At 36.7% G+C, this 104,258-nt stretch overlaps 8 protein-coding genes across 12 annotated transcripts in view; 6 read left to right on the top strand and 2 right to left on the bottom strand.

Annotated features, from left to right (window-relative positions):
- Positions 1-1,105: 1,105 nt before the first annotated feature.
- itih3b.1 (inter-alpha-trypsin inhibitor heavy chain 3b, tandem duplicate 1) lies at positions 1,106-13,857 on the top strand. Its single transcript, XM_073825652.1, has 21 exons — positions 1,106-1,252; positions 1,619-1,782; positions 2,007-2,111; positions 2,256-2,418; positions 2,535-2,645; positions 2,741-2,869; positions 3,042-3,158; positions 5,877-6,045; positions 6,253-6,363; positions 7,195-7,376; positions 7,732-7,911; positions 8,667-8,794; positions 8,885-9,075; positions 9,166-9,204; positions 10,856-10,891; positions 10,972-11,052; positions 11,148-11,249; positions 11,342-11,519; positions 11,902-12,050; positions 12,242-12,326; positions 13,542-13,857. Exons 1-21 carry the CDS (start codon positions 1,178-1,180, stop codon positions 13,654-13,656), a joined length of 2,610 nt encoding a protein of 869 aa, XP_073681753.1. The 5' UTR covers positions 1,106-1,177; the 3' UTR covers positions 13,657-13,857.
- A 199-nt stretch (positions 13,858-14,056) lies between these two features.
- LOC141293615 (inter-alpha-trypsin inhibitor heavy chain H3-like) lies at positions 14,057-24,886 on the top strand. Its single transcript, XM_073825648.1, has 25 exons — positions 14,057-14,212; positions 15,074-15,237; positions 15,345-15,449; positions 15,536-15,698; positions 15,776-15,886; positions 15,973-16,101; positions 16,191-16,307; positions 16,517-16,685; positions 16,767-16,877; positions 16,988-17,169; positions 17,246-17,425; positions 17,562-17,689; positions 17,758-17,930; positions 18,194-18,232; positions 18,615-18,713; positions 19,045-19,074; positions 20,529-20,564; positions 20,762-20,782; positions 21,323-21,361; positions 21,468-21,521; positions 21,606-21,719; positions 21,814-21,988; positions 22,073-22,221; positions 22,347-22,431; positions 24,326-24,886. The coding sequence occupies exons 1-25, from the start codon at positions 14,138-14,140 to the stop codon at positions 24,438-24,440; spliced, it is 2,763 nt and encodes a 920-aa protein (XP_073681749.1). The 5' UTR covers positions 14,057-14,137; the 3' UTR covers positions 24,441-24,886.
- A 60-nt stretch (positions 24,887-24,946) lies between these two features.
- LOC141293616 (inter-alpha-trypsin inhibitor heavy chain H3-like) lies at positions 24,947-38,992 on the top strand. 3 transcript variants are annotated; one of them, XM_073825649.1, is made up of 22 exons: positions 24,947-25,097; positions 28,731-28,894; positions 29,131-29,235; positions 29,328-29,490; positions 29,598-29,708; positions 29,806-29,934; positions 30,044-30,160; positions 30,670-30,838; positions 30,920-31,030; positions 31,125-31,306; positions 31,387-31,566; positions 31,684-31,811; positions 31,880-32,052; positions 32,500-32,538; positions 35,487-35,615; positions 37,560-37,583; positions 37,699-37,737; positions 37,830-37,943; positions 38,034-38,199; positions 38,291-38,439; positions 38,531-38,615; positions 38,694-38,992. In XM_073825649.1, exons 1-22 carry the CDS (start codon positions 25,023-25,025, stop codon positions 38,806-38,808), a joined length of 2,667 nt encoding a protein of 888 aa, XP_073681750.1. In that variant the 5' UTR covers positions 24,947-25,022; the 3' UTR covers positions 38,809-38,992. The 3 variants fall into 3 exon arrangements, with proteins under 3 accessions (XP_073681750.1, XP_073681752.1, XP_073681751.1); XM_073825651.1 differs by lacking the exon at positions 35,487-35,615; XM_073825650.1 differs by lacking the exon at positions 35,487-35,615 and having other exon boundaries at positions 37,554-37,583.
- Positions 38,993-40,540: 1,548 nt separating this feature from the next.
- LOC141293346 (somatostatin receptor type 2) lies at positions 40,541-44,781 on the top strand. Its single transcript, XM_073825375.1, has one exon. The coding sequence runs from the start codon at positions 43,764-43,766 to the stop codon at positions 44,760-44,762; it is 999 nt and encodes a 332-aa protein (XP_073681476.1). The 5' UTR covers positions 40,541-43,763; the 3' UTR covers positions 44,763-44,781.
- A 155-nt stretch (positions 44,782-44,936) lies between these two features.
- Positions 44,937-56,205, bottom strand: LOC141293345 (inter-alpha-trypsin inhibitor heavy chain H3-like). Of its 2 annotated transcripts, XM_073825373.1 has the most exons (25): positions 56,081-56,205; positions 53,361-53,524; positions 53,166-53,270; positions 52,918-53,080; positions 52,730-52,840; positions 52,072-52,200; positions 51,872-51,988; positions 51,464-51,632; positions 51,276-51,386; positions 50,984-51,165; positions 50,728-50,907; positions 50,434-50,561; positions 50,081-50,253; positions 49,618-49,647; positions 49,254-49,307; positions 48,847-48,873; positions 48,512-48,547; positions 48,133-48,168; positions 47,849-47,875; positions 47,459-47,503; positions 46,946-47,050; positions 46,674-46,848; positions 46,420-46,568; positions 46,160-46,244; positions 44,937-46,052 (listed from the first exon to the last, which is right to left on the bottom strand). In XM_073825373.1, the coding sequence occupies exons 1-25, from the start codon at positions 56,156-56,158 to the stop codon at positions 45,938-45,940; spliced, it is 2,694 nt and encodes an 897-aa protein (XP_073681474.1). In that variant the 5' UTR covers positions 56,159-56,205; the 3' UTR covers positions 44,937-45,937. The 2 variants fall into 2 exon arrangements, with proteins under 2 accessions (XP_073681474.1, XP_073681475.1); XM_073825374.1 differs by lacking the exon at positions 48,133-48,168.
- A 5,346-nt stretch (positions 56,206-61,551) lies between these two features.
- il17rc (interleukin 17 receptor C) lies at positions 61,552-75,167 on the top strand. 2 transcript variants are annotated; one of them, XM_073826016.1, is made up of 17 exons: positions 61,552-61,635; positions 63,213-63,541; positions 65,320-65,542; positions 65,622-65,677; positions 65,769-65,799; positions 65,932-66,026; positions 67,460-67,571; positions 68,516-68,557; positions 68,939-69,060; positions 69,181-69,237; positions 69,343-69,400; positions 69,779-69,996; positions 71,904-71,960; positions 72,072-72,114; positions 72,279-72,374; positions 73,744-73,782; positions 73,874-75,167. In XM_073826016.1, the coding sequence occupies exons 2-17, from the start codon at positions 63,434-63,436 to the stop codon at positions 74,557-74,559; spliced, it is 2,043 nt and encodes a 680-aa protein (XP_073682117.1). In that variant the 5' UTR covers positions 61,552-61,635; positions 63,213-63,433; the 3' UTR covers positions 74,560-75,167. The 2 variants fall into 2 exon arrangements, with proteins under 2 accessions (XP_073682117.1, XP_073682116.1); XM_073826015.1 differs by having other exon boundaries at positions 68,939-69,237.
- A 1,489-nt stretch (positions 75,168-76,656) lies between these two features.
- Positions 76,657-84,388, top strand: creld1a (cysteine-rich with EGF-like domains 1a). The gene is made up of 6 exons (XM_073825376.1): positions 76,657-76,771; positions 78,381-78,601; positions 78,688-78,771; positions 78,889-78,984; positions 81,317-81,457; positions 83,614-84,388. The coding sequence occupies exons 2-6, from the start codon at positions 78,433-78,435 to the stop codon at positions 83,832-83,834; spliced, it is 711 nt and encodes a 236-aa protein (XP_073681477.1). The 5' UTR covers positions 76,657-76,771; positions 78,381-78,432; the 3' UTR covers positions 83,835-84,388.
- An 11,318-nt stretch (positions 84,389-95,706) lies between these two features.
- Positions 95,707-104,258, bottom strand: part of erc2 (ELKS/RAB6-interacting/CAST family member 2) — a 76,318-nt gene continuing 67,766 nt past the window's right edge. The window contains exons 14-19 of the mRNA XM_073826071.1: positions 103,436-103,447; positions 101,753-101,873; positions 101,489-101,649; positions 100,799-100,946; positions 98,695-99,306; positions 95,707-95,733 (exon numbers count right to left, since the gene is read on the bottom strand). Of these exons, the coding sequence (XP_073682172.1) occupies positions 95,707-95,733; positions 98,695-99,306; positions 100,799-100,946; positions 101,489-101,649; positions 101,753-101,873; positions 103,436-103,447 (1,081 nt within the window). The remainder of the gene's footprint in view (positions 95,734-98,694; positions 99,307-100,798; positions 100,947-101,488; positions 101,650-101,752; positions 101,874-103,435; positions 103,448-104,258) is intronic.

Here is a 104,258-nt window from a genome sequence, read left to right as displayed (position 1 = left end):
TTTAAAAGGTACTTTAGTTTAAAAACCTGTTATATTAAATTAATACATATTAAAAACACAAACCAACAGACTCTTACCTGTTAAAGATCATGCGGTTTCTGCAGGAACCAGACGCTTCAGTGACGTTGCATCTTGAAACTCGTTGATTTATATTGTGAGTGACATATCGTTCCAAGATGGCGGGTGGGTCGAATGTGTGATGTATCTGGATATTAAAAACGGAACGTTTTTTTAGTTCCTGAAACACTCGTCTATTAAGCAAGCTGTGCTGGTGTTTTTTCTTATCTTACCTCAATATTTATGTGTAACAGACGATCTTCATTCAGTGCTCAAAATCCTGTGAGAAAGGTCAAGTGAATCGCAGTTACTCTGTCACAAAATACTGTGATTAGTTTATTTTTCAGCTAAGCCTGAGTATGGACGAAAACTTTTGAACTCATCGCCAAATCTATTTTTATTGAAGAAGATTTAGACCAAATCTATGCCAAATGAGGTAAGTATCAGCCTGTGATTGACTACCCTGGTGAAAAAAACAGCTAAAACCAGCCTAGGCTGGTTGGCTGGTTTTAGCTGGTCAACCAGCCTGGTTTTAGCTGGTCATAGCTGGGAGGCAGGCTGGTTTTAGAGGGGTTTTGGCCATTTTTCCAGCCTGGTCAGGCTGGTCTTAGCTGATCAGGCTGGGAAACCACCAGCTAAAACCAGCCTGACCAGCCTGGCCAGGCTGGGAGACCAGCTAAAACCAGCCATTTCCAGCTTAAACCAGCTAAGACCAGCCAACCAGCCTAGGCTGGTTTTAGCTGTTTTTTTCAGCAGGGTACAGAAAGCATGGAATAATAAAGTTACAATAATAAAGATATTTTTAGTCAGACACATTTCCCGCTCTCTTTCATCTTGGGACCGAGCTGTCAAAAAATGCATAATAAAAGACCCATTTAAATTATTATAATCATGCAGGTTTTTTTTTTTTTTTTAAAACACTTACTGTACATGCAAATCAACGTCACTTCTTGCACACTTAAAGCCATGGAAGCAGCTGGCATATTTCTTATTAATTCATTCGAATCTGTTTCAGTCTCAGTTTTACCATAAAAGGGCATTTTAGAGTGGGCAGTGTCTGAGCCCTGCCTTAGTACTAGCTTTATTAGTTGTCTGTTTTTCCATTTCTTCACAGATCACCATGGACAAAGTTGCACTGAGACTAACTTTCTTTGGCCTTCTGTTCGCCTGTGTCAACTTGGCTGCTGAAAACAAGGTAAAGTCAACAATTAGAAACAACTTTATTTACTTTATTTCTCAGTTGTCTTATATCTTCAAGTTAGATATAATTGAGATAGAAGATGGAACAAAACAAAATAAATACTGTAATCTTAGTTTAAAAATTTTTTAAATGCAAACTCTTCTAAAAACTGTTACGTTTAGAATTTGTATTCATTAGTAATGGCACACGGAGGCTCAAAATACTGTGTAAATATTTAATCAAGTTTGAGCGGAAAGTCCACATTACTACATACTGTGGGGTTGTTTTGTTTAATAAGTACAATTTGCATTCGGTGTGTATTTGACCAAAATAGCCTCCGTCCTAAGAGCCTTATACTGATACTTGTTCACTCTAATACAGAAACAAGATATAGATATTTACAGCTTCCACATTAATTCTACGGTCACCAGCCGCTACGCTACAACCGTCATCACAAGCCGTGTGGCAAACCTCTTGAATCAGTCTCAGGAGGTCCATTTTGAGGTCAAGATTCCCAAGGATGCCTTCATCAGCCAGTTTAGAATGCAAGTAACTACACAAACACTATCCAGTGCAACAAAATTTTCAAGCAAGTGTAAAACTAAACTTATCTTTCAATTTTCATGCGAACAGCCAGACTTATTTATTCATTTAACTTTAACTATTAAAAGACAAAAACACTATTAGTACATTAATTTTACCCCCATTCGGTCTAGTAACCTCAATTCCTGATAGTATTAGCTGATAATAACTATTCTTGTCACATTAGGACCATAGAAGGAAAAACATATGATGGGGTTGTGAAGGAAAAAGAAGAAGCTCAGCAGCAGTACAATCAAGCAGTATCTCAAGGACAAAGCGCTGGAATTGTCAGGTACTTGGTATTTGAAAGATTATTCCCATAGCCCAATCAGTAGAGCATGACACTTGTTATGACACAACGCCAAAGTTATGGGTTTGCATGTAAAGAATAGTTTAATAAAATTACTAAATATTCTGGTTTCTATTTCTGTTATAGTGCTGTTGGAAGGACTTTAGAGGACTTTAAAACTTCTGTGACGGTGGCTGCTTTTAGTAAAGTGACTTTTGAGCTGACCTACGAGGAACTGCTAAAGCGTCGCCTCGGCAAATATGAGCTACTCATCAGTGCCCAACCAATGCAGCCAGTGGCAGACTTCAAGGTGTGAAAGGAAACGCATCATGATTGATGAAATTAGGTTTTATGGATGGGGGTTTATGTTCATCAAAATGGAAAAAGACAAAGAAATGTACAACTTCTGAGTTTTATTTTGGTTAGATTGACATACACATTCATGAGAATCCAGGAATTTCCTTCTTGGAAGTCAAAGGTGGTCTGAACACAAAGGATTTGACCAATGCAGTCACAACTATCCGAGCAGATAAAGATGTAAGAAATAAAAATGGAAATCAATAACAAAAAACAAGCCTGAATATGTTATGATGATATATTTTGTGATAACTTTTTCCATTTTGCAAATTTAGGCATGGGTGAAGTTCTACCCCACCCGCGAGCAGCAAAAAAAGTGTGATGACTGTAGTAAAAATGGCCTGAATGGCAACCTGGTCATTATATATGATGTTGAGAGACAAGAGCAAATTGGAGATCTAACGGTATGTAGTGCACTTAGGTATTTAGATGAAAGAAACTGGCAGGAAGACGAATGTGTTGACAACCAGAAAGTGTTTACTGACAACAATTTAGAGCAACAAAGTGACATGAGTGATTCATTTTCAGTTAGAGTGTTGGAACTCTAACTGAATGCTAAATATCCTTCTATTTCAGGTATCAAATGGCTACTTCGTCCACTACTTTGCACCCACAAATATTCAACGCATTCCCAAAAATGTGGTGTTTATCATTGATAAAAGTGGCTCCATGTCAGGCAAAAAAATGAAGCAGGTGAATTTGCTTCTTTGGGATTGAATCTTAAGAATGAAGCAAAAGTTTTTTTTATGTAGTTATGGTTCCCCTTCAGTCGAATCTATTCTACGTTACATTGGGATCTCGCCTGAGCCTTATTCAAAAGGCCAATGAACATTGGCGAGTGGTATTTGCATGCCGAACCACTCCCCCGTGCATACGGGTATAAAGAGGACCATCTGCTCCCACGGAGTCTAAGTGGCAGATTTTGCTACTTGCCATTCTCTCGAAGCGGGGAACTCAACCGTGCAGCCTAGCAGCCCCACGGCAGTCCACCCACCCTGCAGAATGAGGACTCCCCCCCGTGATGTTCCAGCTAGCTCTGAGCTATATCGGCAAGCCCCGGCCTCTCCGGCTTGCCCTTTCCCAATTCCTCCCTTTGCCAGTAGCCTCTTCTCATAGTAGCACTGACACACAGCTGACCTCTGGGGCTCAAGTACGCCCTTCCCCAGCGAGCCTCCTCGCACAGACACTGTGCGAGTCCAGGCAGGACGAGGAGTAAGTATTGTTGGTTGCGCCACAGAACTGGCCCACCCGGACTTAGGTCTTAGTAACCGTCTCCCTCGTGGCAGCCCCTCCCTGCTTGGGCATGGGCACCCTCAGACCTCTCCGGCCTGTTCCAGGCCGTCATAGACTGTCACTCAGTTCCAAGCCCCCTTACTAGGCAGGCTTATGCACTGAGACAAGGTCTGTTGGCTGACTAAGGTTCCTCTCGAGGGAGGACCCACAAAGATGCACGATTGCAGAAGTACTTTCCTTCCTGCAGGACAAGTTGGAGCGCAGGTTGTCCCCTTCACTCCACAATGCAGGTAAGCACCCACTGGTCGTGAAGCTCCTGCTAGGCGTGAGGGATTAATCCTTTTCAGACCGCGCCCCAACCCCCTTGGGATCTCTCTGCCGCCCTCCGAGGCCTACGGGGGGCCCCATTTTTTTGAGCAACTGGCCCCAGTCGAGCTATTCTGTCGCTTAGACAGCGCTCCTAGCTGCCCTGGCTCCCTTCAGAGGGTATGGGACCTAGAAGCCTTCGCTGTCAGCGAAGCGTGCAGAGAATTCGGGCCCGGTCATTCTCACGTAAACAAAACCTGAGACCCCGGCCCGGCTCTTTGCCCCGGGTTCCCATCTCGCCTTTCCAGCAATCAGGTGGAAGTCACATTCAATCCTGGAAACCTGAACTCCTAAAAGCGACCAAAGAAAACATAGAAGAAGCAAAGCCGTTTGTGAAGACGATTATGAGTGGTGGATGTAAAGTATCTAACATCTGCTAACTGAACAAAAGCATTCTACATGAATAAATAGATGCATGAGGAAAATAACACCCTAAAGAGAAAATGATGGCCTAACTGACACCATTCAGAAAACATATGATCTGCATGGTTTTGGTAACTGAATATGCAATCAGTCGAGCTATTCTGTCGCTTAGACAGCGCTCCTAGCTGCCCTGGCTCCCATCAGAGGGTATGGGACCTAGAAGCCTTCGCTGTCAGCGAAGCGTGCCAAGAATTCGGGCCCGGTCATTCTCACGTGAACAAAACCTGAAACCGGCCCGGCTCTGTGCCCCGGGTTCCCATCTCGCCTTTCCAGCAATCAGGTGGTGAATCTGCAAGCTCTGCCCTGGAGGAGGCAGACCCAGTTTCTGCGATGTTGTGTATGCACTCGGCATTCCAGATGCACCGAGCAGCTCTTTTTGCTCCGGAGGTCAGCAGAAAGGAAATGCTGTCTCTAAACTGAGGTAGGCTCATTGGGTGGTAGATGCCATATCCCTGTCATTTGTATCAGGGTCTACCAGGCCCCTTAGGAAATTCTTACGCGTTGGCCCTTGGCGCCTCACGAGCAGATATCTAAGAGCTGCGGGCTGGGCGACACCGAATACCTTCGCTAGGGCTCATAACCCTTGCTCAGAGGCCATTCCTCCCGTGTCCTAACATAAGGACTTCAGGTGAGCGGGAAGCCGGCTGGTGTCGGCTTGCTGCGCCATCCCCACGAGAGTCCGTGCGCTATTTTCCCAGAATGTTCCCTCCGACGAACCCTGGGTCCTCCATGCCCCGCTGTCAGGGCTAGATGCGGAGTAGTTCTTGACTGTGCTCCTGCTGGGTCTCCTTCGCCCCGCAGGTTTTGTCAATTTTCTCAATATTCTCCAGTGGTCAGCCAGAAGGCCTCTGTTTTCCTTAGTATATTCCTAAAGTCTAATGGATATATTGAATTTACTTTCATTTCCACAGGTAAAGATCTCATGTGCTCCGCCCCCCCAACACATACTTTAGTACAACTGAACCTAACGCGGTGTTAGGTTCGTGGCCTTTTCCATGGGTCTAAGTTCCCAATGTAACGTCGAAGTGATTCGACTGAAGGGGAACGTCTAGGTTACATAGGTAACCCACATTCCCTGAAGGAGGGAACGGAGAAGTTACATTCCCCTGCCACGACCCAACGTCGCGCTTACGTCGGGCTCGATCTGGCTCTTCAGCAAAAACCTGAAATGAGTGATTGTAATGCCGCCCTCTTTATACCCGTATGCTCGGGGGAGTGGTTCGGCATGCAAATACCACTCGCCAATGTTCATTGGCCTTTTGAATAAGGCTCAGAGATGATTGGTCTCTCAGGCGAGATCCCAATGTAATGTCTCTGTTCCCTCCTTCAGGGAACGTGGGTTACCTAGACTTTTTCTAAGTTATAGCTAATGAAAGCATTATATTTTAGACTCGTTTGGCAATGCTGAGGATTTTGAGTGACCTTGGTGAGGATGACCACTTTGGATTGATCACATTCAGCAGTCACATTCAATCCTGGAAACCTGAACTCCTAAAAGCGACCAAAGAAAACATAGAAGAAGCAAAGCCGTTTGTGAAGACGATTATGAGTGGTGGATGTAAAGTATCTAACATCTGCTAACTGAACAAAAGCATTCTACATGAATAAATAGATGCATGAGGAAAAAAACACCCTTAAGAGAAAATGATGGCCTAACTGACACCATTCAGAAAACATATGATCTGCATGGTTTCGGTAACTGAATATGCAATCAAAGGGATCTAATTTTCACGTTATTTCATTTATTTGTAACTTTTCTTTTCAGCCACAAACATAAATGCTGCAGTGCTAAAAGCTGTGGACATGATTAACAAATACCGACAAGAGGGATCCGCATCCATCCTGATCCTGCTGACTGATGGAGATCCTACTACAGGCACAATATACCTGATTTACTCCTGCATGCACTCTTACATAAGTATTGCATAGTCATGGCCAAAATTATTGCAAGTGCCTATTTTTTCTGCAAAGGTACTGCTTCAGATTTTAACTTCTCCCAATGTCCAGGAGCAATATAGCGATGATCTGTGCATTTTCCAAAATGATTATACCTTGATCTGGATCAAAGATCTGTGGTCAGTCCTCAAAAGGCGAGTGGACAGGCAGAAACCCAGAAATTGTGATCAATTTTGAGCATTAATAAATCAAGATATCAGGATTTGGCCAGCATAATATAAATAAAGGTTCTTCACAATGCCACAGAAGAACCTTTTTTGTCTAAATGGTCTCATAAAGGTTCTTTGTGGCAAAAGAAGGTTCTTCAGATTATAAAAGGAAAGAAAGAGATGGTTATTAAAGGACTTTGGACTAAATAGGTCTTTGTGGAGCCAAAAACGGTTCTTCTATGGCATTACTGTGAATAACTTTTAAAAGCACCTTTTTTTAAAGAGTGAGCAAATTCCAGAGGTTATGAAGAAGAACAGACAACACTAAATTGACTTTTTGCATATATTGAATGTTGTTTCCAAAAAAGCCTTCAAAACGTCTGGAATGCTCATTGTTTTCCAGTATACCGTATAAACAGATGAGAAAAATACTGAAGCAAATACTTAATTTTTTGTCACTGCCAATACTTTTGGCCATGACTGTACTGTATATGTACTGTACAATTACATATGAAGAAAACAAAACAGGAAAAAAAATTGCATGACCCACTATACTAAAAAATACAAAATGCCTCTTGTTTTTTTTTTCTTTTTGCAAAAAGGTGAGACCAACCCAGTGAAAATTCAGCAAAATGTGAAAAAGGCGATTGGTGGAAAATTCCCATTGTACAGTTTGGGATTTGGGTTTGATGTCAGTTTTGAATTCCTGAAGAAGTTGTCTTTGGAAAATAATGGTGTTGCTCGCAGGATCTATGAGGATTCTGATGCCGATCTACAGCTGCAGGTCAGACATAAACTAGGACATCTTTCTGGTTTGGGTAAAGCTTGGGTCATTTTCCAGTGTTCCCAGAACTAAACCTTATTCTTTAACACAGAAGTAAGTCTATGAGCGAGACTTTGGTTCATTAGCCAAACCAGTGCGCTCATAATAAACATAATACAATGCAATAACATGGTAAAACGAACTAATTTGCAATATCTAGCAGCAAAATGAGCTGTTTTTTCACAGCTAAAAATAGCTGGACGTGGATGAAACCGGAAGCCAGACACCATTAGAAATGGCCCACTCTTAAAGAAAGAAAAAGTTGGATACATATGTTAAATTATTATAATTCCTTGTATTTGACCAATTTTAATAGGGCTTCTATGAGGAAGTGGCCATGCCACTCTTGACTGATGTCCACCTTAACTACCAAGGGGTGGGCAATTTAACCCAATCCACTTTCAGCCAATACTACAATGGTTCTGAGATTGTGGTAGCTGGTCAGATCTCTGATAACAGTTTGGAGACGTTCACTACTGAGGTCACGGCTTCATCGGTAAGATCACCACTATCCCTTGACAAACATTTAAAGGGAAGTTATTTACACATTTTTATGTCGTTCCAACTTGTGTGCAGTTATACACTACCATTCAAAAGTTTTGAACAGTAAGATTTTTAAAGTTTTTTAAAGAAGTCTCTTCTGATCACCAAACCTCCATTTATTAGCTCAAAAATACAGCAAAGGAACAAATTATGGAAACTGATCCTTTCATTTAGCAAGGATCCTTTAAATTGTTCAAAAGTGAATCTATTTCAGATAAATGCTGTTCTTCTGAACATACTATTCATCAAAGAAACCTGAAAACAAAAATCAAATATTTGAACATTGTAATAACAATAAATGTTTTTGAGCAGCAAATCAGAATATAAGAATGATTTCTAAAAAATATGACTGGAGTAATGATGCTAAAAATTTAGCTTTGAAATCATTGGAATAAATTACATTTTATATTAAAATAGAAAACTCTTAAATAGTATAAATATTTCAATTTTACTGTTCTTGCTGTACTTTGGATTCAAAAAAATGCAGACTTAGTGAGCAAAAGAGACTTCTTTAAAGAACATTAAAAATCTTACTGTTCAAAACTTTTGACTGGAAGTGTAGGTTGATATTCATGACGTGAATATTCTTTGAAATCCTTCTTTTGTGTTCAATGGAAAAAATCAACATACAGTTTTGGAATTACGTAATGGTGAGTAAATAATGACAGAAATTGTTTGAGCTTCTTACAGTTATTTTCTTTGTTCCAGAAAAGAAATAAGGTGGTATACCATAGCAGTGTACCTACAGGGGACCTCAGTAGTGACAGACCTGAAAACGAGAGCTTCATTAAAAGATTATGGGCCTTTCTAACCGTGAGGCAACTACTGGAGAAAATGTATAAATAGTTACTGATTCTACTCTCTATGTATGTCATAGTAGAACCGAATTTTCTTTATTTGAATTTAGCATTTTTTCTGTTCCTCAGGGTGCTTCTAAAAGGCCTGGAAAAAGACACTGCAAAGAAAGAAGCCCTTGATCTTTCTCTGATGTACAAATTTGTCACACCACTTACATCAATGGTGGTCACCAAGCCCCAGGAAGAAGAAATGCAGGTTGCCCACAAACCTGAAGAGGGAGAGAAGCCAAATAGGCTTTCATCGGGAAGAAAAATGTCAAGTAAAAGCCGTTGGATATTCTTTTTTTTTTTAATCAGAATAATCTTTATGCCGTTATATTTTGCTAATGAGCATTGTTTCTCCTGTCTAGTGATAAGAAAAGACAAGCCCAGCCATCTATTGCCAAAAGGTCCGCAGCTTTTTCTTTTTCCTACATTTCCAAATATGTTACCTAAAATAAAAACAGACTTATTATTTGTGAAATCACTTTATGTAACTTTATTCTTATCACTTGTAATTTTAAAAGTTAAAAAAATATATTTTTTTAAATAAATAAATACTCAGCAAGGACACATGAAATTGAGCAAAGGTGATTGTAAAGATACTTTTTTATTTAAAACATTACAACAGAAAACTGTTATTCCAAATGATAGTAATATTTCAAATTGCACAGTGTTACTGTTGTTACTTTATTTTTGATCAGTAAATGCAGAGACTTCTTTTGAAAACGTAAAAAATACAGTTGAGTTCAAAAGTTTACATACTCCTTGCAGAATCTGTAAAATGTTAATTATTAATCATACAAAATGCACATTATTCTTACATAGTACTGACCTGAAAAAGATATTTCACATAAATTACTTTTAGACATAGTCCACAAGAAAATAATAGTTACATTTATAAAAATGGCCTTGGTTCAAAAGTTTACATATACTTGATTCTTAATACCGTGCTTGTTTTTTGTTTTGTTTTCAACAGAAAGTCTGCTTTTATAACTAGCCAAGCTATACTATAATTTGTTGGAAAGTAGTGTCTGATGTGACTTTTCCACACTGCAGTTTCTAAGCTGCTTGCTTTTATCGGTGTAGGGCTACAGTGCCTTGCAAAAATATTCATACCCCTTCATTTTTTCACGTTTTGTTGCAGCATTATGTTAAACTGCTTAAAACTACTTTTTTCCACATCAATCTACATCTCATACACCACAATGACAAAGCACAAAACAGGTTTGTAACAACCAGTTGCATAAGTATTCATACCCTTTTCTGGGACACTCGGAATTTTGCTCAGGAGCATTCATTTTGCTTCTAGATGGTACTACACTTCGAGTGGAGTTAAACTGTGGCAAATTAATTTAAATGAGTATGATTTAGAAAGGCACACACCTCTCAGAAAAGTTCTAATAGCTGAAAATGCATATCAGAGCAAAAACCAAGTCTTGAGTTCGAGATAACTGCCTGTAGAGCTCAGTGACAGACTTGCGTTAAGGCAATGATCTAGGGAAGAGTTCAGAAAAAAATCTGCTGCACTGAAGGTTCACAGAAGCATTATCCATAATGGAAGACGATTGGAACGACTAGAACTCTAGAAAATGTCTGCCAGCCACCATCCAAGCTGACAGAGCTTGAGAGGTGAAAAGGTGAGGCAAAGAATGGCAGATAATTGCCAAATGCAGACGTGCAAATCTTGTCACATCATACCCAAAAAGACTTGAGGCTGTAAAGGTTCTTCAACTATGTACTGAGTTAAGGGTATAAATACTTATGCAATGTACTTATTGCAGTGTTTTATTTTTAATAAATTTGTAAAATTTGCAAATCTGGTTTTTGCTTTGTCATTATTATGGTGTATGGAGTGTAAATTGATGTGGGGAAAAAGTAATTTAAAGCAGTTTAACATAATGCTGCAACAAAACAAAATGTGAAAAAATGAAGGGGTGTGAATACTTTTGCAAGGCACTGTACAGTATATGTTACTGTACACCACTTTCTTTTCTGTTACTTCAATTCATGTAAATCCCCACTTGGACTTTTTTATTATTTTCTGTACTTTCATCATAGTGTCCCTACTGAGTGACCGTTCTACCGGGGTGAAAGGTGTGTATTCTAATATGTTAATGAGCATTAAATAAATGATTATAGCTGTTATACTGACTTTTACATTATTTTATTTCCAGAAGGATTTCTTGAAGTCTCTCTTGAATCTGTAGTACAATTACCAAGAGAAATTGCGAAACCTCTGGCAACCTTTCCTCCATGTATGTGAGCCTTGTGTGTATTCCCGTTATATAGTGCAGTGTCTTGTACAGTTTCATCCGACTTTATATTTCTTCATTCTCTTTTTGTCATTCAGCGAGGAGCATCAGGATCTTGAAATCATCTGGTAATGCTCAGCAGATTTGCTATGATGTTCCTCTTGCTCAGAAAGTCAGACTCATACAGAATGCCCTATCAGGTCAGAAAATGAACAGTAATATTTCATTGCTTCATTTGTTCATGTGTTTGTAAGCAAAATGTCATTGTAGTGTTTGTTAATACTCTAATCAGGGTTCTCTATGAATGGGCAACTTGAGTCATTTGGAGGAGAAGGCTTCAGTCAAATCGCAATTCATTACAAAGCTAATCACCACCTGCTGCTCAGCACTAGTGAAATGAACTACACTGACGGGCAGGAAACTGTGAATTTTTCATGGGACCAAGACCTCACCTACCATGAGAAAGAAAAGTAATGTGCTTATAAAACATTCTTCATAAATTAATAGTTCGTTAACTTTTCATACATTATAAAATTTACCAAATGCAAAAAAAAACAACTGTTTTAAAGCAAGTTTTAATAATCGTTCTCTATGGCTATAAGTTGGAATCACTTTCAGAACGCCATTTTCCTTGTGATGAATAGTAAACACAGCGACAGCCAATCAGAATCCATCCTGCTGTAAAGCGCGCAAACATTTAAAGCATAGACGACTAAACTGGAGCGTGCATTTATAATAAACAACGTTGATCGTCCATTTGTGTGGCGTGCATGGAGTTTTATATTGGTATCAGTATAGTTGTCTTTATAGTTATTTTTCTTAGTGTGAACAGCCCTTATTCTGTTTCATCAGCGTGTCTCTGATTCTACGGAGCAATGAAATGGACGTTACAATGGGAAACATCCGCGTTGTTATTCTTCTTCATAAAAAAGATGGTGACGTTTTTCTGTGGCCCGCCATTTGGCAACAACCAAAAGATCTCGGTTTGATGGGTGTTTTAGGTAAGACAGATGCTAATCAATTATACTTTATGGATGCAATGCTTAATATCTAATGATACCAAAAGATATTTTTGGTGTCATTATAAATTAAGTCAGTGATTTAATTCAATTTAAGTTTGTTAATTGTGTGATGTTACTGTACTGCTTTTAATTATGAAAATCATAATGTCATAACGTTAAAAATATTTCAGGAGAGGCTGATATTTCATATGAGGAGATTCCAGGATCACAAACCCCAACTTTAAAGTTAAAGGACAAGGAAGTAAAGACATCTTGGTAAGTGATCAATAAATAAATTACGTTTGTACGTTTGTAATAATTAAGAATGTGTCTTATGACTGCATTTATTTCATAAAAATACAATAGAATGTTAATATTGTTAATGTTAATTAATGAAAATGTTGACTGTTTTCTATTTTAAAGGTGCCATAGAATGCATTGATATTTTAAACTGTTCTCTGATATCTACATATAAGCTATATGGCATAGAAAATCTCCAGAAATGTTTTTTTTTTTTTTTTTTTTTTTTTTTTTTTACATTTACAAGTCCATTTACAACCCTAGGATTTGTCCCTAGAATGAAATGGTCTGTTATTGCCTTATTTGGAAGGTTCCTGAATATTAATGAGGAGCTCTGCTCTGATTGGCTGTCTCACAGAGCAGCTGGCACTCACACAGCTGTAAGGGAACACATGGAGGAAATATATATTTAATTACAGAGCTCTAGGCACTTTTAGTATGTGGTTTGTTGAAACTGCCGTTTTGAATGCGTGGTCATTTCTCTCACTATTGTGATTGTATGTGCTCTGTGTAATGTTATACTGCAGCGGCAGTACTTACCACACAAGCTTAGATGCTTGTTAGTGATGTTCAGGATCTGTAAATCATTCGCCAATCATCAGCACATTCATCTCTCCGTTTATGTGGTAAGTGAAATCTTATGTAACAGGCTACCGCTAGCACTGAGCTAACCATATCCCTTCAGTGGCTTGCCTTATTTTACTGATGTACTGACGTTAATGATGATTGGGCTATGCAAATGTTGGAGGCATAACTATTAATGATCGGGGCTATTGCATAATAGTTGGTGTTATGTTGAAATTGACCTAATTTTCAGTGGAAAATTGTATATAAGATTTATATAAGGAGGAGGAAATGTTGGTGTTTGAGACTCATGGTATGTCATGTCCATGTACTGAACTGTTATTATTCAACTATGCCAAGGTAAGTACAGTTTTCCATTCTATGGCACCTTTAATAAATTTAAAATGTAATTTATTCCTGTGAAGCATAGCTAACTTTTCAGTATCATTACTCCAGTCTTCAGTGTCACATCATCCTTCAGAAATCATTCTAATATGCTGATTTGGTGCTTAATTTTTAAAGTCCTTATTATTATAAATTTGTGACTAGTAGTGTGCATATAGCTGCATTTCCATAAAATTGCATTTTGGTGTATGATGTATAAGTAAGTGTTTGTTGTTATTTTAGGGTGATGGTGAAGGACTACAGACAAGCTTCTGCTCCTGTGGTTGGATGTTGGCTTGTACCATTCCAGGCTATCACACAGCAAGAGATTTCTGACTTCGCTGTCACTCAGCTCTAGAGTTCAGCAAAAATAATTTTTGTTGTCTATCACGCTGCCCTTTTCAGTAATATAACATATTCTTTAAATGGAGATTGTTGATCAAATAGCTATAAAATGTTTTTGAATGTTTATGAATGTGTTCTTTGTCCACACAAATGCAGCTGGCCTGGCAAGCTATGTGATAAAAAAATAAAAAATAAAGATGTAGTAACTCTTTGATTGGTGCCTCTCTGAGTATTGATTGTGCTTATTCCTGGAAATTATATATTTTGCTGTGGTCCTGACTGATAATATAAATAAAAACTTAACTTCACTTTTCTACTAAATATATTTGCAAATTATAGATAATATATTTTACAAAAGCATACTTCTATATTGACTTAAGTGAGGTTCTAAAGGGGGAGGTTTCATCATCCGCTCAATAATAGCCAATAGCATGATGTGGACTTGAGTTTAAAGGCTGTGTTTGTTTCGAGGTTTCTTTTCTGTGCAGGTCAAAATGGATCGAGCAGTTCTCTGGCTGATTCTTCTGGGTGTCTTTCTCATCTCAGCTACTTCTGCTCCTGTTAAGAAGGTGAGGGTCAAATTTTAGTTCAAGATGAAGAAGATTGGGTCAAAATGTTAAAATAATTGATCAAAAGTTACCATAAAGAAAATTAAAATGTTACAAAATATTTCTAGATCAAATAAATGCTGTTCTTTTGAACTTTATATTAAACAAACTATCCTGAAAAAAATGCATGAAGTTTGCACAAAAATATTAAGCAGCATAACTCGTTGCAACAATAATTAATGCTCAAAAGTTTCTTGAGCGACAAATTGACATATTAAAATGATTTCTGAAGGATCATGTGACATTGAAGACTGGAGTAATGATGCTGAAAATTCAGCTTTGCATCACAGGAAAAGGAAATTGGTTTAAAATGTAAATTGCAGTAATATTGCATTAATATTTTACTGTTTTATATTATTTTTGGTCAACTAAATGGAGCCTTGGTGAGCATAGACTTCAAAAACATACCAAAAAAAAAAAAAAAATTATACGAACCCCAAACTTTTAAACAGTAGTGTATTATGTATTTTAATTTAATTTGACTTAGCTTATTAATCTGTCTTTCTTAGGTTTTTCTTAATTAAATCACAATGCAATGTATAAAAACCAACCATTTAGTCTCAACTGCTCAGTTTCTCTCTTTCTCTGCCATAGTTGACAGAAAAAAAGCAATTCAACAGAACTCTCTTTCTAGCTATCTATTGCTCAATTGTGTACACTGAGGTGCGCTCATCAAAACGTATTTGTCTCTTAGTCCAAAGGCCTTTTTCTCCATCCCATTTCAAGCAGTAAATATTTGAGTAGGTGAATAGAAGTAAATGTGCACCAGCCAGTCACTCTGACCATACTTTAAAAAGAGTTTACTATTTAATGTCTTAACAGAAACAAAATGTGGATATATACAGCTTCTACATTAACTCCACGGTCACCAGTCGCTACGCCACAACAGTCATCACAAGCCGCGTTGCCAACACACTGAATGAATCTCAAGAGATCCAGTTTGAGGTCAAGATTCCCAAGAATGCCTTCATCAGCAAATTCAGAATGTGAGTGAACACGAGTAGTGTTATATAAGTAGAAATAAAGAGGTAAAGAAGCCATTTATAGCATGTGGGAGTCAGGTCGGTTTGTCATTGTGTCATTTTCTCCATAGGACCATCGAGGGAAAAACATATGATGGGGTTGTGAAGGAAAAAGAGGAAGCTCAGCAGCAATACAGTCAAGCAGTATCTCGAGGACAAAGTGCTGGATTGATCAAGTACCTTTAAGAAAAAAGAAAAATAGGTCCATAAAAATGTATTTATAGCATTGTTAGTAATATGCTGGGATTTATTTCTATTTCAGATCTGTTGGAAGAACTTTAGAGGACTTTAAAACTTCAGTGGCGGTGGCTGCTTTAAGTAAAGTGACTTTTGAGTTGACCTACGAGGAACTGCTAAAGCGCCGTCTTGGCAAATATGAGCTGCTTATCAATGCCCAACCGATGCAGCCGGTGGCTGACTTCAAGGTAGTGGAAGAAATTTTGAGGAAATTGATAATCAATTTTAATGGATAGTTAAATTATATTTCTTTTACGCACATCAGATGGATGTGCACATCCAAGAGAAACCGGGAATTTCACTTTTGGAGGTGAAAGGAGATTTGAGCACCGGTGATCTGGCCAATGCCATCAAAACCACCAGAGCAGATAAAGATGTAAGAGCCTAAATGAGGGTTATAAACATAGATGTTCTCAATACACTTTAAATGACATTACCAGATGACCGAACTGATCATTTCAGGCATGGGTGACCTTCTATCCCACACAAGATCAACAGACCAAATGTAAAAGCTGTGGGGAAAATGGGTTGAATGGAGACCTGCTCATAACATACGATGTCGAGAGAAAAAATCCCAAAGGAGAAGTCATGGTACATTTTTAATAACATACTTTAAATACATTTATGATGGAATGATGATATTCCTAAATGTACGCTACTACTTTTTTCTGTTCTCTCAGGTATCAAATGGCTATTTTGTCCACTACTTTGCACCCTCTGATGTTCCACGTATTCCCAAAAATGTGGTGTTTATCATTGACCGTAGTGGCTCTATGCACGGAAGAAAAATAGAGCAGGTAAATGTCAACGTTTCAGCCAAATCCAAAGCATGTAATAAACTATGAAATATTTTGACGGTAGAACATTCTTGGAGCATTTTCTGTGTAGAAATCAATGTTTAAGTTAAATTAGTAAAAACAACTGTCCATCTCAAAAACTGAGGTAAATGTGAGTATGCAATCATAACAGTGAAAGAACAAATTCCAAATGTGCTGTCATTCTTTAGACTCGTTTGGCACTGCTAAGGATTTTGAGTGATCTTGATGAGAACGACCACTTTGGATTGATCACCTTTGACAGTGAAGTTAGCTTCTGGAAGCGTGAGCTCCTCAAAGCTACTGAAACAAACCTGAAGAATGCGAAATCTTTCGTGAATGAGATCAGAGATAGAGGAGGTGAGTTACTGCACTAATGCTAAATAAGGAGTAGGAAAGTTGTACCTCACAGTGACACGACAATGTTTGGTCTTCCTTCAGCCACGGACATAAACGCTGCAGTTCTAGCAGGAGTGGAGATGATCAATCGACATCCACGAGAGGGAACAGCCACCATCCTGATCCTGCTGACTGATGGAGATCCCACTTCAGGCACACATTCACACTGACAAACACAAGCCAAATAGTGTTTTATCATAGCATTAGTTCATTCATGAACCACTCAAATAACTCAGAAATATCAAATTGTGATTTTTAAACAGGTGAAACCAACATAGAGAACATAATGTCCAATGTGAAAGAGGCCATTGGAACAAAGTTTCCCCTCTATTGTCTTGGTTTTGGATATGATGTTAACTTTGACTTCCTGACAAAGATGTCACTGGAAAACAGTGGAGTCGCTCGCAGGATTTATGAAGATTCGGATGCTGATCTACAGCTGCAGGTGAACTACAGACAATCAGCTGTGAATTCATCCTTAATGAGTGTTTGAGTGCATTTAAAAGCTTTTTGATTTTTAGGGCTTCTATGATGAAGTGGCCGTCCCTCTCCTCACTGATATTCAACTGAAATACCCAGGAGGGACAAACCTTACCAAGACCAGCTTTGGCTTGTACTTTAATGGCTCTGAGATTGTGGTGTCAGGACAAATCACAGACAACAGTGTGGAGAGTTTCACCACTGAAGTCATTGCAGTATCAGTAAGATCTTCACTCATCCTCTGTTTAGTGGCATATTATGTGGATCATTGGTCACGTGTAAGAGTTGGGAAAGTGAAAGTGGTACTGATAGCATTCCTAGTTAAAAATATTCACTACTATTATTGTTTCTAAACAGAAAGGCAGTAATGTGACATATCAGGACACTATAATGACAAAAGACCCCAGTGATGTCCCACCTGAGAATGAAGATTTCATGCAGAGATTGTGGGCCTACCTTACAGTGAAGCAGCTTCTGGAGAGACAGTACGTTTATGAGTGATATGACTTTCTGCGATTCAAGGTTGGACACTGATGGCATCTTTCTGTCTCAGGGTGATTCTTAAAGGACAAGAGAAAGAGGATGAAAAGAAAGAAGCTCTCAAACTCTCCCTGAAATACCAGTTTGTCACTCCCCTCACCTCTATGGTCGTTACCAAGCCACAGGAAGGTGAAGTGGAAGTTGCTGACAAACCCAAAGAGGGAGAAGCGCCACACAGACCGCCAAGTGAGAACTGAAAAGTTATAATTGTGTTATAAAAAGTTTACAAAACTTGTGCAATGTTTACAGTATTATACATGAATACAACAGTCTCTGTGTCTTTTACAGTTAGAATCACAATTTTTATTATAAATCAACTGTCCAATGTGTTCATGTTTTTACTAATGTCTGACCTCAATGTACTGAACAGAGGAAATAAACGGAAGAAAATGACTTTTGCTGGTCACTGTACACAGTAAATAACACTTTTTTCTTTTTCTTTTAATTAGTAATGAACCTCCGTCCTATGCCTCACGGGGCCGCCGCATGTAAGTACAAAAAGTGAAACTAACATTTCATGTACTCTATTTATGTATAATATTGCAGAGATCTTTTTTTTTTGCGATTTGCATCCAAGTGAAACAGCTTATCAATAAAGTGTTATATATATATATATATATATATATATATATATATATATATAGGATAGAGACCTAGAGACAGTCATTAATTGGATTTATAATATTTTATAGACCACTTATAATGTTTTAATTAAAAAACAACAAAGTCATAACTGAAAAAAATTAAACACATACATGGATAGATAATTCACAATAAGATTTATAACGTGCATTTGGGAAAAAAACCCTGAATTGATGAAATGATTTCATGCTGACTTTAATATACTGCATCTGCCTTGAAATTTTCCAGCACCAGGATTATTTCAGTACCACCATAATTCTGGTCAGCCCGCTCTGTCCGGTCAGCCCGGTATGCCTGGTCCACCTGCCCCTCATCCAGGGTTCCGAAGTATGCATTTGTTCTTCTTCTAAAAACTTTCTTCTTTTAATATGTGAATCATGTGTAAAGAAAAAAGTACCCCCTCTTATCTTATAGTTTCCGTGTTCAGACCATCCAGTATTCAAATCGTCATGATTACATCATTAAGACTATTAAGACCCTTTATTTTTGGATAGAACATATAAATATATAATTCACAATAAGATCTATAACATGCATTTAGAAAAAAGAAGAATTTTCTAAAATTAGATGAATTTTCATTTCATGTCAACATATGTATACTGCATCTGCCTTAAAAAATAGCTGTCTTTTTATTGTTTGTTTTATATTCCTGTAACAGGATTTATTGGAGCTCAGCCAGGGATCCGTGGTATGGCTTCTTTCTTTTTTCTTTTCTTTCACGAGTACAGTATAATACCTTATGTGTTTAGGAAAATGTGCTGCTTCTTATCCTGTATTTTCCATAGTGTTCAGATCAAGCAGTATTGACATTAAAATGATCATTAAGATGATCCCTTATTCTTTAAAATGATGGGGTTGCAATAAAGCACACATATTGAAGTAACCAAATAAGTGACCCTGGACCACAAAACCAGTCTTAAGTAGCATGGGTAAATTAGTAGCAATTGCCAAAAATACACTGGATGGGTCACAATTATAAATTTTTCTTTTATGCTAAAAATCATTAGGATATTAAAGGGACACTCTACTTTTTTGGAAATATGCTCATTCTCCAACTCCCCCTGAGTTAATAAATTGAGTTTTACCGTTTTGAAATCCATTCAGCCGTTCTCCTGTTCTGGCGACATCACTTTTAGCATAGCTTAGCATAGATCATTGAATCTTATTAGACCAATAGCATCGCGTTCAAAAATAACCAATGAGTTGCGATATTTTTCGTATTTAAACCTTGACTCTTCTGTAGTTATATTGTGTACTAATACTGGCAGAAAATGTAAAGCTACGATTTTCTAGGCCAATAAGATTAGGAACTACACTCCCATTCCAGTGTAATTGTCAAGGAAGTTTGCTGCCGTAATATGGACGCAGCAGGCGGAGTAATATCATGCCGTGCCTGAAATTAGTTCCCAGCTAGGTTAGCATTTGCACATGTGCTGCGTGATATTACTGCGCCTGCTTCGGCCATATTATGGCAGCAAACTTCCTTGACTATTTTGCCGGAATGGGAGTGTAGTTCCTAATCTTATCGGCCTAGAAAATCGCAGCTTTACATTTTCCGTCGGTATTAGCACACGATATAACTACAGAAGAGTCAAGGTTTAAATAGGATAAATATCGAAACTCGTTGGTCATTTTTGAACGCGATGCTATTGGTCTAATAAGATTCAATGATCTATGCTAAGCTATGCTAAAAGTGATATCGCCAGAACAGGAGAACGGCTGAATGGATTTCAAAACGGTAAAACCCAACTTATTAACTCGGGGGGAGTTGGAGAATGAGCCTATTTCCAAAAAAAGTGGAGTTTTCCTTTAAGTAAAGATCATGTTCAATGGAGATATTTTGTAAATTTCCTACAGTAAATACATCAAAACCTAGATTTTGATCCATAATATGCATTGCTAAGAACTTCATTTAGACAACTTTCAAGGCAATTTTATTTAGATTTTCCAGATTTTCAAATAGTTGAATCTCGGCCAAATATTCTCCTATCCTAACAACAGACTTCAATGGAAAGCGTATTTATTCAGATTCCAGATGATATATAAATCTCATTTTTAAAAAATTGACTCTTATGACTGGTTTTGTGGTCCAGTGTCACATATTTAAGTTATAAAAATACATAAAAATACTTTTTTTTTCAGGTGGACGATATCCCCTTGCTAGTTATCCTGCTGCACGTAGGTGGTTTCATTTCTATTGTCTTCTACATGTATCAGATTCTGTAATGAAAAAAACATTACAGATATGCTGCCTTGTGCATATCACTGATGTCTTCTCTAATTATTGGTTATATAATGAATGTAAATTATCATACTTGGTAAGAAATGTAAGTCTTTTATCATCTATTTAATTGCTAAACCTTCTTCATTTCCAGTTCCCATGCCAGTAGCTGAGGGTATGTATGACAGTGTTGCAATGTTTTGCGTCCCAAAACCTTTTATAATAATAATAATAATAATAATAATAATAATAATAATTTCATTGCATTTATTAGTTTATAATTAGCTAATTTTTTAATTATTGTGTATTTGCTATATCAAAAATAAAATCAAAAGTAAATCCATATACAGTAAAAATATAAATAACAGAGTGAAAATGAATTAAATAAGCATTAGGTAAGATTCTGAAATTGAGCTTCCTCATATAAAACATTTGATTGATTTGATTTAAATGCAGCTCTAGTTTTGTGATAGTAATTATGAAATGTTTTATGAATAATTGTTGTGTTTTTGAGAGTTATTAATTCGACAGTTTAATTACTAAATTAGAATTTTTTTCTATTTATTTTTATCAAAAATGCATTTATACACCTTTTGCATTATTTATTGATTTTATTATTATATTACACTTGTTGTGACTTGATAATAAACTTAGCGTGAGAAGTTGAATTACTGCAAAATAGCGTGTCTTTGACTTTTTATTTACTAAACCCTAGGTTTAGATCTCGATCCTGGCAGCAAAATGGTCACCAGTGGTATGTATGAAAATGGTGTACTTCTGATTCTGCCTTGTGTCAGGTAAATGCATACAAAATGAACCCTAAGTCTGATTTGATCAGTTACACCTTCTTTTGGTCTTAGATCAATTGCACACATTTCGATGGAGTGGAGCTATTGGCGTTACATCCATGCCAGGTACATAAAGAGCTCTCAAATTTAATTATTATGCCGTTTTTATACAGTAATTACATACTGCATTTGGTTATGTTTTGTTTTTAGTTTCAAAAGTTGATAGCAATCGTTTCCTGCTGTCAGTTGATGGTCAGTCTAAGCCACTTTGTTTTGATGTTCCTGTTCCTTACAAACTCAGACTCCTACGGAATTTAACTTCAGGTTACTATTACACATTCACTACATGCACATTCTTTTGAAAGCCATAATTTTCTTGAATTAAATGTTTTATACATACATTTATTGTGTGTCCTAGAGTTCTCTATGAATGGAGAATCCATGACTGGACGAAATGGATTTCATGAAATTGCCATTCATTACAAAACAAACCATCATCTGACAATAAAAACAGCGTCTATCAGATACACAGATGGCCAGAGTCACCTTGACTTTTTGTGGAGCCAGAGACCAACCCAACACACAACAGAGGAGTAAATATTACTCAACTATATGTTTTCAGTAAATTTGTGTATGTCACAGTTAGTATTCACTCATCAGCTTTTCTGTTTCATCAGCATGTCTCTGATTCTACGGCACAATGAAATAGAGATCACCATGGGAGACATCCGCGTCTCTATTCTTCTTCACAAGAATAATAAGGACGAGTTCCTGTGGCCTGTTGTTTTAGAACAGCCAAAAGATGTCAGGTTGTGCGGCATTTTTGGTAAGAGTGTTACTAATCAATCATACAATGTGTATCAACAGTACGTGTCAACTGACATCAAAAATGGTCTATGATATTATGGTTATTAATCCAAAAAATGACAATGTCTGTGGATAATATTTAAGGAGAAGCTGATATTTCATATGAGGAGATCCCAGGATCACAAACTCCAACTTTGAAGTTAAAGGACCAGGAAGTGAAGACGTCTTGGTAAGTGATCAATAAATGTACAATACCAAAAATACAGTAAAAAGGAACATTTTTAATAATTTAAAATGACTGTTTTCTATCTTCATATCTTTCTTTTTCTTCTTTCTTGCTCTGGAAGTCTATGGCAGCCCATAGAACCCCTTGTGGAAAAGTTGTGAAATTTGGCAAACTGATAGAGGACAGTCTCATAATTAACCACAACATATTTGGAGTCTCTAACTTAAACCAATTGTCCAAACTTTCACTCAAGTTTATGCTAATAACTTTTCAATTGCAAGGTCTAGAAGGAAAATTCATGCCGAGTCAAACGGACACCAAAATGTAATGTTTTTTATTTTATTTTTTTTTATAGTTCGTAAAACCTACTTTTTCAAACGCGTCCTAGACAGGTTGTCTGATTTTCACAAAAATGACCTCAGATCATCTTTTGACTACTGGAATGGAATTCAAGTTGATTAGTCGAACCATTCTCGAATAACATTCTACGAAAAGCAGCCAAAAATTGATGTGACGCTATATCTCTGCAACGGTTTGGTGTAATGAATACCAAACTTGGTGTGTGTTATAGCAAGCATGACCTGAGGCTACCTGCAGTGTCTCAGCGTAGTGCCACCTAGTGGTCAGGAGATAAGAAAAATGGCAAATTTTGCTTATAACGTGAATGGTTTGGCCAAAAATCACAAAACTGGTCTCTTTACATTTGATGCATTATGCAAATTCAAAAAATTCACTTTTACCCATGTCAGCCATTTTGAATTTTGTTCTAAAATGCTATATTTTACGAATGCATTGGCGCATCACTATGAAACTTGTCTTGTCTCTTTGACACCATGCCCTAACAGTATTTAAAAAGTTTGGGGGCAGTGCCACCTTCTGGCCAAAAGTTAAAAAGAAAATTACCAAAAATGCTAAAAGCATTTGAATAAATTCGAAATGTCGAGATATACGAAATGGTTTCTTATCAATGAATTTACTGTAAAGATGCCAAACTGCATCTAAGGCTGTATCTCTGCAAAGCTTTGACATATTTACACCAAACTTTGTTTGTGCCATTGTCACCTCCCACTGACCACGCCACATCAATTTAGTATCAGTGCCACCTAGTAGTCAAGGGTGATAAACCATTAATTATAAAATTTCCAAAAATGCTAACAACTTTTGATTGCATTTGCTTATTGTAATAGTCGCAAAATATTCCTTGGGTCATGCTGAACACACATACCAATTATTCCATAGTCGACCAAACTACCTACCGCCATTTTGATTTATGTTAAAACATACTTTTTCATACTCCTTCTAGATAATTGGTCCAATTTTCACCAAAATCGACTCATCTTCAGACTGTGCTGAGAAACATTATGGATTTCTTGTTGATAAATGTAACTGTTTATGTACAGCGAAACCATGTAAAGCCATGATGCCAAAATGACTCTTCAAAGCTTTGACATATTGACAACAAACTTTGTGTGTGTCATTGTCATCTCACACACATCGATTTGAGTGCCACCTATTGGTCAAAAGTGATAAACCATTAAATCATATTACAAGTGGTTGTTTTTATAATTTTTCACCCATTTGACCAAAAACTTGAAACTAAAATTGTTTCAGATACTCATTGCTTCAGTTGGTCTGATGCTTGCTGTCTTGCTTGCCTAGTGCTTGGCCCCTTAATTGCTGCTTGCAGCTTTATTTTATAATTTGGCTGATTTTTTTTAGCAACATTACTCCATTCTTCAGTGTCACATGATCCTTCAGAAACAATGTGCTGATTTGGCGCTCAGTTTTTCAAATCTTAATTATTACAAACTTTTAAACAGTAGTGTACATATTGCTGAACTTCTGTAAAATTGCATTTTGGCATATGTTTGTAAGTAGGCGTTTGTTCTTATTTCAGGGTGATGACGAAGGACTACAGACTTGCTTCTGCTCCTGAGGTTGGATGTTGGCTTGTACCATTCCAGGCTATCACACAACAGGAGCTTTCTGTCTTCGCTGTCACTCAGCTGTAGAGTTCAGCAAAAAAAAAAAAAAAAAATTGTTTATCTTGCTGAGCTTTCTAATAATATAACATATTCTTTAAATGTACATTGTTGATAAGCAATAAAACTGTCATCTATTTGCAAATAGTAGGGGCATGAGAAAGTTATTTCCAGTCTATGTACCACATCTTTAGCATGCTTTGATAACCATGTACAATAATTTCACATCAGTAGTCAACCCAAATATTAATTTTAAGTCACTTTCATATGTAAGATTTACTTGCCATTTGTTGTTGAATGTGTAGGTTTTTTTGCCCACACAAATGCACCTGGGCTTTAGCTGACATACCGTCTGATAAAATAGCAATTAAAATTGCAAATATACATGGTAACACTTTGATTGGTGATTATTCCTGGCAAATATGTGTTTTTGTGGTCCTGTCTTGATAATATAAATAAAAGCACAACACCTTCTACAGTGGGGTTCAAGAGACTTTGATTGTAAATAAAGGGGGAGGTTCCAGTATTTGGCCAATAATAGCCAATGGCATGATGTGGACTTGAGTTTAAAGGCTGTGTTTGTTTCGAGGTTTGTTTCCTGTGCAGGTCAAGATGGATCGAGCAGCTCTCCGGCTGATTCTTCTGGGTGTCTTTCTCATCTCAGCCTCTTCAGATCCTGTTAAGAAGGTGAGGGTCAAGTTGTAGTTTAAGATTTCGTTAAATCAGGTTACAAAAACAGATTAAATATCTTTACTTGAGATGAAGGTTCAAACAAATCATATCTACTTAAAGATATTGAATATACAGTGCTGTGGTCAATAAGATTTTATTTTAAAAATTTATGCTTTTATAAATTCAATTGATCAAAAGTGACCTTAAAGACAGTTGTAATATAAAACAAAAAATGACAAATATATTAAGCAGCACAACTGTTTTCAACATTAATTAGTAAATAATGTTTCTTAAGCAGAAAATCAGCATATTAAAAAGATTTCTGAAGGATCCTGGGACGCTGAAGAGAGGAGCGATGATACTGAAAATTCAAATTTGCCTCACAGCAAAAAATTACATTTAAATGTAAACTTATTTTAAATTAAAGTAATGTTTTACAAATTAACTTATATGAAGTATAAAATGACTGTTTTATTATCCCTTTGGTTAAATAAATGCTGCCTTTGTGAGCATAATTTCTTTAAAAAACAAACATTTGAACAGTAGTGTGTCACTTATTTTGATTTAATATGATTTTGTTGTATAATCATACCTTTTTATGAATAAAACCACAACGCAGTGTACAAAACTATTAATTTTCAACGACTTGGTTTCTCTGTTGAGATATTTAACAGTATTTTCATTTTGATTATGTCGACTATAATTCCATTTTTGAAAGAAAAATATTTGAATTGACAGAGCTATCTTACTTTCTCTTGCTCACTAGTGTATACAGAGATGCACTATTCAAACATGTTTGTTTTTTAGTCCAAAGGCCTTTTTTCAATGCAATTTCCGAGCAGTAAACATTTAGCAATCCCGTGAAAAGGAGGAGTAAATGTGCACCAGCCAATCACTTTCTGTTATTTACATTTACATTGACATTTACTCATTTAGCCAACGCTTTTATCCAAAGCGACTTACAATTGGAAAATACAACAAGTGATTCATCCTAAGGAGGCAGATCCACATAGGAAGTGCTCAAAAATACCACATATCAGGCGTTGTTAGAAGAGTGCAGGTTAGAAGGGGAAGATCAAGAAAGAGAGGAGAACAGGCTAGAAATGGAGGATCAAGAAGAGAGGAGAACAATTTTTTTTTTTTTTACACATAGTGTCGAAAAAGATGGGTTTTCAGCAGTCGCTTGAAAGCTGTTAAGGAGTCTGCATTCCGGATAGGGGTGGGAAGATCATTCCACCAGGCAGGAACGTTGAACGAGAATGTTCTGGACAGTGATTTAATACCTCTCTGTGGTGGTACAATGAGGCGTCTTTCACTAGAGGATCTCAGACTTCTGGAGGGAGTGTAGATGTGTAGTAGTGATTGAAGGTAGGCCGGTGATGAGCCGGTGGCTGTCCTATATGCCAGCATCAGTGTCTTGAATTTGATGCGTGCTGGAACCGGTAGCCAGTGCAGAGATACGAAAACGGGTGTGACATGGGCCTTTTTGGGCTCATTGAAGACCAGTCATGCAGCTGCATTCTGAATCATTTGTAGAAGTTTGATTGTACATGCTGGAAGACTGGCAAAAAGAGCATTGCAGTAGTCCAGCCTGGAAATGACCAGGGCCTGGACGAGGAGTTGTGTAGAATGCTCTGTTAGAAAGTCCAAGAAACCCCAGTGACCAGTTGATGAGTTTTGGATACCTCCCCTCCCCAGGTCACTCTGAAAGACTTACCAGAGAGGTAGGATTTGAACCAGCGAAGTGAAGTCCTTGTGATGCCCAGTGATGAGAGGGTGGACAGGAAAATATCTGGTGATTCACAGTGTCAAAAGCTGCAGATAGGTTGAGCAAAATGAGTACTGATCATTTGGAATCAGCTTTTGCCGTCCGCAAGGCTTCAGTGACAGACAGTAGTGCAGTCTCAGTTGAATGGCCACTTCTGAACCCTGATTGGTTAGAGTCCAGTAGATTGTTCTGTGAGAGGGATAAGGATAGCTGGTTGAAAACAGCCCGTTCCAGTGTTTTTGCTATGAATGGAAGGAGAGAGACAGATCTGTAGTTGTCAATGAGTGAAGAGTTAAGTGTAGGTTCTTTGAGCAGTGGGGTTACCCGGGCCTGCTTTAATGTACTGGGGAAAGTGCCTGTGAGAAGAGATGTGTTGATGATGTGCGTTAGCGCCAGTGGGATTGTAGGAGAGATTGCTTGGAGAAGGTGTGAGGGGATAGGATCTAAAGGACATGTCGTCGGATGGCTGAAGAGGAAAAGTTTGGTTACTTCTGACTCCGAGTAAGGACAGAAAGAGAAGAGGGGAGTTCCAGCCATGAGTGTGGTCAATTTTAGTTCCTGTATGTGTGGAGCTGAGAATTTATCACTGATTGATGTAGTTTAGTCTGTAAAAAATGTGGCGAAGTCATCGGCTGTTATAGAAGTTGTGGGAGGTGGTGGAGGGGGACAAAGCAGTGTATTAAATGTTTTGAAAAGGTTGCGTGCGTCCGGAGAATTATTGATCCTGTTGTGGAAGTATGAAGATTTGGCAGTATGTACTTGGGTAGAGAAAGAAACATCGGATTACCAAGGGGTTGTCGGAGCAGCCCGTGCTGGCCTGGAGGAGAGAGGACATATATCATCTAGACAAGAGTTAAGAGTGGAGCACAAGGTGTCAGTTGCTGCATTAGTGTCCAGGGATGAGAAGTGGGTTGGAGAGGGAAGGGAGGAGGAAACTAAGGATGAGAGGGTGAGAGAGAGCGTAGGTTTCGTCTAAAAGTAACAGGTAGAGGGGTTGTGGGTGCAGAAGTAGCAAGATGCAGGTCAAATTTAATGAAGAAGTGGTCAGAGATGTGTAGGGGTTTGACCGAGAAGTTGTCTGTAATACAATTGCGTGTGTAAATGAGGTCAAGTTGGTTGCCGGATTTATGAGTATATGTAGTGATAATGCGTTTTAGATCAAATGAAGCTAGGAGTGAATTCAGCGTCAGCTGGTATGACGCACTTAAATACACAACCAAACAATGCTTTACTGATGACATCCAGGGACGCCTCCTAGGCTCAGTCAGCCGCAAATCTATCGCCCGCACGCAAAATGGCTCAATCGAAACTCAAAAAGCAACAGCTTCGCACTTTTAATAGCTCAAGAAGGGAACGATATGAAATAACAAAAGCTTCCATTGGCCGTCCACTCAGTTATTAATTTTAATGATTGCAATAAAAACTACAATTTAAAGCAAAAACACTAGCAAGGCAAATAACAGAAAAAAAGACTCCTTTTCTAACAGCAACTCGATGTAAATAAAACAAAAAAGTAACTAAATAGAAACAACAGAGTGCTTTTAGTAGCAGCTCAATATTAATACTAGCGAATTAGTAAGTAAATAGAAACGACAGAGTGCTTTTAGCAGCAGCTTAATATTAATAGTAACCAATAAGTAAATAAATAGAAACGACAGAGTGCTTTTGTCAGCAGCTCAATCTTAATACTAACAAATAAGTAATTAAACAGAAACGACAGAGTGCTTTTAGTGGCAACTCTAAGTAACGATCGCCTATTGAAATAGTATTGAAATAGACACTTACGCGCAGTCGTTCTTTCTCGTCTGAGGATTGAATTCACTTCAATCCTCACAATATGAGTATACTTTCAAGTGAATGTACTGTTGATGTCTCAACAGGAACAAAATGTGGATGTATACAGCTTTTACATTAACTCCACGGTCACTAGTCGCTACGCTACAACAGTCATCACAAGCCGCGTTGCCAACACACTGAATGAATCTCAAGAGATCCAGTTTGAGGTCAAGATTCCCAAGAATGCCTTCATCAGCAAATTCAGAATGTGAGTGAACACGAGTAGTGTTATATATGTAGAAATAAAGAGGTAAAGAAGCCATTTATAGCATGTGGGAGTCAGGTCAAGTAAGTTTGATGATGCAGCAAAAAATATATATTTTCAATTTATTACATATTTAATGTTGCTACTGTTTGTGTGATGTTTTTTATGCAGTATGTCTGAGAGACACGATGTGAGTGATTGGATATTAAGAGAATGTCATTGTGTAATATTCTCCATAGGACCATAGAAGGAAAAACATATGATGGGGTTGTGAAGGAAAAAGAAGAAGCTCAGCAGCAATACAGTCAAGCAGTATCTCGAGGACAAAGTGCTGGATTGATTAAGTACTGTATTTATTATTTTTATTTTTAATTAGGTCTATAAAAATGTATTTGTAGCATGTTTAGTGATATGATGGGATGCATTTTTATTTCAGATCTGTTGGAAGGACTTTAGAAGACTTTAAAACTTCAGTGGCAGTGGCTGCTTTGAGTAAAGTGACCTTTGAGTTGACCTACGAGGAACTGCTAAAGCGCCGCCTTGGGAAATATGAGCTACTCATCAATGCCCAACCGATGCAGCCGGTGGCTGACTTCAAGGTACAGTAAAAAAAGAAATATATAATTAGTTATGATGGATAATATCTGATTATCTGAGCACTGAATTCTAATAGATAGATAAATAGGTGTTATTTTACTCACATCAGATAGATGTGCACATCCAAGAGAAACCAGGAATTTTGTTCTTGGAGGTGAAAGGAGATTTGAGCACCGGTGATCTGGCCAATGCCATCACAACCACTAGAGCAGACAAAGACGTGAGAACTTAAATGAGTTAAAAACACAGTTAAGATGTTCTCAATATGCTCATACACGTCAAATAATGTTATCTAATGATCAATTTGATCATTTCAGGCATGGGTGACATTCTACCCCACTCGAAGTCAACAGACCAAGTGTAAAAGCTGTGGAGAAAAAGGGATGAATGGAGACCTGCTCATAACATACGATGTTGAGAGAAAAAATCCCAAAGGAGATGTTGTGGTATGTTTTCAATAACATGCTTTAAGGAAGAAAAATGAGTTAAATGACCTTGGCCATGAGAAAGGGCATTGGTGATATTCATAATGTACTTACTTTTCTGTTCTCTCAGGTATCAAAGGGCTATTTCGTCCACTACTTTGCACCCTCTGATGTTCCACGTATTCCCAAAAATGTAGTGTTTATCATTGACCGTAGTGGCTCAATGCAAGGCAGAAAAATAGAGCAGGTAAATGTCAATGTTTCAGCCAAATTAAAAGCATGTAATGAGTGTCACAGTCATGTCTGTTTTGATCATTGGTTTCTCCCGTTGTCTCCCCGTTTATCTATGTGATTTGGTTTAGCCCTCGTTTCTGTGATTCCCTGCACTGTCTGTAATTATCAGTTCACCCTTTATAAGTCAGTCTCTCTTTAACGTTTTATGTTCGTGTGTGGAAGTTCTCCGTGTTCTTGCCTTGTTCCTGTCAGAGGATTATTAAACATATTGTTCTCATTGTACTTCATATATCGTCTCGTCCATCCAGCACGTAAACCTTAACAATGAGCCGTGAAATTTTTTCATTGTAAAATCCTCGAAGAACGTCTTACGGTATCTAAAATCAAAAACTGTGATTTCTGTAGTGAAATCAATTTGGTTTAGTTTTAAGTTAGTAATAAAACTGTCAATGTCTGGTAGTATGCATTTGCAATGGAGAAAGTATAGCTTCTAGATGTGCTGACAGGAGTGTTTTTCTTTAGACTCGCTTGGCACTGCTAAAGATTTTGAGTGATCTTGATGAGAACGACCACTTTGGATTGATCACCTTTGACAGGGAAGTTAGCTTCTGGGAGCATGAGCTCCTCAAAGCCACTGAAACAAACCTGAAGAATGCGAAATCTTTTGTGAAGGAGATCAGTGATAGAGGAGGTGAGTTACTGCACTAATGCTAAATAAGGAGTACGAAAGTTGTACCTCACAGTGACATGACAATGTTTGGTCTTCCTTCAGCCACGAACATAAACGCTGCAGTTCTAGCAGGAGTGGAGATGATCAATCGACATCCACGAGAGGGAACAGCCTCCATCCTGATTCTGCTGACTGATGGAGATCCCACTTCAGGCACACATTCACACTGACAAACACAAGCCAAATAGTGTGTCATTCATGAACCACTCAAATAACTCAAAAATATCAAATTGTACTTTTTAAACAGGTGAAACCAACATACAGAAGATAATGTCCAATGTGAAAGAGGCCATTGGGACAAAGTTTCCTCTCTATTGTCTTGGTTTTGGAAATGATGTTAACTTTGACTTCCTGACAAAGATGTCACTGGAAAACAATGGAGTCGCTCGCAGGATTTATGAAGATTCGGATGCTGATTTACAGCTGCAGGTGAACTACAGACAATCAGCTGTGAATTCATCTTTAATAAGTGTTTTAACGCATTTAAAACTTGCTTGATTTTTTTTTAGGGCTTCTATGATGAAGTTGCCGTCCCTCTCCTCACTGATATTCAACTGAAATATCCAGGAGGGACAAACCTTACCAAGACCAGCTTTGGCTTGTACTTCAATGGCTCTGAGATTGTGGTGTCAGGACAAATCACAGACAACAGTGTGGAGAGTTTCACCACCGAAGTCATCGCAGTATCAGTAAGATCTTCACTCATCTTTTCTTTTTAGGATCACTGGTTGATTGTGAGTTTTGTGAAAGTGATACTAACAGCACTCCTGAATAAAATGTTCACTAATGTTACTATTTCTGAACAGAAAGGCCGTAATGTGACGTATCAGGACACTAAAATGACAAAAGACCCCAGTGATGTCCCACCTGAGAATGAAGATTTTTTGCAAAGATTGTGGGCCTACCTTACAGTGAAGCAGCTTCTGGAGAGACAGTATGTTAAAAAGTGATATGACATTCTGTGATTTAAGGTTGGACACTGAAAGCATCTTTCTGTCTCAGGGTGCTTCTTGAAGGACAAGAGAAAGAGGATGAAAAGAAAGAAGCTCTCAAACTTTCATTGAAATACCAGTTTGTCACTCCCCTCACCTCTATGGTTGTTATAAAGCCACAGGAAGGTGAAGTGGAAGTTGCTGACAAACCCAAAGAGGGAGAAGCGCCACACAGTCCTCCAGGTGAGAACTGAGAAGATGTAGAAATTTGGAAAACTTAAACAAAACTGTACAAATATCTGACTTTTAACATTTGATTTTATACAGCATAATAATTACAGTGATGATATGAAAAGTTATGTACGAAAGTATTAAACATTCTTTGCATCAACTGCATCATAGGTTAAACATTGCATGTAATAAAGTAGCCTATGGTTAAAAAAATGCTTCTATATAAGTAATGTGTCTGAGTTATGAATGTGATAGATTTAGCTATTTTGTATGTATATTTATACACAAGGGAGATCCAAAGTCATAACTCCAAGCTCTATATAATATTGTACTTTTTTTCTTTCCAAAATATTTAATCAGTCTACCAATTTGAGTAAAACCTTGAATGACAGATTTGTTTTGAACTTTTCTGACCGCTTTATACAGTGAATAACACTTTCCCTTTTCTTTTTTAATTAGTAATGCACAGCCATCATACAACTCAAGGTCACTCATCAAGTAGGTATCAAATGGTGAACTAACAGTTCATGTACTCAAATGAATGCAAAAATTTTGTCACAATAAAAAAGGCAGCAATGTCAGGTATTTATTGCAGCTGTCACGATCCAGGCGGGGTTGAAGAGTGTAGAATGATGAGGAGAACCGGAGTAAATTAGTGATGGGTCGTTCTTGAACGATTCGTTCATTTTGAACGAATCTTTAATGTGACTCGGGAAGAACGAGTCGTCTCGGGAGTGATTCGTTCAGTCTATGAACGAACGACTCAAACCCGAAAGACTCGAGAAATGAACTAATCAATTCTGTTTCTGGCTCAGGCAGCATAGGTTAAGCTTATGGGGCTGTCACGTGATGAACGAACGACTCAAACCCGAAAGACTCGAGAAATGAACTAATCAATTCTGTTTCCGGCTCAGCCAGCATAGGTTAAGCTTATGGGGCTGTCACGTGATGAACGAACGACTCAAATCCGAAAGACTCGAGAAATGAACTAATCAATTCTGTTTCCGGCTCAGCCAGCATAGGTTAAGCTTATGGGGCTGTCACGTGATGAACGAACGACTCAAACCCGAAAGACTCGAGAGATGAACTAATCAATTCTGTTTCCGGCTCAGATCGCGTTAGTTAAGTTAATATGGGGCTGTCACGTGATAAACGAACGACTCAAACCGGGACAGATAGAGATGAGGGAGCTAATCATAGACTGAAGACCCAGGTAAAAAATGAATTAATCTTTTCTGTTTCTAATAGCATTATAGTTTTGTCTTGTTTGTAGTGTGATCAACGTTTGTATAAGCAATACATGTGTTATGGAAGTAACACGTAGCTTTTTAATTATATTTTGGTAAATGAACGAAATGAACGAAATGACTCGAAAAAAGATTCGTTCATTTTGTTGAACGAGACTCAAAGATCCGAGTCGGTAAAATGATCCGAACTTCCCATCACTAGAGTAAATGAAAACGTAAATAGTTTATTAAATAAAACACTGTAACTAATACAAACAAACAAAAACCGGGAGTATAAGATGAGCACATGAAAACAAGCAAACAGAGGTAACAGAATCATTGACAGACAAATGGGGAGTGAACACACAGACTCTTAAATACACTGAAACAGGGGCGTGGTCACTAACAAGATAACAAGGGGGAAATACAAATATGGGCAAGACTGAACTAACTAAACATAACCAAAAGGGGGAGACAAGGACTAAACCATATAAGCTAGAAACATGGGGGGAAAAACACTTGGAAAACATGACAGAACAGGACAATACACAGACATGACTATGACAGCAGCACTGTGACACAACAAAATGTGGTGTGTGGATTTTCAGTTTTGTGCTGTTGATTGAATTTGAAATGAAAGCAAACCTTTTTACCATCATTTCCATCACTAAGACCTGCATAAGTTGGTAGAGAAAAGGTCCATATATTTATGTTTTATTTATTTCATTATATTTAATGAACAAAGTGAAATAAATAAAAAATAACTACAATTCCCTCTGAATAGAAAATTTACAATAACATCTATAACATGACTTTAGGAAAAAAAAAATGTGTGTGTGTACAGTATACACTATATTGCCAAAAGTCTAATAAACAGGATTGACTATTGTAGTAATTTCCATGGGTATAAATCCCAATGTATAAGCTTATAATAATTTCTTAGGGGATTGTGTTCTTCTAATTTGATAGCAACAGCTTTGACAGGACCCTTTTCTATTCTAACATGACAATGCTTCTGTGTCTAAGGCAGTGGTTCTCAAACTTTTTTGGCGCCCCCCTTTAAACCTTTAAAAAAATCTGGCGAGAAAAACACATGCAACCCTTAAAACATAGCACAGGGAGAATAACTGTTATTATTATAATTCTCTATGTTTATATTTTTTGTGGGTTTCATGCTGTCCTAAGGCATAGCAGGGCTTGAAATTAACTTTTTTACTTGGTAGCAATGGTGCTCCCAACTTCAAAAACGTAGGGTATAAAAATTGCTTTTGAATGCGCATGCGTGTTTTACTTTTTAACTATTGCGCGAATCAGCGGCGCTGAGCGTGCATTCTACAATACAAGACATTACTTTTACAAAACCATTTGAAAGTGGGAGGACACAAACAGGATTTTGAAAAGCCCCAAGTGGAAATTACGCCCCTGCGTGAGCTGAACTGTACCGCTGAGTTATCATTTGTGAATGTATGCCGCGTTGTACAGTATACCAAGACTAAGGCGCGAGAATGCCGCAGTTCAGCGGAGCGCAGTGTCAGTGACATCTCTGCTGGACTCGACAAAGCCACAGTTGCAAATCATTTTAACTTTGAAGCCGAGAGCAATTATACCTCGTTTTCTGCATCGAGCTTTTGAATCACCAGCACCTGCCTGGCTCTGTGCGAAATTCAGCTATGGTTTTCTCTTCTCTTTCACACACCGATTCATCTCCCATTCTAAGTTACGTACTTTGGCTGTTTACGTTTTTATATTACTTTTTTGCTGATGGCCCACACCCCCCCTGCAATACTCGTGCGCCCCCCACATTAACAAGCACTGGTATAAGGCAAGGTTCAAAAAGAAATGATTGATTCAGTCAGTGTAGAAGAATTTGACTGAAAAGCAAAGCAAAGTCCTAATCCCAGCTAAACTATTCTGGAGTGACTAAATGCAGACTTTGAGCCAAAAACTCATCACCAAACACCAATGACTTGTATCTATGGGTACAGTTATTTTTGACACTTCCAAAACGGTTGCAACAGAGATAGATTTCAAGTCACACCAGAGGTGTTCAGCTGAGATTAGAACTTTTCTGCAGACCAGTCAAGTTCTTCTACACTTACTGAATCAATAATTTCTCTATGAACCTTGCCTTATACCCAAAGGCATTGTCATGTTAGAATAGAAAAGGGTCCTTATATGGATGGAACGCCAATGATATATATACATTTGTTCATATCCCAGCATTAGGATATGCTCATGGTGGTACCCGTAACCGTGGTGGTGGTGGTGGTCATGGTGGTAGTCGTGGTCATGCTCCTCAAAAACCTGGATATGGAATGTTTCTTCCTTCCAGCGAAATGGGTTTTGCTGGTATGTAAAAAGAAAATAGCATATATTCTGAATACTTTTTTTCTAAATACTGCTTTGTAACTCCTCTGTTTTTTTTGTTTGTTTTTTTTGCAGAATATGAATGTGTAGTTGTGTTCCAAAAAATAGTAGTGTGTCTAAAAAAGCGAGTGAAGCTCAAAATCGTTATAATAACTTTTATTTCAATACACACAAATGCATTGGGAACACTGCAAATTCGATTCTAAATCAAAACATGAAGAAAAATGTATTAAATTTGTCATTACTTTACTGAAAGTGAAGAAAAATAAATATTAGGCTGTTCAAAAAATAGCATACAAAGTCAAACATTTACTGTATAAACTGAAAAAAATCCTATTGATTTAGCTTCCTTGTGAATCACTGAACTTATATTTAGTTGTATAACCATAGTCCATCAACTTCTGGCATCTGTGAACAGGTATTCCTGCCCAGAGCGATTGTACTACACGCCACAATTCCCCTGCATTTCTTGGTTTTGCCTCAGAAACAACATTTTCGATGTCACCCCACAAATTTTCTATGGTATTAAGGTCCAGGGATTGGGCTAGCCACTCCATAACGTTAATCTTGTTGCTCTGGAACCAAGATGCTGCTCATTTCTGGTGTGTTTTGGGTCATTGTCTTGTTGAAACACCAATTTCAAGGGCATTTCCTCTTCAGCATAAGGCAACATGACCTTTTTGAGTATTTTGATGTCCTCAAACTGATCCACGATCCCTGGAATGTGATAAATAGACCCAGCACCATAGTATGAGAATTCATGATGCTTGCGCCACTATGCTTCACTGTCTTCACAGTATACTGTGGCTTGAATTCAGTGTTTGGGGGTCACCTGACAAACTGTCTGTGGCCCCTAAACCCAAAAAGAGCAATCTTATTAGTCCACAAAATATTGTGCCATTTCTCTTTAGGCCAGTCAGTGTGTTCTTTGGCAAATTGTTATCTCTTCAGCACCTGTTGTTATTTCAACAATGGGACTTTGCAGAGGCTTCTTGCCGATAGCTTATAGCTTCACATAGGCGTCTTCTAATTGTTACAGTACTCACAGATATATTAAGACTTTCTTTGATTGCCCTGGAGCTGATTATTGGCTTAGTCTTTGCCATTTTGGCTATTCTCGATCCAATCAAATGATAGCTTTTAGTTTTCTTCCACGCCTTTCTGGTTTTGGTTGCCATTTTATAGCATTTTAATCATTTTAGATGCACAGCCTATCATTTTCTGCACTTCTTAATGTGTTTTGTCCTCTCTTATTAACTTTTTAAATCAAAGTACGCTGTTCTTCTGAACAATCTGTAACAATGCACAGTACAACATTTGCTGCCTTCATCCTTAAATAAGGGACACTTGTTTGACACCAGTTTTTTTCACAGAATGATTTACCTTTCTAACTGAACTTCACACTGCTATTAGTTTGAACATGTCCTTTTCAATTAATGATTCAATTACACAGAATCAGCAGCATGCATATCATGACTGTTGGGTCTGTTAGTTTTCTATTACTCAAGTACACCTACTAGTAAAGTTTTTGCCATGTAGAAATATATATATATATTTCTACCAAACACAATGATTGATCTGGTTAGTGATGTTGGACTGCTAATATTATGAACACAACTGTTTATATTTTAAAATTTTGGTGTAAAAGGGCTAGGCAAAAGGTATGTATGCTCACAACATAAAAAAATCACTTTCTTTTCAGGTGGATCAAAACGCATTAATAGTTTTCGTGATCTAGGCAGGTGGCTTCATTTCATTTCTGTTCTGAATTTGTGACATTCATGGTAGCAACCAGATTTAATAATGAATGAAAACAGTTGTCATGTGCATATCATTCATGTCTTGTATAATTATACATTTTTGCATTATTGTACTTGATAAGAATTATGCCTAATAATGCCTAACTTTAATTTTTCCCTGACTCAGGCATTCAATATATGCAAACTGATGGTATGTATGACAGAGGACCATTCTTTGTCCAAAAACCTTTAATAATAATAATAATTTAACATATTATTAATAGCCTGTGTTTTTAATGACTAAACCTCTTTTTTTTTTTTTACAGTAGATCAAAACCCCCCGAAGGAAATTCCTACTTATCCAGGTAAATAAAGATCACTCAAATGTAATTATCAGGTTGTTGTGCAGTTTTAATAGAATAATTATGAATGTGCATTTGGTTTTGTTTTGTCTAAGCACCAAAAGTTGACAGCGCTTATTTCCTGCTGCCTGTTGATGGTCAGTCTAAGCCACTTTGTTTTGACGTTCCTTGTCTTTACAAACTCAGACTCCTAGAGGATTCAGCTTCAGGTTACTATTGCACATTCACTACATGCACATCCTTTTGAAACTCATCCTTTTCCTGAATTAAATGTTTTATACATTTACTGTGTGCCCTAGAGTTCTCTATGTATGGGGAATACATGTGGAGATTCAGTAAAATTGCCTTTCGTTACAAAACAGACCATCGTCTGACAATAACCAAAAACGTTATTACATATCACCACGGCCAGAATCAAGTAGAGTTTTTGTGGAGCCAGGAACCGACCCAACACATTTCAGAGGAGTAAATACGTGTTTCAATAAATTAGTGTATGTTATAGTCTATTTGTTCATCTGAGAGATAGAATTCATCATCAGCTTCTCTGTTTCATCAGCGTGTCTCTGATTCTACGAAACAATGAAATTGATGTCACCATGGGAAACATTCGTGTCGTTATTTTTCTTCATAAGGAAAATGGGCTCCTGTTTCTGTGGCCTGCTGTTCAGCAACAACCAAAAGATGGCAGTTTGACAGGCATTTTAGGTAAGAGTGCTTCACTTATTAAACCTTTATACACATAGAACAGAGAATTATTCAAATAACATGGGTTAAATAACTGTGGATGATGTTAAAGCAAAAACTGATGCTACATATGAGGAGATTCAAGGATCACAAACGCCAACTCTAAAGATAAATGACCAGGAAGTCAACGCAAGCTGGTACGTGATAAACAATACGTACACTGCTGATTTTTTTCTTGTGTTATACATTTTTTTAATCTATGAATGTATCTGTAGGGTGGATGTCACAGACTACAGACGTTCTTCAAAGCCAGTTATCAAATGCTGGCTTGTCTCATTCTACGCTGTGATGCAGAGAGACATTTCTGATTTCATTATCGCTAAGCTGTAGAGCTCAAAGCTGGCAAATGAGACGCTGGCACAGAAATAATGTGTTGGAATCTGGATTATTTTTTAACACATTCACTTTGTTTGAATGTATTTAAAATAATCCCTTGTTTCAATCTTAGTGATTGCAACCATAATGTGCTGTTTAGTATTGCAATTTAATCAAATAAACATTTCTGTCCATTAAACATTTGACCAAATATGAGATGTCATGTATAACATTACTAGCATGTCTAGGCAATACAGTACATACACTATTTTAAAAGAAGTCTCTTATGCTCATCAAGGCTGCATTTATTTGATCAAAACTACAGAAAAACTGTAATATTGTAAAATATTATTACTGTCACAGGGAGTCAGACTGAGACGTGCGGATCCAATTGCAGCATTTATTGAGAAATGTCGACAGGCAGGAGTAATCACCAGAAAACAGGAACAACGTAGGTAATCCGGGAAACAGTTCAATAGACAGGCAATGGTCGCAATGGCAGGAAGCAGGAATCGTCAACGGGGTACACAGTCCAGAGTCATACACAGATAATCCAACACAGAGATAAACGCTTAGAATTACGACCATAGGAACAAGAAGACTTCACAAGGTGGCTGTGTGTGTGAGTGGCTTAAATGCATGTGGGTAAATGATAAACAGGTGTATGCAGCAATCAGTTCAGTGGGAAACGAGGAGCAGCTGTGTGCAGTGATTGGTGCAGTGGCTTATGGGGATTGAAGTCCAGAATGTGTGTGCAAGAGTTCATGATGAGATAGACCAGATACGTGACAAAGCCCCTCCCCAAGGAGCGGCTTCCAGACGCTCTAACCACATAATACAACCTGGAGGGTGGTGGAGCGGAGGCGGAACAGGGGGAGGGATGGAGGGCCAGGTCCATGTAGGGGTACTGGAACCACGAACTGAGGCGGAGCCGACGGAGGGAGAAGCCATGGTGGGGGAAGGGTTGGCTCCTGCATGGGGCCGGCCGACGGAGGTGGAGCCCGAGGCGGAACCGGAGAGTCGATGGTCCTAGGTGACACCGAGGATCCGGAGGGCCAAGGTGGAGCCCAAGGCTCTGGCGACCCCGGCGGAGATGGAGGTCCGGAGGTACGCAGCGGAGCCGGAGTGACAGAGGATCGAGGCTGTGCCCACGGGAGGGAGGAGGTCCACAGAGCCGGCAGGACGGAGTGACGAGGCGCAGCCGGAGGAGTAGAGTCCAGAGGCGAAGGTGGGGCGACGACTGACCGGGGCGGAGCCGGAGAGACGATGGAGCCCGGAGGAGCTGGTGGGCCGATGGCCGACAACGGAGACGAGGGAGCACAGAGCCGGGGTGGAGCCGCAGGGTCGGAGGACCGAGGTGGAGTCCAGGACTCTGAGACTGGAGGTGATGGTGAGGGATCCTTCAGTCTGGACACCGATGGAGACTGGCAGTCCCACGGCAAGTCCTCTGCACCGAAGGTGGGATGTGGGTGAGCAGAGGGACTGTCAGGAGACAGAGGTGGCGGAACTGGAGCAGCAGGGAGGGTGGGTGGGAACAGTCCATGCATGAGCTCCGTGACCAGAACCGGGCAGACAGGAATCTCAGGACGACTGGATGGAACCAGCGGAGTCTCTGGAAGGCTGGGCGGAACCAGCGGAGGCTCTGGAAGGCTGGGCGGAACCAGCGGAGGCTCTGGAAGGCTGGGCTCTGGACGACGCTCTTGTGAAGCGGGCTCTGGACGACGCTCTTGTGAAGCGGGCTCTGGACGACGCTCTTGAGGAGCGGGCTCTGGAGAACTGGACGACCCCAGCGGAGATTCAGGAGGGCTGGGCGTCTCCAGCGGAGACTCTGGAAGAGCAGGCTCTGAGCGAGCGGTCACTGGAGGGCGCTCTGGTGGCGCAGTCACAGGAGGGCGCCCTGGCGGCGCAGTCACTGGAGGGCGCTCTGGCGGTGGAGACTCTGATTTGATGGTAGCCATCTTGTGAAGGGGCTCTGGGCTAGCAGACATTTTGTGAGGAGACACAAGAAGGACGACCATCTTGTGAACAGGCTCTGGAGGGGCTGCCATACCCACAGTAAACCGAGATTTACAATGTGACATGACGAAGGTGATGAATTGTGAAAGAGTCCAACTGGGGTCCTCTTCAGGTAAGTTGAAACTGACTTCTGGGTCGAGTCCACTCCAGAAACACTCCTTCAGCATAGTATCATCACACGGTGCCAGATGGCTATATCTGACAAACTCCCTCACAAAATATTCGATGGGTCGGCCGTCTTGAAATAAACTGCAGAGCACACTTACTGGGTCGATCAAACTTCCTGCTAGATCCATTTTTGGTCGGTGTTCTGCTGACGAATAAAGCCGCTGGATCCTTGTAGCGGCGAAGTCTTCTGTCACAAGGAGGGTCAGAGACGTGCGGATCCAATTGCAGCATTTATTGAGAAATGTCGACAGGCAGGAGTAATCACCAGAAAACAGGAACAACGTAGGTAATCCGGGAAACAGTTCAATAGACAGGCAATGGTCGCAATGGCAGGAAGCAGGAATCGTCAACGGGGTACACAGTCCAGAGTCATACACAGATAATCCAACACAGAGATAAACGCTTAGAATTACGACCATAGGAACAATAAGACTTCGCAAGGTGGCTGTGTGTGTGAGTGGCTTAAATGCATGTGGGTAAATGATAAACAGGTGTATGCAGCAATCAGTTCAGTGGGAAACGAGGAGCAGCTGTGTGCAGTGATTGGTGCAGTGGCTTATGGGGATTGAAGTCCAGAATGTGTGTGCAAGAGTTCATGATGAGATAGACCAGATACGTGACAATTACAGTTTAAAATAATGTTTTCTTTTTAAATATTTTAAAATATAATTTATTTCTGTGATGCAATTACTGCAGTCTTCAGTGTTATCCTTTAGAAATCATTCTGATAATCTGATTTATTACTTTTATTATCAATGTTGGAAACAGTTGTGCTTAATATTGTTTGGAACCTGTGATTATTTTTTTCATGATTCTTTGATGAATAAAAAGTTGAAAAGAACAGCATCTATTCAAAATATTAATCTTTTCTGACCATATAAGTCTTTGCTATGACTTCTTATCAATTTATCACATCCTTGGCGAAGGTATTAATAAAAATGTACTAACCACAAACTTTTAAATGGTAGTTTATATTGTTACGAAAGTTTCTTTTAATGTTTTTTCATCAAAGAATCCTGAAAAAGGATCACAGGTTCCAACAAAATATTAAGCAGCATCGATAATAAATCAGTATATTAGAATGATTTCTGAAGGATCGTGTGACACTGAAGACTGGAGTAATTCAGCTTTGCATCACAGGAATAAATCACATTTTTAAAACATATTTAATAGAAAACAGTTCTTTTACATTTGAAGTATTATTTTACAATATTACAGTTTTCTCTGGATTTGTTATCAAATAAATGCAGCCTTGATGAACACAAGAAACTTCTTTAAAAACATTTAAACCTTACTGATCCCATACTCTTGAACAGCAGTGTACTTGTTCACATTAGATGTTTTATTAGAAGTTTTAACGTTTGCAACCAGATTAAATGCAGGGGGGAAAACAACTTTTAATAACTTTATAATCGGTTAAAATAATGGCTATTCTTATTTTTGCTATCTAGTCCCAATAAGAAGAACTTATTTTAAGAAATGTATCAGACGTGTGTAATTCTTGAAGATGCAAATGCTTAAAGGCATACTGTCTAAAGGTTTATGTCATAAACAGAGTCATGGTGATTTATTACATCTCAGACCTCAAGACCTAAATGAGGGTATTTGAGTCAGCAGTTGCATAGACAATCTGAATTATGTACAGGACAATTTATCTGTATGCTTTGAACTTTGCCCTTGTTCCTTAAACGTATCTGATCATGCACACTTGAGTTTATGACTTACTGTAACACTTCCACTAAAGGAGCTTGAAGAAACTTTAAGATCATGTAACTCATGATTCATATTTCTCAGTACTAATTAAAGGGGTAGTTTACATACACACACACACACAAAGATAATTGTCATTTACTCACCCTCATGTCATTCCAAACCTGATTCCAAAAGATGATATTTTAAAAAACGTTGTTTGTAATCATATGGTCAAACACATTCTTCAAAGTATCTATCTTTTGTTCCAAAGATTCCATAGTTTGGAATGTCATGAGAGAGAATAAAATGATAACAGAATTTAAATTTGTGGAGGGAAATGTGTTTCAATTATAATATTGTAACACTGATGGCAAAGCTATGCAAACTTATTGTCAACTCCCAGGCTCAAACATAGACAACAGAAGCTGGAGGTTGTATCCAAACTTGACAGTTCACTAAACGGGTGGTTAAACAAAGCTCTGTGTTTATAGGAGCTGCGTCACGGCTCTCAGGTCAAAGGCCATTTGACTTGCCTCTCCGGGTGTTGAACCAAGCTTTCGTTTGAAGCACTGCATTCCACTCCAGATCTTTTGAATAATATTTTAGGAATTCCAGCAGAATGATACTGTGGATTATTGAGCTCATAGACACGGAATTTGTGAAATTCGTCTTGAAGTTAGAAGAACAATCCAGCAAATCCTCTGAATGCATCTACAATCACTGAAGTCACTACAGGCAAGTACCATGGCTTTGGATCTGCCATATCTGTAAAGAATTTATAGAGGAAATCTGCGGAATGACAATAAAACAATGATTCCAGGCAACATCTTGCTTCCCGTGAAGAGAACTAAACCAGTAGCAGTATTTGTGCACTTTGAGTCCTGCAATCATTAACTATTGATGCATTCCAGAGCGTTTAATCAAGACTACTGTACAGTACGATCACTTCTAGACGCCAGGCAAAAACTAGAAAGATGCATAAGGATGTACGCTGTTTAACAAGAGTATTTGAAGAGATGAATAAAAATAGAGCTTGCATTTAGGAACCAGTTACATTCAAATCAAGCTTGTGGTTAATTCTTGGACACTCCATTATGGATAATGGGACAAACGGTTCCAGTAATGGACCGAGTGATGTTCAGCGAGTGTTGGTACCCATATTTGACAGCTTTATCCTGGTAACCGGGGTGGTGGGACACATCCTGGTTCTTATCGTCCTCTGTCGTATGATGCGGCGAGGACAAGGACAGCCTAGTGGAGGACGGACAGGAGGACTCCAACAAACAAATGCAAACGGAACAGATGTTCTTCTACTTTCGTTAAGTGTGGCAGACCTTCTCCTTCTTTCTTGTCTTCCATATCACACAGTCGCCATTGCAACCCATCATTGGCCCTTTGGAGACTTCATGTGCAAGTCAGTGAGCTTTCTAAGTGCGATGTGTACGGCAGCAAGCGCCTTCACCCTGGCCGCTCTTGCTTTTGCACGGTACATCATCGTGGTCCATCAGTCAAAAGCATATAAGTGGCGTAGAGAGGGGCGTTTAAAAGTAGTTGCGGCCATACTGTGGATACCAGCTGTTGTGTTGGCCTCGCCTCAGTTTGCTTGGAAGACATTGATTTCAAGCCGTGAAGCCCGTGAGGACTTAGCATGTTTCAATTTCCTCTCTGACAAAGGCCAGTTGGCTTATGGACTGTGCCACTTCCTATTCGCTTTTGCATTTCCACTTGGGATCATCGTAATAGCCTATGCCAAGATATACCATTTCCTTAAAATCGCTAGACGGGGACGCACAACTCAGACTGACCGTTTGGAGCACTACCATGTGCATGTGACTCAGACGTCTGCTCTGTTAGTGTTGGCATTTGCATTGTGTTGGTTGCCGTCCTATGGTTTGATGTTTGCCCAAATCTCTAAGTTTGATGAAGCAGCTGGTCCCATACCTTACTTTGGAGCTTTCGCTACCTTTGCGCGCATCATGGCAACTTCTTCTACAGTGGCCAATCCCATTCTCTATGTTTTTATGTCAGAGAAATTCAGGAAGGAGCTGATGGACCTGGGTCGAGGAGTTTGTAGAAAAGACTCTCCGAGTTAATTAGCACGATTTGTTCCGTAAAGTAAGTTGTTTACATACTTGGATGGCTGTATATAATGTATTAACAATGAGTATTTTGTTTATAAACAATTTGTATTTCAATGTATATAATGTATTTCAATGTAACCATTTTTGCACAGCCTCATAAAATGTAAAAAAGAGCCAAACAAATGATGTTGTTCATTGTTTTAATATTTTGTGTTTGGTTAAACTGCAAGACTTATCAAGTGTTTGTTCATCACATGACAATGTAGTTTGATTTGATTTTAAAGGAGAACATAGAGGTTCTTTGGGGAAACCCAAATTTGAAGCATTAACAGTTGAAGTCAAAAGTTTACATTCACCTTGCAGAATCTGCAAAATGTCAATTATTTTATTAGTACTGACCCGACTAAGACACATAAAAGACGTTTACATTTAGTGAGCAAGAGAATAGTTGAATTTATAAAAATGATCCCATTGAAAAGTTTATATATGCTTGATTCTTAATACTGTGTTGTTATCTGAATGATCCACACATTTTGTTTAGTTATAGTTGTTAACAAGTTCCTTGTTTGTCATGAACGAAGATTTTTTTTTCTTCAGAAAATCCTTCAGGTCCCACAAATTATTTGGTTTTTCAGCATTTTTGAGTATTTAAACCATTTTCAAACTATGACTGTATGATTTTGCGATCCATGTTTTCACACTGAGGACAATTGAAGGACTCATATGCAACTTTTATAGAAGTTTTAAACGCTCACTGATGCTTCAGAAGGAAACACAATGCATTAAAAGCCGGGGGGTGAAAACTTTTAAACAATAAAAATGTGTACATTTTTCTTATTTTGCCTACAAAAAAAAAATCCCATGTAGTTCTGCCCTTCAGAAGCTACAGAAGATACTTTTACATGTTTGCCAGAAGACAAAATAAGCTAAATTTACCCTGATCTTCAATTTCAAAAAGTTTTCAACCCCAGCTCTTAATGAGTCCCTCATATGCAAACATATTTTATGTGAAATATCTTATTTGGGTCAGTACTAAATAAACAAAATAACATGCATTTTGCATGATCTCTCTTATTTAGTTACAATAATTAACATTTTGCTGATTCTGTAAGGTGCATGTAAACTTTTGACTTAAACTGTACTTAACATGAACCATCAAAATCAAAAGGAAACACTCTTTGTCAATTCTACAGCCGAGTGACAGTGAAATCGGCAATCTCTGCCTCCATCACAGCCTGGAATGGTACAAGCCAGCATTCTCGAACAGGAGTTGAATGTAATCTGTAATCGCTGACAGTCTCCCTACAATTAATAGACGCAAATTAAATATTTAAAACATATAGGGCAACACAGTACTTTTTAAAATGAGGTACAAAAAGTTGTATGTATTTAATAATTTAATCTCTTACAAAGAAGTCTTCCACTCCTTGTTGTTTATCTTCAGAGTTAGTGTTTGTGATCCTTTAGTTTCCTCATATGAAATATCACCCTTTCCTTAAAGAATATCCAGAGATATGGGGATTTCTAACTAATTTTGGTTTAGCAACAGCAATTTATCCAAAATATCTACTTAGTAATAATAAATAGTTGTTGGCTAACAAATTGACATTACATCAGAACTATTTTTCAAGAAATGTTTGAATGTTTAGACAGTGAGTTGCTCTCTTACCTAAAATGCCTGTCAGGCTGACATCTTTTGGATATTCCCAAATGGCAGGCCACAAAAACATGACCCCATCCTTCTTATGAGAAAGAATAACAACACCAATATTTCCCATGGTAACATTCATCTCATTTTCCAGAACAACCAGAGACACACTGTTGATAGAGAATAACTGTTAACAAGCAAACAGAGAAGAGTTATATGCTCCAGATTTAGAATACATTCATGAAAACATAGATGCTTAGAACTTCTATATTTACCCATCTGTATCGAGTTGGGTCTTTTCCTGGCCCCACAAAAACTCAGCATTATCCTGGCCATTACGGTAACTGATAGACTTTGTGCTTACTATCAGGAGATGGTTCATTTTGTAATGAAAAGCAATTTGATGGAATCCATTTTGTTCACTCAGAGACTCTCCGTTCATAGAGAACTCTAGGATAAACAGAAAATACCACAGTAAGCGCATTCATGAGACAGATGGTCTGTTAAATAGATGCACATGCAGAACAAACATTTTTGAATGCCTAACCTGAAGCTGAATCCTGTAGGAGTCTGAGTTTGTGAGGAACAGGAACGTCGAAACATAGTGGCTTAGACTGACCAACAACAGGCTGGAGGAAACGACTGCTATGGACTTATGAAGAGAGAATCAAAAAGTCACTTAGTGTTCTTAAGAGAGTGCTCCAAATCTCAGCTCATTACCTGTATAAAAGACACCTGGGAGCTAGAAATCTTGCTGATTGATAGAGGATCAAATACTTATTTCACTCACTAAAATGCAAATCAATTTATAACTTTTTGGAAATGCATTTTTCTAGATGTTTTGTTGTTATTCTGTCTGTCACTGTTCAAATAAACCCACCATTAAAAGTATAGACTGATAATTTCTTTGTTAGTGGGCAAATGTAAAATCAACATTTTTAAATAGTACACAAGAGAAAATAATTATTTTGGTAAAACAATTAACATTTTGCAGATTCTGCCAGGTGTATGGAAACTTTTAACCTCAACTGTAATTAATAAAAATAAAAATGATATTTACCTTGCACAGCAGGGGGACTAGTTGTTTGCATAGATGGGGAGCTGTCTAAGACCAACAGACATTGTAAATAATATAAAGAAATCCCCATTCTGCATTATTTACTAAATTTAGTCTTTAAGGTGACGTGCATAATTGATTGGCATACAAATCGAAGAGCGTCACTAAAGTATATTGTAATTTCAAAAAATATTGCTACACATGTAAATAGAAAGAAGCAACAGTAAACATTCTCAACAAAGTATGGGAGAGTTTGTTATTGGAAGCCAATAAAGAAATCCAATTTATAATGATTTTGTAGTCTACAAGAACATCTACTGTATATTGTCTGCTTATGAGTCTGAGACCAAATGCAAGTAAAAAGCTGAAAATACAATGAATTAAATAACTTACATGTAGGCAGAACATCAAAAATGATATCTAAAAAGAAAGAACATTTTGACATTGTATAAATTATTACTCAAATAGTTTTACTAGTAACTAGTATGGCACTTAATTCAAATATTTTTCAATAAGGTTACAGCTAAGGGGTTGTGCTGTGTGTTGTACCCCTTTAATATAGTTTTGTAGATTTTATATGCTTAAAAACAATAATTAATTACATAAAACAACCAAACTATTTAACTAAGCTATTATTATACCAAACTATTTAATAAAGAAGAAAAATTATGACGCACCAGAATCGAACACTTCTTCAAATGTGCTGTACATTGCTTAAAAAATAAATAAACAACAATTACATTTATCACCTTCACTTAAGGTTAAAATGAATTTGGCTTACAAATGGGCTGCTGCAGAGGAAATAATGAAATATAAAAACAAATTTTAAAAAAGACATGCATTTCAGTCAGGCTAAGAACACCCGTGCAACATTCATTGCATTGCTTTTCATCTTCTACAACTAGTATGGCACTTAATTAAAATATTTTCCAATTAGGTTAAAGCTAAGGGGTTGTGCTGTGTGTTGTACCCATTTTACATACTTAAAACCAATAATTCGTTAAATAAAACTACCAAACTATTTAACTTCAATAAAGAAGAAAAATTCTGACGTACCAGCATCTGACTCTTCTATAGGTGGTGTTTCCAGTGCTTAAAAAGACACATGAATAAATAACAAGGTGAAAATTAATTTGGCTTACAATTGGGCTGCTGCAAAATTATTTTTAAACAAATTTAAAATAAGACATGCATATATTTAGGGCATTTAGGACAAGAGATGTTTACTTTTCTAATCACTTTATATACAAAGGCATTTTCATATTCATTCAGCATAAAACATAAATCAAATTAACATGATTTTGTAGCCCACAAAGACATAGCTGTTTACGTACAAGTCTGAGACCAAATGCAAGTAAAAAACTGAAAATACAATGAATTAAATAACTTACATATAAGCGGAACATCAAAAAGGGTTTCTAAAAAGAAAGAAAATTTTGACATTCGTATACATTATTACTCAAATATTTTTAAGAATATTTTTTTCTGCACTTCAACAGTTATTCTTCCAGAAAAACTGGCTTTTGATTGGTCAATGCAGATTTCGGTCAGGCTAAGAACACCTGTGCAATATTCACTGCATTGCTCTGTATCATCTACAACTAGTATGGCACTTAATTCAAATATTTTTCAATAAGGTAACAGCTAAGGGGTTGTGCTGTGTGTTGTACCCCTTTAATATAGTTTTGCAGATTTTACATACTTTAAAACAATAATTAATTACATAAAAGTACCAAACTATTTAACTAAACTGTTATTATACCAAACTATTTAATAAAGAAGAAAAATTATGACGCACCAGTTTCCAGTAACACTTCTTGGTCCATTTCTTCGTCCAGTGCTACGTCCAGTGCTTAAAAAGACACATAAATAAATAACAAGGTGAAAATTAATTTGGCTTACAATTGGGCTGCTGCAAAGGAAATACTGGAAGATAAAAACAAATTTAAAATAAGAAATATATTTACTGTAGGACATTTAAAACAAGAGATCTTTACTTTTCCAACCATTTCACATTAAGTACAAATTAATTTTCATATTCATACAGCATACAACGGAAATCAAATTAACATGATTTTGTAGCCCACAAAGACATATGATTAACTTACAAGTCTGAGACCAAATGCATGTAAGAAAAATATATTGTAAATAGAATAACGTACACATGTATGGGGCGGCATCAGGAACTGCAACTGGAAAGAAAGAACATTTCACATTTTGAGCATGACTTTGAGCATGACTTAATTTTATAATTTTTGCAATGACTCTTTTAGAAAACAGACAACTGTCATATCTGCAGCATTTCAGTCAAGCTAAAAACACCTGAGCAACGTCCATTGCATTCCTTTGTCATGTCAGAAGCTGTATCATCTAGAAGTAGTGTGGCACTTCATTCAAATATTTTAGAATAATATTTGTGTCCTTAATCTTAACTTTTGTATTCTTAACTCTTTTTTTTAATCGGTAAGGTCACAACTTAATGGGGTTATGCTGAGTGTTGTGAATAACAAGGCCCTTTAGCAATTAACATGCATTTTACATACTAAAAACACTAATAAAAATTGTGTTTCAATATTTTCAAAATAAAATTAAAATTCATTAACAAAGAAAAATAATTTGATGTACCAGCATCAAAATGTTCCCTTCCTCCCTCTTTGGGTTTGTCAGCAATTTCAACTTCACCTTCTTGTGGCTTAGTAACGACCATAGAGGTGAGAGGAGTGACAAACTGGTATTTCAGGGAGAGTTTGAGAGCTTCTTTCTTTTCATCCTCTTTCTCTTGTCCTTTAAGAAGCACCCTGAGACAGAAATACTTTGTATGAAATTGTTTCTCCTTCCAGGCATATGCAATTGGGATACTGATTTGATTTTGAGAAGGACTATCTGCAAAATGTTTTTTTTTTTAACCTCTATTTGCTGTTTTAACTCGATCATTAGTGTCTGTGTGTATACATATACAGCCAAAAACATTAACTTACTGTCTCTCCAGAAGCTGCTTCACTGTAAGGTAGGCCCATAATCTCTGCATGAAATCTTCATTCTCAGGTGGGACATCACTGGGGTCTTTTGCCATTATAGTGTCCTGATACGTCACATTACGGCCTTTCTACTCAGAAATAATACTAGTGTTTTTATTTTTTATTAGGAATGCTGTTAGTAACTTCCTTTCAAAATGGACCATAGACCATCAATGGTTTAAATGATACTCTAAAATACCACTCCACTCAATCCCTCCATTTGATAAATACATGATTGTAGAGTGAAAATCTTACTGATACTGCGATGACTTCGGTGGTGAAACTCTCCACACTGTTGTCTGTGATTTGTCCTGACACCACAATCTCAGAGCCATTGAAGTACAAGCCAAAGCTGGTCTTGGTAAGGTTTGTCCCTCCTGGGTATTTCAGTTGAATATCAGTGAGGAGAGGGACGGCCACTTCATCATAGAAGCCCTAAAAATCAAAAAGCTTTTAAATGCACTCAAACACTCATTAAGGATGAATTCACAGCTGATTGTCTGTAGTTCACCTGCAGCTGTAGATCGGCATCCGAATCTTCATAAATCCTCCGAGCAACTCCACTATTTTCCAGTGACATCTTTGTCAGGAAGTCAAAGTTAACATCATATCCAAAACCAAGACAATAAAGGGGAAACTTTGTTCCAATGGCCTCTTTCACATTGGACATTATCTTCTGTATGTTGGTTTCACCTGTTTAAAAAGTACAATTTGATATTTCTGAGTTATTTGAGTGGTTCATGAATGAACTAATGCTATGATAAAACACTATTTGGCTTGTGTTTGTCAGTGTGAATGTGTGCCTGAAGTGGGATCTCCATCAGTCAGCAGGATCAGGATGGAGGCTGTTCCCTCTCGTGGATGTCGATTGATCATCTCCACTCCTGCTAGAACTGCAGCGTTTATGTCTGTGGCTGAAGGAAGACCAAACATTGTCATGTTTCTGTGAGGAACTTTCTTGCTCCTTATTTACATTAGTGCTGTAACTCACCTCCTCTATCTCTGATCTCCTTCACAAAAGATTTTGCATTCTTCAGGTTTGTCTCAGTAGCTTTGAGGAGCTCACGCTTCCAGAAGCTAACTTCACTGTCAAAGGTGATCAATCCAAAGTGGTCGTCCTCATCAAGATCACTCAAAATCCTTAGCAGTGCCAAACGAGTCTAAAGAAAAACACTCCTGTCAGCACATCTGGAAGTTATTCTTTCTCCCTTATGACTGCACACTACCAGACACAGTCAAAGAAAACCAAATTGATTTCAATACAGAAATCCCTGTTGTTGTTGTTTTTTTTAAGCATGGAAATGCAGAATGCTCCAAGAATGTTCTGCAAGGGTTTTACAATCAAAACATTTTATAGCTCATTACATGCTGTGGATTTGGCTGAAACATTGACATTTACCTGCTGCATTTTTCTGCCACTCATTGAGCCACTGTGGTCAATGATAAACACCACATTTTTGGGAATACGTGGAACATCAGTGGGTGCAAAGTAGTGGACGAAATAGCCCTTTGATACCTGAGAGAACAGAAAATATGTCATTTTAGAATATTATTTGTCATATTATTTTACTTCCTTAAAGCATGATACTGAAAACGTACCATAACATCTCCTTTGGGATTTTTTCTCTGTACATCGTATGTTATGAGCAGGTCTCCATTCATCCCATGTTCTCCACAGCTTTTACACTTGGTCTGTTGACTTCTAGTAGGGTAGAAGGTCACCCATGCCTGGAATGATCAGTTTGATCATTAGATAACATTATTTGAAGTGTATGTGCATATTGAGAACATCTAAACTGTGTTTTTAACTCATTTGTGACCCTGGACCACAAAACCAGTCTTAAGTCGCTGGGGTATATTTGTAGCAATAGCCAAAAATACATTGTATGGGTCAAAATTATTGATTTTTCTTTTATGCCAAAAATCATTAGGAAATTAAGTAAAGATCATGTTCCATGAAGATTTTTTGTAAAATTCCTACTATAAATATATCAAAATGTAATTTTTGATTAGTAATATGCATTGTTAAGAACTTAATTTGGACAACTTTAAAGGTGATTTTCTCAGTATTTTGATTTTTTTGCAGATTCCAGATTTTCAAATAGATGTATCTCGGCCAAATATTGTCCTATTCTAACAAACCACATATCAACAGAAAGCTTATTTATTGAGCTTTCATATGATGTAAGCATCTCAGTTTTGTAAAAATTAACCTTATGACTGGTTTTGTGGTCCAGGGTCACATTTAAGTTCTTACGTCTTTGTCTGCTCTAGTGGTTGTGATGGCATTGGCCAGATCACCGGTGCTCAAATCTCCTTTCACCTCCAAGAAGGAAATTCCTGGTTTCTCTTGGATGTGCACATCTATCTGATGTGAGTAAAAGAAACAAACTCTAACTATCCATCTAAATTGATTAGCCATCTCCTCCTTGTTTCTTCTTCTACCTTGAAGTCAGCCACTGGCTGCATCGGTTGGGCATTGATGAGTAGCTCATATTTCCCAAGGCGACGCTGTAGCAGTTCCTCGTAGGTCAACTCAAAGGTCACTTTACTTAAAGCAGCCACCGCCACTGAAGTTTTAAAGTCCTCTAAAATCCTTCCAACAGATCTGAAATACAAATAAATCCCAGCATATTACTAAACATTCTATCAATACATATTTTACAAACCTAGTTAAAAAAAAAATCCAGTACTTGACCAGACCAGCACTTTGTCCTCGAGATACTGCTTTATTGTATTGCTGCTGAGCTTCCGCTTTTTCCTTCACAACTCCATCATAGGTTTTCCCCTCTATAACCCTAATAGAGAAATGAAAAGACTAAACAAACTTTTCAGAGTTTTCAGACACTTTCATAACATTTGTAATTAAGAGTATTGAAATTCCATACATTCTGAATTTGCTGATGAAGGCATTCTTGGGAATCTTGACCTCAAACTGGATCTCTTGAGATTCATTCAGTGTGTTAGCAACGCGGCTTGTGATGACTGTTGTAGCGTAGCGACTGGTGACCGTGGAGTTAATGTAGAAGCTGTATATATCCACATTTTGTTTCTGAGAAGACACCAGAAGGTACTCTTAATAAATTGTTAATTCATTTTAGGTAGGACTAATAATTTTAACTCAAATCAGGAGTTTATAATGAGTGGCTCACTGAGCATAAGCAGCCGTTCACACACATTTTAATCTCATCTGCGTGCAGCTATTTTTAGCTATAATAAGCCCAACACACGGACAGTATATTGGAATGAGTAAAAGATGCTTTATCCCCTTGTAGCACGCACAAGAGACGATTCTAGTCAACCAATCAACATTCTACAGTGAGTTTAGCTCCACTCTTTTGATTGTTGTGCTAGGTACCCCAACGGTAGGGTAGCTTTTTGGTACGGTTCGCTATTTTGGTACCATTCACAATTTTTGAAAATGGAAATGGACATAATTGCGTACCGAACTGTGCCGTGCTGAATTGTACTGCTCAATGGAAACAAGCCATAAAAGCCTCCTCTGTTTGGGAAGGTGCACACGCAGTCAGCGGAGGCTCACGCTGCGGAGCCAGGCGAATAAATCCTGCTTAAAGGGGTCATAAAGGGGTTTCTTGTTTTCCTTTGTCTTTGGAGTGTTACAAGCTGTTTGTGCATAGATAAGATCTGTAAAGTTGCAAAGTTTAAAGTCTCAAACCAAAAGAGATATTTATTATAAAAGACACAGCCACACCTTCCTAAAATGGCTTGTTCAAACATGCCCACATGTACGTCACAGCGTGGGTAGATTTGTATAACACCGCCCATATGTGAAAAAGTGTTGGCCCCCTTCCTGATTTTTTATTTTTTTTTGCATGTTTGTCACACTTTAATGTTTCAGATGATCAAACTAATTTAAATATTAATCAAAGATAACACAAGTAAACAAAACATGCAGTTTTTGAAAGAAGTTTTTTATTATGAAGGAAAACAAAATCCAAACCCACAAGGTTTTCACTGTGTGAAAAAGTGTTTGCCCCCTAAACTTAATAACTGGTTGGGCCACCCTTAGCAGCAACAACTGCAATCAAGCGTTTGCGATAACTTGCAATGAGTCTGTTACAGCGCTGTGCAGGAATTATGGCCCACTCATCTTGGCAGAATTGTTGTAATTCAGGCGCATTGGAGGGTTTTCGAGCATTAACCGCCTTTTTAAGGTCATGCCACAGCATCTCAATAGGATTCAGGTCAGGACTTTGACGAGGCCACTCCAAAGTCTTCATTTTGTTTTTCTTCAGCCATTCAAAGGAGGATTTGCTGGTGTGGTTTGGATCATTGTTCTGCTGCAGAACCCAAGTTTGCTTCAGCTTGAGGTCACCAACAGATGGCCAGACATTGTCCTTCAGGATTTTTTGCTAGACAGCAGAATTCATGGTTCAGTTTATCACAGCAAGTCTTCCAGGTCCAGAAACAGCAAAACAGCCCCAGACCATCACACTACCACCACCACATCTTACTGTTGGTATGATGTTACTTTTACGCCAGATGTAATGGGACACACACCTTCCAAAAAATTCAACTTTCAGCCAATCACAACGCACCAGATAGCTGGCCACTCAGAGAACACCTCGCTTTTTATCAATGATGATTTTTGTAAAAATCTAAGCGTTTCAAAAAGTGTGTGTGTGTGTGTGTGGGGGGGGGGGGGGGCAGACAGGAGCAACAATAATACAGTATGTGGAAAATATGTTTTTGAACCTCAAACCGCATAAACGCATTGCATTACACCAATTACACCAAATAATGCTCTTTTTAGCAACATCGTATGACCCCTTTAAGAAGGGGGAATGGAGAGTAGATAGGGTGCGTTTGTGTGTGGAGGCCAGTGCCGCTCCCTCAGCAGTGACAAACACATACTTTCGCGTTGAAGAATAAGCTGGATTACTGCATTATTACATGGGAAAAAAAATTAAAAGCAGCTTAGTGGAACACAAAAAATGCATTCTTTGTGACCTGCTAATTGAAATGTGAAAAATTACTCTTTACGTGGGATTGCTCAAATATTTACTGTTCGTAAATGATACAGAGAAAAGGCCTTTGGACTAAATAACAAATTCAACTACATCTCACAGTAAACTATTGAGCAATAGATAATTTAGTAGAGTATAGCTTTCACTCAACAGTGGTTCTGTATGTATCAACAGAGAAACTAAACAGCTTTTCCTTTTTTGAATAGTTTGTTGTTGTTGTAACTGAACAACGAGGAGTAAAATATCACAGACGTCTTAGCACAAGTTTAATTAGCGTCCCAGGTAAAGAAGTTACTTATGGTAATTAAATAAGTCCTGATAGGTTGCAATGTAAATCAGTAAGATTTTATAATAGCAAAGCAGACTTCTTATATAAAATGCATGTAAATACCAGTTGTCACACTATATCTTCTCATTATAGGCTACTTCTTAGGAAGATGATATACTTAAATGCTTAGTTTCATGATCAAAATAGCGTTTTTGTATTTGATGCATGCATTTTAACATGATTTTTCAAACAAATGATGTATAGATAATCAAGTAAACCTAAGTTAGCTTTGCCTTTATCTGACTGATTTTGTAGCCTTAACACATTGCCTGATATGTTAATTGACCCTCACCTTCTTAACAGGACCTGAAGTGGCTGAGAGGAGAAAAACACCCAGGAGAATCAGCCGGAGAGCTGCTCGATCCATCATGTCTTGCACAAGAAAACTGACCTCCAAACACTGCTACACTGTTTTTAAACTCATGCCCACATCATGCTGGGGCTGTTATTGACCAGTTGAAGTAACCTCCCCCTTTATTTTTAATCTTGAACCTGATTCTTGGCTACTTGCAGTGTTCAGCAGATTACTTTAAAGGGGTCATCAGATGCAAAACTCACTTTTACACGTTGTTTGAACATTAATGTGTGTTGGCAGTTTGTATACACAACCGCCCTAAAATGATAAAAATCCACCCAGTGGTATTTTTTCAATCTTTAAAAGTAATATCCCCTTTTTGACACACAGACAGAGGCCGCTCCTATATGATAGTTGATTGACATGAGTGCCTTACCTTAGACCCTCACCGAGCTGAAACAGTTCGACTTCAATCACCATTGTGTCGACTCAGGTGCAGGAGAAGACAAGAATGTCTCAGATTGAGCGATTGAGATGTTCTGTTGTTGGATGTAATAATAAACATAGCAGTCATCATTTACTCCCGACGTCTGAGCTGTTGAAGATGCAGAGGATAACGTTACTTTCGTTTTTAAAAGGAAAGTGCCGATCCCGATCTACATATGCGTTTATGTTTGTGCGAATCGTTCCTGATGCAGCGTCACCCACAGCAGAAATTAGTATAATTTTTTTTTTATGCATCTTTGCAAATGGCCTTTCTTAATAATGTGCTTGTTGGCAGGTTTCGCTGCTAAACATGGCTAAAGTAAACATTACGACTCATCATCCCAGGCAGAGAGGGGTGGGGCGAGCAGAGCTCATTTGCATTTAAAGGGCCCATGCAATAAAATGAGTTAATTTTTTTCAAGAGCTGATTTTGACAAGGTAAAAGGGTGTTTTTTTACAGTACTATTGAGAAATTTTAACCAAAGTATATTATAACCTATTCATTAAGACCCTAAATAATCATATGAACTTATGGAAAATGGGCATCCGATGACCCCTTTAAAAAAGTAAATAGTGATAGTTACTAGTTACTTCTCACAAATAGTAACTGAGTTACATCATTACAAACTGATCACCAGGGAAAGTAACTAAAAAATAAAAAAATTGTAGTTCACTTTTGAATGGAGTGTCATCAAGCACTGAAAACAGAAATTGCTGCATTATTACATCTATCCCAAAGGAGGAGTTATACAACCATGCAGCACTTTATGATATATGATATGTACAGGCATTCTCTATTATAGAGGACTTTCTGGCATGGTTTCTCTATTTATATATGTGATGATATAAGCTTTTATATTCTATTTTTGTGCTTTTCTATTCTGAGTTCTTAATAGGGACATATTTATCATGCAATTTACTAAGTAAAAGGCCTTTTAATCTAATCATCATTGTATTGCATTGCATTACAGTATATTGTTGCTTATATTTAGAAATTACAGGGCTTGATCATAAAAACTATGCATTAAAATATCTGCTTACTACGACATGTTATTGGGAGATATAGAGTGACAACTGATATTCATATGGATTTTTATTAGTGCTGTCAAATGAGTAATCATGATTAATTGATCCAAAATTAAAGTTTTTGTGTACATAATATATTCATATACAGTTGAATAATTTTGATTGCAGCTGTACATAATGAATATACACAGTACCACACACATACAGTCAAGCCCGAAATTACTCATACTCCTGGCAAATTCTGACTTAGTTACTTTTATTCAACCAGCAAGTTTTTTTTTTTTTGATCGGAAATGACACAGGCTTCTCCCAAAAGACAATAAGACGATGTAAAAGAGACATCATTGTGGAAAAAATATTTCTTAGCTTTTATTTACATTTGAACAAAATGTGGTATGTGCAAACAAAAGACAGACAGTCCAACAGATACTGCACAGCGCTGGGTTCCACAGACGCAAACCAATGAGGACACCACTTCTCCAGATAAGGCACACAAAAGCCCGCTTGGCCTTTGCAAATGCTCATCTGGACAAAGAAGACGACTTCCGGTCTTCTGTTTTATGGTCAGATGAAACAAAAATTTAATGTAGCCTTCATTTGGCATAAAAAAGCAGAAGTCTTCAACCCTAAGAACACCATTCCCACTGTCAAACATGGTGGGAACCTAATGTTTTGGGGGTATTTTTCAGCCGGTGGGCCAGGGAACCTGATCACAGCAAACGGCACCATGAAAAAGGAGCATTACATCAAAATTCTCAACAACAACATCAGGCAGTCTGCAGAGAAACTTGGCCTTGGACACCTGTGGACATTTCAGCACGACAACAAACCAAAATACACAGGAAAACGGTGAAGAAATGGTTAGCAGACAAAAACAATAACATTTTGCAGTGGCCCAGCCAGAGTCCTGAATTAAATCCAATTGAGAATCTGTGGAGAGAACTAAAGATCAGGGTGATGGCAAGGAGACCCTCCAACCTGAAAGAGATGGAGCGCATTGCTAAAGATGTATGGGCAAAAATACCAGTGGAGACATGCAAAAAGCTGATCAGCAATTTTAGGAAGCGTTTGATTGCTGTAATAGCCAAAAAAGGCTTTTCTATTGATTACTTATAAGGGTATGAATAATTTTGGACATGACACTTTTTGTTCAGATGTAAATAAAAAATTTGAAATATTTTTTTCCACAGTGATGCCTCTTGTAAATCGTCTTGTTATCTTTTGTGAGAAGCCTGTGTCATTTCCAGTCAAAAAAAAAAAAAAAAAAAAAAACTCCGGTCAAAAAAAAAAGGAGCATCAGGGAGTACAATGGAATCCAGAATTTCAAACAAACAGAACTTTTAATAGAACAAAAGGGAGAACACAACCTCTTCACACAACATTAAGACAAGACAAAGAAACTCAGGAAGGAAAGCACTATAGCCTAAATACTAACCAAACGAGGACCTAATGAGGATAATTAATAGACACAGGTGGACAGAATAACCAATTAACTAAACAAGAACAGGAAACTGACCATAAAAGGAAACACAGGAACTTAGGCTGGGGGGAAAACACGGAACATGGATGTGACAACATTCTTTTAACAAAAAAAGATGCAGTTAATAGTTTGACAGCACTGATTTTTATATAAATTGTCTGCTATGCCGTTATAAAGGTCTCAAATAAGCTGTCATAATTTGGCCATATAAATATCAGCAAAAATTTATGTTTTTTTTTCTTCCACGAGCATGAGCTCCATATTCTCCTATATACTACTGTTTACAAACGTTTTTTTTTTTTCCAAATTATTTAGGAGTTCACTAAAATCTTTCATTTTGAGAATGAATATTACAAATGTTAAGCTTTACAGCAGGGGTCACCACACTCGGTCCTGGAGGGCCGGTGTCCCTACAGAGTTTAGCTCCAACCCTAATCAAACGCACCGGAACCAGCTAATCAAGGCCTTAATAGGTATACTTGAAACTTCCAGGCAGCTGTGTTGAGGCAAGTTGGAGCTAAACTCTGCAGGACACTGGCCCTCCAGGATCAAGTTTGGTGACCCTTGCTTTACAGGGTTTCCAGTGATGAATGTTAGATTGCATCACATAATACAGTCTGCAGGGGGCGCTTTATGACTTTACTGTTAATACACTCAGGTGAAACGCCTCCTGACTGCACAAAAAAGCAAGTCTGAGTTTAAGTATATTTTTGTAGTAACAATGTAATGGATCTGTTACCATTTGTATGCTCTAAAAATTAAGATATAGTGTTATGGTAGCTGAATAATGTTAATTTGTAAATCAATTTAGCAAAAAACTTTGCCTAACGAAAGAGAACATCAATAAATATTCACTCAATGTTCTTATTACACAAAAGAGGAAATAAAAAGAGCAGTTTTTTTCACACTTGATTTCACACAAAACACATAAACCATCTTTTAAGGCACAATTGTTAAGCTAAAAGCATCAAATGACCTTTCTGAATGAGACAAAAGCATTTAATGAATGTGCCTGGGTAGGTCTGAGAAATGCCTCTAACTTTTTTCCAAGTACAGCCAAAAAAAGGTGAAAGAATGCTAACCAACTTGTTTATTCAGATTTCTTTTTGGGCTCACCTAGCCATTAGACATTTCTAGAACAAGCGCACAAAATTTACATACTTTGTTTAATGTCCACCAAATGTTAGGTGAATACAGTCAAATTAAACCATATCATTTGACTTTTTATGTATGTATTTATTTACTTATTTAACCAGGAAGGCCCCGTTGAGATCTCTTCTACCAGGGAGTCCTGGTCAGGATAGGTAGCAAAGGACAAAATTAAAAAAGAAAAAAAACATTTCACCACACAATGGACAAACACAAAACACAATTTCCTTTAAAAACTCAATAAAAATAGCTTTAAATGTCAGGCTATCTGGAAAAAGCAGAGTACTTTGGTGCTGTCTTGTTTTCAAGCATTGAAATGCCATTGTAATGAAAACAAATGTTAATAATACATTATGCTACTAAATATTTTATATATTTATATTTAGAAACTTGACTTCTGTACAAACTGTGAAGTCTTGACTCCAAAATAGCTGTTGCACATGTCCAGCTTTTTTGTCCATGCTGTAAAATAGTAAATGGAATATACATTTTGTTGTGTTATTATTATTATAAATTAATATCACAAATTTTCACATTTATACCAATGCATTTTTGAAATTTACTAGTAATGAAAAAGTTTTCAACACTATATATATATATATATATATATATATATATATATATATATATATATATATATATATATATATATATATATATATATGTTTTTTTATTTTTTATTTTTTGCAGATAGTGTCCTTTTAATGGTGGGGCACTAGAAAGTTGAAATTAAACATGTTACAACTTGCCCCAAAATGACAGTTGCTCTTGTCCTTATGACAACTCTCCCCAGTCACCCCTATATGCATTCTGCTTCAGGGATGGGTGTTTTGGGGTGTTTCTAATATAAACAGCCCTTGCTTAACAAACTTTGAGCCTTATTATCTCTAAAAGAAGCGTCTGGATGAACTCACTATGCTACTCCCTGTTTTGGGTGGTTTCTGTCAGTTATTAACAGTGACTCTTAATTCCAGGCGAGTTATTATTACCAGTTGCCATGGCACATGAAACAGAGCTGCTTAACACATTCACTCGTTTACAGAGAATGATCCCGACAGGGAACTTTGCACCTGGCAGTTTCCTGGTTACAGTTTTACAAAGCTGCAAATCACCACGATCATATTTCACGTCCAGAAAACAGCTCTGTTAATTATGAGCACATAAACATCTTTTTACCTCTGAGGTTTTGTCCACAAAGCCACTTGGTGCGTGTGTGTGTGTGTGTGTGTGTGTGTGAGAGAGAGAGAGTTTTGATTATCAGCTGGGAGGAGTGAGTCTCTCATATACTCAAAGTTCATTCACACGCTCTTTCATTTAATGAATGTGTGTCAAAGGCAACCAAGTCATATGAGGTTTTAAAATCGTACTCTGTAGTGCTTCAAAAACACCTTCTCATTAAGGCCGCTTGGCAGTAAGTAACATTTTGCGTTAAAGCTTAAGTAATTTGCTTTGTTTATGAGCATTTTTTTATTGAAACAAATCTCTATTGTTATGTATTGTGAGATATGTAGTAATGCAGGTTAAGTATTTAAAATAGTCTCAATTAAAAATAAATAAGAGGTCAGTGACACATTTGGAAAAATCTAGTGTACCAGTGGATTTAATGTCTAATTTTAAGTTGCATTACTATAGAAGTTTTAGGTATGACATTATTTCTGAATAGTCCAAATTTATTTTTAAATGTTTATAAAAACTTTTTTTTTTTTGATTACTTGAATGTTAGAAAGTTGGGAAATGTTACATCATTGTTATGTTGCAACCTTAATGTTACTTCTGAATGATTATTTCTGAATAATTAAAATAAAATTAATGTTTAAAGGTTTAAAATGTTACATTTTACGTTTTGTTATTTTAAAGCATTATGGGAATGGTATTTCTGAATGTTCTCAGAAAATTTGTTATTAAATGTTTAAAACACACACACACACACACACACACACACACACACACACACACACACATATATATATATATATATATATATATATATATTTAAACATTAGAATGTTAGGCAAGATTGCATTTTGTTATTTTGCAAGCATTATAGAAATGTTATTTCTGAAAGCTATTTCTGAACATTTCAAATTTGTTTTTAAATGTTTGAAAAACTTTTTTAGGTTATTTGAACGGTAGAACATGTTAGAACGTTAGAACAGGGAATGTTACATTTTGTTATTTTGCAAGTGTTATGGGAATGTTATTTCTAAATGTTCTCCGAACATTTAAAATCTATTTTTAAATGTTTAAAAAAATATTTTGGTTTTTGAATGTTAAGAGAATGTTACATTTGGTTATTTTGCAAGCATTATGGTAATGTTACTTCTGAATGTTCTCAGAACATTTTAAATTTGTTTTTAAATATTTAACAAGCCTTTTTTGGTTATTTGAACGTTAAAATATAAGCGAATATTACACTGTGTTTTGCAAGCATTAATGAAATGTTGTTTCTGAATGTTCTCTGAACATTTCAAATATATTTTGAATGTTAAATGCTAGGGAATGTTATATTTTGTTTTTTAGCAAGCATTATGAGAATGTTATTTCTTAATGTTCTCAGTACATTTAAAATTAGTTTTTAAATGTTTAAAAATCATTTCTTTTTTAGGTTATTTGAATGTCAGAACGTTGGGGAATGTTACATTTTTATTTTTACAAGCATTAAGGGAATGTTAGCCTATTTCTGAATAATAGTTGACATAAAAGTTTACATAAAATACATGAGAACAATATTCATGGCCCTTTAATATATATCGGAAACCCAGGCGAGGCAGTAGCCTAAACATGATTCACGCACACCCACGTTATCTGGCAATCTGTACAGTAATTCACACAGACACACCTGGGCATACTGGAAGCCAGGTGACTTCTTACCAAACACAGATCAGCCACCTTTTAGACCAAAGTTTAAATCTGATATTACAAGTGCTAAAGGGATTGAATCGCGGAATAATAATTAACTATTCGTTTTCTCATCTCATCTCTTCACAGACAACCGGGATATTATGCGGTGTAACTGCGCGTTTTCAAGCTTCCGGTTCGGCGAGATTCGAGCACCGGTCGGTGGATTTGGACTGTGTATCCGAGCCGATCAGAACTATGGTCGTCTTGGGTTCTAGAGGCGACACAGCGAAGGATATAACTTATAGGATTTTGTTCTTAACTGGTTACGATTAATTGTCTTTGGGATACGAGAGCGAAACTGTTGCGCAATGAAGTTGACGTTCTGGATTGTCCAACTGCTCCTATTGGCCAGCGGATGTGTGTGTTCACTGGAACGAGTCACGCACAACCCACAAAACAACCTCCTCTGTCCTCAGGTTGAGTATTCATTCATTAAAAAAGTTTGTTTGTTCATTTGTATAGTTGTGTTATGTTTATAAAAAATACAAAGGTGTCCAGTGTATTACTGAAGCATATTACCTTCATGTGCTAGGTCAAAAGTTTTTGAACAGTAAGATGTTTAATTATCTGCTCACCAAGCCTGCATTATTTGATCCTTTTTTGATCCAAAGTACAGCGAAAACAGTAAAACTATTTTACTATTTAAAATAACTCTTTTCTATCTGAAACCTAACCATTACTCCAGTCTTCAGTGTCACGTGATACTTCAGAAATGAGTATAATATGCTGATTTGCTGTTCAAGAAACATTTTTATTATTATTATTAATATTTAAAACAGTTGAGTTCCTTTTTATTTCAGGATTCTTTGATGAATAGAAAGATCCAAAGATCAGCCTTTATCTGAAATACAAAAGCTTTTGTAACATTATACACTATACAGTTCAAAATCTTGGAGTCAATTTAATGACTAATATAATTAATATCATTTAGAAATTATAGATTATAGCATTAAATTGATCAAAAGTAGTGATAAAGACATTTATAATCTTACAAAATATTAAAATTTTAGATAAATTCTGTTCTTCTAAAATGTCTATTCATCAAAGAAACCTACTTGGCTGTTTTGAACAATAATAATACTACATGTTTTTTAAGCAGCAAATCAGAATATTAGAATGTTTTCTGAAAGTAAAATGAGTAATGATGCTAAAAATTCAACTTTGAAATCACAGGAATAAATTACATTTGAAAATATATTTACATAATTAAAATGTCATTTTAAATAGTAAAAATACTTTAAAATTGTACTGTTTTTGCTGTACTTTGGATCAAAAGTAGGAAGAAGAGACTTCTTGAAAAAAAAAACATTACAAATCTCTCTGTTCAAAAACATTTGACTGGTATATTATATTACACTATATTATTAGTACAAAAACAGCACATAGAACCAAAAAATAATTAATACATTTTTCTTTTCATTTTTTTTTTCATTTTTTCATTTTTTTTTCAATATTATGCTAGTTGCCTCAGTAGTATTTAGTCTGTCAATTAACACACATGTATCACTGTCAAACAAGGATGTCTGAGATGATAAAGGAAATCTTCAAATCTAGTTTAAAAAACGGTTATGCCATTTTAAACAAATACACAAACAAAAACTTGATTTGAAGTTTAATTTTAAGTGGTCTTACTATCATGAAACGAGTAAAAATAAACATGAGTGTACATATAATTTTCAAAGATGTGACTTTTACTTTCAAAGTCATGAAAGTAAAAAGTAAATAAAGTTTGGAAAATGACAATTTTATGTTAATATTTTGTCATTTTAATTAATTACATTATATTAGCTATCGCCTGTCAGTGATTTTGGGTGGATTAAGTCAGTTTTCCTGAATAATAATTTTATCTTTTTACATGTTTTAAAGACTGATAATGATTCCAGAATTATTTTCGAAATACAAATAATAATTGTTTTGTTTAAGGCAGTTCTCTGTATGAGTATATATAAAAAAACAAAGACAGTAAACAGTCAAAAACAGTATTCAATAAAGAATTGAATTCGTGCATCATTTTGTATTGTTATTTTAGAAGTTAGATTGTTTTTGGTAAATTGAGTTTTGAGAATTTCCTGAAATTCTGTGTCAGTAATGCATGTCAAACCAAAAAGTGAATTCAAATGCGAATACAAAAATAATCAAAACACAGTCAAGCAAGATGATCTGTTTATGAACTAGAAAATGTTTGTGTTTTTAGGGTGTAAACTGCAGGGTGAGAAATACAGACCCTATCACACCACTTGATGTGGTCTGTGGACCTGTATATGTGTGTTCTCTGGCCGTTAAGCCAAAATTGTGCTGTCATGGGAAGGACTGCAAACCGTGTTTGTGGATCAGCATCCAGCTGAGTATTATTCCAGACCTCAGAGATAACGAGGACAGAGAGACTGAGAGATCAGAATATGAAGAGAAGGGCAGTGGTGAGTCCTTGAAGTAGTTGCATATTATATTTGCTAGCCTAACAATGGTTTTTGTTAACACTTACCTTTCTGATTTCAGGGGACTGGGATTCAGGATGTGTTTCCCTGTCAGGTGACACATCAGAACATCAAAGGGTAAGTGTTTTGTTCATTCACAACCAAATTTGATTTTAATACTTGAAAATTTAATCTATAAATAAAACCTTTAACCTCTTTTTTTTAACAGGAAGACTCTCTCTGTGAAGAGCTAGATCAAGGTTGGCTTGAAAACTCAAAATATTAGCTAATAAACTTTCTGGGTTGAGAAATAGATTTTCTCAAACTGTTGCTTTTGCTAAAAGACAGCAGTGCATTGTTAAAGCTCACCTATTTGTCTTCTCTTCATGTAGCTACTATTACAATATGCTACCATCCAGCAGAAGGGCAGCAAGAGTGGTGCAAGAGATTAGACTTTACATTGACCTCTGCTCAAAAACTTCTCAATGTGAGTGTCACTACCTTGTCTATTTAACCCTCATGTTATCTTCTGGCTATTTCGACCTGGAAAAGATTAAATTTTTCCTGAAAATGCTAGTTGATGTTATTGCATTGTACTAAAACTTACTGACTTTGTTTACAGGGTAATATACAGTCAAGCCCAATATTTTTCATAGCACTGGCGAATTCTGACTTAAAGTTACTTTTATTTAACCAGCAATTTTTTTTTTTTTTGACCGGAAATGACCCAAAAGATAAAAATTCTCAGCTTTTATTAACATTTGAACTAAAAGTGGCATGTCCAAAATTATTCATACCCTTTGCAAACTGTCACAGTCTATGGGAAAATCCAAAGTTCTATACCATTCCAAATTGTCCAAGCTGTTCTAAAGCATCCTAGTCTGCAGAGAAACTTGGCCTTGGGCACCAGTGGACATTTTAGCATGACAACAACCCAAAACATACAGCACAAGTGGTGAGGAAATGGTTAGCAGATAAAACCATTAATGTTTTGCAGTGGCCCAGCCAGAGTCCTGACTTAAATCCAACTTAAAATCTGTGGAGAGAGCTAAAGATCAGGGGGATGGCAAGGAGACCCTCCAACCTGAAAGAGTTGTAGCTCATCGCTAAAGATGAATGGGCAAAAATACCAGTGGAGACATGCAAAAATCTGGTTAGCAATTATAGGAAGCGTTTGATTGCTGTAATAGCCAATAAAGGCTTATCTATTGATTATTGAAAAGGGTATGAATAATTTTGGACGTGCCACTTTTTGTTCAAATGTAAATAAAAGCTGAGAAATATTTTTTCCACAATGATGCCTCTTGTACATCGTCGTATTATTATTAACTTGCTGGTTGAATAAAAGTAACTTTAAGTCAGAATTTGCCAGGGGCGTGAATAATTTTGGGCTTGACTTGTACTCAAAAACTGAGGTTCATAAGCTCAGATCAATGAGGCCTATGATCATTCCAAAAAGAAATGCAAAATCTGTGCTATTTGAAAGAAAACAAGTTGATAAAAAGATTGAATCAAAATTTAGTGGTAATATAGAATAATGAGAGAATAATGAGCTTTTTTTTAAAGACAGGTCATTTTTGACCAGGAATTTGTAAATAAGATCTCTGTGGGCTGATCAGGCTAAATTGGATACACTGTGTATTTTTTAATAGTCTAAAAAATAGCTAAATTAAATATGAGCAAGCAATATGACCAACTTAATTATTTGTACCAGAAATGACGGAGTAATATTTAGACTCTTAAAATTGATATTTAGTTTAATTTAGGTTTAAGTTAAAATGGCCAGGCATATTATACATAAAAGCAAACAGTGAATTTCCAGAAAAACCTGACTGAAGCAATGGTGAAGAAAATCTTTGTAAGTGTGCGTGAAATTGGTGGCTTGATTGTTATCTCACTGTTTATCTTTGTGTGCTGCAGCTGACTCTGGTGGAGTATGAAGATGTTGACTTTGGCAGAACAATGAAGATCACTGTTGGATCATTCGCCAAGTCACCTGCAGTTGAAATTCATGTCCCTACATTAAAAACAGGTAGCAACTCTCAATACACATACACTACCAGTCAAAAGTTTTTGAACAGTAAGTTTTTAAAATAACTCCATCACTACTCAAGTCAATTTATCCTTCAGAAATCCTTCTAATATTCTGATTTGCTGCTCAAAAGAACATTTATTTTATTATTATGTTGAAAATAATTGAGTAGAATTTTTTTGTTCAAATGAAGAACAGCATTTATCTGAAATAGAAATATTTTGTAACATTATAAATGTCTTTTATCACTTTTGATAAATTGAAAACATCATTGCTAAATAAAAGTTAAATAAAAGTCCCCCCCAAAAGAACATACTGACTCCAAGCTTGCAATGGTATAGTGTATAATGTTACAAAAGCTTTTCATTTCAGATAAATGCATATCTTTGGATCTTTCTATTCATCAAAGGATCCTGAAAAAACTTCTCAACTGTTTAAAATATTGATAATAATAATTATAAACAATGTTTCTAAAAACAGCAAATCAGCATGTTAGAATGGTTTCTGAAGTATCATGTGACACTGAAGACAGGAGTAATGGTGCTGAAAATGTAGCTTTTAAAATATATTTAAATAGTTTTATTAAATAGTAAAAATATTTCAAAATTTTACTTTTTTTGCTGTACTTTGGATCAAATAAATGCAGGCTTGGTGAGCAGAAAATGCTAATAAAACCTTAACATTTTTTTTTGATTGGTAGTATATACAACAGCATATGATCTAAAAGTAGATTTTTTATTTTTATTTTATTCACACAACTTTTGTCTTGTTGCATCTAAATGTTATTCTAAGAATCAGAAATGACACATTATGTTTAATTTTTATTTATGTACTTATTTATTATTATAGTTATACCATGTTATATTTTAGAGGAGATGGATAAAAAATGCATTGTATTACAGCATAAAGTGCATCTGGGTGACCATTATTATTATTTTTGACAGTGTGTTCCTTACCAGACCTAAAAGACATAAAGCAGTGTAAAGGTATGTGTGGATTGGTGTATTATTTTTAAAAAGCTTTCCTCACTTAATCCCTAAAATGTTTTTCAAAAGAGTACTCCTGAAGTTCTAAAATGAGCCTTTATGAATAGTAAAACATAAGTTCCTCAATAGTTCTTTACAGTACATTTTGTTTAGCAACTTTTCCAATCAAAAAACAAAAAGGTATTTGACTTGGGTTAACTTTGAGCTTTGAATGATAAATGATAGGTTGGTTCTTTGGATCAGAGGTTTGGTTTCTGGATTCAGCTAGATGCTTTTCTAAAGATACATAAGAGAATCAGACTCGCTTGTTTTTAGGATACAAGACCAAAGTGGATAAGCAAATTTCATTTTATTCTCCATGGTTCCTGGTTTCATTTTCAGGTCCCAGGGTGTACATTAAAAGAGACGAGGGAGAGGTTAAGGTGCTGTTAGCTGATGAGGATGAAAGAGCTTCTGAGGGCCTGTCCCTGTGTGTGAAACGCGGAAGAGAAGGGAGATGCTCGGTCAGTGAACTCGCTCATTCCTTCTGTCCATGTAACACACAGCCTATGGGCTCATTACAGACAAACAGTACAAACCAGTTTGTGTTTTGGTTCTTGCTTACCTACCTTTTCTTCTCTCAGGACCTGCCAAGTAACAGCATTCCACTGGCGTCAATCACGAACTGCATGTGTTTCCAGGTAGCATGCTTTTCAAACATGCACACACTCAAAACAATGTCTGTTGAAATCTGTTTGTACATTATTTTAATTTGCGCTGTGTGTTTGTGTTTGCATATGCTTCAGGCATGGAAAAATGATACAGTTCGTACAGAAATCTGTCCCTTTGAAAAAAATAAAACAGGTAAAACCACAATATTCAGAGACCCCATTACTTTTCCAGTTGTTTGTGATTATATTGTATAAAATAATATATTTTTTGAATATTATGCTTTAAAACATTTTAAACATTTAATATTATTAAATAATTATATATATATATGCGTGTATTTATTTATTTGTACCCTGTAAAATTACCAGAATGTATATTTATCATAAAATTTCATTTATTAAAATTAAATTTTTTAAGATTTAATTAAATTTTTCAGATATTAAATCATTTTAAAATAATCTAGTGCCCTCTAGTGGACCCCTGCCCTTTCTTAAAAATACAAGTTGGCATTAGTGCCTTGGATCTGGAGGGTGTTCAGCACCATCTTGATTTTTGTCTTTCTCCCAGCAGAGTTTAAAGACAATGTCCTGAGCAACATGTCAGTGTCTTTAGCCCACATCAAGACGAATGACGGTGAGCCGGTGCTAAGCTGGAATTTAACAGCGCCTTGCAGGATAAAAGCTGAATTGTGGCCGTGCCAGATCAAGGCAGATGGAAAATGCACAGAAGTTAAAGGATTCAGAGAGAAATGCTGTAATAATTGGAGAGAAAACAGCACAGTGCTATGGGTAAATATAAAGTTTGGGTATATGTATTTTCTGTCCTGTGTAGACCTAAGAATAGATGGCATATTAAATTTGACATAAATGGAATGAGGCTGTTGGGAAACAGAAAAATTGCAAGAGTGGGATATAAAATGCATACCACCACACTGGATTTGTTTAATTGAAACTTGTAAATTAATGCTTTTAGAATAAAAAAGTATGGGAGACTCTGCCTTTTTATCTCAGAATTGCAAGTTAACATCTCACAATTCTAACCTTTCTAAGTCAAGTCTAAATTGTGAGATAAAAAGTCGCAATTACCTTTTTAAAGTTTTTTTTTATTCTGTGGTGAAAACAGGGCTCCATATCAAAAACATTTTGATGCAAAATAAATAATAAATATATAAAGCAAGATTAAACATTAAATCAAAAGACCAACAAAACAAATACAAGACTTTCTGATATGTTATATTTTTTACAATCAAACTTAGTAGTAAATAGTAGTAATATTTAATTAGAATATAAATGGCAACACTTTTGTATCATTTAAAAATGCAAAATACAGTTGAGGTCAAAAGTTTACACACACCTTGCAGGTTCTGCAAAATTATTAATTATTTTACTAAAATAAGAGGGATCGTGCAAAATGTATGTAATTTTCTTTCATTAGTACTGACCTGATTAGTACTTTACATAAAATACGTTTACATATAGTTCACAAAAGAAAATAATTGTTGAATTTGTAAAAACAACCCGGTTTAAATGTTTACATACACTTGATTCCTAATATTGTGTGGTTACCTGAATGATCCACAGCTGTTTTTTTTGTTTTTGTTTTTTTTGTTTAGTGATAGTTCATGAGTCCCTTGTTTGTCCTGAACTGTTAAACTGCCTGCTGTTCTTCAGAAAAATCCTTCAGGTCTCACAAATTCTTTGGATTTTCAGCATTTTTGTACAGCATTTGAACCCTTTCCAACAATGACTGTATGACAACTGAGGGACTCACATGCAACTAATACTGAAGGTTCAAACACTCGCTGATGCTTCAGAAGTAAACATGATGCATTTAGAGCCAGTGGTGTAAACTTTTGAACAGAATAAAAGATACAGTATTTTGCCCCGAAACATATTTTTCACTTAGTACTGCCCTTCAGAAGCTACAGAACATACTTGCATCTTCCCCAGAAGACAAAATAAGTTACATTTACCCTGATCCTCGAATTCAAAATGTTTTCACCCCCGCTCTGCATTGTTTTTCCTTCTGAAGCATCAGTGAGTGTTTGAACCTTCTGTAATAGTTCCATATGAGTCTCTCAGTTGTCCTCAGTGTGAAAAGATGGATCTCAAAATCATACAGTCATTGTTGGAAAGGGATCAAATACACAAAAATGCTGAAAAACCAAAGAATTTGTGGGACCTGAAGGATTTTTCTGAAGAACAGTGGACAGTTTAACTGTTCAGGATAAAGAAGGGACTCATTACCTCATAATCACAGCTGTGCATCATTCAGGTAACAACACAGTATTAAGAATCAAGTCTATGTAAACTTTTGAACAGGGTCATTTTGATAAATTCAGCCATTATATTCTCTTATGGACTAAATGTCTTTTAAGTGAAGCATTTTATTCAGGTAAGTACTAAATCAAAAATAATATGCATTTTGTATGATTCCCTTTTATTCTGGTAAAATAAACAACATTTTGCAAGGTGTATGTAAACGTTTCACCTCAACTGTAGAAGCATTTTCACTAGTGACTTTTGAAACTGAATGACTCCCACGGTGTACTGTATGTTAAATGGACCCTTGTTTGCTTTCATTTTAATTTATGTAAAATTAAATATGGTGTCTACTCTGGATGAGGTCAAAGCTAATAATTGTTTTTCCAGCTAGTTAAAAAGCAGTTTGCTTTAATGATATTTGTTTTCTGAAGGCATCCGGGAAGTTCGTGAATATCATGTCTGGGGATCAGCAGCAGCTCTGCGTGATGGTATGATAGCATCTACCTTTTTGATTTCTTTCTTTCAGCATTCATCGTTCATTTAGTGCAAACAGGCTATGAACTTAGTAAACATTCATCTTTGTCTGTCTTTGTCTCCAGCTTAAAGTGGATGGAAATATTATACGGTACTGTCAACATCCCAGTAAGTGTGTGAAGAGAAAAACATCCTGTTTAAAGCTGCCATTCATTGTCATTTGATCACACTGATATATTTGTGGATCTGATGTACTAAAACTAACATTTACTATACTGAATATAAGTATGGTTGTTATCAGTTGATTTATTATTCGTTTTATGTTGTCTTAGTGGAGCGACAGTACTGGAGCCTTCTTGTTCTCCTGCCGCTGGTACTTGTTTGTCTGACCGCTTTTGCAATACTTCTTCTGGTGAACAAACTCAAATGTAAGTCTTTGCAATCTACGGCATCTCTTTATTTATATAGTAAGATGTTTTTCCTCTCAGAAGCAAAGAAACTACAACAATATACAATTTGTGATCATTTATTCACCCCCATGTCATCCAAGATGTTCATGTCTTTCTTTCTTCTGTAAAAAAGACATTTTCAGGATTTTTCTCCATATAGTGGACTTCAATGGCGATCAATGGGTTAGAGGTCCAAATTGCATTTTCAGTGCAGATTCAAAAAGCTCTACATGATAACAGCCGAGGAATAATAACCTTTTTTCACTAGATAAGACCCTTATTCCTTGGCTGGGATTGTGTAGAGCCCTTTGAAGCTGCATTGAAGCTGCAATTTGGACCTTCAACCCATAAATCCCACTCAAGTATATTATATGGAGAAAGATCCAGGAATTCTTTCTCAAAAATCTTCATTTCTTTTCGACTGAGGAAAAAAAAGACATGAACATCTTGGATGACATGGGGGGACATGAGTAAATTACCAGGAAATTGTTATTTTAGAAGTGAACTAATCACTAATAGATTAATGTCAATGTTTATTTAATTGCCATTATTTTGACCACTCGCTGCCCTGCCCTCTAGACACTGCGATTTGGCCACTGAAAAATAAAAAAAGGGAAAGAGAGACAGTTGAAGTTTTTGTTGAGATTTTTGATAAAAGACAGACTCGTTTTGCATCTCTATGCTCTCAATGGCTCTATTCATGTGTGTCTGTGAATGGCACATATTTTTGTGGTGATCTGTGTAGAGCACATTTGCTCCATCTCAGCATGCTCTTTGTCTTTTTCAACTCTTTCTTCAACTCTTTTATGTTCTTTCACCCATCTTGCACTTCATCTTAGTGACTTTAAAAGAACTGAAATGTACTCACTCTCAGACCATCCAAGATGTAGATGAGTTTGTCTGTTCGTCAAAACAGATTTGGGGAAATTCAGCATTAGATCACTTTCTCGCCAATAGATGTGAATGGGTGCCGTCAGAATGAGAGTCCAAACCGCTGATAAAACATCAATAGTCCAGAAGTAATCCACACAACTCCAGCTTTTCACTTCACAAGATGGACTGGAGTTGTGTGGATTACTTGTGAATTATTGTGATGTTTTTTTCAGCTATTTGGACTCTCATTCTGATGGCACCCATTCACAACAGAGGATTCATTGGTGAGCAAGTGATGTAATGCAAAATTTCTCCAAATCTGTTCTGATGAACAAACAAACTCATCTACATCTTGGATGGCCTGAGAGTAAGTGAATTTTCAGGAATTTTAATTTTGGCTGAACTATTCCTTGAAGTATTATAGAAAGTCTTTTTCTCTAATGAGAATTTACATTCTTGTATTTTCCTCTCACAGGGTCGCTTAGCGAATGGGACAGAAGATGTCATTCTCAAGGTACACATTTACAGTTATTTGTGTGTTTTATTATCAAGAACGGTCAATTTCCCTAAGTATGTTCTCATGCCCTCTTCATTTCTCTTTCTAGATATGAGGGGACAGGTGTTGTTGCTCCATTCCTCAGCCACAGACCCACAGTTGGTGTGTATGCTGGGCCATTTGCTTTCCGAGCTGGGTTTCGGAGTATTTCTCGACCTGTGGAGCCAAACAGAGCTTGGTTCTCGCGGCCCCGCAGCATGGCTCCACTCTAAGCTCGATCACATCCAGAAACATGGAGGAAAAGCCCTTCTGGTGCTTTCACCTTCAACACTACAGAGAGCTGAGGTGTACTGGAAGATTGCAGTGGACAAACAAAGCGATCTTGCCACATACACCTCAGATACGTTGGCTTCGGCATTGGGCTGCATTTTTGCTGACCGTCAAAAAGGCTGCGCTGCTCAGCGGTTCGTCCTTCTGCAGTTAGACTTTCATGAACTTCCCATCAATGAGGAGCATGACATGCCAAAGCTACTGAGGGGCCTGCCACTTTATAAACTACCCTCACAGTCTCAGGGATTACTTATGGAACTGTGTTTGGAGAGCCCGAATAACATGAGCGGGAAGTTGAAGAAGATGTGGTGGATGAAAAATGCACAGAGAAAGTTAGCCCAAGGAGTGCAGAACATTTTTAAGTCAAGGGTGAGGACCGAATCCACCCTCACTCAATCGGATTCACTCAGTGTAGACACGGAAGACACAGAGGAAAGAGTTTTTCTCAAAATTGAACAGCACTGATGTGTCATTTATTCCCTTGTCGCTCCAGAACATTGTTTAGATTGTCAGCCACATGAACGTGAACAATAAATGTACCAGAAGGTAATACCATGTCCAAAAAAACATGGTGTTACCATGTTTTAATGGGCATGCTTGGAAATACCAAGGGAGTTTATACATGTGCCATCACAGCAAGTACCTTGGAGTACCATGTGAATATGGTATAAAACAGACATTATATGTACCTTGCTACAATCTCTAGGAATTTCTTGAGAAGGAAGTCTCCAAGTACAAATGAGGAAATTCCACAGTAGATGCTACAGGAAGTAAAGAAACTGATAAATACACTAAACATGCAACATCAAAGAAAAGAAAAGAACATTCATACTGTATGTATAGAATATGTATGCATTTACTCCTATATTTTTATAGGTATTTGGAAGGACAATACCTCATTTTCTCAGCTTTTACTTAGTGGATGTAAATAATGGCTATTGGCTAATATCTATACATAAATTCCAAATGTAAAAATGTTATATATGACTAATATATTTTTTTAAAATTGAATGTTTGTAAATTGCAGTACATTTGAAATGTTCTGGTTGTACTCGAATACAGTTTTACACTCACCTGTTGTCTGTCATGATCAACTGGAAAGTAAGCCTATGGGTGAGACTTTCGGTTTATGATCCGCCGTAGAGGGTTTGCACTTACGTCACGGTTTGGTCAGTTACCCGGGTGCGCAGACATATCGGAGATACTCGGCTGTAAACAACAGTATGGATTGCACAGTTAATGTACTATTGAATACATTGTTCTACTAATCTATGCTGTCTAAACCTCAGAAAAAAACGGGGAAGTGGCTAAATCACATAGAGAAGGACTTAAGCAAGAAAGGGTGCAATATTTTGACAAACTAAAGTTAAAAGATGGTAACGATACGTAACGAGCAGTATTAATTAAGATATTAGCCTAATATTTCACCTACATGAGCGGAAAGAAGAACAAACACGAATGTTGTCAAGATTCTTGCCCTGGAAATCCTGGTCAGTTTGGCCAACCACAAACGCATTTTGTTCTATAGACAGTTTTTTGCACTCTTCTTGATTTGTTGTAACTTTTGGGGGTCTGTAATACTCCAAACTTTTTTTCCCAGTTTGACCAATTAGCACAGCCCAAAACATGACAATAACTGACCATTTCCAGCAGCAATAATCAACAAAAATATGAGAGTTTAGTTTGGTTCAGTGGTACCAATATGGCCGATTGATGACGCATGTGAAAACACCATAGGTAAATAATGAGAAGAATAACAGCATGCAGTAAATGATAAAACTGTTTGCACTACAAATGAGTGTGTTCATAATTTAGATAATACATTAAAAAACATACCAATTTAGAGATTAGATAAGTCCAGCAACCATCAGGCTTGAAGTGACAATTAGAGTCTATAAAAAGAAGCTAAGAAGGGGGTAGCATAAAAATATGGTCCACAAGACCCACTGCAGACTAAAAATAAACGCTGTTATTTAAGAAGAGCAGTGTGCTGCGTTGGTTTTGTGCGTCCATGACTGAGGAGAAACTAGAAAAGCACACTTAGTGGCACGAAAGTTGCCTGCTAGTCAGGTATAATGAATCTAAATAATAAGGCTTTCACTTTAACACATAAAAAGAAAAGGCATTCTCAATGTCATTTCACAGAAGTTTGAAGTTCCAAGCAGGTGGTGTTACTTTTCTCCGCGCTGAGCCATTTGCAATTACTAATGCGTGTTTGTATATAGATTTCTGAGCTGTGTATAGATTTATGTTTTCACTCAGTGGAATTTGTATATAAACGCTAATACTTAGGGTAGAGATAAAATGTGGGTAAATGACATCTACTCACGCCCCCTGGCAGAACACAACAAAGTTGATGTTAGCTTAGCAACTCAGTGAGACTACTATGGGGAAGCCTTTCTCTTAATATTCACGCACTTTTGAAAGATTGTCATGCTACGTTACCAAAACCTTATTAATGTTCATAAGTCAAGCCTTTAAAAAAACTTTTACGAGACCGTGCTGGAAAATCCTACACAATAACTAATGAGGCACGCCTTCGCCATAGTAGCATTTGTATGTTTCTGTCAACTGCGCACAGGGGGATCTGTTGGGTGTATTATTGCGCCCTGAACCCGAAAAGCAAAAGCTAGAAAAGAACTGATTTTACTGAAAGCGCAACCACCACTGCCTGTTTGTGAGTATTTAAAAAGTGCTTATCTTTTCTAAACGTGTGTATTCTGCTTGTTGTTGTTTTGATCCTTGACGGTTTATGTATGGTAAAATATCATTTAGGTTGTATGAAAAAACCCTCTACGAATACGAAACATTTTCAACCTTATACTCACATTGCAACTCCAAATGATATAACTGATTGGCTTTAGAAACTTGAATTGAAAACTGGGATATGATAGTATTTTGACATGAATACTAATAAAATAAACAAAAGTAGCCTAAACTAACCCAGTGTGACAAAGCAAGAAGAATGTACAATAAACAATAATAACGTGAAAATATAATATTTAAAGTCACTTTGTTTTTGTTTTTTTACCATTTAAAGCATTTAGAAATGATCACAGCTGGTAAGCAGCACTAACAATAAAGCTAAGGTCTAAAATGATGATTTATAAAAGCAGTGTCTTCATTTATTTAACATGCCACCGGTTTTACAGACAAGACTTAAGTCTGTTCCTAGACTAAAATGTAAATCTGGGTTGTTTTAACTGAAATAAACTTGGATTAACAGATCTTAAAATATGTCAGTGCCTTTAAATGCACACCAGATTTATTTTTTCGAAGGCATGTTTATAAAAGCAATGGCTTAGTCCAAGCCCTGTCTGTGAAACCAGGCCCTAAAGTTCTTACACATTAAACACTATGAATTTTTAATATAATATAATAAATATAAATATACACTATCCGAAATCAAATGTATTTGAACAGTAAGATTTTTTTAAAGAAGTCTCTTCTGTTCCTCAAGCCTGCATTTATTTAATCCAAAGTACAGCAAAAACAGTCAAATTGTGAAATATTTTTACTGTTTAAACTAACGGCCTTCTATTTGAATACATTTTAAAATGTAATTCATTCCTGGAATCAAAATAAGCATTTCAGCATCATTACCCCAGTCTTCAGTGTCACATGATCCTTCAGAAATCATTGTAATATGCTTATTTGCTGTTCAAGAAGCCTTTTTTAATATTATTATTATTATCATCAATATTTAAAACAGTTGAGTACATTTTGTCAGCGGCATTTGATGAATAGAAATATCTAAAGATCAATATTATGAAATGAAATATTTTCGCAACATTATACGCTATACCATTCAAAAGCATGGAGTCAGTGTGTATATATATATATATATATATTACTTTTGTTTAGCAAGGATCAAAGAGACCTGAAAAACTAACATAATAATAATAATAATGAATGCTCTTTGAGCAGCAAAACAGAATATTAGAATGATTTCTGAAAGATAATGTGACTGGAGTAATGATGCTAAAAATTCAGCTTTGAAATCACAGCAATAAATTCCATTTTAAAAGATATTCGAATAGAAAACAGTTCTTTTAAATAGTAAAAACATTTCAAAATTTGCCTGTTTTTGCTTGACTTTAGTTCAAATAAATGCAGACTTGGTGAGCAGAAGGAACTTATTTAAAAGCGTTAAAAATCTTACTGTTCAAAAACTTTTGACTGGTAGTGTATGTGAAGATTTAGGTGCTTCAGATTAAAAAAATTCAATTAACTTTTTTCTTCCAATAAATTCCTGTTTATCAAATCATCACATGTCATTCTAACAGTAAACTTTGTGGAAAGTGGGGGTTTGAAGCACACAGCATTAGTGCGAGAGTAATGTCACCCTCACGGATGTTCTTCCAGTCTGCTGTGCTCTGCTTGGCCCTTTTTCATCTAATTCTGGGCCAGAACTGCTCAGAGCACTGTAAAGCATGCGGGGGCCCAGAGAAAGACCAATGCCTTCAGTGCCACACCGGATTCATCCTCCATGACAACCTGTGTGTGGGTAAGTGAGATGAACAAACTGTACGCTTCATTCACCTCATGGTCCATTTCTTTCTGAAGTTCACTTCTACACTCTCACGCTGACAGATATTGATGAATGTGGTACTGATCTGGATCAGTGTCCCGAAAGCACGTACTGCTTCAATAGCCATGGCTCTTACGAATGCAAAGGTCAGTGATTTACCCTCAACACACGGATCACCAGAGTAACACATTGTAGACTTGCACTTCATAGAAATTGTGGTATAATACTGTATAAATATTATTTTATTATTTTTCCTTCATCAGAATGTTATAAGGCCTGTGTTGGCTGTATGGGTGGAGGACCTGCTCGCTGTAGAAAATGTGCTGCTGGGTTTAGATCATCAGGCATGAGATGCATAGGTGAGTTGTAGTCTGTATAACTATAAATGTATTGTTTTTTTATTCTGTGTAGTATACAATATTGTGTTTGCTGATGGTCTTATTAAGTTATAAAAACATTATTTCTGAATGTTTAATTTACAAACATTTAAACATTTAATTTTAATGTAAATGTTAAGGGCAGACACTGCAGGCAAAAAGGCTGTTTTTTCATTCACCTGTCAAATTTGTGATTTTGGGCTTTTTGGTTTTTCATAAAGTGTTTTTTTAGATTAATGGAAAGAAAACATCCGAAAGAAGTGTTTCTTTTATTGCACTTTATCTATTTGTGTCAATAGATTTCTATTACAGTACATATTTTTAAAGGCCGCACACAAAATGAGTTTTTTCTCCTACACTGAGCCATAAATCTCCACTTCAGTAGCACTTACACACACACCAAACTTTACATTTTTATTCCTGTCTATATCCTGAAGGTTTTTACAGAGGGATTTGTTCATATATAATTTGATTGTTTTTATACAACATTTTTTTTCCTTAAAAATGTTAAAAAAATATAGTGTTTGCTGTCTGCTATAAGTTCTTTCTGAATTATGGATATATCCCCTCTGTAAAAACTTTTGACTCTAATACGTTAAAAATATAAACAAGAATTCTGAAACTGACTTCATCCAGTGTTTAGATTTTTGTTCTAGAAATGTATGCAAATTAGCACATATTTCATTAAAGGTTGGATCAGCGATTTCTAGCCTAAAACATAAAGTGTCAATTTCAGCTGACCTTTCTTCACGATCCGCTCGCTGCCTGCCCCATAAATTGTCTGTGAAAAAAACGCGTCTCTCTGGTCAGCCTAGGGTCCGAGATACGCCAAAAAAACAATCGGCGCTATCAACTATTCCACACATAAACAAACAGTGTTCCAACCAATCAGCGTCAGGGGTTTGGTGTTGTGGACTTTCCTACTGGTGCAGGGATGTGAGGGAGGCGGAGCGAAAGTCCACAACACCAAACCCCTGACGCTGATTGGTTGGAACACTGTTTGTTTATGTGTGGAAAGGTTGGTAGTGCCGATTGTTTTTTTTGGCATATCTCGGACCCTAGGCTGACCAGAGAGACGCGTTTTTTTCACAGACAATTTATGGGGCAGGCAGCGAGCGGATCGTGAAGAAAGCTCAGCTGAATTTGACACTTTATGTTTCAGGCTAGAAATCGCTGATACAACCTTTAAATAATGCATCATTTGCATATTTAAACATAACATTTTAGAAAACTTGTTATACAAAAAAATGTTTGCAATTATCAGTGTAATCAATCAACTGGGTAAGTAATGTCATAACTATTATTTGATTTTTACCCTATTCACCTGCAGTGTCTCGCCTTAAAGGAACATTCCGTTTTAGCGTTATGGAATGTTAGATTTGAGTGCTCTCTAAACATTCTGAACATTTAAATGTAACATTTAAAAAAGAATGAACATCCTTGTTCATAACTTTGAAGTAACTTTGCCAGAATGTTAACCGTAGATCTGAGAATGTTCCTTGTTAGCTGGGTAAAATCCCTGCTGGCTGTAGACAGAAGGAAGTTCAACTAGTATTTTTAGGTAATGTGATAACAGACATCTTGATTGTGTTTGTCAGCTAAAAAATGTCACAATGTAAAAAAAAAAAAAAACGACAGGATTTTAAATAAAGCTTAAATAAAGCTAAAATGTCCTGGTTTCACAGACAGGGCTTAGACTAAGCCATGATTAGGACATTTCAGTAATTTTTATGAACGTGCCTTAGAAAAAAAATACATTACTGGTGTGCATCTTGAGACAAAACAAAGAGGCTGATATATTTTAAGATCAGTTAGTGCAAGTTTCTTTCAGTTGAAACATCTCAGACTTACATTTTAGTCTGGGAGCCTTAAGAATGATAAAATAAGTTACTTAATCTTGATTTTCATACTATTCATAGCTGGATTAAATCATTAAAAATATATTATAGTTTCATTTGGGAGATTTCTGCAGTTGTATCAAGCTTGAGAACATACATGAACAGAAAAAGTCTTCTGTAATGGCACAAATGAGTTGTTCTGCATGAAATGGTACCATCTTGTGGCTATAAGAAGCATTTCAATCATGAATGTTAACAACAATAGTATAAATAAATAATTTCAACATTTTAAAAAACAAACTAATTATAATTTTTTGACTAATAATATGTTATTAATATTTACATTTTTTAGTATTTTGCAACCAAACTGTCATTCTATTTAGTTGTTTATCTCTCTTATCTCATTTTTCAATTTGCATTGCATATATATTTGGTCTGCGGCAAGAGATTACAGCCGTATTTTGTTTCTCCTGCAGATATAGATGAGTGTGCTGAGGAGGTGTTGGCCTGTCCTGGTGTCAATGTGTTTTGTGTGAATACAGAGGGCTCTTTTCACTGTCAGTGTGCAGTGGGTTACACACGCCGAGGAGACACCTGTGAGAGGAGCCAGACAGCAGGTCAACTGGAACACATCATTTCAGTTTCTCACACATATTAGATAACACAGATGTAATCTGTGTACCAGAGAGTCTGTGTTTGTGTTAGTTTAGTGTCATTGGGTATTCACATTTTGCATTCATTTTTATTTATATATATATATATATATAATTTTTTTCTTTTAGTATTTTAGTAAATTGATTATTTTTGTCATTTTTTTAAATGTCTATTATTATTATTATTTTTTTTTTTTTTTAATTCCAGTTTTAGTCAATTTAGTTTATCAACTTAATGACTAAACTAAATTAAAGTGGCAACTAGTTGAAATAAAATCAGTTTAGGTTTTTACAAATACTTACTTTATAAAAAAAAATACTTTACTCACCTCTGTCATCCAAGATGTTCATGTCTTTCTTCAGTCGAGAAGAAATTAAGGTTTTTGAGGAAAACATTCCAGGATTTTTCTCCATATAGTGGACTTCAATGGGGATCAACGGGTTGAAAATCCAAATTGCAGTTTCAGTGCAGCTTCAAAGGGCTCCACACGATCCTAGCTGAGGAACAAGGGTTTTTTCTAGCAAAACAAAAAGAATTAACATTTATATACTTTTTAACCACAAATGCTCATGGTACACTAGCTCAGCGATGCTTATCTTTTACCTTTTCTTGTAAAGGGCGTTGACTACGTAATGTGTGAAGACGAGCTGGTACAAGACTAGCATTTTTGGTTAAAATATATACTTTTTTTTTATTTAGAAGACCTTTATTTATGTAGAGACCTTTAAAGCTGCTTTGAAACTGCAATTTGGACCTTCAGCCCATTGGCTTCCATTGAAGTCCACTATATAGAGAAAAATCCTGGAATGTTTTCCTCAGAAACCTTCTTTTCTGAAGAAATAAAGACACAAACATCTTGGATGACATTTGGTCATTAAATTATCCGGAAATAAGTCTATAATAACTTATCCTTTAACTATAAAACCCTTCAAACACTTAAAGTTCAAAGGCTGGATTACATTTGTCCCAAAGGACACAGGTTGCGGTTTTGTGTTACTCGGTATATTGTGTTTATTGCATCATATAAGGGAAATGATTCATGTTTGTGTTCTTGAGTTGCTAAACCTGTTCTGCAGCTTTATTGTCTTAAGGGGCGACATGCTATTAAACGAAAGTGAAACATAAACATGAAACTGAACTTATTTTCTTTAATGTCTTTTTGTATAAAATTCATCCGTGCATGTTATGTAATTCAAAAAATTGTGTAGTTTTTTTGTAGTAAAAGAAAAATGCTTGCTGTTCTTCAGAAAAATCCTTTAGACCCCTACAAATTCTTTGGTTTTTCAGCATTTTTGTGTATTTGAACCCTTTCCAGCAAAGACTATGATTTTTAGATTCATCTTTTCACACTGAGGACAACTGAGGGACTCATATGCAACTATTACAGAAGGTTCAAACGCTCACTGATGCTTCAGAAGGAAAAACAATGCATTAAGAGCCAGGGGGGTGAAAACTTTTGAATTTGAAGATCAGGGTAAATGTAACTTATTTTGACTTCTGGGTAACATGTAAGTATCTTCTGTAGCTTCCGAAGGGCAGTACTAACTGACAAAAATATGATGTTTAGGCAAAATAAGAAAAATGTACACGTTTTAATTTTGTTCAAAAGTTTTCACCCCCGGCTCTCAATGCATCGTTTTCCTTCAGTTGTCCTCTGTGTGAAAAAATGGATCTCAAAATCATACAGTCATTGATGAAAAGGTTTTTTTTTCTGAAGAACAGCGGGCAGTTTAACTGTTCAGGACAAACAAGGGACTCATGAACGCTTTAAAAAAAATATCAAGTGTATGTAAACTTTTGAACAGGGGCATTTTTATAAATTTATTTCTCTTGTGGACTATATGTAAAAGTCTTTTATGTGAAATATCTTATTCAGGTCAGTACTAAATAAAAAATAACATGCATTTTGTATGATCTTTTATTCTGGTAAAAAACATTTTGCAGATTCTGCAAGGTGTATGTAAACTTTTGACCTCAGCTGTGTATATACAGTATATTTACACACCACTTTTTTTCATCAAGTGTTTTTATGTCATTCAAATACATGTATCACATAACGTACCACAAAATGCATTTCTGGATTCTGCATTCACTGACGTCTTTCCGTCTCTCTCCTCAGCTTCTGAAGAAAAGGGTCTTTTTGATGACATTCAGGAGGATGAAATCCAGGTCCTGCAGCAGATGTTCTTCGGTGTTGTTCTGTGTGCGTTGGCCACGTTGGCAGCTAAAGGGGACATGGTATTCACCTCCATCTTTATGGGGGCGATGGCGGCCATGGCTGGATATTGGCTTTCTGATAAGAGCGACCGACTGATAGATTCCATCTTAAAGGGCAGATAAATGTAAAGCTGGCCTGCAAAGCTATTTTACACCATGATATGATGGTATGTTCACACAAATAGCCCAAGGAAGCTGCTATAAGGCATAAAGTATCTTCTCATAGTAACACATGGCCTACAACTGAGTTATTTCTTTTATAAAAAAGCAGCAACAGCAACGTGTTCAAGAAGTATAGCAACCAACCTAATAATTTTTAGTGTAGTCGAATTAAAAACTAAGGTCCCAAAAAGGTGTTTTTGCAGTGATGCCATAGAAGAACCACATTTGGTTCCCCAAAGAACATTTCAATAAAAAACATTTTGGAAGAACATTTAAAAAATCGAAAGGAACTTTTTTGACTACAACAAATCTTTTCTGCATTCAAAAGGTTTCATGGGTGTTCAAGGTTCTACATAGAATTATTGATATCAATAAAGAACCTTTATTTTTAAGAGTGTAGCTAGGGCTGTCGCGGTTAAGGAATTTCCCTTGCGGTAATTTTGAGTGGCTCAGTAGCGCGGTATGCGGTATTACCGCCATATATATAATTGTGTGTAGGCTGTTACAATGTAAGGTCATATTCACAAATCAATAAACCGAAACCAAATCGCGTTGATATATGAAGTGAAGTAAACAGTACTTACATAGAAACCTAGCCAGAAAGAAATGCAAATTTTGAAGAAAAATGTCAGACATACTTAGAGGCTTTGCATCTGAAATCTTCGTGTATAACAGTTAGCGCGCACCCTCGAGTCTGACTGGACAAGAGACTTTCTGTCAGTATTTCACCTGTGTGTTTTAGGCGAGCTGTCAGTCAGTGCAGTTTCATTTTTACGCCACAAGATGGAGACAAGAGACTATCTTTGAGTAAGTCTTTAAACCGTTCATTCAACTATACGTTCAAAAACGCTTATTTAATCAAAGAGAGACGTAATGAAACACGATGTTGAAATCATTTTAACTTTAATCGCCACTTTTAAAGGCTCAGCTGACCAGCAGAGCATCGATGTTAAGACAGAGATTTCACTTTCCTTGGACATGACAAGCTAGTTTCACATACATACCTGACTCGATCTGAAAGACAGACGCAGGTAATCGCACATGCTCAGTCGATCTCTCTCTCATTCGCTGTCTGTTTAGGCTTGTTAAGTGCATATCTACTGAGCCTCATAATAAAAACATTATGTTATCATTACTAACTTATTACTAATTTATTATTCAGCACATAGGCATTAAGCGAGAAGGGCAAATCCTTAGAAAAAAAAAAGAAAATATCGCGGTTGCTGCGGTTGTTGCATTCCTCTGCGGTTATGCACGTCAATAGCGCGGTATTGCGATATTGCGGTTATCGCAACAGCCCTAAGTGTAGCAATGAATGATGTGTCACAACTTGGTGTATTCTTATTTCATTTATCACTTACTATAAGTTGTGAATCATTTGTTCATGAATATTAATTTGTGCTCTGGCAAGGGCCTTAAACTATCCTGCCCTCCAAAGGCAAAGTGCAGTAACTACGCCAACACTGAAACTGAGAAAAATGCCTTTAAAGTTTTTACGCCAGTTAGTCAAACATGTTGACACTCTCATTTCTCTGAAACACTCGTTTCTCTGGGACAAAATTGAACCAGGAGACTTTGCCACAAGACAAAACAGTTGTCACAAAGTCCATTTTAAGCCTTAACTCAAATTTGACCAAATGTGTAGTTACTGCACTTTGCCTTTGGAGGGAAGTATAGCCATCTTATGTTATTTTTTATTGTGGTCTTTGCATTTTTAGTAGCTTTCAGGTAGTTTAGAAATGCTATGGAAATTTATTTGTGTGTAAGTTTTTGAACAGTAAGATTTTTAAATAATTCTTTTTAAAGAAAATGTCTCTTCTGCTCACCAAGCCGGCATTTATTTGATCCAAAGTACATCAAAAACAGTACAATTTTGAATTATTTTTACTATTTAAAAAAAACAATATTTCTATTTGAAATGTAATTTAGCATCATTACTCCAGTCACATGATTTATCAGAAATTATTTGAATATTCTGATTTGCTGTTAAAAACATGTATTATTCTGTTGAAAACAGCTGAGTAGAATTTATTCAGGTTTCTTGATGAATAGAAAGTTTATCTGAAATAGAAATCTTTTTTAACGTTGTAAATGTCTTTATCATCACTTTTGATCGATGCATCCTTGCTAAATAAAAGTGTTAATTTCTATCATTTATTCTCTCCAAAAATTACACTGACTCCAAGCTTTTGAAAGGTATAGTTTATAATGTTACAACCTCTTTTTATTCCAGATTAATGCTGATCTTTGGATCTTTCTATTCATCAAAGAATTCTGAAATTGCTGAAAATTCAGCTTTGAACACGAGAATAAATTACATTTTAAATTATATAGAAAATAGAAAACAGTTATTTCAAATAATAAAAATATTTCAGAATTTGACAGCTTTTGTGGACTTTGAATCAAATAAATACAGGCTTGGTGAGCAGAAGAGACTTCTTAAAAACATTAAAAATCTACCTGTTCAAACTAGTGACTAGTACTGTACATTATGTTAAAAAGTTTGGTGTCAAGATTTTTTAATGTATCTGATGTTCATCAAGACTGCATTTATTTTATTAAAATGCAGTAATTTTGTGGAATATGATTACAATTTTAAAAAACAGTTGTCTGTTTTAGTATATTGTGAACTATGATTTATTTCTGTAACACAAAGCTGAATTTTCAACATCATTACTACAGTCTTCAATCTCATATGATCCTTTAGAAATCTTTCTAATATGTCAATTTTTGGCTCAAAAAATGTTCAATTTAGCGTAAAAAACCCTTATAGACCCAAAGTTTTAAACAGTTGTGTATGTAATGCAATAGCAACATAAAATGTATTTTTATGAGGACGCTGTAAAACACTCGTTGGACTTCAACTAATAAACTTTTATTTGTTTTTCAAAGAAACAGAGCATATCTCAGAAAGAAAGTCACTTTTATTTAATGGATATAAACAAGCCGACTGACACTCAAGAATAGTTGGGGGGGTTACAACACATACAATAGCAAATATCAGGGAGATTGAGGACTCCGAGTAAAGCCCAACAGGGTTTAAAAACATCGAACATGACACAGATTTCACACCGAACACCCCAAACACGCCTCCTATAGGCTCTCGCTCCACTAACTTTCTCCAACACGCTCACACGCCGCATTCACACCCTGGAACAATCCTATTTGCATACACAGACACAATCATGCAAGCATATCCCACACTCTTTAGCATCTCAGATCTGCTCCCCGAAAACATGCGAACACTTTTATTTAGTTGCACGGGCAATCCACTGGCAGTGGACGGGAAGATGTGGGTGAGGACACACCATTCTCAAAACACATTACCCCATCATGATGCCAATGCGTCTGGTCCGTGACGACTGATGCACCATGTTCACACGGTTTCATTCAGCATGCTGACACTCACATTGGACTTGTTTGCACTGCTGTACAGGAAAACAGAAGTTCAACTAATCTCATGTACAAATCTTACAGTCCCAAACTGACGTATTCAAAAAAGCATGAACCATAAAAAAAAAACATAACATAAATAAATATCTTAAAAAAGTAAAAACAATGTTTTTTTTTCTTTATATGTTTTTAGATTTCTTTTCTGGCATTTGTCACAGTGGTTTGTATCATCCAGAGGTTTGCATTTTTTTTCTTTCTTTTTTTTGACATCGTGAAATAAAAGAAACAATGCAACTGGCACACGACAAATATAAATATAGAGAGAAATCTTCAGTTTTGTTCTCTTTATTGTCGGACCTTTGCTCAAACCAGAGGCCCTTATAGTTCTAAAGACCTTTCTTTCTTACATTATTAACAATTTCTCTAAATCTATTAGACCTTTAGTCTAATATTAGTCTTCACCACAGCCCAGAGTTGGCACATAATGTACATAATCATGCATCTTTACCACATAAGTCAACATTTCTCTTTTTTTTCCTCTTTGATCTATATAATATATCTCTTCCCAAGGCAGGAGATCACCCTCCTACTTCAAGTATTCAATAATAAAAGGTCCTGAAGGTGGAGGACTGCAATATGTCTCCGAGAAGGTAAAGTCTGACGTCTTTTTTTGTCCTCTTGCTTTGCCTAATAGTACAATTATAGACTTGCACAACAGACAGACAGACATTTATAGTAGAATATCAGATCAAACACTCTTCTAGTGTTTGAAACTGGACTCAGAAACATCCAAGACAAAGCGGTATTCACACGGTGGACATATTCTGGATCTGTGTTGATCTACCACAACAGTTAAATGTTCAAGAAAGAAACGGAGAGCACGGCGACAATGCGTTCAGGTCATGACAGAATTACCAAAATCCTAACATTAAAGGAGAAGTTCACTTCTAGAATGAGAGTTTACTGATAATTTACTCACCCCTTTGTCATTAAAAATGTTCATGTCTTTCTTTCTTCAGTCATAAAGAAATTGTTTTTTGAGGAAAACATTTCAGGATTTGTATCCATATAGTGGACTTCTATGGTGCCAACTTCCAAAATGCAGTTTAAATGCAGCTTTGAAGGGCTCTAAACAATCCCAGCTGAGGAAGAAGGGATTTATATAGCAAAATGATTATTTTCTAAAAAAAAAAAAAAGTACAATTTATATACTTTTTTACTTTTTTGTGTTGTCTTGCTCTGTATGTATCTGTGAATTCAAAATCGCCCTACATCGCTGCAGAAGTACCGACCCAGTGTTTACAAAGTGAATGTGCAAAGAAGATCAAACGCCCTTTACAAAAAAGGTGGTAAAACAGCAATATACCAACTTCAAAATCATCCTACATCAGACAAGGCCAGCAATTGAGGTTAAAAAGTATATAAATTTAAACTGCATTTTGGAAGTTCAAACTCGGGGCACCATAGAAGTCCATTATATGGAGCGAAATCCTGAAATATTTCCCTCAAAAAACTAAATTTCTTTACAACTGAAGAAAAAAAGACATGAACTTCTTGGATGACAAAGGGGGTTGAGTACATTATCTGTGCATTTTTGTTCTGGAAGTGAACTACTCCTTTAAAGCAACTGTATGTGCGTTTTCTACCTTGAAATATGAGCTCTGGTGGTATACTGACTTCTAATAAGGCGAACGGCTTCTGCTACTTCCAATGTCTGTTGTTTGGTGAGCAGATTGCTTTATGGCAGCAACAAATGCATTATCTACTGAAATTACGAATATTAATAATTCCACTCACTTAGCTGTAGGAGGCTCCAAAGTTGCAAAAATACACAAAACTACATACAGTTGCTTTAAATTAGTTTCTAGGGATGTAACGCTCAAAATCTCACGATACGATATTATTGCGATATTAAAAAAAGAAAATTTGTACATTTTAAAGTTAAATTATTCTATCTAATGCACTTTGAAAGTTCAAAATTAAGAGCTCCAACTCATGATCTTAACTAAAAAAGAAAAACAGTCAGTCAATTGACTTGTACCTGAATTTTAAAGGGGGACTCAACCCTCTTTTTATTTGTGGTATACTGTCTCAGTCTAATTTGCATTCACACTGGTGTTTTAGGAAGAAAAAAAATATAATAATAACAACAATTTTATATTACTGTTATTCCTATGACAGTAATACCAATATATTGTAAAACAGTTGCACTGTAAAATGAATCAAAATGAATATATCATAGGCAAATTCATTTTGGCTTTTACGCTACAGTAGGGAAATTGCAATACTCCTTTCCTAATTTCTACACTTGAAAGAGAAATTTTGAATTTGGACTGCAGTTAGTAACCCATTTAAACCGCTAACTGTCAGCAATTCATTCTGCACTTTTAAATGGTAGTAGAGCTTTTATTTTGACGGAAATCTCCAACTTCAGTGAAAACAGGCTTACAATAAACACATCTCACTACAAATCTAGTGAAATGCTGTAATCATCTTCCACGAAAATAAAGCATGGCTTTATGGTGGCCTTTGCATTCCCAAATGTGCTAAACTCACAGCACATGCAATAAACAAGTTCACTGCATTCACTGTGAACTGAGCCGTTCTGAGGTGCGGAAAACACCGGATCACGAGCTGATCGCCTCAACGCAGCGAAGGGATAATGATATATTGTACTTTCAGTTTTAGTTCATTTGACAGATACTTTGCGAAAGCATAGAGGCCCAAAACATAACTTTAAAGACCTTTTATGTTACAATAAGACGTTTAAATATATGACCTGTTGTTTCATATCGTCATAAACACAGTAAGACCGTTTTGCTATCGCGATACCACGATATTGATAAAACCGTTACATCCCTATTAGTTTCATGTAATTTTAATCACAGCTTTAGTTAGACAATGCACTTTCTTTGTTGCTCAATATTTGAGCATTGGCATGAACTGAACCATTTCTGAGCCCAAATATAGTCTTTCAAATGAGGTAATTCTGACACTGAGAACGCAGTTTATGGACGGCGTTCCAAAAGTTCCAGAATAGACACGCGTGAGATCCTGGAAATAACATGAAGGCGTTTGAGTAACAAGAACATGAAATGCAACATGGAAGCACAGACAGGTCATTTTAACAGTCAGATCTTGGCTATATTTTGGGCTTCGCCAAAGTCCTAATGCGAACTTCACAACTACTGTACAGACAACAGCAGTGAAATGACACAAGACAGTGCAAAACAACTGTTAACACATCCTAGCCATCTCAATGTAATCTTCCACTTGAAACTATGTTGATGTTTCCTAAAGAGATAGTCCACCCCTTATGTCGTTCCAAACCTCTATGAGTTTCTTTCTTCTGCTGAAGGAAAAAACTAAGATTTTTTTAAGAGGAACCCTGGGTATTAACCTTGCAGACTGATTCCAAAATTGACCCTTTGAAAACAGCTTGATTGACAGGTGATCTGACCAATCACAATGCTGAATCCACCATTTTGTCCAATGAACAATTCAGGCAGGAGAGTAGATTAACTTCAGTGGACAGTAAACATTGTTTACTGACGTCTTTCCATGGTTTAAATAAAATATGCTCTGGAGTTCATTCTCGGTTTTTTTCATGCTTTAAGTAAGGAAGAAAAGACGATCAGTTCATGTACCATTGAACTAATAAGGCAATACACTGATCAGTCACAACACATTAAAAAGCCACCAAATGGTATGTAAATTTCTTCAAAAATTACATTTCAAAGCTAAGACTTTCATACCAGAAGTAACCTGTTCTGTCTTGTCTGTCGGCGTGTTGTTCTGCCATGTATTCAAACAGAAAACAAGATTATTATTATTACCACATTGGCAGCTTATTTAACTTGTTTCAAGCAAAACTGCACTTAATTTGGACTTGTTTTTCTGAAAACAAGACAATATTTTTTTATCTGTCTAGAAAATCTGTCCAGGACCTTGAAACTTGTATGGCTTATAATAGTAGTATAGACATCGAATGGTTGTACGCTGTGAGCTACTGGCATTACCTGTTGCTATTTTTACAGCAACTTTGGATACACAAGTGAGAAAATAAAATACTAATACAGTGCCACATTAATAGACCACAGCTACTGAAAGAGCTTACAAACGGCAGAAACAAGAAACACTAGATGCCATCCTGGCAGGATGTAAAAATGTCAATGCTTGTCATGACACCGCAGCCACTGAAGGAGTTTCTTAGTGCGAATTTCAATCAGTATCTAGGTGCATTTCAACTCCTTATGGGAAAGAATTAATGGAACGGTATTTGGTTTAAGTCTACGCTTACTGTATATCCATCAACATCTGTAAACTCTTTCAGTAGCTGTGGTCTACTAAATGTTTCAAAGGCTTCGGGGCTAAAGTGGAGAAAACAAAGACGCAGGTCTTTAGAAAGTTTTATCCATCCACAGGCATCTTCCCGTTCTTTTCTCCTCTTTTCATCACCAGGAAAGCAGTACAGACTTACATCGCTTCTCATTGCCCTTTGACTGAACATTACAACCAAAAGCTGTACGATGTGGCATTGTATCAGTAATTTATTTTCTGAGTTGTTTTGCAGTAAAAATAGCTACAGATATCGCCAGTACCTCAGAGTGCAACCATTTGACATCATCGAAATTATGGCGCCCCCCATAGTCCAAAATATGGATTTTTTTAATCATGTAAATCTTTCAAGGGTTTTCTACTACATATTTCAGTAAGAGACATCATTTATGTTATACTAAGCTATACAAGTCTTAATACCCGGGTTGCTTTTAAAGAATGCTGATACATCAACTTGACTTCCATTATATTTTTTGACCATGTTCCACACAGAAGAACGTCCAACAACATTTGGAACGAAACGAGGGTTTCAAATGTTGACAGAATTGTCATGTGTGACCCTGGACCACAGGTATATTTGTAGCAGTAGCCAAAAATACATTTTATGGGACAAATTTGTTTCCTTTTATACAAAAAATCATTAGGATGTTAAGATTATGTTCCATGAAGATATTTTGTAAATGTCCTACTGTAAATATATCAAAACTTAATTTTTGATTAGTAATATGCATTTGCTAAGAACTTCATTTTAATAACTTTAAAAGCAATTTTCTTAGTATTTCGATTTTATTTATTTTTTGCATCCACAGATTCCAGATTTTTAAATAGCTGTCTCTTAGCCAAATATTGTACAAACCAAACATCAATAGAATGCTTATTTATTCAGCTTTCACATGACGTATAAATCTTAATTTCAAAAAATAAACCCGTATGACTGGTGTTGTAGTCCAGGGTCACATTTTTGGTTGGACTATCCCTTTAAGGTGCATTCACAAAGACAGCGATGAAATCCACCTTAAGTAACCAAAACCCATTGGAAATAAAGGAACTACAGTTTGCTTTCAGTATGAACACAGCTAACCCACAAGTACAAGTTTCAGTCCACTGTGCTGCAAAAGTACTTCAGATCTCATTGCAGTTAGATTTTTTGTTCTTTTTGTGAGGTGCAACATATTCTATACAACACTTTTTCTAGCTGAAGATTCTGCGAAAGACCTTTTATCATTCTTTTTTTTTTTTTTGCATAGACCCCAGTGCTAAGATCTTGTCATGGGAGCACTGTGAGGGCCAAACAGACAATGATAACACACACGACTCAAACAAGTTTCCTTTGATTTCTGACACAATAGTCTGACCACAGTAGACACACTTTATTTAGCTAGTATTTCTCTATCTATATATCTACTATCTATTTATAAATAGGCACTCGCCACCATGTTGAGACGTTACGAGAATTTGGCGGTAGCTCCGCCGGTACCTGGTGGGGGCGGTTCGTTAAAGGAGAAGGACATTCCCTTCATGGGACACGCAGGCTGGACTGGCCTTGACGAATGCTACGACCTGCAGCAGTAGCTTGGGAGAACATCTTGATTATCTTCCGAAGAAACTTTGCCATGGATGCAGGGAAGGTTACAGAAATGGTTGTAGCCATGGCTGTCTCCATCTGTTTTGGCCCTGAGCACCAGTTGAAGCACCATTAGAAATGTTCCCTGTTGTAAGGGGTGGAGGTGCATAGGTGCACGAGAGCTTACATGCAGACCAGGCTTGGGGTTCAGAGTGGAGCACGAGCGAAAAGAAAGGGCCAATTCTGGTTAGCATGGTGTATGTTATGTGCGTTATAATCTGTGAGACGAATGAACTCTGCATAGACTACCTCTGAGGACCAACTGAGGTAACGCTAAAGACGTGACGGATCCCACCAAGGTCCAATATGCGCTAAAAAAATCAACGATGGAGACTAAATGTGGCACAGACATGCATATCGTAGTGCATACTCAAACCTAAGTACATATTATGTATAGCACAAACCTAAAGAATTGAAGGCAGGCAACAGTTGCCCTTTAAGATTTAAACTGCAAATGCAGATGTGATCGTAAAAGATGGATGAAAATGAAATTACGAGGGTATTATTTTACATTGGATTACATAAAAAAGAGAAATGACCAAGGCTGACAGAATCAAGGCTTGTATGGGTGCAGAGGTGGAGCTAGATGAGAGTGGGCGAGGCAATGTTGGAAAGGGGCGGGGCCAGCTGAATGCATGCACTGGTTGCAAGTGGAAACCAGGCAGGAAGGAGCAGCTGCAGTGTCTCATCTATTGTTGACTGAGCATGGAGAGTCTTCGAAGGCAAATGTCTTTAGAAAAAAGAAAAAAAAAGGACTGCACCAGGAAGTGACTGTGTCTCTGTTCAGTGCAGACTTCCTCTCCATTTATTTATTTTTTTAATCATCTGAAACAACAACAGCAAAATTATCTTTTAGAGTGTCATTTAGCATTAATATTACACAATGTCTGTGTTTTGGAAAAAAGTTTATGCTCAACAAGGCGGCACTTATTTGATCAAAAATACATTAGGAACAGCAATATTGCGTAATTTAAAATGTTTTCTGTTTAAATGTATTTTAAAATATAATTTATTCCTGTGATGCAAAGATGAATTTAAAGCATCGTTACTCGGCATCATTAGTTCTTTAATAAATGAAGGTCATTTTTGATCAATAGAATGTGCACTTGGTGAATATATATTAATTTCTTTATAATATATTATTTATATTTACACTATAATTACACTATTTTTATTGTTTTTTTTTAAATGCTTCATCCAAAATACAGCAAAAACAGTACAATTTTTAAATATTTTTACTATTTAAAATAACTGTTTTCTATTTGAATTTATTCCTGTGATCAAATCAAAATTTTCAGCATCATTACTATTATTATTATTACTATTACTATTATTATTATTATTATTATTATTATCAATATTTAAAAGAGTTGAGTACATTTTTTCAGGATTTTTTGATGAATAGTAAGATCAGTATTTATCTGAAAAAAAAAAAAAAAAATATATATATATATATATATATATATATATATATATATACTGACCTCAAACTTTTGAATGAAATAGTGTATAATGTTACAAAAGCTTTTTATTTTTTTGAGAAAGAAATTATAGAAATGTACATCTTTATTTAGCAAGGATGCTTTAAATTGATTAAAAGTGATGATAAACACATTTGTAATGTTACAAAAAAATTCTATTTCAGATAAATGTTGTTCTTTTGAACTTTGTATTTATCAAAGAATCCTGAAAAAAATTCTACTCATCTGTTTTCAACATAATAAAAAAATGAGCAGCAAATCAGAATATTAGAAGGATTTCTGAAGGATGAATGCTAAAAATTCAGCTTTGAAATCGCAGGAATAAATTACATTTTAAAATATATTCAAATAGAAAACAGTTATTTTAAATAGTAAAAATTTTTCAGAATTGTACTGTTTTTGCTGTACTTTGGATCAAATAAATGCAGGCTTGGTGAGCAGAAGATACTTCTTCAAAAAACAAAAAATATTACTGTTCAAAAACTTTTGACTGGTAGTGTATATCAATTAATAGTATCCTTACTGACCACAACAGCACTGTATGATATGAACTTTGTAACTTAACTATAAACATATACATATATATGAATATATATATACACACACATAAACTATAAATAAACTATATAAAGTATTAGTACTTCTGTTGGTAGTATTTACCTGCTCAGGTGGTCATCTCCAGCTTTGGCCCTCCCACTCACACTAATGCTCCGCCTCTTTCCTTAATGCATGGAAATAAATGGGGCCCCATCCAAAAGAATGAATCTGATTGTAGATAAAGACTGGCCAAGTGAACAATGTTGGATTTCATCTGTATGGCATGGCTGTGCTCCTCCTTTAGTGACTGAATTGTCTAAGAACATAATAAAAAACAATAAAAAAAAACAATCATCAACTATACTGTTTGGCAAAGCATTTTTATCTACAAAATCTCAGAAATCTAAGGCATCAAGATCTCACCCCGTAAAACAACATCATAGCTTTGGTTTGGAAATAGTTATGCCCAAATTCCTTCTTCATCATCCTTCGAGTCCAAAATATATCCAGAGGTCAGCATGAAATGAGGAGAATTAGATGAGTTAAAGGTAAAAGAGCAGGTTGTTTAGATTAGGAAATTTAGTGATTGTATTACAGTGATTAACAGGTGAATTAAGTAGAAAAATAGTGCCAAAACAGGCACTATTTTTTGGAATTAGTGAGAAACAAGTATTGGAAACAGTCATATGATGAACAGCAGGAAGTACACAAAAGAAAATATACACTAATATATAGCTTATTAGTTAGATTAGAATAGGTTCAGATTTAGACTTTGTATATGTGACCAGGGCCACAAAACCAGTCATAATGGTACATTTTTTTAGTGAAATTCAGTGTTAGGGGTAACGCATTACAAGTAACGCAAGTTATGTAATAATATTACTTTTTCCAAGTAACTAGTAATTTAACGCATTACTTTTTAATTGACAAAAAAATATCTGAGTTACTTTTTCAAATAAGTAACGCCCGTTACTTTCCCCCCCATTTATTGATTAAAAGCTCTCCTGTCCCCATGTTGAGAGAAATTGTGAGTAAGATGTTACTTTAGTTCTAGAATAAATGTGAACATGCATTAATTCATCTCACTCACTAAAAAAACAGATACAGTATTCCTCAAAATGAATCAAAACAGTGAAATTCAATGCAAACCTGCAATAATTAAATATGTTAAATAATACAAATATTCTTTATTTAATCCCATTTTATTAACCGATGTCTTTGCTGCTGACCTTCGATGATCCAATTCATCCATACTAATAAGCAAAAATTACTCAAGATAATCTAACATTTGTTTTCCTTTTTTTATTGCTGAAGAATTGACTTTTTTCGTCTGAGGTCTACTGAACAGACGTGAATTTACTTTTTACCTGAGGCTTTTGGTGTAAAAAGGCTTTTACATTTGCCAAAAATAGAACTTTTTATATTAAAAACAAACAAGTGAGCCCTGCCCAGATTTAAAAAGTAATGCAAAAGTAACGTAACGCATTACTTACCATAAAAAGTAACTAAGTAACGTAATTAGTTACTTTTTTAGGGACTAACTCAATATTGTAATGCATTACTTTTAAAAGTAACTTTCCCCAACACTGGTGAAATTTACACAGCATCTGAAAGCTGAATAAATAAGCTTTCCATTGTTTGTTAGGATAGGACGGTATTTGGCCGAGATAAGAAAAAAAGAAAATCTGCAATCTGAGGGTGCAAAAAAATCAAAATACTGAGAAAATCACCTTTAAAGTTGTCCAAATGGAGTTCTTAGCAATGCATATTACTAATCAAAAATGTATTTTTGGGTATTGCTACAAATAAACCTGTGCTACTTAAGACTGGTTTTGTGGTCCAAGGTTACATACAGGTCCTTCTCAAACAATTAGCATATTGTGATAAAGTTCATTATTTTCTGTAATGTACTGATAAACATTAGACTTTCATATATTTTAGATTCATTACACACAACTGAAGTAGTTCAAGCCTTTTATTGTTTTAATATTGATGATTTTGGCATACAGCTCATGAAAACCCAAAATTCTTCTCAAAAAATTAGCATATCATGAAAAGGTTCTCTAAACGAGCTATTAACCTAATCATCTGAATCAACTAATTAACTCTAAACACCTGCAAAAGATTCCTGAGGCTTTTAAAAACTCCCAGCCTGGTTCATTACTCAAAACCGCAATAATGGGTAAGACTGCCGACCTGACTGCTGTCCAGAAGGCCATCATTGACACCCTCAAGCAAGAGGGTAAGACACAGAAAGAAATTTCTGAACGAATAGGCTGTTCCCAGAGTGCTGTATCAAGGCACCTCAATGGGAAGTCTGTGGGAAGGAAAAAGTGTGGCAGAAAACGCTGCACAACGAGAAGAGGTGACCGGACCCTGAGGAAGATTGTGGAGAAGGACCGATTCCAGACCTTGGGGGACCTGCGGAAGCAGTGGACTGAGTCTGGAGTAGAAACATCCAGAGCCACCGTGTACAGACGCCAAGTCAAGCCACTTTTGAACCAGAAACAGCGGCAGAAGCGCCTGACCTGGGCTACAGAGAAGCAGCACTGGACTGTTGCTCAGTGGTCCAAAGTACTTTTTTCGGATGAAAGCAAATTTTGCATGTCATTCGAAATCAAGGTGCCAGAGTCTGGAGGAAGACTGGGGAGAGGGAAATGCCAAAATGCCTGAAGTCCAGTGTCAAGTACCCACAGTCAGTGATGGTCTGGGGTGCCATGTCAGCTGATGGTGTTGGTCCACTGTGTTTTATCAAGGGCAAAGTCAATGCAGCTAGCTATCAGGAGATTTTGGAGCACTTCATGCTTCCATCTGCTGAAAAGCTTTATGGAGATGAAGATTTCATTTTTCAGCACGACCTGGCACCTGCTCACAGTGCCAAAACCACTGGTAAATGGTTTACTGACCATGGTATTACTGTGCTCAATTGGCCTGCCAACTCTCCTGACCTGAACCCCATAGAGAATCTGTGGGATATTGTGAAGAGAAAGTTGAGAGACGCAAGACCCAACACTCTGGATGAGCTTAAGGCCGCTATCGAAGCATCCTGGGCCTCCATAACACCTCAGCAGTGCCACAGGCTGATTGCCTCCATGCCACGCCGCATTGAAGCAGTCATTTCTGCAAAAGGATTCCCGACCAAGTATTGAGTGCATAACTGAACATAATTATTTGAAGGTTGACTTTTTTTGTATTAAAAACACTTTTCTTTTATTGGTCGGATGAAATATGCTAATTTTTTGAGATAGGAATTTTGTGTTTTCATGAGCTGTATGCCAAAATCATCAATATTAAAACAATAAAAGGCTTGAACTACTTCAGTTGTGTGTAATGAATCTAAAATATATGAAAGTCTAATGTTTATCAGTACATTACAGAAAATAATGAACTTTATCACAATATGCTAATTTTTTGAGATGGACCTGTATAGTCAAGCTACCGCACAAACCTGGTCTGGGGCGGGTCGGTGTCCGGGATGAGGCGGTCCACGGCCTGGACCCCGATGGTGTGGTGGAGGGTGTCGAGGGTGTGGGCCCTGCTGGCCGGGGTGCTGGGGGTGATGGGGGTGCTGTTGCGGGTGTTGCATGGGCTGAGGGTGGGGGCCCTGCGGAGGCGGAGGTCCATGGGGGTGCTGCTGCGGAGGAACCCCGGGATGAGGGTGCTGCGAGTGTTGAGGATGTTGAGGATGTTGAGGGTGTTGAGGGTGTTGAGGGTGTTGGGGGTGTTGAGGGTGTTGAGCGTGGGGCTGCTGGGGTCTAGGTGGGTGCTGGTGTGGGCCGGGCGGTTGAGGGTGCTGGGGATGTTGCGGGTGGGAGTATTGAGGCTGGGGCGGCTGCTGAGGGTGTTGAGGGTGGTGAGGAGGAGGCTGTGGGTGTTGGGGATGGGGTGCATGGGGATAGGGAGGCTGGTGGGGGTGTTGGGTGTGTTGGGGCTGTGGGTACGGTGGCATGGTTTGGGGTTGAGGATGAAGGGGTTGAGGTTGCATGTGGGGAGGCGGAGCATGAGGGTGGAAATGGTCGTCCTCGTAGTTGTCAGCAATCAGTTTCATCCTGCTCTGTGTCTAAAATGGATATAAAGAAGACACATCATATTTTTGATATCCAAAAATATAGAGTGAGACTTCTGGTTCATTATCAGTTATAGGGAAATAGCAAGAAGAATAACGATGTGCAGTAAACGGTAAAACTGTTTGCACTACAAACCAGCGTGTTAATAATTAAGATAATACTTTAAAATAACATGGTAAGACACCAATTTTCAATATCAAGCAGCAAAACGAGCTGGTTTGTACAGCTAAAAATAGCTGGACGTGGATGAGACCGGAAGCCAGACCCATTCAATTTACGGAAAAAAAGGTGGATAGATTCTCAAATTTTCACAGGATGGAAAACAAATCTCTAAATGGCTTGTAACAATGTAATCAGTTTGCTTTTACTCAATTTTCAGGAGTCAATGAAGCACAGACTGCCTGAAGACAAAGCTGAGTTTACAAGGTATCAGGTGGCTACACGCCTCAGAGAAAGTATAGAAGATTTTCTAATACTGTCTTTGACTCATTCCCTGATAGTTGTAAGTTGATATGGCCACATTTTGGGAAAAACATCCCTCTGAAGCCAAAAATAGGGACGAGCAATACTGTAATCAGCACCATTTTTTTAGTTTAATGGCTGATATTGGATATTTAATTGTTTCTGGCTATTTTCAGAGTTGGATAACTTGTGCAATCATCTGAAAATACACTACCAGTCAAAAGTTTTTGAACAGTGTTTTTTAAAGAAGTCTCTTCTGCTCACCAAGCCTGCATTTATTTGATCCATGGTACAGCAAAAACAGTACAATTTTGAAATATTTCTACTGGATAAAATAACTGCTTTCTATTTGAATATATTTTAAAATGTAATTTATTTCTGATTTCAAATTTTTAGCATCATTACTCCAGTCACTGGCAAAAGTGTAAGTAATAAAAGTATTAATTTCTATAATTTTTTTCCAAGCTTTTAAAATGGTATGGTGTAAATAATGTTGCAATGTTAAGTATTTTATTTCAGATAAATGCTGATTTTTAAATCTTTCTATTCTTCAAAGAATCCTAGAAAATGATAATAAAAATGTTTCTTGAACAGCAAACCAGCATATTAGTATGATTTCTAAAGGATTATGTGACACTGAAGACTGGAGTAATGATGCTGAAATGTTATTTATTCAAATAAATCACAGTCTTTCCAATATACATTAAGCTGAATCTTAAATAAATTTCCTTTAGCTGATTTCAAAATTAATATTTATCCATCTTTCATTCAGTACAATTTAATGGTACAATTTAAAGGCCTAAATTCACTTGTAACATACAAACTATTTATTCAATTTATCCTTTTTAAAACAGAAATCATACATATCTACAATATTGTCCTCTTAACATATATACTGACCCCCAGACAATAAATATTAAATTTCAATATCTGTCATCCTTATGAAACATTAATATTTTCACTCTACAATATCTTAATACTAGGTGTAATTAAATAAGTTTCTGAGTTCAGAAATTAACTAACCTGTTGTTTGAGCTGATGCATCAGTCTGTCCTTCTCCCTTTTCAGGGCCAGGACTTCCTCTTGTGTCTTCTTCTTATTGGAGGAGGACAGCTCCAGCAAAGCAATGTTAGCATCCTTCTCACTGATAGCAGCGAGCAGAGCCTGTTGTCTGAGAGGAACAGAGAGTCTGAGATATGCATGCATGTACACTAAAGCAGACTAAAGACGTCTTAGGCATCAAATATTTAAAGGAATAGTTCACCCAAAAATACAAATTTTCTCACCCTCAAGCCATCCTAGGTGCATATGACTTGCTTCTTTCAGATGAATACAATCTGAGTTATATTTAAAAATGTCCTGGATCTTCCAAGGTTTATAATGGCAGTGAATGAGTGTTAAAATTTTGAAATCTAATAAAGGGCATCCATCCATCATAAAAGGTACTTCGCACAGCTCCAGGGGGTTAATATAGGCTTTCTTCCGCTAACTTTCATATGTGTTCCCTTAAAATATGGACACAATTTTCTAGGCTTTTTAAACTTCATTCACTGTCATTAAAAAGCTTGGAGGTGCCAGGACATTTTTTAATATAACTCTGATTGTATTTGTCTGAAGGAAGACAATACACCTAGGCTGGCTTGAGGGCGAGTAAATCATTGGGTACTTTTCATTTTGTGTTGTAAGAAACAGTCTGATCACAAAGATTCATACTTCATCTCCAGGATCTCCTCGAGCTGTTTTCTGCGTTCCTGTCGGAGGTTGGTCAGATGGCCGTCTCTCTCAGACAGAGACTGTTGGGTGGAGGACAGACGCTGCTTAGTGGCATCCAACTCCTGCCTCGTCTTCTCCAAAACATTCATCAACTCCTCCATCTGTGAAATAAAGAAAAATGTGTGCAAAACAATAAAGAAAAAAACGTTTGTTTTTCTTGTTTTCTCTTTATTTAAAGCCATCAAATAGAAAATACCCACACACCTTTGGGTTGTCCATTGGGTTATCCTTACGTTGGTCTTGCAAGATACTCCCAGGGCCTTTCTTGTCCATCTGAGGACCAAGCTTAATGCCTGGGCCCTTTTTATTTTGATCCTTGGTTTGCCTTTGAAAACATACAGTGTGTCACCTGAATATCTGAATTTGACAGCAATCACAAAACCCTATGTAACCAAACATTATAGAATGATCCCAATTAATTATCATACTGCATTTTTGTCCTGTTTTCCAGTACAAATATCAGTAATATTTTATTTAAAGACTTTATATACAGTTCAGGTCAAAAGTTATCATACACCTTGCAGAGTCTTGAAAATGATCATTATTTTACCAAAATAATAGGGATTATATAAAATGCATGTTATTTTTTATTCCGTACTGACCTGAATAATATATTTCACATAAATTATGTTTACATATAGTCCACAAGAGAAAATAACAGTTGTATTTATACAAATGACCTTGTTCAAAAGTTTACATACACCTGATTCTTAATACTGTTTATTTTTTAGTGATAGTTGTTCATGAGTCCCTTGTTTGTCCTGAACAGTTAAACTGCCTGCTGCTCTTCAGAAAAATCCTTCAGGTCCCACAAATTCTTTGGTTTTTCAAGTCTTTTTGTGTATTTGAACCCTTTTCAACAATGACTGTATGGTTTTAAGATCCATCTTTTCACACTGAGGACAACTGAGGAACTCATATGCAACTATTACAAAAGGTTCAAACGCTTACTGATGCTCCAGAAGGAAAAACTATGCATTAAGAGCTAGGGGTTGAAAACTTCTGAACAGAAGGAAGATGTGTACATTTTTCTTCTTTTGTCTAAATATCTTTTTTTTTTCATTTAGTACTGGCCTTTAGAAGCTACAGAAGATACTTGTTTCCCAAAAGACAAAATAAGTTACATTTACCCTGATCTTCACATTCAAAAAGTTTTCACCCCCCGGATCTTAATGCATGGTTTTTCCTTTTAAAGCATCAATGTGCATTTGTACCTTTTGTAATAGTTGCATATGAGTCCCTCAGTTGTCCTCAGTGTGAAAAGATGGATCTCAAAATTATACAGTCATTGCTGGAAAGGGTTCAAATACACAAAAATGCTGAAAAAAACCCAAAAGAATTTATGGGAACTAAAGGATTTTTCTGAAGAACTGTTTAGGACAAACAAGGGACTCATGAACAACTATCACCAAACAAAAAAAAAGTTTATATTTTCTATATAAAAAAAAAGTCTTTATTTTTCTCATTTTAAGTCACTTGATTTAAGACAATTTTAATTCTCCTTTTCAAGTAGATGCATCTTGATTCAGGAATGATTAGAAATTTGTACTGGAAAAATTGTATGAGATTTCAATGCGTACACTCAAAAGTCATAATTTGTTTGCAAAAGCCAGCTGGTTTTCATTATATAATGCAATGAGATTCTGAGTGAATTCTAAGTGTTCAAATACATTTTGGGTTCACTGTATGTGTGATTACGAAGTGCAAATAACAACAGAACACAACATCACCATAAAATATGACTCATAACTGTGACAACAACACACTAGATGCAAATATGAGGAAAACATGAGCAAATGTGAGTTATTTTTCTAGCATCACATGATCAAAACACGCTTGGTTATTGCTCAGAGTTAAGGGTGAACACCTGACAAACACCCTACTTACCTGGGAGCAAGACTGATGGTGGAGAAAGAGGAGGAAGGAAGGATGCAGGAAGGGCAGGAACGGAAAGGAAGAGAAGCCACAACACAACCGGAAGGAAATGAAAAACAAAACTTTAGAATTCATCGAAACGAAGCAGAAAACAGCTGGAAAGAGTCACGTGAGAAACTAGGAGCAGCTTAGAAACGGCTCCTGAGGTCAGCAAGGCAGGATGCACAACGCTATCATCTCAAATCATCTCCTTCAGTGGATACGCCACTGAGTCCAGATCTGCAGGGGCCTGTGAGAGTGCCAACATGCAGCAACCCAACCAGCCGAGCCGCGGTGAGGGATCGCACGGGGTGACAAACAGGGCAAGAGCGCTCAGGCATGAGGGTGCAAACCTACTTGAGGAACACTAGACCCTACCTAAAGCACCCATAGCAAAAACAGAGCCTGAAATGCTGCTGAACGTCTCATGCAGGCCGATATAACGGCCGTTTTAGGGGAATATCGCAGGCTGAGGTGGGAGGGGATGGAGAGGATCATTCAGAAGAGTGAGAGGGAACGGGAAGGAGAGATCGTGTTAGGAAGCAGAAAGATGACTAGTCAAGAGGTTCAGGTGGGTGTTTAAGGGTCAGGGAACGGGGCTCATTGTCAGAGCCCTCGTATGCCAGCAACACCAAGCAGCAAGCACAAAGATCACAGAAGCGTGTGTGTGCAAAGTAGAGAAACAACTGCAGAACAAGTGGAATAAAATACACCAAGATTGCTTAAAATAGCGTTAGTTAACAAATCATTAATGTAATATAAAGAATTTTTTAGTCACCTTTATTTAGTTTTGAAC

The sequence above is a fragment of the Garra rufa genome, chromosome 20 (assembly GCF_049309525.1).
Source record: "Garra rufa chromosome 20, GarRuf1.0, whole genome shotgun sequence".
Lineage (NCBI taxonomy): Eukaryota > Metazoa > Chordata > Actinopteri > Cypriniformes > Cyprinidae > Garra > Garra rufa.
Note: the sequence above shows the minus strand (reverse complement) of the source record. Positions and strands in the feature narration are given on the sequence as shown.

Bases quoted from the DNA above. Each gene is read 5' to 3' on its own strand.
- itih3b.1 (XM_073825652.1), top strand. From the start codon at position 1,178: ATGGACAAAGTTGCACTGAGACTAACTTTCTTTGGCCTTCTGTTCGCC. The intron at 2,419-2,534 runs GTGTGAAAGGAA...TATTTTGGTTAG, and splicing joins AGCCAGTGGCAGACTTCAAG to ATTGACATACACATTCATGA. The intron at 7,912-8,666 runs GTAAGATCACCA...TCTTTGTTCCAG, and splicing joins CTGAGGTCACGGCTTCATCG to AAAAGAAATAAGGTGGTATA.
- LOC141293615 (XM_073825648.1), top strand. From the start codon at position 14,138: ATGGATCGAGCAGTTCTCTGGCTGATTCTTCTGGGTGTCTTTCTCATC. The intron at 15,699-15,775 runs GTAGTGGAAGAA...TACGCACATCAG, and splicing joins AGCCGGTGGCTGACTTCAAG to ATGGATGTGCACATCCAAGA. The intron at 20,783-21,322 runs GTATGTATGACA...ACTAAACCCTAG, and splicing joins TCCCATGCCAGTAGCTGAGG to GTTTAGATCTCGATCCTGGC.
- LOC141293616 (XM_073825649.1), top strand. From the start codon at position 25,023: ATGGATCGAGCAGCTCTCCGGCTGATTCTTCTGGGTGTCTTTCTCATC. The intron at 32,539-35,486 runs GTAGGTATCAAA...TTCATATCCCAG, and splicing joins AACTCAAGGTCACTCATCAA to CATTAGGATATGCTCATGGT. The intron at 38,616-38,693 runs GTACGTGATAAA...ATGTATCTGTAG, and splicing joins CAGGAAGTCAACGCAAGCTG to GGTGGATGTCACAGACTACA.
- LOC141293346 (XM_073825375.1), top strand. From the start codon at position 43,764: ATGGATAATGGGACAAACGGTTCCAGTAATGGACCGAGTGATGTTCAG.
- LOC141293345 (XM_073825373.1), bottom strand. From the start codon at position 56,158: ATGATGGATCGAGCAGCTCTCCGGCTGATTCTCCTGGGTGTTTTTCTC. The intron at 50,908-50,983 runs GTGAACTACAGA...TTTGATTTTTAG, and splicing joins ATGCCGATCTACAGCTGCAG to GGCTTCTATGATGAAGTGGC. The intron at 48,169-48,511 runs GTACGTCAGAAT...TTATTTTTTAAG, and splicing joins TATAGAAGAGTCAGATGCTG to CAATGTACAGCACATTTGAA.
- il17rc (XM_073826015.1), top strand. From the start codon at position 63,434: ATGAAGTTGACGTTCTGGATTGTCCAACTGCTCCTATTGGCCAGCGGA. The intron at 69,401-69,778 runs GTAAAACCACAA...TTCTCCCAGCAG, and splicing joins CTTTGAAAAAAATAAAACAG to AGTTTAAAGACAATGTCCTG. The intron at 71,961-72,071 runs GTATGATAGCAT...CTTTGTCTCCAG, and splicing joins AGCAGCAGCTCTGCGTGATG to CTTAAAGTGGATGGAAATAT.
- creld1a (XM_073825376.1), top strand. From the start codon at position 78,433: ATGTCACCCTCACGGATGTTCTTCCAGTCTGCTGTGCTCTGCTTGGCC. The intron at 78,602-78,687 runs GTAAGTGAGATG...TCACGCTGACAG, and splicing joins CCATGACAACCTGTGTGTGG to ATATTGATGAATGTGGTACT. The intron at 78,772-78,888 runs GTCAGTGATTTA...TTCCTTCATCAG, and splicing joins TGGCTCTTACGAATGCAAAG to AATGTTATAAGGCCTGTGTT.